The following is a 121,896-nucleotide window of genomic DNA, read 5'->3' as shown; positions in this document are numbered from 1 at the left end:
GCAGTCGGGCGAGGCCCAGCATCCGTCTTCCAGGGCTTTGTTGGCATCAGCCATATCTGGGCTTGCACCCCTCCCCTGCTGCTTGCTAACTGCTCCTGGGGGAGCCCTGGACTTTCGTGCACATTGGGTCACATCCTGTGGTCATCTGAAGGCGAGTTCTGACGCTTACTGGCCAAGTTGTGCTCCCTGGCTGGGCTGGGGGCCCTTGACCCAGGACGCAGCCTCCTGGGTGGTCCTTGCAGGTTCTTCCCCCTCTGTGGGGCTCTGCAGATGATACACTCCAAGTCCTTACTCCCCATGGAACATAAGCCACTGTCTTCTTCTCCAGTCTTGTCTCTTCTCCCTAAGTGCTTGCCCCTCTACCCTTCCTTTAAGGGAAGGTCCCACTCATCTCCCTTTCCTGGGTCTCTCTCCACTGGAGGGTAGGGGGACAAAGACCAGCCGGACATCCATGACTTGTTTTCTCATCCACTCATTCACCTGCCTATCTTTGCACTCACATCTGGGGAACAGAGCGGAAGACAGGCCCTTTTAGTGGAGAAAAATATGTCTCTGCCCTCTGGTCTTTCCCTCCTCCCCTCTGCCATCTCTTCTCATGAGATCCTGATGGGACAGCCACCATCCTGATGGGATGCCCTGATGGGACAGCCACCATGGCCCTGGCTTTAAGGAAGAAAATAAAAATGAAATAATAAAGCCAATGCTTTCTTACAATGCCACTTTACAATTTGACAATTATCAGAGGATTCTGAGTGCGAGCTCCACCTGCTCCCCACCTTGTACAAACGGAGCAGGAGAAAAACAGAGGGAGGGAGGCTGACTGTGGGGGGAGACCTAACTCTAACTCTAACTCTAACTCTCTCCAGAAGTCTCTCTCTTTCACTTCTGAGGCTTGTGTGCTAATCAACCATCCTTTAACCCAGATTGCCAATAATTTTTGTTCAAATGGCTCTGACCATGCAGAAACGAGAAAACATTCGAGTGGCATTGTCTCTTAGTGCTGCATGAAATAGGGGAGTTGTCCCAACAGTTAGACATGACGTGGGTGAAGGCTTGGAATCCAGGCTAGGAGTCACAGTTAGGAGAAGGTCGACTTGGCCGAAGAGTTTTTTAAAAATATTTGGGTTGGATAGGAGATCATCTGCATTCAAATAATTAGAAGTAAACATGCTGAAATTCCAAACTTTCTAGATCAAATATGTAATCTGTTTGATGAGTTGGGTTTAGAAGACCCCTCCTCCCCCACCAAGGAAATAATAATAAAAATGGAGAAAAGTGTAGGCTTTCAGAAACTCCATGGAATGATACCATTTGGTAGTAAGAGGATGGAACCAGTTCATGGTTGACTATGGTTTCAGATGCAGGTACAGTTGCATATTAACACTGAGTGCTTTGTATGTGGCAAGAATTGTTCTAAGTGTAAGTTACCTCGGTTAAGATAATTTAATTATCTAACCACCCTTATAAGATAGGTTTTATAATTATTCCCATTTTGTAGGTTAGGAAATAAAAGCACAGGAAAGTTAAGTAACTTGACAAAGATCACACACCTAGGTAAGTGGCAGAGCTGTGATTTGGACCCAGGCAATCAGAATCCTTGCTTCTAACCACCAACCGTTGCTCTCTTGAATAGCTAGGCATCCTATTTGACTATTTTCAAACACCGGCAGGAGTCTATAGAGGTGCGATGTGGAAGTGCTGAAGATCATAGATACTATTTTTTTCCTTTTATATGTATTAAATTCCATATACTTCCCTATAATCCCTTAAGCCCTATCCAACAACAGCTTGGTTATTATCTGGAATAAGTCAGTCTTAGTGATCTTTCTCTCTGAGTGTAAACATCAAATCTTGTGCTTCGTCTGGTGTTCTCAAGGGAAACAGTGTTTCAGGAGAGAACTTGCTGAGAAAGAGAAAGCGAGATTCAGGAGCTGTTGTTACCCTTGTGGGAATCCCACTGTCATTGTTAGAGGCCTTGGTATTGCAATTCCTTATTCAGCTCTCCCAGGTATGAAAACACAAGGCAGCCATTAATAGATGCCTGGCCACTGCCTGGAGGCCCCCCGTGAACACCCAGGACCTGTTTCTTGACGCATCTCCTTGCCCCCCACATCCTGAGCTACGTACCCCTCAGAAAGGAGTCTAAGCACACTAAAGCTACATCTTTAGCTCTGATGGTTTCTCCCTAAATCTGTAGGAAGCCTTTGAGGTTGAATGTTTGTTTTGCTCTTTTGAATCCTAAGAATAGTAAGTGGAAGAAGTCAGCAAGATATCTAAAGAATGCTCATTTATTTAAGTTAGCTTAATTACCTCCATTAAACTTAATTGTCATAATTGTTGCTTCACTGTCATTATTGTTTTTCCTTCATAGGAAAGGCATTGTGAGCTTTGTGCAGCTGTTTACATGGTGTTTGATCCTATTTATTTTCTCATTGCTTACTTCCTGCTCTTTAGGGATTGCATAGTTTGCTCAGGACCCTGCCCTGTCTCCCGGCTCTTTGAGGATGGGACAAGTAATTGTACCCATCCTCAGCCTATGATGACATGAGGAAATTAACCCTGCAGATACAGTAAATCATGTAAATACACAAATGTTCCCCAGAAACATTCTCATTACTGCTAGAAGTAGCTAACATTTATTGAGACCGTAAGTCAGGTACTTTACCTATCGCCTCTGAGTTAATCTTCTCAGTGACTCTTAAGTGGTAGAAATTATTATCGTGATTTTGCAGATGAGAAAACGGAGGCACAAAATAAAACAAAGGGCAAGGCCACAGAGTTAGGAAGTGGCAGTGCTGGGATGAAAACCTAGGCGTGTTTTAAGCTTGGAGACATCCGCTTCTGTTCTTTGATTTCAGGAATATGACGTAGGAGAGGAAACTATCTATATCGTTCCTGATAGCTTCACCCTTAGAAGTCCTTCTTTTTCTTTTAAAATTATCATTATTCTAGACAGACTTTTCCCCCCTATTTTTCTATATAATTTTTTCTGCTATCATGCTTTTCTTTTTTAGATTTTTATTTACAACAGAAAAATATTGGTGCAAATAAAACTTTCAAAAATCAGTTATAGTTGGGAATCCCCAATAAGCCAAATTAATTTCATTTAATATGCCCTTTTAACAAGGCCCCTGTTGAAATGCCCATGGATACTTGGGGACGATAACACCTGGTTATGTTTCCTAAGTCACTTATCCAATTATTTCATTTCCACTTAGAATGGCATTGTGAAGGTGTGAGTTTTGATGGAGGTGCAAGGTCCAGGTGTGTTCAGTGTTCCTTAGTAGGTGCCACTGGGTAGAATGAAAGTAGTTGGTACAAATGTGGGGAAAGAAGCTTTTGATCATGTCCCAAAGGATATTCATTATCTTTTTTTCCTGCAGAGACTTCTACTTTCCTTGTTTCATGGATTTGCTCACCATTTCCTCTGTTGCCTGACTGGAATAATTGGGAGTCAACCTTGACTTCCCTCTCCTTGATGGCACCTACTCCCCAATCCAACCTGTGACCAGATTCTATTTACTCCATTGGTATGTCTTAATCAAACCACCTTCTTCTCCTTTCCACATTTCCTGCTTTCCTCCAATCTATTGTCCACAGACTGTCAGAATTAGCTTTCTAGAATACAGATTTACTCAGGCTACTCCTTTCTTAAAATTGTTCAGACTCTGAAGGCCTACTGGATGAAGCCAAAACTTCTTACCATGGCAAAGAAGACCATCTGTGATCCAGCTTCTGTGCCTGGTCTGCATCTTCTCTTATTCTTCCCTTCCTGTATCCCGTGCTCTAGCCATGCCCAAGCACTGACAGATTCCCAAATGAGCCATTCTTTCTTATGCTTCTTTACCTTTCCTTATGTTGTTTCCTCTAATGAGATTCTTTTCTATTCCCCATGCCACTTACTTGCATAGATCTATTTATATTTTAAGGGTAATTAATTATCACTTCTTGAATAAAACCTTTCTTTTTGACTACACATTTCAAACAGCTGAAAAAGGCTACCTCTCCATTTTGTCTTATTTTCTCTTATACATATTCGCTCATCATTATCATCATCATCTCAGCTCTCACCATTGAGCAATTACTCTCCTGTAATTGATTTACCAAGTATTTATTGGGTACCTACTATATGATGAAAGCTCTCATACATGCTGTGTGTACAGTGCTGAGAAAACCAGATATCATTCCTGCCCTACTGGACTCATATAAAAGGGACAAATCCTAAACAAACCAACAACTACAAAATGATGAATTAAAATATAACAGAAAATGAAAGAATGGGGAAATAGAGGGAGAAGAAGCGTAGGAGGAAGTCTACTTTAAGTGTTAGGGGAAACATTTACTGAGGAAGAGACACTTTCTTTATTTCATTGATTTACACACCATGTCCTCTGAGACCTTATTGATGAATGTCTCAAAATTACAAGCTTTTATTTCATTGATTTTCCCTATTGTTTTCTGTTTTCTATTTTATTGATTCCCTCTTTAATCTTTATTATTTCATTTCTTACACTTATTTTGAGTTTCATTTACTTGTTTTTTCTTATGTAGGAAACAGAACTTTGACTTCAGACCTTTCTTCTTTCTAATATAGATATTTTAGTGCTATAAATGTTCCTTTAAATACTGCTTTAGCTGCATCTCACAATTTCTAAAATGTATTTTTATTTTCACTTAGTTCAAAATCTTTTTTCTTTTCTTCTTTGATCCATGGGTTATTTAAAAGTATGTTATTTAATTTATAAATATTTGGAGACTTTCCAGATATCTTTTCAATATTCATTTTTAATTTAATTTCACTATGTTCTGAGAATATACTTCAAGACTTATTTTATGGCTCAGAATATAGTTTATCATGGTAAATGTTCTGCGTCCACTTGAAAAAAGTGTATTCTGCTGAAATTGGGTTGAGTGTTCTATAACTATTAGGTCAAGTTGATTGAGTTATTCAAGTCTTCTATGCCCTTACTTATTTTTTTGTCTACCTGTTTTATTAATTTGTCTACCTGTTTTAATAATTATTAATTATTTTGTCTACCTGTTTTAATAATTATTTTATTAATCAACAATTTATTAATGATTAATTAATAAATAATTTATTAATCAATTATTTATTAATTAATTATTTTATTAATTTTTGAAATCTCTGAATATAATTGTGGGTTTGTCTGTTTCTCCTTGCAATACTATCAGTTTTTACTTCACATATTTTGAAGCTGTCTTATTAGGGGCATTTATGTTTAGGATTATTATGCAGTGCTGGTGATCTTAAGGGGTTAAACTATTTCTTCTACTGCATATACAATCTCCTTCTGATATGATTATATTCAGGACTTCAATTTTAATCAGTATTTTATATTTCCAATTGCTTTATGAGTAAATTGAGTGGGATATTGTATGGGTGTCTCAAATACAAAATAATACAAACAACAAAATATCCCATTCAATTTGCACACAACTAAATTTTCCCTACTTCCTGTGTTCTTCATATTAGTTAATGATGACTAAATTAGCAGTTAACAGAGCCCAAATAAAGTTGGTTCAGTCAGGTAGAGATTTATTTTTAATATGAAAGACATTTGGATAAAGGAAGTCCAGGGCTAGTACAAAGGCTTAGTGGTCTTTGGGAACCCAGGATACCTCTATTTTTTCTATTTCATCACCCCTAAAATATGGATTCCATCCACAATATTATCTATTGATTGAAGATGGTTTTTGGAGCTCTGGCCATTGCATCCAGTTTCCAGTTAGGATGCAGAAGAAAGGTGTAGAAGGGCAGCAAATATGCACACCATTTTCTCTTTAAGGAACTTTCCTAGACGTCCCATCTAGCAACCTCTATTCGTATCTGATTGACACCCTGAGTTGCAGGAGAGGCTGGGAAATGTGTTGCTACCCTGAAAGAAACTGGGTCCTGTAACTAAAAAAAAGAGAAGTCAACATGGTGAGTATAACTAACTGACAATACCATTGTTGCTAGCAATGGATCGTATTCTTAAAAATTGCTGAGTTAATTTTAAGTGTTCCCACCACAAAAATAAGTATGGGAGATAATGTATATATTAATTAGCTTGACATAGTCATTCCACAATCTATACATATATCAAAACATAATCTACATGACAGGTATGTACAATTTTTATTTGTCAATTAAAAATAAATTGAAGGAGTAAGTAAATCAAAAAAGAAAGAAGTGAGTGGATACTGGGTTGGCAGTCCTTGAATCCCAATGATTCCCTCAGCAAAAAAATCCAAGACTTGTCACTAGTTCCTCTCGCTCTCCTTTCACATTTGAGCACATACACACAGTCATGCGCTCATGCATGAAACCAGTATCTCCACTTCGGTCATGGCATCTTGGATCCATTCCTCATCCTCTTTGCTGAACTTTTCAGGAGTTACCAGTGTCCCCCTCTCATTTGTCTTTCTTCAATACTGCTGCTAGAGATACTTCACTAAGCGACAGTTTGCTAAGGTCATATTGCTCTTCTGATTTAAAAGTTTCCATTATTTCCCACTAGTGAAAGAAGAAAATCCAGATACCCTAGATTGTCTACATCACAAGCCCTTTTCTTGCATGTAAACTCTCAGAGTTCTTCTCAAGCCCATGCTCCATTTACAACACTGAGCCCAAGGTCAAGGAAGACACAGAGCTGGGGTTCTAGCTCAGGATTGTGAGCCTCCAAATCCCAAACTCTATGCATAGGCATCTACTCCCTGAAAAGGAGGGGAAGGAGAAAAAAGTGGAGGAGGTAGTCCGCATGATTGTGTGGGTTAAACAACAACTTGGCACCAGAGAGAGACTCTCCGGAGAGGCACTTGGGCCTTAGGTAGGGTGCATATAAGACCCTCAACTGGGTGATTTACTGGCCTTCTTGATTTCCAACTTGAGATAAAAGTAATAGCTTGGAAAGTAATATGAGATAAGGAGGAAAGTGACATCGGGGTCTATTAAAATAGTATTTGTTGTATTTTTTTCTAATTAAAAGTGATACACGTAAATAGTAAGAATTTCAGAAAATAAAGACAAGCACAAAGAAAATATTAAATCACTAGCATTTCTACCAGCTAGATATAAAAGTTCATTTGTTTCGTATACATACATGAGTACATAGGTATGTATGTATATTTATTTATATGGATCCTTTTCTGTATTGTAAAATTCATTTTTAAAATAAAACTGAGATAAAATATAGAAGAGATATTTAGCTTACTTTTTTCATTGAACAAATATGGTAAACATGTTCCCATGCTTCTAAATATTTTTCGCAACTTGATTTTCAACGGCTAGATAAAATTCCGTTGCATGGATGAAATAAACATTCCTTTATTGAGCCTTGCTTCTGGTATTTGCTATTATAATGAATAATCTTGATATACCTTTTTATTTGGTGTATATCTGATTGTTTCCTTAGATAAAGAAGTAGAATTATTAGGTCAAATGATATAAACATTGTTTTATACCAACTGCCCTCCAGGAAGATTATACTAAAGTGTACTTATACCAATAAGGTATGAGAATTTTCCCTATACTCCATATGTTATCATTTAAAAATATTATTGTTTTAAAAATACACCTGTTTTGACAGCTGATGAGCAGATCCCATTTCATTTGTTTGCCATTTGTGTTCTTCTGGTTTGAATTGCCTTTCCAAGTTTTTGTTTCTAATTCCCTTGTGGTATTTAATAATAATAATTTATTATATATAAATATAAATATGTATTCTTTTATTATACTGATGAATAATGATATAATAATACTTTTGATAATAATGGCAGCCAACATTTAGTAAGCCTTTACTGTGCTAGTTTTCATATATTTTCTTTTATAATCCTTGCAATCCTCTGAAATATATTTGATTATTAACCCTATTAATATAATAGAAGTCTGTGAAATTAAATGACCCATCCAAAGTCACATAGCTAGTGATAGGCAGACAGACTTGTTAGAAGCCCCTTATGTAGAATTTTAATCACTTGCCTGTCAAATTGTTTTAACTTCTATCCTCCTGGTTTATTGTTCATCTTTTAATTTAGTTAGTGCTCCTTTCTATAGACAGAATTTCTTTTTTTTTTAAATTTTATTATTATTGTATTTTGAGTTTTAGAGAGAATTTCTAATTTTGTTACAGTTCTACATAGTGTCCTTTCCTTTATTATATCTTCTTTTGTGCATATGCTTAGAAACACTGTCCCTTGACAGGGATTGGATAAGTATTTAGTTATATTGCTTTCAATTCTTTCATTGGTAATTTTCAGTATGCCACTCTGTAATCTATTTGAAATTTATTTTGGTATATGATGTGAGTTAGGAACAGAGCCCTATACCAAAGAATCTATTTTCCTTTCTAATGTTAAAATCAAACTTTTATTATATGTGTAGCTATCATTTGTATAGAAACACATTTGTTTAGAAATTTATACATTTGTATACATTTGTATAGAAATGTGTATAGAAATATGGATCTGATCTTCTACTTTATTCTGTTCAATTGATTTATTATTTATTCTTACTCCAGGATCATGCCATCCTGACCTCTGCACCTTTCTAACATGTGCTGGTGTCTCAGTGGCATGCCTTCTCTTTCTTCATTCATCAGAGTGCTCTTAGCTGCTCTTCCAGATGGTCTATAATCTGGGCTCACTTCAGAAGGAATTTCTCCCAAGGCCCCGCCTCATCCACCTATACGTATTCTCCTGCCCCATAAACAAACCACCTGGTGCTTGGTTGGCTGACCAGAATCCTTTGAGGTGTCTTTGGAGAGTTTTCTGACTTCTCATTCCTTGCCGATGCACCGTCCTGTGTAGGCTCCTCCCCGGCCCTAGATGGCAGCCTGGCACCCAGGACCTCTCAGTGTCTCTGGACACTGGCAGGCATGGCCGGGCTGAGCATGTTCAATACCGTTGTGGACAGGTTGTGTCGCACTTTCTTGGTATCTGCCATCAGCACTCAGCCTCAGCTTCTTCCCCATTGTGGTTGTGGTTAATCCACCTGAGAGTCACCTCGGCCAGCATTTGGAACGGGAGGTAGCGACCTCCACACCAGCACAGATGGCATCCAGGCTATCTCAGAAATCCTCAGAGATGCCTGGAGCAACATTAAATTAGAGCTGAAAGGACCTTGGAGATAATAAATTCCAACCCCATCATTTTCCACATGAGGAAAATAAAACTTCCCTCAGAATCCCCACACCTGCCTCCTGCCCAAAGCTTTGATCCTCCTAACAGCCCCAGGTATTTATCGTGGAAGCCAGCACTGGCACCCAGGTATTCTGCTTTCTAGCCCACAGTTGTGTCCTCAAGCCTTGCTTCCATCCTGACCTAAAGCTGTCACTGTCAATGGCAAGGGTTAAATGCATCCCATCCGCACATGGAAGAGATCGCTCCTGTGACTCCTGAAGCGTTTCCCCAGTTCAAGCACACAGCTTCAGTCTTATCCTGATTGAATCTTGGCCAGCTCACTTTCAACTAAGCCCCTAGTTCAGCCAGGCAGGAAATGACCTCATCAGGAGTGGATGAAAGGCAGCGTGACTGCTGAGCAGAGGAGGTTGGCTGATGGAGCAAGACAGAGGCTTCCTAACAGGACAAGTTATTGGCTCTGGGAAACGATGTCAAATTCCCAATGACACAAAGAGGGACAGGATGTCTATATATCCATCCACAAACACTGAAAACCTTGGTTACTTTTTTCCTTCAAATTAGTTACTCATACTCCCCATTCCTTATAGCATACCTTTCATTCCTTCTGGATGTAGAATGGCACAAGAGACAACTGATTTTCATCTAACTAGCCATTTGGGAAGATAATTAGAAAATAATGTTTGGGGAAGTAGCATATAGAATTAATTTTTGACATATGTTTACAGAGCATGAACTGTGAGCCTGACTGTTTTATGTGCTTGGTGGATAAGTTCACAAACAAAATAAAGACCTCTACCCTTATGGATATATACTTTTTAAGAGATGGAGTCTCCCTCTGTCACCCAGGTTGGAGTGCAGTGGTATGATCATAACTCACTGCAGCCTCAAATCCTAGGGATCAAGTGATTCTCCTGCCTCAGCCTCCTGAGTAGCTGGGATTGCAAGTGGGAGTCACTGTGCCTGGCTCCTCATGGAGTCATGATTTTTCTGATTTGATCTTGCTTGAGACATCTCCATACCATTTCTGTGAGACCTGGTGGTATGAAATCGATAAGATTGTGCAGTTGGGCACTTCTCATCCATAACTGGTCATTGTATTCATATGTTCTCATGCTGCTATGAAGAAATACCCAAGTCTGGTAATTTAAAAAGAAAAGAGGTTAATTGACTCACAGTTCTGCCTGAGTAGGGAGGCCCCAGGAAACTTACAATCATGATAGGAGGCACCTCTTCACAGGGCAGCAGGAGAGAAAGAGTGCCAGCAGGGGAAATGCCAGACGCTTATAAAACCATCAGGTCTCATGAGAACTCTGTCACTATCACGAGAACAGCATAGGGGAAACCACCCCCATGATTCAATTACCTCCCGGCAGGTCTCTCCCACGACTCGTGGGGATTATGGGGATTACAATTCAAGATGAGATTTGGGTGAGGACACAGCCAAACCATATCAGTCACTGTTGGTGATGCTTGGTTCTCTCTGGTGTCTCTGAGATTTATGATGAGCAATGGACAAATGAACCAGGAGCAAGTGCAAGGCGCATGTTCTTCAGAGCTTCACCGTCTACCTAGGACATCGTGGACCAGACTTCTAGACTGAAATGGAAAGGTTGTGCTGGTATTGCAGAAAGATTACAGATGAGGACCCCAAAAGCCCATCATAAAGTAAAATACCAAGAAGTCTTGTGTTTTATATTCAAATTTCCTGCAAATTAGGCATAGTCCTGTAAGTCATCCATACTTCAATATTAAAAACACTGGACTTGCTCTTAAAGTGAAAGAACATTTCTTAACACCCCTTCCCCTAAATCTTCAAGTGAAACTTGCTCTAAAAAGATGTTCTAGGTATATTGTATAGATTCAAATCTCCTGGTTTACCTGTGCTTATCTATAGAAGTAAAGCCTATTCTAATTGGAGAAGCATGGATGTCTGAATCTTTTACAAGATCAAATTCTGGGCACCAAAGTGAAGGGAGGTCTGGGTGAGAGTCATTATTCAACTTCGTCTGCTAGTTGTGTTGCCCCTGGTTCTGCCTGGGTTAGCCTGAGTTCTCAGGATGTGTTCATCGTATAGGCAAAGGTGGAAGAAGCAAAAATTTAGAGCAGTGAAGATAAATGAAATCCAATTATTTATCTTCTCAATATTCCAGCCTTCACTTACAACCTTTAGCTGTTAATTAGATATTTTACAAAAGTCTGTTTATTTTAAAGGCCCAAATGTTTGAAGACTATAAGGTCACTGTCAGTATATTTCTGGAGAAGAAATGTTTGTCTCTTGTCTTCAAGGTTGATGTTTATTAGTTTTCCCATCCAAAGACTAGGTCTGATGCCAACAAATCAGACTTTTTTTTCCTGCATCTATGATCAAGCACTTGAACATCTCCCTACGAATGTGGATGCGCCCTGGGTTAGAATTGTTTTCTGCTGTGAGCCAAGGCTGAGTTCCAGCTCTCATTTACCCGCAAGGAGGAGAGGGATGCAAAGGATTGTCAGTGGTGGAGAAGATGCCACTTTTTTGGCTGTTTTCCACAGCATTCAGATTCATATCTGAGTTCAACATGCTTTGTATGTTTTCCCCACATGCTGGGACAGGCCTGTTTTTAAAGACAAGGTTGAAGAGTGGAGAGAAGAGGCTTGTTTATGCACATGGTCATCAGTACAGCACAATCTGTCTCCAAAATGGGGAAGGTCCCCTCACTAGGGATGAGCTTCAGCTTTGGTCTGTCTCCTGATTCTCAACTACCTGATTTTCCACTCTCATCCCCCAATCTTGGACCTGTCCTTTAACTGAAAGAAAGACACCCTTTTCCACCCTTTTGATGTTTTATCTGAATCCTTGGCAAAAGTATAGCTTATAATTTTTTAATTAAGATGCCTGTGTTTGAGAAGGTGGTGACAGCTGAACTCCAGGCTCATCTGGTTTATCACATGCTCCAGGACAGGTTTGGGTCTGGGTTTCAATCAGGTCATAACATGAAGTCAGGATCTGTGATCACTGCATTATTCACAGGAGCAGAGGCTTGTGGAAATAAAGGGAGGCACTCCAGTCCCCAGTACACCCAGTGTCTTTTCACTCTGTCATTGGACGGAAATTTCTCCCCACTGGATCGGGACTTGAAGATTTCGTGAGACTTTTTGCTGACCTTGCAAGAGATCGCCTTTCTCTTTGGCACCCTGAATATTTTGACTCACTTGGACAAATAATTCAGAGTATTTACAGATACCACTTGACAGGGCATTTGCCAATACTTAGGCAAACTTTGGTTTGGTATAACTGGTGGGCTGTTGTGCAAAGCCAGGAGGGTAGCGGCAGCTTTACCATAAGTTCCCGACCAAGGAGCAGTAACTCATTAACTCTTTCACAACTTTTTCATTTTAGCTCCTGTTGAGTGGTAGGCAGCATAGTCCTGTGGGGTTGAGACTAGAGTCAGCTAAGTTTGATTGGGACAAGGATTGTGAAGTCTGAGCCTGAGGCTCTCAGTGGAAGAGTCAGGCACAACACAGTAGAGAGAGGTCAAAGTCAGCCGCGGAACAAAAGGAGAGGACTGCAAAGAACAAACTTATTTTGGAGAGAGATGTGGTGTGCATTAGTAGGCATGGCCGAGAGTTCCCAGAGGCTGAGGCCATCCCTTTAAGGACTGAAACCATAATGTCAGCTGTTGTTGATGTGCATGTCCTACACACTGTTAAATATTGCTAAGCTTTGGGAGGAAATGCTGGCCTCATCATATGTCACAGTCAACCCGGGGCAGTCTCTGTTTATGCTGATGGTCCCAAGCTCATTATTAACAGCACCGCTTTCATTCTCAAAAGTCTACTTGTTTGGAAAGTGCCTGGTATGATCACACCAGATAAGGAAAGTGGATGTTGCTACTTTTTTAAAACATATCAGAGATACCTCAAGCTTTGAGGTGCTCCTCTCCCAACTTTAAGGCTCTCTTAAAATATCTTTTTATATCTTTAATATGCTCACATTTTTCTCCACCTTCTTGAACATATGGAATGTAGTTATAACTGTTTTGATGTCCTTGTCTACTAACTCCTGCATTTATGTTATTTCTGGGTCTGTTTATGTTGATCAGTTTCCCTCCCGCTCATTGTCCATTTTGTTCCCTTGCTACTTTGCATGTCTGGTAATTTTTGAGTGGATGGCCAGACGTAATTTTTATCTTGTTGGATGTCAGATATTTTTGTATTCTTTTAAATATTCTTGGTCTTTGTTCTGGGACATACTTAAGTTGCTTGGAAACAGTTAATCTTTTTGAAGTTTGCTTTCAAGCATGGTTAGATGGAACCAGAGCAGCTTTTGGTGCAGGGATTTTTTTTTCCAAGTCAGATGGGTGATGTGCCGACATCATAACGAGGTTTGAGGGAGGCACATCTCACACATGAGCAAAAAACCCAATCATCACACTTATGAACCACAAAAGAACCTGGTCTAGGGGTACTTTTTTCCTTTTGAGGGCACGACCATGTATTACAAGATTTCTCCACTCTGCTATGGGGACATCAAAGTTCCTTGCCCCCTAGCTCAGGGATGATTCCACCCACTCACTCCTGGTGGGTGCAGCTTCTTCACATCCACACCCTGACCAGTACTCAGCTGAAGAGTAGAGGAACCCCCTTTCCATCTCCAGACTCTCCTTCTATGCAGGACTCTCTGTGAAGCTCTCTTTCCTCCATTACTCTCCTCTACGGGGTTAGCCAGAGTGTCATCCCTGAATTCTCACTTGTGTCCATAAACCAGTAGGCTTTGTTTAGGTTCTATCTTTTTGCACCATCACTTAACTGAAAACGCTGTCCACCTGGTAAGCCGGGCCATCTCAGGGCTCACCTTGCTTGTTCCCCCTTTTCTCAGGAATCACTGTCCTCTGCTGCCTCTTGTCCACTGTCTGAAATTATTTAAAATTATTTCCATTTGTTGTTGTTGTTTAAGGTAAGAGGGTGAATCTGATCCATGTTACTCCATCATGGCCAGAAGTGCAAGTCCTGAGTATTGGGCTGTTTCAGCTTCTGTATCTTTGGGACTAATACATTCTCTTCTCTAATTTCAGTGTCAATGTATCTTTTCTCTCTGCACTGGTTTTGCTAATGGTCAACACCTTAGCTGCTATTGCCTTAGATCCTCTTCTTTACCATCTTCTGTTGTTCTCTTCACTTGTTTAGTTCTTGTCTAGTTTTTCCTCTCATTCTTCCCAGCTTTTGCACAAGGTGGCTGGTCCTCCACAGATACCACCATCTGTGGGATCAGACCATAAATTTCTTTTTAGCAGATCCCACTGACAGTCCTTGGCTTCCACCTTCCAAATGTCCACATTTTTTGCCTGCATTTGTTTTTGCAACAGTGTTCTGCCACTGCAGCTTCACCAGCAAAACAGCTATGGCCAGCCTGTCTGTCTGTCTGTCTGTCTATCTATCTATCTATCTATCTATCCATCCATCCATCTATCTTTCTATCATCTATGTATTGCCTATCTATTTAATCTATTATCTATCTATCATCTATCTATCACCTGTCTATCATTTATCTATCCATTGTCTATTTATCAATCATCTATTTATTCTATTTTATCTCTGTATCTATCATCTATTGTCTATCATTTATCCATCATTTATCCATCAACTATTTATTCTATTTTATCTCTGTATCTATCATCTATTGTCTATCATTTATCCATCATCTATTTATCAATCATGTATCTATTCAATTTCATCTATCATCTGTCTATCCATCATCTACTTATCAATCATCTATTTATTCTATCTTATCTATCTATCCATCCACTGCCTATCTTTCCATCCATCCATTTATCCATTATGTATTTATCTTTCATGATTATTATTTTTACCCCTACTTCTTCTCTGGCTGAAATTGTTGTGCATGGAGGAAAGCTCCAGCAGGCTGGTGTCACTTTTTGTCAAGAGTTATCACCAGAGTGCAGTGCAGGGTGTGCCCATTTTCCCCAAGGCTTTATGCCAGACGCTGTTAGACCTGGGATATTTACGGATTAGTTTACCCTTCAGTTGATGAATCCATTTTTCCCTTTAGGCAATTAAATATTTCAGTTATGATCTTTATGTTATTTAAATCATTGCGATCAGGCTTCCTTTTATTCCTCTTAGTTCCCTGTTGAAGTCACAAACTCTGAAAACATAATAGATCATCTGTCTGTCACAATTGTTAACATAATAGATCATCTGTGTCTCACAACTGTTAAATGTGCCTATAAACAAACTCTCCCCAACATATGGTGTCCCTTTTTGCTTTCCTTTCTTCTTTTCTAGATTAATTCATTCCACAAACTTTTATTGACCACCTATTATTGCATGGACTCTACTAGGTGATAGATACAAAGATGAGTAATCCATGTCTGTCTTTTGGGATGCTAGCTTTGAAGATGATCACAACACAATATGGTAAGTACCACAACAGAGGGGCAGAGGTGAGCACAGGGTGCCACGAGAGGAAGGAGATGGGGGCCGAGTCTACATTTTCTAGAAGCGACTTTACCTTATATAGGAGTGTGGAGGGGTTAGCAGGGAAAGAGTGTGAAAGATGTGGGAAGATAAGCACAGAGATGAGAGTGAAGGCCATTTGCGATGAAGTACAGAGTTTGCTTTGACTAGATTGTGGAGGCACAGGGTAGGAAGGACAAGGGTCAAAAATGGAGAGGTGGGCGGGTAACAGGTCATGAAGGATCTTATATGCATGTGAAGACTTTTGGACTTTATGCAGAAGTGTCTAGAGTCAATGAGGTGAAAGGACCAGATTAGAGTGGAAAATGGATTATGTTGGAACAAGACTAGAGAAAGAATAGCTGAGGGACTTGGTGTACTTGGTTTAATTCAGGTGAGAAACAATGATGAACTAAAGGCACCACTGCTGGGTGGAGAGAGAGAGAAAGGGAGAAAGATGAAATCAGGAAATATGCAAAGGCAAACCTGAGAGAACTCAGTTGTAGAGGGGAGAAGATAGAGAGGAGTCCAAGTCTGAGGTGACCCTTGGGTCTCCAGCACGAATGGCTGTAAGAATACCTGGGCTATTCACTGGAATAGTGGATATTAAAGAAATAATGTATTTGGACTACAAGATTATGAGCTAGATTTTGGATATTTTTGATATATTGAATTTGACCTCTTTGTGACATGTAACTGGAGCCATCTGAAAGCTAATTGGATATATGGTTTTGCAGCTCAGTAGAGACTTTGGGAGTGATATAGCAGTCTTCAGCTTATAAAGGATAAGTCTAAAGGATGGTGGAGACTTGGGGTGGAGGTAGGTCACTCTCATGCACAAAATTGCACTTGCAGCCTATAATTACGTGCTTTCCAGACCTTTACTGTCTTATTTTCTTTTTCTAAAGAGTTATGAAAACATGACTTCTGGCATTGTCTGTCTTTGTCATTACATCTGGTAGCTATAAGAATATTTAACAATGAATTAAACAATTTTTACATTTATACTTTCAACCTGCATATCTGCATTTTTTTCTACCGGCTAAGGAGAAAGAAGGGTGTGCAAACTACAGTCCTGCATAAGACTGCATGAGGCGCTGCACCGCACCCCTGCACACTCGGCTCCTCTAGTGGAAACGTGGAGGCCCAGTTATACAAGTGGCCCTCACTGGCTTGTTGGGTGTTTTAGTTTTTACCCCGTAACATTGAACTTTGTTACACAGAATGTCCTGTGATTTCCCAACACAGTAGGTATCTTCCTGAGTTTCTCGACTGTAGTTTCATATTGGTCAGAATTCCTCTGTTGGCCAAGCTTAATCTTACACATTGATTGTTTTACTGACCTATTGATGTGAAGGTGGAGTTTTGGGACTTTACTCAGGTTTCTCAGTGCAGCGGTAGAATATGACCTTGGAGGTCAGACAGATCTGGGGTTGATCCCAGCTCTGTGACAGACTAGCTCTGTGATGAAAGAAAGTCTTTAACCTCTCTGAGGCTGAATTTCTATAGCTAAAAATCAAGGAAGAAATAAGGTTGTCATAGGGTTGTTGCAGAATGTGATGATACATGTAAAGTGCTCAGAACAGAGACTGAAACCTGCAGAAGAGCTTAATGAGCTGGTCATTGTCGATGTCATTTCTGAGTATTTACTCTGTGCTCTGGGGGTCAGTTTTGCTCAGTTCAACTAGCACTTAGTGAGAACCTTGTGCTTTGTATGGGGCTTGCATTGGCATTCCTCCTTGGGGGTGGAGGGAAGCACATTCTAAGTTTTCAGAAATGAATTAATATCCTCAAAGAATTTACCCTAAAGCTAAATTGCCATTATTTCCTACTTTACATTTCCTGTGGTACCCACCCCCTTCCTCCATCCAAAGGAAATATTTTAAAAGGATTTCCCAATCTTCTTTGGACTTTGGGAGACTTTTGGTCTACGGTGATGAGGCTTTCCCACTCCACGTTGCCATCTGGAATTCTTTGTTCAGGCTTTGGCCAGAAAAAAACACCACCACCACCACCAACACACTAACTTAGGAAAATAACATTTGGCAGGAACTTGGCAACAATAACCCTTTGTTGCCAGAATCCTTGTTCACAGTGTGGGTGGCTCAGATGGCACTTAATTAAATGTATTTCCCTATAAATTCTCACAGTGTGCTTATTTTCACTGATGTCTAATAACCACCCTATCTCTAAAGCAACCAAATTTCACAGCCTGCAAAACAGGGAAATCAGCCTGTATAAATAACATATTGCTTTTGTTAGTACTCAGCCATATTCCTCATCATTCTGAGTGACAATGGACTTATCTGTTATTTTTCCCACTGAATGCTTTGTCATTCAGTATTTTCCTACTACCTGGAGTGACTATATAATAAAAATAATACCTACTATTTTCAGTGTCAACTGTGAGTCATGCACTGTACTGGGCATGTATTCATTATCTCAATTAATCTTCACCAGTCTTTGAGACAGGTACCAATATTCTCATCTAAAAGATGGGAAAAAATACAGTGACTCCATCTCCACAAAAAAATTTTTAAAACAATTTAGCCACGTGTGTGGCACACACTTATAGTTCCTGCTACTTTGGAGGCTGAAGCCGGAGGATCACTTAAGCCCAGGAGGTTGAGGCTGCAATAGCTGTGATCGCACCACTGCACTCCAGCCTGGGAAACAGAGCAACGCCCTGTCTCACACACAAAAAAAGGAAAAAATGAGGAAAAGAAGCCTGAAAAAGGTTAACTATTTTGCCCAAGAACATACCACTGGGCTGGGAGTGATGGGCTTGGCCAACATGGCAAAAACACGTCTCTACTAAAAAATACAAAAATTAGCCGGATGTGTTAGCAGACATCTGTTGTCCCAGCTACTTGGGAGGCTAAGGCAGGGAGAATTGCTTGAACCTGTGAGGTGGAAGTTGCAGTAAGCCGAGATTGCACCACTGCACTCCAGCCTGGGTGACAGAACAAGACTCCGTCTCAAAAAAAAAAAAAAAGAATGGACAACTGGGAACTGATGGATTCGAAGAGTGATCTGAAAAATCTATTTGATGCCCAAACCCACGATGGTTTTTTACACTCTACAAACTTTATTAAGAAAGGTGCTGATTACATTTTTAGATGCAGTCTGAACATACTCCCTTGGAGTTTCTCTGTCCCTCACAGGATTCAGGAGTGGAATCAGGAATGTAATTAGGAACACAATGTGGAGGGAAGGTTAAGGCCTGTCCCTTTCTTCTTCAGCTGCTGCGTGGTGCCAGGTAAAATATTTAAATTAGTTTTTCTCATGTTTTTGAATTAGCCATGAAGTTTACTTATGTAGAGACATTTCTTAGGCACAGCATTTTATATTTTGATGACAAAGGTAAAGTTGGCTGAAAGCTGTGAATTGGAACAAGGAAAAACCTGATAGGCATTGGTTGATTGTTCTTAAAAATAATTCATTGTTTCTTATCTTGTGTATTTCCTTGCAGGTCTGTAACTTAGTGGGAAAGGGCATATACATTAGCAAAAAAATGTATGACACAAATAATGTTTTTAATGTACGTTTACAATTTTGTCTGCTATACTCTATGTCAATAAATTTAACTAAAATGCGTTATTTTGCCTTCACTTTATAAGATATTTTTCCAGATCTAGAATTTGGCACCAGCCTGGCCAACCTGGCAAAACCCCGTCTCTACTAAAAATACAAAAATTAGCTGGGCATGGTGGTGCGCACCTGTAATTCCAGCTACTTGGGAGGTTGAGGCAGGAGAATCGCTTGAACCTGGGAGGCGGAGGTTGCAGTGAGCCAAGATTGTGCCACTGCTCTCCAGCCTGGGTGGCAGAGCAAGACTCTGTCTCATTAAAAAAAAAAAAAAAAAAAAAGAATTTGGCAATTACTTTCAGCATTTTAAAGATGCCATCCTATTGTCTTCTGGATTCCACTGTTTCTTCTGGAAGATCAGCTATCGGCATAATTGTTGCTCCTTTGAGTATGATGTGTCCTTCTCTCTGGCTGCCTCCAGCCCTCGCCCTCGGCTGTTTTGAAGATTCTCCTGTGTTTTTTATTTTCAGCATGTGTGCCCATGAGGTTTTCAGCAAGATGTCGCTGTGATGTATCTCAATGCGTATTTTTTGCCTTCTGAATTTATTCTGCTTTAATCTTGTAGAGCTTCGTAAATCTGCAGATTAATGTTTTTAGCATTTTGGGCACATTTCTGGCCAGTGCCTCTGTAAGTATTGTTTGTGTCCCTTTATTCCCCAGCCCCTTTTCCTAGAATTCTAATGACCTGTACATTAGACCTTATCACCGTGGCTTATGTTTTTCAATCTGTGTATTCACTTATTTGTGGTTTCTTTTTCTCCAAATTTTTTGCTTCTCCAGTTCTGAAGCCTCAGTAGTCCCAGATTCAAGGTTTTGGAGTGAAGCCTCCTGAACACTGAGTCTCTGCCTTTGTGTTAGTGTTGCTTGGGAAATAGCAGATGCTCGAAGGGGAGAAGCAAGGAATGACATTGGAAGTCTCTGCCGTTGTGTTAGAGTGTTGCTTGGGCAATAGCAGATGCTTGAAGGGGAGAAGCAAGGAATGACACTGGACTCATCTGTGGGGGGCTTTTGCTCCGGCATCGTTGCCCCTCCAGTACTGGCTGACTTGGTTATTCTCTGTTGTCTTCCAACAACGTGTTTTTTATTTTGTGCAGCTTTTGTAGTTAGGATGTAGTGCAGGATGGTTGGATTGATGCACGTCACTCCATCAGAGCCAGAAATGGAAGTTCTGTGTTAATAAGTTTGAGTTAGAAGTTCCATTTCTTTTCTTTGGTCTCATTTTTCCTAGTCAGATAATGAAATACATATTACAGAGGCCATAGTACTGAAATTAAAATTTAAAAAACTGGATTTTCATTCCAGAATCAATGGAAAATTGCTTTGCAATGATGAGCCTTCTGGTTTCAATTTCTTTGTCTGTAAAATGGGCACGATCTCATCTACATCATTATCAGGGCTATTGTTTTTTTTAAAAAAGAGGAAGAGTGTTTTTTTTTTTTTTCCTGATAAAATGCTCTCATTATTCTTCCTCATTCTTTTGTAAGTTAGCTCCACGGGGAACTGAGAAATGAATTCTTAACTAAAAACCTTACAGTAAGAGCCGGCGGCAGCAGTCATGCTTACGCTGTGTCATGCCCCTGTTTACCACCTCCCCACCCTCAAAGAACATGGGGAAGAAGGGCAAGCAGATGCTAACTCAGTGTGCAGCCAGAGTCGGAGTGCAGCGGGGGTTCAATTTGTAATACCCGTACAGGCCTGAGTCTGCACAGCATTCGGAAGAGATTTCAGGTATTTTCTAAGAGGAAAGAGAAATGCGTGTGTTCACAGAGGTGACTCTTACCTATGGGGAACACCTGCGCCCATTTCAGAAAACCACAGCGTTATGAGAGTGGATACGTGCCTGTTAATTTGAGCACTGCTAAGTACATAAATAGATGAGCCGTTAATGTACACAGCTTGGTCGTCTCAGTAAGCCAAAATTGAGTCAACCTTTTTCCAGGTTAACCTAATCTAAAAATAACACTTTCATCTCTTATTAATAGGCTAGTTGTTATCTAATGTTTTGCTGTGGGTTCAGGGTTCCAGAATAAATCATGCTTTGATTATAGGGTGGATGAAGTTAATGTTGACTCATTCAGGATGAGGCTGGGCAGAGCTGTGGCCTGTCCCAAGTCTCATCTAAGACAGAACTCATCAAATCCTAGGTCTTGTTTATGTCATGCAGGAGAGGTACAGAAATGCTTGTATTTTATCTGGCAAGAGGCACAGTGTGGCTGGAGCAGGGGAGGGAGAAAAGCATCTAAAAAATATTCTTTCTTGCTTTAATCCTAGTAAGAGATTTTGTCCCATTATTAATCCAAGTTATGAACTAGAAGGATTAACCCCAGGGGCAGGTCACATCTTAGGTTCACTGGTCCTCCATTCACTGAAAAACCTCTCCAGGTTCAAGGTCTCTACTTTGTTTCCACCTTGACAAGGTCTTGTGGACTTTTTTTTTTTTTTTTTTTTTTTTTTTGAGACGGAGCCTCACTCTATTGCCCAGGCTGGAGTGCAGTGGCGCGATCTTAGCTCACTGCAACCTCTGCTGCCCAGGGTTGAGCAATCCTCCTGCCTCAGCCTCCCTAGTAGCTGGGATTACAGGTGCCTGCCACGGTGCCCAGCTAATTTTCCCATTTTCAGTAGAGATGGGGTTTCACCATCTTGGCCAGGCTGGTCTTGAACTTCTGACCTTGTGATCCACCCGCCTCAGCCTCCCAAAGTACTGGGATTACAGGCATGAGCCACCGCTCCCAGCCCTTTTTTGGGGTTTTAATAGACATTTCAGAGTATCTAAGTTACTGTCATTTTATTTTGAAATTACGCAGGTAAGAAAGAGAGCAGGAAGCAGCCCCAACAGTGGCCCGGCTTGGCCTCAGGCAGGGAGGCATGCTGTATAGGACATGAGACATCTAGGGATCAGGTGGTCTTGTCATCCACTCAGCAGTGGGTGACACTTTCTACACTGAGCTCCAGCGTCATGGTCAAGAGCTCCCTGATGTCTCTGCTTCTTAATCTCCTGCTACTGCTGCCAGACAGCTCCCTATTCTTAAATCATTCTCTAAACACATATTAACTGAACACCTACCCATGAGCCCATGATGGCTCCGGGTACCTGGGATTCACAGGCACACATCCAAGTTGGTGTTCTTTCTGCAGTGTGCTTCTGCTTGCTAATAACCTCTGAGGTTCATGGGTTCTGTCCACTGCCTTTGCTGTGTTTCTCAACTGTCTGCCTCTACATGTAGCACAAACACCCCAACCCAGAGCATGTGGTGGTTCCTGCCAGTCTGTCATCTGTATTAAGCACTCATATTGAGTGGAGCTCTTATTCCAGGCTCCCTTCTGGATCATACTTGGGCCAGACACCAATATTTGGTCTAGTTCACTGTGGCCAAGACAGCAAGATCTCCAAAGTAATTATGGTGACTTATACCTAAGGAGACCCTGACCAGGAGGCTCTGAGGGTGAGAGGTGACGGGTGCTCTCCAGAAAGTGTCCATGTACACCATACATAGCTTGTCCAGCATGGTAGTGATTGTTATCCAGACAATATAGAGCCAAGAATGTATCATAATATGGAACCATCCCACCTATGTATCTGAACTGAGCAAACAAATTTAAAAAGTTAAATATCCAACTCTCTTTTAGGTTCCCTTCTGACAACAGCAAGGGCTTCTAATGTGAATGAGGCTCAGGGGAATCTGCTAGTCATCTCTGGCTTCCCTGGCACCATGCAAAGACATGCTCCTGTAGAAGAGAATATTGAAAGCCATCCAGACCCCAGCTGTAGCAGCACTGAATGCCAGAATGGTTTTCTCATGGAGAATTCCTGAAGGACCTCCTATTGAGCTCACCTGAGTGACATGGAAGGATGACATGTGGGACAAGCGGAGTGAAGCCTGGGGTGGTGAGAACACTGCAGGCATCCAGTGGATTCCTTTAAAGCAGGTTGCTCAACTGTGGTCCTGTTGACAGTTTGGGCTGGGTGATTCTCCACTGTGGGGCCTAACCTGGATGTTGTAGGATGGTTGGTGGCATCTCTGGCCCCCACCCACTAGGTGCCGGGAACATCCAGTGCTCATCCCCAATGTCTCCAGACACTGCCCAGGGTCCGAGTGCCATCACTTTCAACTGAGAATCACTGCTTAGAGGGAAGCAATTTGTGAATGAGAAGCATGTATGCTGTGACTCACAATTTCAAACCAATGAAGTTCAACCTCAGACTGCTGCAAAAAAAAGTACTCCCCACTCACCAACAGTCAACAAACAACAAGAAAAATGACCAAAAAGTACGATTGAAAAGCCTCCACCAGGTGCAAAGAGTTTATTACCTACCTGTGTTAGTTTGCTATGATTCTTAAAGTCAGGACAATTATGGGGGTCTTGAATAAGGATTGTCAGTTAAGGTTGAATATATTTTAACATAACTACTGAGACACTCTTTGAGGGGACACTTTTCTTTTTTTTTAATTACACTTTAAGTTCTAGGGTACACGTGCACAACGTGCAGGTTTGTTACATATGTATACATGTGCCATGTTGGTGTGCTGTACCCATTAACTCATCATTTACGTTAGGTATGTCTCCTAATGCTATCCCTCCCCCCTCCCCCCACCCCATGTCAGGCCCTGTTGTTTGATGTTCCCCTTCCTGTGTCCATATGTTCTCATTGTTCAATTCCCACCTATGAGTGAGAACATGTGGTGTTTGGTTTTCTGTCCCTTGCGATAGTTTGCTGAGAATGATGGTTTCTAGCTTCATCCATGTCCCTACAAAGGACATGCACTCATCCTTTTTTATGGCTGCATAGTATTCCACGGTGTATATGTGCCACATTTTCTTAATCCAGTCTATCATTGATGGACATTTGGGTTGGTTCCAAGTCTTTGCTATTGTGAATAGTGCCGCAATGAACATACGTGTGCATGTGTCTTTATAGCAGCATGATTTATAATCCTTTGGGTATATACCCAGTAATGGGATGGCTGGGTCAAATGGTATTTCTAGTTCTAGAGGGGACACTTTTCTACCTTTTGTTTTCTCATTCACTGTTTTAATTTACTTAATCTCATTCAGCCAAATCTCGTGTATTTGCTAGTAAACTGTGTACTGAGTGAATTATTTGCAGCATTATTTAAGACCCTGAATTAACATTATCTAACATGTTTGGAAGCAGGGCAGCCTTCAAATCTCTGGTTAATGTGATTTCAGGAAAACATAGATAGGTTCATAGTGTTTTACAGACCAGAGTGGGTCAAAATTGAGGAAGAAAATCTGCTACCAGAAATCTGTGCAATTAAGGAAGCTGCCTGTGACTGACTGCAGAAAAGCTCTCACCACATGGGACAGGGAACATATGAGCTGGACGAAAACCTAGGGAAAATAGATTCTGGATTTCTCATGTGGGTGGGGCTGAGCAGGAGGGATACTTGGGCTTGTAGGGAGCCAGGAGCTCTGGAGAGGGGACGGAGGCAGAAAGAGCAACCCTTGGATGTGGAATTTGGGTGGGCTGTGGCTGTGAGTGAGCATGTGGAGCCTGGAACAGAGGTTCCTGTAACCAGTCCCCCTTGCAAGAGAGCTGGGTTTGTCGGGGGAAACCAGAGTCTATTTTCCTTCATCTACCTCTCCCACGCCAGGAAGCAGAGCAAGATCATGCGTGTAACCCTGCAACTAGACCCCTGGGCTGTGTCTTACCCATTTTTCATCCTCTGTACCTAGCACGGTGCCTGGCACAGAGGAGGCACTCAGGGGGCGCTGGACTGAACCCAGTGGCTTCAGAACAGCTCCCGGAAGAAGCTGGAGTGACTCCATTCAAAGGGCACTGGAAAGATGCCTGGAGTCCTTTTCTACCCAGGCGCAAGCCTTTTCTTTATTACCCAACTCTGTTGCCTGAGGTAAAGCAATAGCATGACTGAATGTCTTTCACATTAGAGTGTAATTTATCGACATCAGCCGCAGCCTTTGATCTCACCAAGCTGCGAAAGGAGAGAAGTGATGAGGCATACAATGTGTACGAGGTGAGTGAGGTGTACGTGGGCTGCAGCAGCTGAAGGGAGGGAAGGGCCAGGAGGCAGCTGGTGTAGACAGACTGTTCCAGTTGGGACTTGGAGGCCCTTGGCCAGCAGATACAACCCAGGAGGAGAGATCTGAGACTTGGTCTTGCCATGGTGGGCCATGTTTTAGTATTGTCTGTATTATCTGCTGGGGATAACAGAGCTTCCTGCAGGCTCCTTGAGAAGTGCTTGTGAACCTCTCTATAGTCGAGGCTTGTGGGCCGTCTTGCTATGCCCTAAGCCTGGATCCGCTTGCAGGTTGCTCTCAGATGAACTTGAGTGATGGCCTGTCTTTTGTGGGTCTGCTTTTCGGGACATGAACGCCAAGAAATGATTGTTCTGGACTGCATTTGTTTTGTTCAATGAATGAAGACTTGGACCTTGTTTTTCTTGACTGTCACTGTCTCAAAGGTTTTAATCAAAGGCTATTTGGAAATCATGCCAGCTAATTAATGTTGATGAGGCAACAAGGGTGACTCTTTCTTAGTGCCTTAAACCTTTCACCTGAAACACAAACATGCCACACTGGAGCTTTAATTGTCAAGGAAGATGAAAAGTATACCAAACCATTTGCTGGGCAAAGGCCTCCTGTTGATATAGGCAGCAGGAACCCACAGGCTTGTGCAATGCAGGCTTGTAGCTGCAGATCCATTTCTCCCCAGCCACGCTGCCCCATTGAAAGTGGGTAAGTGATGCGTCTGATCTCTAGCAAGCTCCACCGGGAGAGCACTAAAATCTTAGCCAAGTAGCTTGGTCTCTCCATTGTTTTCATGGAAAGCCCTACTAAAAATCAGACTGCACAGAGTTCCTTTCTTGAATCAAAACTTGCAAGAGAAAGATGAAATAAGATTCAAATGTGTGTTTTGTTTCCTACACTTGGGTACTTATTTGTTCATGGATTTATAAAGGGCCCCTCTTTCATTTAGCCAACGACATTTATTTAGAAACTAACATGTGCCAGAGACTGCAGATAAAAAGATGTGAATCCTGCAAAAAAGGGGCATGCAGTCCAGGATTAGAAACAAATAGCAGACGATCACAAAACAGTGTTATAAGTGCTTTGACAGGTGGCACTGTTAGTACCACTTTGTGAGGCACTTAACTCAAAGGGGTAAGGATGAGAAGTAAGAATTAAGGAAGAGGTGTGCTTGTGTTTAAAAATATTCCAATATATATGTCTTGAAATGTGGGTCATGGCTCAGATCAAAACTAGTAGGTTGATATTGGTGCCAGCCATATTCATTTGCTAAGAACCTGGATGTGTTCAGGCGGCAGTAATTCTACCTCTAACCCAGTTCCTGTGCTCGGCTAACAATGTTGTCTGTCTAATCTTTATAATGCATCTTTTTCTCTTATCATTTTGTGGATGATGAGATTATCCAATGCTGATGTTAACTACTTTCAACGTAAGCCATTTTCTGGTTTGGTACATGAGTGTCTTGTTAACTATCTGCATTTATGCAATATAAATCAATTTATTTTGAGTCTTGTAGTTGGCCTGTGAGGTAATTTAGATAGGAGTTGAACTGATTCACCCTGAGCTATCAGCAAAAGAAAGGATTTGGTAAGTAAATTAATAGCTAAATAAAATTACTGGAATTTTAAAAGTTTAAAACTTTTAAGCAGAATCCATTGTTTAAAGTATTTTTAAACTTGACAAGTATCCATTTACTTTCAAAAGAATTAAATGAAATTAAAGAGATATTTTCCTAAAGAGATATTAATATTAGACATAAATATGGTCATGCATCACTTAATGATAGGGATACACCTGAGATATGTGTTGTTCGGTGATTTCATCATTGTGGGAACATCAGAGTGAACTTACACAAACCTAGGAAGTAGAGTCTATTACATGCCTAGACTCAATGGTAGAGCCTATAGTTCCCAGGCTACAAAGCTGTACAGCATGTTACTGTACTGAATACAGTATTAAATCTAGTTCTATAGGAATTTCTTGAATGTAGTAAAGTTGAATATCTTAAAACAATTCTGTAATTAAGACGAGTTGCCAAATCATATATAATAGTGTAAATTAAGGCCATTTTAACTTTTTTGTTGAGATGTTAATGTCAACAAAATGGTTCAAATGAAGGTCTTGAGTTGGTTGATGTAACAGGATCGTTCCCAAACTTTCTAAGGACATGAACCCTTTTGAAAATCTGATGAAAGACGTGGGTAGACTTCTCAAAAAATACATGTATTACAGAACTTACCACACTGTTTTTAATAGTTTCTGACTCCCCAGCAGCCTCTCATGATGTTAAAGCAAGTCCTCTTGACCTAATGCAATAGTGCAGTTCACTTCAGATAGAGCAGTTTCTCATCTCTCCATTGTTTTCATGGAAAGCCTTACTAAAAATCCAACTGCTCTTCAGTTTAATTAGATCCCATTTGTCAATTTTGGCTTTTGTTGCCATTGCTTTGGTGTTTTATTCATGAAGTCTTTGCCCATGCCTATGTCCTGAATGGTATTGCCTAGGTTTTCTTCTAGGGTTTTTATGGTTTTAGGTCATATGTTAAGCCTTTAATCCATCTTGAGTTAATTTTTGTATAAGATGTAAAGAAGGGGTCCAGTTTCAGTTTTCTACATATGGCTAGCCAGTTTTCCCAACACCATTTATTAAATAGGTAATCCTTTCCCCATGGCTTGTTTTTGTCTAATTAAACTAAAGAGCTTCTGCACAGAAAAATAAACTATCATCAGAGTGAACAGACAGTCACAGAATGGGAGAATTTTTTTGCAATCTACTCATCTGACAAAGGGCTAATATCCAGAATCTACAAGGAACTTAAACAAATTTACAAGAAAAAAAACAACCCCATCAAAAAGTGGGCAAAGGACATGAACAGACACTTCTCAAAAGAAGACATTTATGCAGCCAACAAACATATGAAAAAAAGCTCATCATCACTGCTCATTAGAGAAATGCAAATCAAAACCACAATGAGATACCATCTCATGCCAGTTAGAATGGCAATTATTAAAAAGTCAGGAAACAACAGATGCTGGAGAGGATGTGGAGAAATAGGAATGCTTTTACACTGTTGGTGGGAGTGTAAATTAGTTCAACCATTGTGGAAGACAGTATGGCAATTCCTCAAGGATCTAGAACCAGAAATACCATTTGACCCAGCAATCCCATTAATGGGTATATACCCAAAGGACTATAAATCATTCTACTGTAAAGACACATGTACACGTATATTTATTGCAGCACTGTTCACAATAGCAAAGACTTGAAACCAATCCAAATGCCCATCAATGATAAACTATGTAAAGAAAATGTGGCACATATACACCATGGAATACTATGCAGCCATAAAAAAGAATGCATTTATGTCCTTTGCAGGGACATGGATGAAGCTGGAAACCATCATTCTCAGCAAACTAACACAGGAACAGAAAACCAAACACTGCATGTTCTCACTCATAAGTGGGAGTTGAACAATGAGAACACATGGACACAGGAAGGGGAACATCACACATTGGAGTCTTTTGGGGGGTGGGAGGCTAGGGGAGGGATAGCATTAGGAGATATACCTAATGTAAATTATGGGTTGATGGGTGCAGCAAACCACCATGGCACATGTCTACCTATGTATAAAACCTGCATGTTCTGCACATGTATCCCAGAATTTAAAGTATGAAAAGAAAAAATCAGACTGCACAGGGTTCCTTTCCTGGATCAAAACTTGCAAGAGAAAGATGAAATAAGATTCAAAGGTGTGTTTTGTTTCCTACACTTTGATATTTGTTCGTGGGTTTATAAAGGACCCCCCTTTCATGTAGCCAGCAACATTTATTTAGAAGCTAACATTTAGAAGCTATGAAATTAAAAGAATTCTTCCACACACAGCTCAGGCAAGGAGCCAGTTTATGAAAAATCCAACAAACAAAGGCATTTTGTAAACTTAAAATATAGAAAAATAAATCTAATTAGCCATCTCAAAAGAAGTTTTGATACATCAGCTCTTTTGTTGTATGTACATGGAGTGTACATGGAATCTACATATGGGATACATATGGGTTGTATATATGGAATATACACATGTACATTTCCAAAGTATAGTTTATGTTTTTCCTGTACTCTCATAATCAATATGGCTTAAAAATTATATACCTGATCAAATATGCAAAGACCAGGCCGGGAGCCGTGGCTCACGCCTGTAATCCCAGCACTTTGGGAGGCTCAGGTGGGTGGATCACAAGGTCGGGAGATCGAGACCAACCTGGCCAACAGGATGGCCAGCAGAAACCCCGTCTCTACTAAAATACAAAAAATTAGCTGGGTGCGGTGGCATGCACCTGTAGTCCCAGCTACTCGGGAGGTTGATGCAGGAGAATTGCTTGAACCCAGGAGGCAGAGGTTGTAGTGAGCCAAGATTGAGCTACTGTACTCCAGCCTGGCAACAGAGCAAGACTCTGTCTGAAAAAAAAAACTATATATACACATATATATATACACACGTATATATATATACACACGTATATATATATATATGCAAATACCAAAACATGTATCATAATCAATATGGCTTAAAAACTTTGTACCTGATCAAATCTGCAAATACCAGAATGTATATCAAATATGTCTGTCTGTGGCCCAATCTTTATCGTTTTGTAAAACTTATCAAACAACAACTTGAGTGTGGACTCACCAACTTCCTAGGCACTTTCCCTCCCATCTTGGAATGGTTCCTGCTTATGTTGAGGACTTCAGTTTTCACTTCGGGCTTTGACATTTGTACAGGCTATTATTTTTCCTTAGTGAAGTTCGAAGCTGTATGGGTAGAGGCAGAAAGAAATGTCAAAGTGTGATCACTTACATGGCAGGTAGGACCTCTTTGCTTTTGAGAGATTTCTGTTATCTGATTATTGGGACCAGACTTCACCCAATGGTGGGATACCTTCCCTTAGAAAGTTGTAGGCTGGGTGCGGTGGCTCACACCTGTAATCCCAGCAGTTTGGGAGGCCGAGGTGGGCGGATCACCTGAGGTTGGAAGTTCAAGACCAGCCTGACCAACATGGAGAAACCCTGTCTCTACCAAAAATACAAAATTAGCCAGGCGTGGTGGTGCATGCCTGTAATCCCAGCTACTCGGAAGGCTGAGGCCGGAGAATTGCTTGAACCTGGGAGGCAGAGGTTGTGGTGAGCTGAGATCGCACCATTGCACCCCAGCCTGGGCAATAAGGGTGAAACTCTGTCTCAAAAAAAATAATAATAATAAAAATAAAGAAAGTTGTAAAGTTGGGATGGGCCATGAATGCAGTAGATGAGAGATGGAAGCACGGATGCCTTTCCTCATTTCTTTAGTGTGTGTGTTGGATTATTAGGTAAAAGCAAATGGTGCCAGGGATGCTGCCCCTGGACAGACCTGGGCAGCAAAATGAACCATGGTCCAGAAGCCCTGACCTGCCTCAAGTCTCCCTGTCTCCTCAATTCAAACCTAGGGTGCACCACTGCTCACTGAGGAGTATGTGGAAGGTCCCAGGATGGTGCCCCTTACCTTCAGACAACCGTGTACTCCCTCCTCTTATCTAAACCTCTGGCAGAAGTAGCACATGAACAGTGAATTTTCAGGCAGAAAGGGGGACGTGAGAGGCCTTGGCAATGTGCCAGTACCCGGAAGCACTTGAGGCCGTCTTCCATCCTTCGTAGAGTCAGAGGCTTCTGGCTGCATGAAGATGCTGTCACTGCTGGTGGCATGATCCATGTTGATGTCGCTGATGAGACCCAGATTCTCAGCCCAGATCCCTACCCAACACCTGTGACACTGCCTGGGGCTGGCACTGTTGTCCCTGCATGAGAATCGGTCCCTCCTAGCTTCCGTGTTCTTTCGTTTTCGGCTCTCTGTGCCTCGGCCGTTGAACACAGACAAGTGAGGTAACTGGGATCCCTGGTTTCATTTGTTTATACCCTGCCTACTTCAAGATGGAAAGAGGCCACTCATAATAGAAGCACAGATGCAGTAAGAACAAGGTTTGGTAATACAGATGAAGGGCCAAAAGCCAACAGTATGATGGGGAGGGATTTCTCTTTATGGACAGAGATAAGTACATCAGAGCTGGAAGGAAAGCAGTCCCCCAGCATACAGAGATTTTTCTCTGTTCTTTTTTCCCCTCCTGTCTTCACCTCTTCTCTGCTTTCTTTGCCTTTCCCTTTTTAAAAATTTCAGACCACACATGTTATAGTTAGAAGGAGTTCAGAGATGGTTTTGTCTGACTCCCCCATTTGACGAATGAGGTATCCGAGGCCTGGAAGAGGTATCCAGTTGTCCCAGGGTTCTTAGGCGAGAGCTCAGGTCTCCTGAGGGGCCATCCTGAACCCATGGAGAGAGGGCTTTAGGCTGCTTGACCAGTATCTCTCTAGCTGCCCTGTATTTTCAGCTGAGCAGCCCATAGGAACTGGGATGGCATGAGGCTCTGACCCTGGAGCCCTGCCCATGGAGCACCCTGGAGCTGCAGGGACTGCCAGAGCTTGGGGGCCTCCAGGCTTGTGCGGGGCTCCTCTCTCTGGACCCATCCAGCCACTCTGCATTTGCTGTTCCTGCTGCCACCCTGGTGTCTTTTTTCATAGGCCCCACAGCTATTTTTCTGGCCTCCATGGTCCTCAGAGGTGAGTGGCAGCTCTCTGTGCCACTGCCACTGCCAGACCCAAGGTGTTGTTCTTCCTGTAGCCCACCCATAGTCAGCCATCTCCCCCCAGGCCCCTCCCAGGCCAGGGGCTGAAGCCTGCTGGGTGCAGACAGGTTGGGGTGAGCTCCACACCCCATCAGCAATTGTATCGGAATGAACCTTACCTTCTGTCACCCCGGCTGTACTTCTAAGACCATTAGTACCACACGTCTCCCTTCTCCTGAGCCTTTCTCTGGGGCTCCGTGTGCCGCGGGCCTGAGTAGGAAAGTCACGGCCGCTTCCCAGCTGTGTGACCCGGGGACACACATGGCTCTGTGTGTCTGTCCTCTCATCTGTAAAGTGGGGCGATCACAGTACCACCTCATGGGTTGTCCTGAGGATTAAATGGGTGAGTTGGTCTGGAGCACTCTCAGCAGTGTCTGGCAGTGGCAGTCACGACACATTCGCTAGGATCTCTGTGTTCAAATGGTGTGCGTGGGGGTGTGTCTTGGAGGAGACCGTCAGTAAGTGGGTTTGTTATAGGAAGACATCTAGCCTCTGTTTGCGTCATTTTCCTCATGTGTAAACTGAGAATACAAATTCTGCCCTCCTCACGGTGTTATTACATGTATCTTCACATGAAGCCTGTAGAACGGCCCTTAGCAAGTAGGGTTAAATAAATGTTTGCTGTCATTGTTTTGGTTGTAATTCATTAATTACTCAGTTATCGTTAGAAACCTGATCTTGTGTGCATGAGGCTTTCTTGCTCACAGGTAATCCATGGATGCAAATACATTTATAAGGTGGAGTTATAGTTGAAACTTTGCATCTAAGACCTAAATACAAAACGATATTTTGTTGAAGGAGTGAAAGTTTAACTCCAGGGCAGAATCCAAGCCCTAGACTCTTGCCCAAATTCATTCGGAAAAGTGTGGATTTAAAACATTTTTTATTCTGGGCTGGGCATGGTGGTGCATATGCCTGTGATCCCAGCACTTTGGGAGGCCGAGATGGGAGGATTGCTTGAGCCCGGGAGGTCCAGGCTTGAGGCAGCTGTGAGCATGCCAGAGCCACAGAGCGAGACCTTGCCTCTAAAAACAAAAAACAAAACCCCCAAAATTTGTATTTGGATACAGTACTGTATTAGGTTCAGTATTGTATTCAATATTGCTATTGTATCAAGTTACCACACATTTAGTGGCTTAAAACAAGACAAATTTGTTCTCTTACAGTTTTGTTCTCTTACCGTTCTGGAGGACAAAAGTCTGAAGTCAAGTTGTGGGCAGGGCTGGCTCCCTCTGGAGGTGTCCAGAGAGAACCTGTTCCCTTGCCTTGTCCAGCTTCTAGAGGTGCCTGCACCCCTTGGCTCTCAGCCCCTTCCTCACATCACCCTGACCCCGTTTCGTCCTTGCTGCTCCTTCTCTGATTTTCTCCCTCCTGCCTTCTTCTTATAAGGACCTTGTGGTAACCTGTGGGGCTCCCTGGATCATCCAGGACCATCTCCCCCATCTCCAGACCCTTCACTGCATCCCATGTGTGAAGTTCCTTTTGTCATAGAAGGTGACATGCACGGGTTCTGAAGATTAGAACATGGGCATCCTTGGGTGGGGAGGGCATTATTCAGCCTCCACAGACACTGAGGGTGCACCTTGACGATGTCTCTTCCAGATTGTCCCTGAAAACATAAATATTCCTGCAATGGGTGAAACTCTTCTGTTCCTTGGTCAGTGTAAGATTTTCATTCTCCTGGTTTGCTCAGGAGAGTTCTAAATCATGCCTGTTGCCCTGGTATAATTGCCTTATTTATTTATTTAATTCATTACCACTCTCCCCAGCTACTGGGTGGGTCCAGCCTGCCTGGAGTTGCTCTTCTGACCTCTTTCTGCTCTTCCTCTGCACACAAGGATGGCACAGGCTTCCACAGAGCCCTTGGTGTTAGCCCTTGCGATGTGTGCCTTTCCCCTCGAGTTGGATCCATTCCCAGTGAGGCCCCACCAGAGAAATTCTCATTCCATCAATCTGCCGGTCAGGCACACGCAGGGGCTGGTTTTGTTTGCCCAAGGCTGGATTGCAGTCACAAAGTTGTTGAGACCAGTGTTCCTCTTTGGATACACTTTTCTTGTCAGAGAGCACCTTTATTAACTTTCAAAGCAGAGTTACCATTTCCCAAGATGAATTCATTTCAGACAGAGTATCACGGGAAGCAATAACTGTCTGGGCTCTCCTTTTCAAGGGCAGCGGAGGGGAGAGCTGGGGCAGCTTTCGGGATTACAGAGATCGAGAATTGGTTCATTTTATGGCAAGTGTCAAATGGAGATCATACCCCCTTAAATATTTGAGGGCATGGCTGGCGCACATTGCCTTCAAGGCTGCTAGATCTAAGATCTTGGATTCTATACCAGCTTGCTCTGCTCTCAGAGATGTCAGCCGACCGTGGAGATAGGCCATAGGGAAGTCTGCACAGTTGGCCTCCACCAAAGCCTCCTGTCCCTGCTCATGCACCCCACTCCTTACATCAAGAGGAATAGTCTGATTCCCCTCCCCTTGCTTCCCGCCTGGCCTTAGCAATGTGCTTGGCTGATGGAAAGTAGTGGCATTAATACATTCTGGGACTTCAAGGCTGTGGCATAGCACTGCCTAGATTCACTGGATTGCTTGCTCTTGGGAGCTCTGTCTCAGAACCCAGAGGCCTACTGGTGCAGGGTATCTGGTCAGCAGCCCCAGCTGAACTCCCAGCCAAGCGTGTGAATGAGCCAGCCCAGCTCTGTGGAGACTTGAGATGGCTGAAGCCCCAGCTGACCTGTGTCTGCCTCCACATGAGAGATCCCAACAGAGAAATGCCTGGGTGAGCCCAGTCCACCCACAAAGCCACGAGAGACACACAAGCTGCCCCCTGGGTTGTTATGCAGCAGCAGATGGCGAGAACGAACAGTGATGGGGCAGGCAGGTGCTGTTGTCTGGCTATTTGTCTGTAAGTTTACAGAATGGACCACAGCTCTACCGCACTGGTGGTTCCATTTCCAGACATGACACAGTCCAGAGGGGTGGGCCTCCTGACTCAATGGTCTCAGACAACTTGAGAAACCTCCAGGTGTCTGAAACCACAGGCTGAATTTTGGAAGGGCTGACTTGGCCTCTTAGCTACCTCAGTCCCGTCGGCTGTTTTGATTCATTAGGCTTTTCTGAGCTCTAGTAATGAAGAAGGATTGCCAGGTAGCACTTGGTTCAGGGGAAGGAGATTTGCAACCTGATGGCCAAAGATACTAAGTAGAGAACTGGCTCAAGAAGGCTGGGAGGCTTTAGAAAATGATATGCTGACAATACAATCTTTTTCCTGTATTTTTTTTTTCAGCTTTACCTGACATGCCTTACCTATTAGTAGATACTCTATAAATATCACTTAGAGTAATTAAGTAATAGAGATTGCAAACATTTAAACAGTGTAATGATAGCCTCTGCATGCATAATATTTGCACACAGTATCCGCAGCATTTCAGGGGAGAAAACAAATTAATCTGTTGGCTTTAAGCATTTAACAAATCACATAATACGTATGTGGATTAGTTGACTCCATTAATGCTTGAGTTGAAAACCTCAGCTGCCACCTCTTTAAACGCTTACAAGTGAAAGCTGCATATAACTTAAAAGGGAAATTGACCCTGTAGTCACTGAAGTAAATCTTGAAAGGTAAATCATTCAAGACATGGCAGCTGCATGTCAAGGAAAAGAACAGAAAAAGAACAGAAGCGTATGTAAAATTATGTAGGGCCCATCAGGAAGGGAATGTTCTTGTTTGCTGTGAGCTGGCCCCATGGAAGGGAGTGACAGCTGTCAGTCACATCCACCCGGCCACAGGAGAGGGACATTCGCAAGAGGTGAGCTCAGCTCCCTTCTATTAGGGTCTGAAGCTCCCTGTCTTGTGTGGTGGGTCCCGTTACTCACTCCAGCCGCTTCAGAATATGGGGTGTGGCTCCTGGTTTCTCCTTTTTTTCCTGGGGCCAGAATGTGGGGCCTTCTGACTGAGGCCCATCTGCCTTCGCTCCACACTAAGGGCCTTGTTGGCATTAACTGAGATCATATGACTGTCCAGTGAGTTCTGACAATGGACTCTTGTTCTGGGTGCCATATTAGCAGGCAATCTAAATTTGTGATTCGAGCTGGGAGAATGCACTGGGAATTCAGGATGGTAAGCCAGACTTGTGGGAGATCATGTCTTCGTAAAGCAAAGCTGTCCAAATGAAAGCGTCATGGCAAGAGGGCTTGCTCTCTGTGCCCAATCTCTGTGATATCACTGCTCCCGCACACAGCAGGAAGCCCAAGCCATCCCTCTGCCTTGGGCTGTCCTTGGAGGATTTCACCCATTCACAGTCTTAAAGGGACAGAGAACTTCTCAGAGCTTGGGTTTTACTCTTGGCTTGGGCACTACGTTGACTATAAGATCTCACGACAATCTCAAAAGTTTTCTGTTCTCAGTTTCATCAGTTGGAAAATAAGAAGTTTTTACTAGATAATTTCTAGCTTCTTCCAACCCTGATATCCTTTTTTTGTTTTGTTTGGCTTTGTTTTTTAAATTGTGAGAACATCTATTAATATGTAATTAATTGGTAATATAAGCTGCAGATTTACTTATTTATCTTTATTAAGGCATAATTGACTAATACAAATTATATATATTTACACTGTACAATGTGATGTTTTCAGATATGCATACATTGTGAAAGGATTAAGTCAAGCCAATTAATATATCCATCACCTCACATATTTACCAATTTTTTCGCTGGTGGGAACTTTAGGATCTACTCTCTTCTTAATATTTCATAAAAAAATGGTAAGCCGGTAAGGTGATGGATTAATTATCTTGTTTTAATCTTTCTACAGTATATATGTAGATCAAACATCACATTGTTATACCCCATAAATATACACATGTATTATTTGTCTGTTAAAAACAAATGAATTTGTAATAAACGATCTACTCTCAGCAATTTTCAAGTATATGATACAGTATTATTAACTATAGTTGCCTTGCTGTATAATAGATCCCCAGAATTTATTCACCGTATATAACTGCAAGTGTGTACACTTTGACAACAACCCCTAGACCCGATCCCCCAGCCCCTGGAAAACATCCTACTGTCTGCTTCCATGAGTTCAACATTTTTAGATTCCACATATAAGTTTCTCTGGCCATGGCCAGAGAAAATGCTCTGATATTTTATGCTTCTATCAGCATTTCCCGTTTCGTCCATCCTCTCATTCGCCTTTCCTTTTGTTTATCTTGGTGAGTTTAGGAGGGATATCATCCCCCTCGCCTTTTCATCTATCCCTTCTGCTTCTTTCTTCAGACCACATTAATTGTTCCTCCCTATCCCTGTGGGTCAGATTATTCCCCTGTAGGGTTTTTCCTTGTGTTTTCTTGAGCTTCTTCCTTCCTCATGGACCAGTCCCCAAGCAAAAGGAACGAAATTTTGACCATTTCCTAATCCCAAGAGATTGCACCATGTACTCTAATGCTCTCTGAACAGATTGCTCTTCATCCTGTATTTTGGAAAATTAGCTTAGGTTTTATTAACCGCTTAAGAGCCTATGATGTGATTATCTGCGTGTAAAACCTTAATTAGGCTTCTGAGAAAGCTGAAAGTATTTGTCTTTTTTACCCCAAGCATTGTTGAAAAATTTAGTAAGCGTGAACTCTAAAAACTGCAATATTCTTCCACCTGTTTGCCAAAAATTTAATTTGCAAAACTTTGGTCTTACATAAGCAAAATGTATTGAGCTTACCTGAACACAGAGTTCTCAAAATAGGAGGGTGGCTAAGCAAAGTAAACAGTATAACAAGCCTCAGTGTGATTTCATAACAGGTTTTCATCTTATGGTGAATTCCAGAGACTCAGTTTTCTTCAAGTTGTTCTTTCTCAGTCAAACAGGGAAAATAAACGCAGTTGAATGAATGCAGCTCCAGCCTCATTTTAAACTATTCATTTGTTTCAATTTCTTCCACCCCAAAAGTCTCAGCATTTCTAGCGAGTAGGCAAAGTGAGAGATCCTTGCTGTGGTAACAGGAGCCCTCAAGGGGAAGAAAATGATAATCCCGTTGTCTGGAGAATGAGAGGGACTTAATGGTAGTAAATGTTCAAAGTGACCTTGTGACTATATACTGCTCAGGTCACCATAAGTTTGGTGGCTGTGCATGAGGAATGTGTGTTCAATGATGAAAACAAAAAAGGAATTTTTCCTGGAGTCTGTGGCAGGGGCTGGTTGTTGTCTGCATTGTACTCATTCCCACGCTGTTGCTAACACAACTCCAGTCATTCCGGAAGAAGATAAGCCCAGATACTTACTTTTCTAGCCTTCCTTATAAGTAGGGATGACACATTTGTCACAGCGACAGATATGCCATGGTTCAAGCCAATTACACATAAGCATAAATCTACTGGATCTCTGAGAAATGCTGCCTCTCTCCCAGTAGAGGGACAGATATGGCTGGTGTGGGCTTTTCTCCTTCTTTCTGCCTTGAATGTGAATGTATTGATCAGAGCTGCAGCAACATGGCATTAATGAGCTGCTGAACCAACACTAGCAATTGCTTAGATCAAAACTTCTTACTTACATTGTTGAAAAATAAGCCTTCTTTTTAAGCTGCTGTAGTTGAGTTTTTTGTCACTTGGAGCCAAGAGCTTTCCTAACTGATAGATTATCTCCCACATATTTTATTATAAATTAACAAATTCCCACCCTCTGTTCTTCCTTCTGTTATAGACACAAACATGCTTCTATTCATTTGTTGTGAACACCATTTCTGGAGATCTGTGTGTCTGTCAAGGGTCCACCAAAATATACATGGATTGGAGCATGCTTAGAGAAGAGGGTGATTATCTGTGTGGGAAAAGTTTCATCAGGGAGGAATTGCATGTTCCCACGGTGAGAAGGCTGGGAGCACTTGCCTCTGTGCTCACGCCAGCCCTTCTTCTCCTTCCTGCTCACTGCCTACTACTTTGGAAATTAGGTTCACCCATATAATCGTCATAGTTTGACATGGTTGGACTTGAAAATCTTGGCTTTTTCCTTGTCCCAGACAAGAACCAATCATCCTTGATCCTTTATCTGCCACTCCTGCTAATAAGTTAGCAGAGTTTACATAACCCACAGTCTGGTAGTTTATACTGCACATCATTAAACACTATTATGCAGCTCTATTTCTTGGCATCAGCACATATTTTTCCAGGTGGAATTTTCCTTCTGTTTGTTAGTATGGGGAGGTGGAAAAATGTGAAATCCTCTTCTGCATAATGTTAGAAAAAAATGTAGGAAGTTGGTAAAAGTTGCTTTAATAAATGCCTAGTGGTAGCTAACAATGAGAGGGCACTCCCTAAGTGGCAGGTATCATGCTAAGCATTTGTCATGCATTATCCCATTTAATCATTATAGTATTTCTAAGACATAGGTATTGTTAGTTTTCTCACTTGATAGGTGGGAGAAAAGAGGCTATGAAGCATTATATTGGTCCCTTATTGACTGAGTTAGGGGCCGGTCTGTGCTGTAAACAGCATCTGTGTTGCAAAATGTACAGTAAGAGGTAGACTACAGTCCTTAGTCTAAACTTTCTCAGCTTTTAAGGGGGTCTTGGAGTCTAAAATACCCAAGCAGGGCAGAAATATATGGCCTGCTGGTTAGTGAACTTGAGCTTTAAGATTCTCAAATCACACAAGGACACAGGAAAGGGAACATCACACACCGGGGCCTGTTGTGGGGTGGGGGGAGGGGGGAGGGATAGCGTTAGGAGATATGCCTAATGTTAAATGACGAGTTAATGGGTGCAGCACACCAACATGGCACATGTATACATATGTAACTAACCTGCATGTTGTGCACATGTACCCTAAAACTTAAAGCATAATAAAAAAAAAAAAGAAAGAAAGAAAAAATTAAATGTAAAAAAAAAAAAGATTCTCAAATCACTGAATTTTCCCCATGGTAGTTTGGAGGCGAGGGTTCATGACCTGCAAGATTAATTTGTTCCAGTTTTCTTGTGTCCTACATGAGTTAAGTGATCTATCCGGGTTTAATTGCCAGTCATCACTGAGGCCTCCCGACCTCCATTGCAGCACAGGTTCTACCGCGGGGCTGAGTATTCATTCCTATTTCTGTTTTCTCACCAAAACCACTCTGGGCTTTGCCTGTGTGGCTGTGGTTCTCAAAATGTGGTCTGCAGACTCCAGCAACACTCTGTCCTTTTTGCCATCACACTGATGGTGCCAACGCAGTGTGTGCAAAACTGTGGGCATCTTGGCAGGAACCAAACTGGCAGCAGCGACAGCCTGCGTGGTCTTTGTATCTCTCCACACATGCCCCTTTGGAAACAAATGAGCAAATAGAAATGAGTTTCACTTAAGAATGTCCCAGATGAAGGAGCAAAAATAATCGATGGCATTTCCTCTCAGCCCTGGAGGACAGGTGCTCTTCCAATTTGTGTGAGGGAAGCAGAGGCAGCGCCAAGCGTGTCTGTTGCCCATCTGGGTGCAATGGGCACCCCCAGGAGAAGTTCTCATGGAACCCAGTTGAGAGCAAGACTCTTGCTGTTTGAATGGCATGACATTTTTACATGCAAGAACAAAGATGTATGCATGCATGTGTCTTTATAGTAAAGTGTCTTTACAGTAGAATTATTTATATTCCTTTGAGTATATACCCAATAATGGGATTGCTGGGTCAAATGGTAATTCTGCTTTGAGTTCTTTGAGAAATCAGCAAACTGCTTTCCACAATGGCTGGACCAATTTACATTCCTACTAGCAGTGTAGAAGCATTCCCTTTTCTCCACAACCTCACCAGCATCTGTTATTTTTTGACTTTTTTAATAATGGATAGAATGGATAAAGAAAATGTGGTACATATACACCATGGAATACTATGCAGCCACTAAAAAGAACAAGATTATGTTCTTTGCAGCAACATAGATGGAGCTGGAGGTCATTATCCCAAGCAAACTAACACAGTAACAGAAAACCAAATATGTTTTCACTTACAAGTGGGAGCTAAACATTGAGTACATATGGACGCAAAGAAGGGAACAACAGACTCTGGGGAGTACTTAAGGGTAGAGGCTGGGAGGAGGGTGAGAATCTGAAAACTGTGGGTACTATGCTTATTACCTTATGCTTATATTATTATTTTGGTGACAAAATAATCTGTACACCAAACCCCTGCTACATGAAATTTACCTGTATAACAAACCTGCACATGTACTCCTGAACCTAAAATAAAACTTTTAAAAAAGAACAACATACAAAAAAGCCTTGATTACTTGAACTTGAGGATGTGACAGATATTTTCTTGAAAATGAAGAAAATGAGTCTGTTAGTTTAAGGAGGAGAACTATCTTTATTGCTAATGATAAACTTTGAGTTTTGAAGAAAAGACTAGAATTTTGGAAAGCTTTTATCCATCACTGTTAGCTTTATAGCTTCCCAATACATAAAGATTTTTCTGATGAGATCAGTAGTAATGTTAATGAAAGTCATTTTTACTGTATTGTACAATGGCATTTTTCATCATTTGGAAGATCTATATAGTGCAGGGGACCCATATTTTTTAGATGACCCATATTACAAAATTATACAAGAGAGACTAACGGATTTTAAGGTAACAGAATATGAAAATTTCCTTGGTTGCTTTCAGATTCCACCTTACAACTAATCTTTAAGAAACTACCACTTGTTAAGTTTTAAAATAGTATCAAAGAAGAATATCCACAATTATCTGGAAAGGCCTTGAAAATACTTCCCCTTTTACAACTGTATGTTTAGATACATGTGAGGTGAGACTTTTTTTTTTTCATATACTTGAACCAAAACAATGCGAACTTCGCAAAATGCTGGATGTAAAGCTGATATGAAAATCCCATACTAAGCCAGCTATGAAAGAGATTTATAAAAATGTAAAACAATGCCACTTGCCTTGTTAAATTTTTGTTTTGGCAATTGTGATGAATTTATTTTATTTTGTATATATGCACACTCAGGCGCACGCACGCACACACACACAAGCTCTTTGTGAGGCCCTTAAGGATTTTTAAGACTGTAAGAAAAGTCCTGAGTCCAAGAAGTTGGAAAGTGATTGAGAGAATTGGTGGAGGACCCCACAAGGGTGCCTAGTTCTGTTTTCTCACCCAAACCACAGTAGCTGAGGGATAGGAATGGATAGACTTCAAAATATTATTTTTGCTATGTCGCCCACGTGGAGTTTTGATTCCTTTGGGCACTAGTATGAGAGGGTCTAAAATTTCCTCTTGGGGTTGTTAACCAAAAAATATCTGAGACAGGTCTCAGTCAATTTAGAGGTTTATTTTGCCAAGGTTAACGACCATGGCCTGTGACACAGCCTCAGGAGGTCCTGAGAACATGTGCCCAAGGTGGCTGAGTTACAGCTTGGTTTTATATACTTTAGGGAGATAGTAGTTACGGGCAAAGACATAAATCAATATGTGTAAGGTGTGCATTGGTTCAGTCCAGAGAGGCAGGACATCTTGAAGCAGGGGCTTCCAGGTCATAGGCAAATTCAAAGATTTCCTGATTGACAATTTGTTAAAAGAGTTAAACTGGAGCTTAAGAATGTTAGTCTGTTCTTATGCTGCTATAAGGACATTCTCAAGACTGGCTAATTTATAAAGGAAAGAGGTTTGATTGACTCACAGTTTTGCATGGGTAGGGAGGTCTCAGGAAACTTCCAATCATGGCAGAATGGGAAACAAATACTCCTTCTTCATATGTCGGCAGGAAAGAGAAGTGCCAGGCAAAAAAGGGAAAAGCCCCTTAAAAAACCATCAGATCTTGTGAGAACTCACTCACTATCATGAGAACAGCAGCATGGAGGTAACACCACCATGATTCAGTTCTTCCCACCAGGTCCCTCCCTTGACAGGTGGGGATTATGGGAACTACAATTTAAGATGAGATTTGGGTGCGGACACAGCCAAACCATATCATTCCGACCAGGGACTGCCCCTGGTTCCTCCCAAATCTCATGTCCTCACATTTCAAAACACAATCATGCCTTCCCAACAGTCCCCCAAAGCCTTAACTCATTCCAGCATTAGCCCAAAAGTCCAAGTCCAAAGTCTCATCTGAGACAAAGCAAGTTCTTTCTGCCTACTAGCCAGTAAAATTAAAAACAAGTTAGTTAGTTAGTTACTTCCTAGATATAATGGGGTTACAGGCATTGGATAAATGCTCCCATTCCAAATGGGAGAAATTGGCCAAAACTAAGGGGCCACAGGCCCCATGCAAGTCCAACATCCAATGGGGAAGTCATTAAACCTTACAGTTCCAAAATGATCTCCTTTGATGCCAGGTCTCACATCCAGGTCACACTGATGCAGGAGGTGGGCTCTGATGGCCTTGGACAGCTCTACCCCTGTGGCTTTGCAGGGTATAGCCCCCTTCCTGGCTGCTTTCACAGGCTGGCATTGAGTGTCTGCAGTTTTTCCAGATGCATGGTGCAAGCTGTTGGTGGATCTACCATTCTGGGATCTGGAGGATCGTGGCCCTCTTCTCACTGCTACACTAGGCAGTGCCCCAGTGGGGACTCTGTGGGGGGGCTCTAACCCCTTCCATACTGCCCTAGAAGAGGTTCTTTCCCTTCCATACTGCCCTAGAAGAGGTTCTTTCCCTTCCATACTGCCCTAGAAGAGGTTCTCCATAAGGGCTCTGCCACTGCAGCAAACTTTTGCCTGGACATCCAGGTGTTTCCATACATCCTCTGAAATCTAGGTGGAGGTTCCTAAACCTCAATTCTTGACTTCTGTGCACCCACAGGCCCAAGACCACATGTAAGCTGCCAAGGCTTGGGGCTTGAACCCTCTGGAGCAACAGCTTGAGCTGTACCTTGGCCCCTTTTAGCCACGACTGGAACTGAAGCAGCTGAGATGCAGGGTACCATGTCCTGAGACTGCATAGAGTAGGGGGGCTCTGGTCCCAGCCCACAAAACCATTTTTCCCTCCTAGGCCTCCAGGCCTGTGATGGGAGGGGCTGCTGTGAAGGTCACTGACATGCCCTGGAGACATTTCCCCCATTGTCTTGGTGATTAACATTTGGCTCCTCATTACTTATGCAAATTTCTGCAGCTGGCTTGAATTTCTTCCCAGAAAATTGGTTTTTCTTTTCTATCACATCATCAGGCTGCCAATTTTCCAAATTTTTATGCTCTGTTCCATGCTTTGCTGCTTAGAAATTTCTTTTGCCAGATAACCTAAATCATCTCTCTCAAGTTCAAAGTTCCACGGATCCCTAGGGAAGGGGCAAAATGCCACCAGTCTTTTTGCCAAACCTTTTCTCCAGTTCCCAAGAAGTTTTTCATTTCCATCTGAGACCACCTTAGCCTGGATTTCATTGTCCCTATCACTATTAGCATTTTGGTCAAAGCCATTCAACAAGTCTCTAGGAAGTTACAAAGTTTCCCGCATCTTTCTGTGTTCTTCTGAGCCCTTCAAACTGTTTGACCTCTGCCTGTTACCCATTTCCAAAGTTGCTTCCACATTTTGGGGTATCTTTATAGCAGCACCCCACTACCTGGTACCAATTTACTGTATTAGTCCATTCTCACACTTTTATAAAGAACTGCTCAAGACTAGGTAATTTATAAATGAAAGAGGTTGAACTGACTCAGTTCCACATGGCTAGGGAGGCCTCAGGAAGCTTACAGTCATAGTGAAAGGGGAAACAAACGTGTCCTTATTCACATGATGGCAGGAAGGAGAAGTGACAAGTAAAAGGAGGAAAAACCCCTTATAAAACCATCAGATCTCATGAGAACTCACTTACTGTCACAAGAATAGCAGCATGGGGGTAACCGCCCACGTGATTCAATTATCTCCCACTGGGTCCTTCTCATGACATGTGGGGATTTATGGGAAGTAGAATTCAAGATGAGATTTGGGTGGGGACACAGCCACATCATATCATAAGGCAAGATTCTTGTCATGTAGGTGAAGACTCCAGGTAGCAGGCTTAAGAGAGAATAGATTATGAATGTCTCTGATTTAACCCTAAAAGATGTCAGACTCTCTAGAAAAGACGTAGTAAGAGAAGGAGATTATCTACAGCATGCAAATTTCCCTCACAAGAGTCAAATTTGCAGAGCTAAATGTCAAAGAAATAGATTTTGGGGTAAAACGCTTTTATTTTCCTCAGTGCCTGTTATCTGTCATGTGATGCTCTACAAGAGTCAGGTTGGAATTTGGTGTCTTATTGCTACAAAGAATCTGTTCTGTGTGTCTTAAGGTCTCTGTTTGAATTATAATGATGATCAGTTTTGTTTAAACTCCAAAGGGAGGAGGGTATGTACAATAAGAGATGTCTGATTCCCCAACTCCCATTATGGCCTGAGCTAGTTTTTCAGGTTTCTTTGGGGTCCCCTTGGCCAAGAGGGGTGTCCATTCAGTTGCTTGGGGACTATTCAGTTGTTTAGACTTCTATTTTTTGTTCATAGGGTCCAAACCCTCTCCACAGGATATGTCAATTAGCCAAGAACACAAACACACATGTTGAGCCCTGGTTCTCTTTGTCCTTGAGCTAATGTGGTGGACCCCAGCAGAGTTATTTACCTGGGGGAACATCAGAACCACCAGCAGAATTGGTGGAGTCAAAATGCTCATGTCCAGGTTTTACTGCTGGAGAATTCTGACTCAGAAGGTCTGGAATTTCTTAGTGCTTTTTCTTCATCAGTAGAAAGCCAGTTGTGGGTATCTCTTTTCTACTCTGGTTCAGTAATGTTCCATTCTTAGCTTCAAATATTCTATAGCAGGAGTATTTACACCACAGAAATTGGCAAATGCTAGGAATAAGGGACTTGGGGTTTTTAGAGCCAATTATTAAGTATTTACCAACTCGTCACCACAGCTTAGGTCTTATTTTGTGGCAGAGAAATTAAAATAATGAACTTTAAGCAGTACTTTTCAATAGATTAAGTGCTCAGCAAAAGCTAGATGCTGTTATTATGGTTACTATTTTGCAGATGCATAGGTAATTTTGATGTATACCAACATTTGAGAATCATTATTTTGGTAGAAAAGTATCTGTTAGTTTTTGTCAAGAGCATGTAATTCCTCAATAATTGAAACACAATGGTGAGGCATCCTGATATCAGCTTTCTTCACAGTCCTGGACTTCTGGAATGAGGGGAGTCACATCCAAATGGTACTGGTATATCTAGACTCAACTAGCTTTGCTTCTGGACAAAGCGTTCCTGTTTCTACTCAAAAAAGGACTCCCAGCCTGCAGGAGCCCAAGGACCATTTTGGCTTTGCCTTGCCACCAGGTTATTATAATCATGGTAAGGCCATGAAAAGGACCTGGGAATTCATCAAACCCATTCTCCATAGGACAATGCCAATTTTTCCCCAGGGTTAATCCACTTTCAGAAATATCTCAAGCAGGGAAGCTCCCACTACTTTCTTTTGGAGGCAATTGTAATATCCTCAGAGTTGCAGCATTACAAATCTTGGCTTGAAATCAGCCTAAATATTTTCTTCCCATTTGGTTGTTGAGTCAGAGGAATTGGTCTTTTGAAAATGTTCAAGACTCTGAACTTTGTGCATAGTATTACAATTAACAGGGCTTCACTTTGTTTCTTAATGGCAAAATGAAGTTTTCTGGAATTCATACTTTGATGTGGTTGGCTCAAGAGTCTGAAGACATTCTTCTTGGCTTGTAGAGTCACAGAGCCATAGAGCTCCAGACACTCCTAGGTTTTATCTAGGTCAGAACTTTGCCTCCAAGCACAAAAAGCTTCTGAGACAAATGGTTATCTTATCCATCAGACTTTCCTAGGAACCAGTGCAGAAATTTGTTAAGTGGTTTGTTGCCAAGGTTTACAAACTTGTTTAAGTTTTACTTATGACTGATCTTAGGTAGATTTGATTTAAAGCCTTTTGAATGAGTTAAATCAATTTTCATTTAAGAAGAAGGAGGAATAGAAGGAGGAGGAAGAGGAAGAGTGAGACGAAGAAGGAAAGCACACCATACATTTAAATATAGTGCTTATTTGATTACATTTTTCAGATTAATTTTGCACTTAAATGAGGAAGCAGAATATTAATTTGGTTTATGAGTGCAGGTTACTAATTGAAGTGCATACTTGTCAAGTCATTACGAGGAGAAATGTCTCTAATTAAACATATTAATCATAAATTTAGAGAGGATATTTTTGCACACTGGGCTATAAGTATACAAGAAGGACAGCCACTGTCACATTTAAACAATACATGTTTAAATTATTTTACTTAAGGAAAAAATACTAAGCTTGTATATTCTGTATAGTTTCCTCATGTTTATTTTTATAAAAACAGCATATGGACTTTTAATCTGTTTCACATTTCTAAACGTTAAATACAATCCTTTAAAATAAAATTCAAATGGGCTTTCTTCCAGGTCAACAAATAAATATATGATGATGAATTATGTAGTTAATTCAGCCTTTTCCTTTCTCTTCATCTCCTGTCTTTGGACAAAGACAAAAGAGAAGCAAAGAAAGACAAATTTGCTTATCTTTCAAACCACTAAATATTTTTTGCAATTTTACCTAAATTAATTCAAAAGAAGAATATGTTTCTACAGCTGTAGAAGAAGTTTCTGAGGTTAAAATTATCATCACTTCAAATAAGTGTTGATGGTTACAGGTGCTTAAACATCTTTCAGTGGGTTACTTGGGACATTTTTTTTTTAACTCAAACACCCAACTCTGTTCAAAATAATTTTCCTTTGGTGCTAAACGTTCTTAAACTTGGACACCATGTGAACCATTGACATCGTCCAGTATAATTGATTTTTCTTCATCACAGGTAAGGACACTGACACTAGAATTAAATATTTGGAAGATGTTCAAGAGACACTCTGGAAACAAGACACAACAGGCCTATATTTTTGTCAATTTTGCTTTGAATGTACACATAACTGTATCATGTTCTATTGCAAATAAAAGTTCCTGTGACATGATGATGAATGTTAGGTTTAACATATCCTTAGCAAAAACTGTCTTTGAATACATTTATCAAACAAACATTTTGGCTTTTTTGTTAAAAATTTTTATGTGTTTTCTGACACACTGTAAAGTTCCGCTCCTATTTTTTTGTTTGGCTATTGGCAGGAAATGTTCCCTAGACTGATCTGACAGCAGGGTTTCCCAGAGGCTCTCACCAAGCCAGCGTTCTTCTCCCTAGTGAGCCCTGTCCTCAGCAGATGTTTCTTCTGCTCCAAATCTTTACTGAGTCTCTGTCCTCTCATGCTGCATGGGACCTTCTTGAACTCCCACGGCTCCTGCAGGCTGGTCCTCAGCGATCTTACTCAGCACCACTCCCTGGAAAACCCCTCTACCCAGGCCAGCAATTTCCCTCTGATTCTCACACACACAACTTTCCTTCTTTGCCAGTGACCGATGCACCAACCTTGCTTCTCTAAACTGTCACCCTGTCTTCCTTATTCAAACACACTTAGACTTTATAGCAGATTCGTATTTTGCATGTTTGTGTGCACCTGTAGGGGTGAGCATGGCCCTAGGGAATGTGATGGAAGCTGTCAACCCTCTTCTCTGAGCACTGCTCACAGAAACACAAATGCATGGACATTCAGAGGGCTTGTTGACATGCTGGGTGTCTGTGTGAACTATGGATTATCAACCCCTGTGCCAGAACTTGCACTTCAGAAAGGTTGAGGGCTTACTAAAATAAGCCAACATCAAGCCAGTCCTTGGAGGGAGGTAGACTGCTGCACGCGTCTGTCATTTTACCCTATCCCGGAGGGAGGTAGACTGCTACACGTGTCTTTCATTTTACCCTATCCCCTGGTGCTTTCCAAATACTCCCTGCTTTCTCAAATGTTTTACCTTAGTTTTGCCTCTTCAGTTAGATTTTAAGTTCCTTAAAGGAAGAGACAAATGACCTTAGATGATAATACAAATCCCTTTGATTAAACAGGATACAGTCAATGTAGCTGAACATTCATCAGTCAGAGCACATTAAGATGAAACAGCAGGACATGTTAAAAATAGAACTACCATTCCTTCAAGCAGTCCCACTACTGGGTATCTACCCAAAGGAAAGAAATCATTATATCAAAAATATACCTGCACTTGTATATTTATGGCAGCATTTTTGTCAATAGCAAAGACATGAAATCAACCTAAGTGTCTGTCAATGGATGATTGAATAAAGAAAATGTGGTTCATACACACCATGGCTTACTACTCAGACATGGAAAAGAATGCAATCATGTCTTCTGCAGCAATATGGATGATACTGGAAGCCATTATCTTAAGTAAAATAACTCAGAAACAAAGTCAAATACCACATGTTCTCACTTCCAAGTGGGAGCTGAATAATGTGTACACATGGATATACAGCATGGGATAATAGACACTGGAGACTCGGAAAGGAGGGAGATGGGATGGGAGTGAAGGATAAGAAATTACATAATGGGTGCAACATTCACTATTCTGGTGATGGATACACTAAAAGCCCAGACTTCACCACTACACAACATATCCATGTAACACAATTTTACTTGTCCCCCCTAAATTTATATAATAAATACATAAATTTTTTGAAAAAGCAGGACGTATTCTGTTGTGTAAAGGGACAAGTTTTAGGTACCATAGAGCATGTGTTCCCTGAGGAAGCTGGATAGCTGCGGTGATGTCACACACTGTGTTCTCCATGGAGGCAGAGGAGGGATCCTCCCCAATCCTACTCATACCTCCACCATGCCCTGTTGAGCTCCTGCTCTGCCAAGATGAGGGGGATCCACAGTCTACAGCAAGCACAGATGTGGCAGATTAAGAGAGGAGTCAGAAAAAAGGAAAGAAAAAAAAGAGAAGGAGAAGAGAGTGCTTGGGGAGGGCAGAGGGAGACTGAGTGGAAGTATCTGAAGGGAGCAAGGACTGGAGGGGTGCAGTTGAAAAAGGGGTCACATTTGTGCCATGGCTTTCCAAATTCAAGTTGTTTGAAATTTTTTGAGCAATTATTTATTCCTCCCTTTTGAGAATTTACTGTTGTCTACTTCTTTTGTGATTGGCAGACATGGGAACTGCCCAAGTAGGCAGAAACACATTGACAAGTTCGGGTTGTACGCTGCTGGCTGCTAAGGGAAGCTGGTCGTCAATTTGCTCAGCCTCAGAAAGGGTGAAATTTGCTTCTTGGTTTCTATTCATCCTTACATTCTGTTATTGCACCAAACTCCAAATAATATCCTATGCATTTTATTTCACCATCAACTAATATTTTCATGTTTTAGACCAATACTAACATCTCTAATCAAGGTGTCTTTTTGGTGCGGGCTTACAACGATCTCACCATTACTGGCTTCTTCCAAAGAGCCCCACCCTTAAAACAGTGATCTGATGCATTTTAAAAGGTTAGAAGTTAAAAAATATTGTGGCATTTAATGAATATTTGCATATGCATTTAATTTACTTGGAGAGAGATAAAGAATTGCTATTACCAAAGCAAATATAATAATTGCCCTAATTAGTTGATAAAGCTGGAATAAGTACTTTGAGAGAGTTCGTGTCAATATGCCAAGTACCTAAGGTACCTATTTGTCTAAGATGGAACTCTTGATGAGTACCTGCTTGAGCTGTCTTAATTGACTCTATTTTCAATTATTAGATCCATGTTTGTTTTTCTTCTGGGACTTTTATTTTTATAAACATACACAGACTGTGGGTCCTTTATTAAATATATTGCTGGAGAGATAGGGCCCACAACCATGTCCTAGGACAGGCTTTACTAAATCTGCTCCTCAGAATGATAGTCTAAGACAGAGGAGGCAAATGTTTTCTCTAAAAGGCCAAGTAGCAAATATTTAAGGCTCTGCGAGCCATGGGGTCTTTGTTCGAGTCACCCAGCTTTGCCGGCTTTTCCTGTAGCAGGAAAGCGGCCACAGACAATACAATAGGTAAACAACGGGCATGGCTGTGCCAATAAAACTTTCTTTATAAAAACAGGTAGAACAACAACACGCAGCCTATAACAACATTTAAAAAGTGTCAGTTGGTTGGGACTATGGCCTTCAGACTATGCTAGTCTGTGTGTCAAGTGTGGAAGTTCGGCTTTACAAACCTGTTGGGATCTACTGTGCCTGCTCAGAGGTTTATATTGTCTTCCTCCTCTTCTTTCTAGATGTGTAGTTCAATAGCTCAGGTTGCTGAAGGAGCAACCTGATGTTTCTATAGCTCAGGGGTGAGCGAAAATCTAGCCTACTGCATGTTTTTGTTCAATAATTTTCGTGGCTGCCTTTGGGCTACATGGGAGGAGGTTGGCAGTTGATATGGAGACCTCATGGCCCCAGAAGCCTAAAATATTTCCTATTTGGCCCTTTACAGAAAGCGTCTGTCAACCCCTGACACATATATAATTAACTAGCATCTTAACATATATAATTAACTAGCATCTTAACTAAAAGCCAAAATACAACAAGGTAGCCAGTTGCAGGTCATAGATTCTCAATAAATATCTGTCTCAGGAATGTTCATCATTCACAGACAAACCTCATAAACATGTGAATGGAAAAGTACTAATTGTTGTACCACCAAAAATAATTCTCACCTCATGCTCTGAACTCCCTGAAGCCACCTTTCTGGGCCACGCTGTCACTGCCAGGGAACAGCGGCTTTGCCTCTGGCCAGGAGCCTCCTCCATGATCAGAACTGAGGGCAGGAGAAACTGAAGAAAAGAAGGACCAATGGAGGGATGAGGACTTAGTCACAGATCCTGTGTACCCATTTTATGGTAAAAAGTAGGCTTCTAAAAGTTTAAACAAACTTTTTATTGAGAGTTTTAAAATGTTGGTATTTGCAATGCGGGTGACTGTCATCTCCCTGCCTGCGCCGAGGAAGGTTGGGAGCTACAGAAGGGCCACTCCACTGTTTAGATCTGCTGTCACTCTTCTTCTAGTTGACATGGTTTGAATCTGTGTCCCCACCCAAATCTCATGTTGAAATGCAATCCCCAGTGCTGGAGGTGAGGTCCGGTGGGAGGTGACTGGATCCTGGGTGCAGTTTTTCATGGTGCTGTGGTTGCAATCCTGAGTTCTCATGAGATCCGTTTGTTTTAAAGTGTGTGGCATCGCCCCACCTCCCTCTTGGTCCTGTTCCTGTCATGTGAGACATCTGCTCCTGCTTTGCCTTCTGCCATGGGTCAAAGCTCCCTGAGGCTCCCCAGAAGCAGAAGCTTCCATGCTTCCTGTACAGCCTGAAGAGCCATGAGCCAATTATAAACCTCTTTTCTTTACAAATTACCCAGTCTCAGGAATTTCTCTGTAGCAATGCGAGAATCAACTAATACACTAGTTTTTCGGGCTTTGATGGAGGTGATCCATTGTCTTACTAATATTCCCTGCAAATGTGAGCCTCCTGGAATCAGCAGGGACAGAGACATGTATGGACTCGAACTTTTAGAGATGCTGCCCATTCCTATCTCCCTCAAATGCAGAAACAGATGGGATACTGAATTGGTCACACTCATCTCCTGCCCCTGGGGTCACTTTGAGAGTTTGCCTGCTGTTTTTTTTCTGTGGTATTAATTACCTTCTGAATATGAACCTCTTAAATTAAAGTACACCAGCCGACGGACCCTAGGAGAGGGTCTTGCCACGCTGAAGTTGTGCTGCATCACCTGGGCCAGGTGGTGCCCTATGGAAGTTGGCATGGCGTCCAGCACCTTGGACACTTTAGGTGCTTTCATAAAAGTTCGAATGAGGACGGAGATGGCTCCTGGGATAAAGTTCCATGTGCCTGCAGAGGCCTCTTCGGCTCATTAAGGCAAAAAGTATTAACTGCACCTTGCCGCTGTCCCGGGTCCGAGTGGGGTACACCATGGTGAGTAGGCCCTGGCCCCACCCAGAGGAGCTTTCCTGATGGCCAGGGCACTGCTGGCGACCTTCATCTGTTGGTACATTTGGGGAGTTTTTCTTCACCATGAAATTGCACCCCTTGGTCTCACCTAGCTGCTCAGCCAACCCTGACAGCCTCCCCTGGAGTTATTCTTTGCTAATGACAATTTGGGTAGTGACAGGGATAGCCCAGGTGTCTTAATGCCTTTCCTGCCTGTCAGCACAGAGGCATCCTGGCCAGAAAGGGCCCTGCGGGGCCATGGCAGGGGAGGGACTCCAGGGGGTCACTTCACTGCTGGAGTGGCTGGGGTGGCTGACTTGCTTCTTTGTCACCAAGGCTTTCAGTGTGGCCGGGGCTCCTGAGGAAGGACAAGAGGATGAGGCCATTTATAATCACCCCGTGTTGGAAGAATCCTTGTCACCATGTCTCAGTCCCTGAAGTGCTGTGTGAGGATGCAGGAGCTGTGAGGAAGTGTGGAGCCCTGGCGGGGTTGGGGGAGGCCTACTCTGTGAGTGGCCTTGGGGGTCCTCATTATAGGCAAACGTGCAGCCCCTGCAGGGCCCAGCAGCAGGGCCATGAGCTAGAGTACACGGGCCCTGCCACGTCAGAGGCACCATGCCCCACCAGGACCGCCGTTCTGTTTTCTGATCCTGAGCGCAACTTCACCAACAAAAGCTGCACCGCCTTTCTTTTCCAGTCAGGAGAAACCGGTGGTCCCATCAATGAAGAGGAGGTTGACGGGCCTGTGGCATATGAGGAGAGATCGTCATTTTAGAGAAGAAAAGGGCTGTGCGGGGGCAGAGATGGCTGGAAAGAACCCACACCTCCCCTGCTCTGTCTGTCTCTCCCCCTCTCTCTCCATCTTTTTCTGTTTCTGTCCCCCTTTGTCTTTTTCTTCCCTCTCTGTCTCTCCCTGTCTCTCTTTTCTCTCTCTGTCTCTGTCTTCCTCTCTTCTCTCTCTCCCCATCTCACTGTCTCTATCTAGTTGTCTCTGTCACTCTCTTTCTTTCCATCTCTGTCTCTATCTTTGTTCCTATGTCTCTGTCTTTCTCTGCTCCTCTCTGTCTCTTTCTGTCTCTATCTCTATCCTTCTCTGTCTCTCTATGTCTCTGTCCCTCTCTGTCTCTTTCTGTCTCTGTCTCTGTCTGTCTCTCTGTCTCTGTCTCTGTCTGTCTCTCTGTCTCTGCCTGTCTCTCTGTCTCTGTCCCTCTGTCTCTTTCTATCTCTGTCTCTGTCTGTCTCTGACTCTGGCTCTCTCTCTGTAGCTAGGGGATGCCTGTGGACTGGATACCTGCCGTTCCCTCTCCCGGCCTGTGGCTGAGGGTGGACCTGCCTGTTCTCTTCTGCCCTCGTGGGGAGATGCCCAGCTGCTCTTCTGGTCTGTGGCTCCTGTTTTTTGGCTGCTGCCTCCAGGGTACCTGGCTGCTTTTTCTAGGCATGGCAAGCAAGAAGGAACCCATTTTGCACACTTCTGCGGGGCTTTCAGTCTCCTCCTCTGATGTACTCAATCGGCCTTGAGAGAGAAGGGTCCCTGCAGAAAAGAAGAGACTTTGCCTGCAGCAGCCGTGGCCCATGGATCCGTTGTCCCCTGAAGTCTCTAAGGTTTGCTACCTTAGACGAAGCTGAACTGCCCTTCCATAGCTTCCATCAAGCCCCTGGGAGCCTGGGGCTCTGCCAGGCCACTTCTGGAATGCAGGCAGGGAGATGTGGGGCAGAACAACAAAAAAGCATTAGTTATCTTTACAAGGCTCTTAATGATGGGGTAAGCATGTTCAGGCTGCAATCTAATATGTAAGGATAATTACACTTTGAGTTATTCCCCATCTCCATGGCACCCCCATGTTAACTCTTTCCAGCCCTAGCGGGTAGGCAGTAATGTTAGGGAGGCTCCGACCGGGACTTCCTGGGGAAGAGGATGGAAAGGCAGTCTTGAAAACACTTTTATGAGTCAACGTGAGGCTCTGCTATATCTCAAGAGGTCACTCGACCCTGATTTTAGGAGAAAACCACTCTTTTTCTTCCCAGAATGGCACTTGACGGCAAGCTGGCTCTGAGAGGACCTCACTTCAAGGGCTAGATTGCAGTGTCAGGAAACAGGAGTTTTGTTGTGGTGCCTCCTGAATTTCCTTTGGGAACTTGGAACAAAAGCAAACAAACATAAAAGCCCCCAAAGGTCAGGAGACCTGCCAGGCCGTCGGGGCCGCCTCCTTCTGGGGGTCCAGAAGTGCAGCCACGTTCACTACTGTTTTCTTGTCGGGGACACACGCTTGGAAGCACACTGTTTTCCTTCCTTTCTTTTATCAATGCGTGATTTAACAGGAGCACTGCTCCCCTGACTTCCAGGAGCCCTCTGGTTGGACCACCCGGTTCACAGTCACTTTTGCCACAAAGAGCTGTTTATTGGAAGATCATTTAAAATCGTACTTTGGGAATTCATTGTCTCTTTGTGTGTTTTCCTTAAGATAATTTTGATGTGTAAAGAAATGCTTTTTTACGGTGGGCCTCGCTTAGTCTACGTTTAGTTGAGGAAAAAAAAAATGGTTTACTTTTTTTCATGAGAATGGCCACGTGCCTCGTTTCACTTCATGGGGGAGTGTGATGATGACGTTGCTCACAAAATAAAGAACCAAACAAAACAAAGATGAAAGAAGCTTGACACATTTCTTTGGTCAGGAAATATTTGTACTGGTAGTACAGTTTGCTACATGTGGGTTTCAATTGTAATATCTAAAATATTCCCACAGATTGAAAACACATTTATATTCTCCCTTGTTAAAATTAACTTCCAGTAGGAGGAACGGATAACATTTTATATGGTGGGAAATGTAATGAGGAATATCGGTTCTTTGAGCAAAAAAAGAAACTTAGAGAAAAAAAAAACCTGGTTTGATGGTTTTCAAAATTATTTAGTCAATGGACCTCTAATACATACAGCAGAAGAGAGGAGAGCTGATGTGTGGTGGCTGGGAGCCCCCTGCTCCAGGACCTACCATTTACCCCGGCCAGGACAGACTTAGGGGTCTGGCTTGAGCTTGGGACTCCATGGAATAGGCAAAGTTGCTAAGGAGTATGTGGGAAGAAAGGGAGAAAGTCTACCTATTTGCATCTCATCTTTAAAGAAAACATTTTTGTGACTTTTTACAATGTATGTAACATATTGATATGGTAGAACAGACACATGCACAGTCATGCCTCGCTTAACCACTGGGTTATGTTCTGAGACATGCGTGATCAGGGCCGGACACAGTGGCTCACGCCTGTAATCCCAGCACTTTGGGAGGCTGAGGTGGGCGGATCACAAGATCAGGAGATCGAGACCATCCTGGCTAACATGGTGAAACCCCGTCTCTACTAAAAATACAAAAAATTAGCCGGGCATGGTGGTGGGCGCCTGTGGTCCCAGCTACTTGGGAGACTGAGGCAGGAGAATGGCGTGAACCCGGGTGGCGGAGCTTGCAATGAGCAGAGATCGTGCCACTGCACTCCAGCCTGGGTGACAGAGTGAGACTCCATCTAGCCGGGCGTGATGGTGGGTGCCTGTAATCCCAGCTACTCGGGAGGCTGAGGCAGGAGAATTGCTTGAACCTGGCAGGTGGAGGTTGCAGTGAGCCAAGATCGTGCCACTGCACTCCAGCCTGGGTGACAGAGGGAGGCTCTGTCTCAAAAAAAAAAGAAAAAGAAATGTGTGATCAGGTGATTGCATTATTGTGCAAACATCGTAGCGTGCACCTACACAAACCTGGATGGTAGAGTCTGCTACACACCTAGGCTCTGTGGTAGAGCGCATTGCTCCTAGGCTGCAAACCTGGACAGCAGGCTGCTGTACTGAATACTGGAGGCAATCGGAACACAACAGTTAGGCTTTGTGTATGAGAACACAGGAGAGGTTTAAAAGACTTAAAATATGATACCAGGTCAGGGCCCTTACCGTGAGTGGAGCTTGCTGGACTGGAGGTTGCTCTGGGTGAGTGAGTGGTGAGTGAATGTGAAGGCGTAGGGCATGACTGTGCACTACTGCAGACTTTATAAACACTGCACACTTAGGCTACACTACATTTATTTTTTAAAATTGTCTTTAATAATAAATTAGCCTCGGGAGGCTGAGGCAGGAGAATTGCTTGAACCTGGGAGGCGGAGGTTGCAGTGAGCTGAGATCGCGCCATTGCACTGCAGCCTGGACGACAAGAGCGAAACTACGTCTCAAAAGAAAATAAATAAATAAATAAATAAGCCTTAGCTTACTGTAACTTTTTTACTTTATACACTTTAATTCTTTTTAACTTTTTGACTCATTTATAATAGTGCTTAGCTTAAAATGCACATACATTGTACACTTGTAGAAAAGTATTTTCCTTCTTTATATCCTGATTCTATAAGCTATTTTTCTATTTGAAATTTTTTTATTTTTTTGCTTTTTAAAATTGTTTGTTAAAAACTAAGACACAAACACACACATTAGCCTGGGCCTACACAGGACCAGGATCATCAACATCAGGATCTTCCACTTCCACATCTTGTCCCACTAGATGGTCTTTGGGGACAATGACACGCAGGGAGCTGTCATCTGCTCTAGTAACAGTGCCTTCTTCTGCAACCCCTCCTGAAGGACCTGCCTGAGGCTGTTTTACAGTTAACTTTTTTTTTACTAAGCAGAAGAAGTATACTGTCAAGTAATGATAAAACATATAGTATAGCAAATATGTAAACCAGAAATATAGTTGTTTATTCTCATTATCTAGTATTATGTACTATACATGATTGGATGTGCTATAGTGTTACATGACTGGCAGTGCAGTGGGTTTGTTTACACCATCATTAGCACAACCATGTGTGTAATGCATTGAGCTGCGATGTTATGATGGCTGTGGGTAGGCGACAGGAACCTTTCAGCTCCATTATAATCTTATGGGACCACCATCCCTCCCTGACTGAAATGTTATGCAGCGAATGACTGTATGTCGTTTATAAATACATAAATATACATCTCCTTGGAGTAGATTCTGAAAACTTTTACCGTAGGGATGTACAATTTAAAAAGTTAGGAGACAAATGTGTTAATGGATGTAGCTTGAAAAACACCGGTCTAAGGCGTCTCTGGTCTAATGCGTCTGTCCTCTTTGTGCTGTGAGCAAGGTGGGAGATGATTGCCTTGTTAAATGCAGATACGGAGTTACCCTCAAGGACCAGATGGGAGCCCAGACTCCTGACTTGCATACCTGTTCCCTCAGCATCACAGCTGGTGTCTGCCAGGCTCCCAAGCTCCGCAGGGATGGTGATTGAATACTTAGAGCCTTCAATTGACACAATCTCCACCTGATTTACCCTCACGCGCCAAGTCCTTTGAATTTTTCCTTCTACTCCTTCCCTTATAAACATCTTCCTATAACAAACAAATTTTCTTTTTTTCTCCCCCCAGATAGATTCATGGAAATAAAAAGTTTTTAAAAAGGACTAATCACTGACACATGCAAAAGGAAAGAATGAGCACACACAGGATTTAGGTGTGTCCCATGTCAGGGATTAGGCTTCCTTGATTGTGAGTTTAGTCTTCAATGCTGACGGAAGCTGGATGCAGCTGCTTCGTGAAGAAAGGCTTTAACAGAGGGCCATATACCTAGGTATGGGCCGTATGCCTACGCCTTAAGTTCCGCTGTAGCAGCACCGTGCAAATTCAGACATGCTGTGTTTCCATTATAACTTACTTTGTAATTCAACACATTTTGTAATTCCCCTTTTAATTTCCTCTTTGACCCATGTGTCATTTAGTTTTCAAATGTTTGAAAATTTTCCAGATACCTTTTATTACTGATTTTTAATTTAATTGCAAATTAACAATAAACAAAGTGAGAGCACACTTTGTTTAACTTGAAATGCATTAAGATCTGTATTGTGGCCCAAAATATGGCTTATTTTGGTAAATGCGCTGTATGTATAAGGCTGGTGCAAAAGTAATTGAGGTTTTGCTATTTCTTTTTTTTGGTAGAGACGGAGTTTTGCTCTTGTTGCCCAGGCTGGAGTGCAATGGCATGATCTCAGCTCACTGCAACCTCTGCCTCCTGGGTTCAGGCAATCTCCTGCCTCAGCTTCCCAAGTAGCTGGGATTAGAGGTGTGTGCCACCATGCCCTGCTAATTTTGTATTTTTAGTAGAGATGGGGTTTCTCCGTGTTGGCCAGGCTGATCTCAAACTCCTACCCTCAGGTGATTCACCCACCTTGGCCTCCCAGAGTGCTGGGATTACAGGCATGAGCCACTGCACCCAGCCCATGCTATTACTGTCAATGGCAATAACCACAGTTACTTTTGCACCAAACTAATACTTGAAAAGAATGTGTATTCTGCTATTGTTGGATGGAATGATTTGTTAATTTTGATTAGGTCAGGTTGGTTGATAGTGTTGCTCAAATCTTCTATATTTTTGATGATATCTGATTTTTTTTGCCAATTATGAAGAGAAGGTTTTTGAAATCTCCAACTGTAATTATAAATTTCCCTGTTTTTCATCTCAGTTTCATTTTTTTTTTTGCTTCATGTAGTTTTGCTTCATGTATTTATTAAGGGGATACACCTTTAAGATTAAGTCCTCCTGACTGATCAACTCCTCTATCATTACAAAATGACCTTAATTCTACCTGGAAATATTCTTAGCTTTAAAATCTACTTTGTCTATTATTAAAATAGTAATTCTAGCTTTTTTTGGCTAATGTTATCATGGCCATCTTTTTCTATCTTTTTACTTTTAACCCACTTTTGTCTTGATTTTAAAGTTCTTATAGCCTGCATATAGTTTTGCCTTGTTCTCTTTTCTAGTCTGACAATATCTGCCTTTTAATAGGGCTACATAGAGACTTACTGTTAATGTAATTAATTTGGTTAGATTTATGTCTATCATCTTGCTATTTGTTTCCTACTGATCTTTCTTCACTTTCCCTTCTTTTTCTCTTTTTAGATTATTATTTATGTTTCATTTTTATCTTTGTTTTTGGTTTATTAGTTCTAACTGCTTTGTTATTTTAGTGGTTGCTTTAGAATTCATAGCATACATATTAACTTATCACAGTTTACCTTCAAGTGATATTATATCACTTCACGTGTGGTATAAGAACCTAACAACAGTTTACTTCCATTACTTCTCTTCTGGCTTTTATTTTGCTATTGTTTTACATATATTATAAATCCAAAATATAGTGGAATTATTTTCATTTAGATTGTCAATTATCTTTTACACGAACTTAAATAATGAAAAGATCTCATCCATTTGCCCATGTAGCTACCATTTCCAGTGCTCTGTGCTTCTTTCTGCAGGTCCCTGTTTTGATCTGGTGCCATTTTCCTTCTGTCTGAAGGACTTTGGCGAACATTTCTTCTAGTAAGGAAGTCTTTCAGCTTCTGTATGTCTGAAAACATCTTTATTTCACCTTGACTTCTAAAATATATTTTTTTTGGCTAGGTGTAGAATTCTAGATTGACTGTTGTTTTCTTTCAGTACTTTAAAGTATTCCTTTGCTATCTTCTTGCTTGCATTTTTTCAATGAGAATTCTGATATTATCCTTATCTGTGCTCCTCGGTGTGTAATGTGTCTGTTTCGCTGGCTGCTCTTAAGACATGCTCTTTAGCACTGGCTTGAGCATTTTGACTACAATATGCCCTGGTGTGGTTTTCTTTATATTTCTTGTGGTTAGTGTTAATTGAGTTCCTTAGATCTGTATTTTCCTTAGATCTGAGTTCCTTAGATCTGGATTTATAGCTCTCACCAAATTTGGAAATGTTTTAACCATTTTTTCCTCAATATTTTTCTGTCTAGAGACTCCAAGTATACATATCTTAGGCCGCTTGAAGTGGTCCCAAAGCCCAGTGATACTCTTTTCAATTTTTCTTTTGTTTCTGTTTTCTCTGCGCCTATCATCTGAACAATTTATATTGCCACATCATCAAGTAACTAATCTTTTCTCTTGTCATGTCTCATGTGTCATTAGATTATAGTTAGCAAAACTATACTTTTTGTCTGTAGAAGTTCAATTTGGACTTTTTAATACCTTTCATTGATTTTTAAAATTAATTTTGGAACATTTAGAACACGATTATAATAACTGTCTTAATATCTTTGCCAATTCTAATATATGTCAGTTCTGGGTTGGTTTCAATTAATTGATTATTTATTAATAATTATGTTTTCCTGCTTTTGCATAGGCCTGTTAATCTTTGTTGGAAACTTTACTTTGTTGGGTGCCAAATATTCTTGTATTTACTTTTACTGTTAGCAATTGGAAATAAGGCCCATCCACAATCTTCATCATTCACCTGTCTGAACTACAGCATCAGCTCTAAGCATTTCTCATTGTAGGTGAAGCCAATGGAAGCAACTGGTTAAGGAAAGAGTTTCTGTTGGTTCGGTGTTCTGTGTCTTTAAGAGATGTCATTCATTTCTTCAAAAAATACATTGATTTCTTCAAAAAATCCTTACCGTACAAGGTGGGATATGTTGGTGAAGAATGCAGACACAGGCCCTGCCCGCATGAGGCTCTAGGAATGCAAGATCTGCATTTAGTACAGAATCACAGGTGGGAGCTATATACAAAAAGGACAGAAATTCAGGGCATGATGAGACAACCTAACCGAATAATGTAGTTTAGGAAGGTGGACAGTTAAGCCGTGGAAAAGACCTGACAAAATTTTTTATTTTAGGTCGTCATCCAATCTATGGTGTAAAAAAAGCGCAGCTGGGCAGCATTTTGGAATTTATAGTACAACCGAAGAACAATGGCTATTTAGCTGTTCAGTGTTTTGAAAAATATATTTTCTGATTCCAAATACCTCCTTCCTTCCTTCGTTTTCCCTTTTTTTTTTTTTTCTCAGAGTTTTGCTCTTGTTGCCCAGGCTGAAGTGCAATGGTGTGACCTGGGCTCGCCACAACCTCCGCCTCCCAGGTTCAAGCGATTCTCCTGCCTCAGTCTCCCGAGTAGCTGGGATTACAGGCATGCACCACCACACCCAGCTAATTTTGTATTTTTAGTAGAGATGGAGTTTGTCCATGCTGGTCAGGCTGGTCTCAAACTCCCGACCTCAGGTGAACCCCCTGCCTCGGCCTCCCAAAGTGCTGGGATTACAGGTGTGAGCCACTGAGCCCAGCCCACCTCCTTCCTGACTTGGGTCATTTCTGACTCCTTCAAATAACAAGAAATTCTTTTCAAATCTGGGGATGTATTCAGCCCACATGGTCATAGATCTTAAAGAAGTCATTTTATCCTTCACTTCCCCCTTTGCTGGGTGTTTCCAAAGTCTCCTAGAACTGGGCTAAAACAGGACACTTGACTACTAGAGCTTAAGTTTACACACAATTCTGCAATGTAAAACTTTTGTTTCCAGTTCTGTATCCTTTAGACAAATTACCCTCCTGTGTTACAAATTCTATAATCTCAAATTTCTGAATATACTGAGAACGAGTGATACCAGGATTTAAAGCAGACCACTGGCGGGTTCATTAGAGTTGAAGATGCTGCAATTAGGTAATATCACTCTGAAGGATTTTTGCAATTCACTTGATTATACACAGCCATAAGCTATTTTTTAAAATCCTGTTTGGTGGCCGGGTGCAATGGCTCACGCCTGTAATCCCAGCACTTTGGGAGGCTGTGGTGGGTGGATCACGAGGTCAGGAGATCCAGACCATCCTGGCTAACACAGTGAAACCCGTCTCTACTAAAAATACAAAAATTAGCCAGGCGTGGTGGTGGGTGCTTGTAGTCCCAGCTACTCGGGAGGCTGAGGCAGGAGAATCACTTGAACCTGGGAGGCGGAGCTTGCAGTGAGCAGAGATCCCACCACTGCACTCCAGCCTGGGCGACAGAGCAAGACTCCGTCTCCAAATAAATGAATAAATGAATAAATAAATAAATAAATAAATAAAACCCTGTTTGCTGTAGATAAAGAAAGTCATATTATTTAAGGTAATCACAAAACGCCACACTGCATTGCAGACAAAACTTAGTGTCTCACTCAGCCAGGTTCTGAGTTGCTTTGTGTTTATCAAACAGGAGGGCATTCGGTGTCCCTGCTCATATACCTACTTGTAAACGTCTCCACAGACCCAGTTCATGCCCCCATCTCAAGGCATGTTTGTGTCCTGTTAAAGTGGTGACCTTATCTTTGTTAAGTGTATGCGTATGGCTTGAAACACATTAATGACTTTTCAAAATCATTCAGGTATTTGTGTGGTAATTTCAATTAACTAGATTTCAAAGCAGGTGGGCATGCCGCCAACAGACGGACCAACCCAGGGGTGGAATTCTGGCATTTTCTGTCGAATACCACATGCCATTAAGGGAAAGTGTTTCAAACAAAAAGGGGGAGTCCAATTATGCCAAGTTTTAAAAGGGTTTTTTTTAATGTTCTGTTTTTACAGTAACTTAAGGTTTTGTGCCAAGCCATAAATATTTCTAATTTTAGCTCAGATCATTAATCTCAAACACTGTATGCATCTTTGTCTATTCAATTCCTAAACTCTACATTTTGGAAAAGCCTGGAGAGAAGTGGCAGGTCCTCTAATTATCTGACTTTGCGCTTGTTCACCAACAGTGCTTCTGACCACTCACAGTTAATCCGTGGCAGCACAGCCAGGCGCCTGTCAACTCTAATGGATTCATCACTATTAATAAGTTAGGCGCCTAATTTCCTACGAGTTGGCACTAGCAGTGACACTGAGAACAGATCACATGTCTCAGCTGACGTGCTGATTCTTCCCTGCTGAAATGGACCTTTCTGCCAAAGTCAATGAGAAAAACTGACAGTGCTGGATGAGTAACCCTCCATCTCATGCAGGGCATTTGGCAGCTTGCACCCTTTTGCAAAACACAGCACGTTTTTAAAATTCCTCCAAATAACGACGATAATAATAGAGATACTTAGTGAGAAGGACAAGACTGGTTTTCATATTTTCTACCAGGAGCCCACAAAAGTAGAACTGATGTTGGCAGCAGCAATTTAGGATCACTTGTCAGTGTAGACTGATTCTCAAGAGCCCGCACCACACTCCACTGCCTGCGTTGTTGGCCAAACAAATGTGTATCATTGACCTAAGTTGAAAGGCTAATTTCTGGTCTGTTGGAAAGGATCGAGCAACTGAGAATGAAGCCCTTCAGCAAGCCTCTTAGCCTCTTGGTTATGGAGAAATGTCTGGAGAGCTGTATACTGGTTTCTATTTGCTCAGTAGCCAGACATGCCTCCTCAAAGTAATGATGTCCAGAGAACTGATGTGATTTTGCAATTTTACTCTCTAGATGACCTGGGCATGCTCTGGGCATTAAGTGCTAATTCAGAAGATGTGTACTCCCAGGAGAGAGAGAAGGGTGATGCTGAGACAGGAGACCATCTCTGGCACCCAAGACAAAGCACTGGGAGACACAGCTCTCCTTTGTGTTCCATCAGAGGCTTGGAGAAATAGCCATAAAAATTCAATGACCCAGCTTCGCCGGCTGCAAAATTCAGATGTCGCTTTTATAGGGAGCAGTCACTGAAGTTTCAGGGCTCATTCTACTTATTAATTTGTGGAATAAACTGAAGGCTAAAGAAAAGAAAAAAGATATGAGGTTTTTTTTTAAATACCATCTTGAATTCTTACTTTTTTGCTTACAAATCCATGTTATGTCTTTAAGTTCAATAACATTTCAAATTCAAATGTTTGTTTTAGAGTTTAGAAATGCATTAGAAATTTGTATACTACCCAAAATGATCTACAAATCTCCTATCAAAATACCAATGGCATTCTTCACAGGAAAAGAAAAGACAATTCTAAAATTTGTATGGAACCACAAAGACCCTACATAGCCAAAACAATCCTGTGCAAAAAGAACAAAGCTGGAGGCATTGCACTACCTGACTTCAAAGTCTGCTACAAATCTAAGTAACCAAAACAACATGGTAGTGGCATAAAAACAGACACATGGACAAGTGGAACAGAAGAGAGAACCCAGAAATAAATCCACGTATTTATATCCAGCTGATTTTCAACAAAGATTCCAAGAACAGACACTGGGGAAACAATAGTCTTGTCTTTGTTAAGGCCTCAAAAGCACAGGCAACAAAAGTAAAAATAGACAAATGGGATTATATCAAACTAAGAAGCTTCTGCACAGCAAAGGAAAAATCAAAAGAGAGAAGAGACAGCTGGAGAATGGGAGAAAATGTTTGTAAACTATTTATTTAATAAGGGATTAATATTCAGAACGTACAAAAACTCAAGCGACTCAACAGCAAATAATAATAATAATAATAATAATAATAATAATAATAATAATCTGCTTAAAATATGGGCAAAGGAGCCACATAGACATTTCTCAGAAGAAGATGTACAAATAGCCAATAAGTATATGAAAAAATACTCAACATCACTAATCATCAGGGAAATTCAAATTAAAACCACAGTAAAATATCATCTCACCCCAGTGAGGATAACAAAAAGACAAAAAGTAACAAATGCTGGTGAAGATGTAGAGAAAAAGGAAAACATTATGAGAAACAGTATGGAGGTCCCTTAAAAAGCTATAAATAGGACTACCAGATGATCCAGCAATCCCTCTACTGGGTATATGCCCAGTACGGATTTGCATTTCTTTTCAATCCAAGGGAAAGGAAATCAACATGTTGAGGAGACATTTGCACTTACATGTTTATTGCAGCAGTATTCACAATAGCCAACACACGAAATCAACCTAAATGACTATAACAGATGAATAAAGAAAATGTGGTACATGGTACATACATACAGTGGAATACTATTCACCAAAAAATACAAATCCAGTCATTTATGCCAAAATGGCTGAGCTTGGAGGACATTATGTTAAGTAAAATAGGGCAGACACAGAAAGACTAATACAGCATGTTCTCATTCGTATGTGGAAGCTTAAAAATTTGAAAGTAGTCCGGGCACAGTGGCTCATGCCTGTAATCCCAGCACTTTGGGAGGCCAAGGCAGGTGGATCATGAATCAGGAGTTCGAGACTAGCCTGACCAATATGGGGAAACCCTGTCTGTACTAAAAATGCAAAAATCAGCCGGGCGTGGTGGTGCGTGCCTGTAATCCCAGCTACTCAGGAGGCTGAGGCAGGATAATTGCTTGAACCCAGGAGGTGGAGGTTGCAGTGAGCCAAGATCGTGCCACCGCACTCCAGCCTGGTGACAGAGTAAAACTCTGTCTTGAAAAAAAAAAAAAAGTATAGGAATAGAGAGTAGACTAGTGGTTACTGGAGGCTAGGACGGGTAGCAAGGGAGACTGGATAGGGAGAAGTTGGTTAATTAATACAAAATTACAGCTAGGGAGGAGGAATAAGTTCTAGTGTTCTGCAGCACTGTAGGGTAACTATAGTAAACAACCATTTATTATATTTTTTCAAATAGCTAGAAGAGAGGATTTCGAATGTTACAAACACAAATAAATGATAAAGATTTGAGGTGACAAACTGCTAATTACCCTGATTTGATCATTATACGTTGTATACATGTATCAAAATACCACATTGTACCCCCAAAATATGTACAATTATGATGTATCAATTAAAATATAGACTTAAACATTCTTACATGTTAAATGAAAATAATTTAGGAACAGCTATGCTCTAAAAGAAAGTGTTCTGATCATATTCTATAAGAACAAGAAAAAGGATGAGGATGTGAGGGAAAGTTGGTTTCTGTGATAACCTCAAGTCTAATTAGAAGCCATAATAAATTGAGGCACTTAAGTGACACACAAAGCAAGAAAGAAGTATTAATAAGTATTTAATATGGGTGTTCTATAAATTATCCCTCTAAACTTTTTGTACTCTTTTGAGCTTCTTGAATATGTGAATTTCTTTCTCACCAAATTTGGAAAACATTTGGCCACGACTTTTCAAACATTCTCCTTCTAGAACCCTAATTGCACTCACTGCATCTATTTGAGAGCTTTTGGTTTGGTCGCTGAGGCTTCTTCGCTTGCTTTCTTTTTATCCTTTTTTCTCTTTGCTCTTTAAATTGGTTAATTTCTATAGATTGAAGTCCAAGTTCACTGAATCTTTCTTTTGACCTCTGCACTCTCCCGTTATGCCCATTTAGTAAAATTTTCATTTTCGATATTGTATTTTCAGATCTAGAATTTCCATTTGGCTGTGCTTTCCTAGTTGTTCGTTAATTACAAGTATAATTTCCTTCATGTCCCAGAGCTGAGCTTAAAAATCCTTATCTGTTTATTATAACATCTAGGTGATTCTGGGTCAGTCTTCATTGAAACTCCTCTTGAGTTTCTTCAAATATCTGATTTTGGATCCTGTTCCGGATGTTGCAAATGATTTGCTGTAGAGGTTCTGAATTATGGTATATTTCTCTACAGAGTATTGAATTTCCATTTTAGCAGACAGTTAACTAAACTGGACTGAAACTCCAAACACTGTCTCTCTAGTGTGGTGCCTTCCTCCAAGTGTGGACTCTCCTTACTTCTGCCTGCTTCTCTCCAGTGCCTCCAGATAGTTGTTTTTTAAAAAATATTTTGACTAGTGTTTATAGTTGTTACTTGCAAGAGATTTAGTCTGATAGGAGCTGCTATTCTGCTACCAGAACCTGGAAATCCTTTGCACTCTTTTGAACTATCAAATTTTAGTGATATTCCTACCTCAGGAATCTACTTCTAGGCATTATTGCTTATAAATTGTATCTTTTCTATGGCATGTTTTGATTGAGCTATCAAATCCACGTGCAATGTGCTATGATGGAAAATGCCTGCTGGAGGTGTGGGGAGACCTGCTTCCCCTAAACCTGCTGGTCTTGGACTGGCCACTCCCCCTTATGGAGCCTGTTGCCTCACCCGTGATGTGCAGGCCAGACTGCTGACGTTCCTGGAAAAAGCAAATCTCGGTAAAAGATCAGGGGGATGCTTTTATTCTGAAAAAGAAGCGTTTGATGAAATAGGAGTATTTACATCTTGGTGGGAGACAGGCAGTCCTTGCCCCCTACACACACCCTTACCTTTAATTTTTAAGCCCAAGTGATGAGCTTCTAATTGTAGAAGCAGGTGTGCGTTTAGGGTTGAGGTGAGAACATTTCAGAGGCCAGGTAGGTCCTCTAGGCCTCTGTGTACATGCATGCACCCCGCTGCCCTAGACACATCTCTCATAAGTTTCAATCTAAGTCAACACTGAAAATAGATCTTAAGGCAAGAATTTTGTCCCTTCTATATTCTAAATGTAAACTAAACTATAAGTCTGTGTGTAATTATTCTGGCCTGGAGGCTGCACTGCTGTATACACACCGCGGCACTGTGAACACTTCCCGAGTTTATTTAGTGCTGAGTGCTATGCCGTGCATGTCAGAGCTGAGAATAATCCTGTCTGCGGTCTCCCCTCCTCTGGGGCATTCTCAGTGCTCTGTGACTAACATGCAGGACCTGTCATGTGAGCCCCAGGAAGGGCTGTTGAATCACGCCAATCTGAGAGGCCAACAACACGTCAATTAACTGGAAACATTAACTAGGAGCAGGGCGGGGAGGGGAGAAACGTGAGTGGGGGAGAGAGAGACACATGGACAGAGACAGGGGAGAGGAGAGAGAGATGAAGAGATAGAGAGGAGGAGAGGGAAGGGAAGATAGGCAGGAGAGAGGCAAAAAGACAGAGAGTGTAAGGAAGAGAGAGATGGAGAGAGAGAAGGAAAGATGAGAGGGAGAAAGATGGAGAAAGTGGAAGAGCAGGAAACAACAGTTGAAGGAGAGAGAGAAAGAGAGACACTGAGCCCTGGGGACGGAGGGAAGGACAGCTGGGCTGGAGGCAGGGGGCCTGGGAGCCTGGTCAAGTCAGTCCATGAGGCTGCTCTGAGACGTCACTGGGGGCAGGGAGAGAGTTATCCAGAACTTTAGTACAGTCTTCTTTCTAGAAAACAGTGCTACCAGAAAGGGCTTATGTCCAGATCTAAGGTGCACTTACTTGTTCCCAAAGATCCAAATCTAAGTTGCTTTTAGATTCTACTCTGTGCTTCCATGGAGTCCCCTCTAATGACCTTGGCCAGGTCTCTGGCCTCCATCAAGGAACCACCAGAATTCCTGGGTCTGGCCACAGGTTTTGGCCCCGCCTCAGAGGGTTGGGTGAGGGCTTAGCGGGTGTAGGAGAGCTTGCTCTGAGCAGTAGCTGTGGGTCTTACTTCTGTATTTGCCGCAGTATCTGATATACCCTGTAGAACATTTATGTCACTAGGATTTACAAAACTTGCTTTTTGACTTATTGCTTTAGTGATGAGTTGTCAGGTTTTTCTCTGTTTAAGTGGCTACAGGTGAGTAGCTCAGGCCAAACTTAAAGCTCACACTTGAGACTTGATGTGCTCAGCTCTTGCTGAAGAGGCTCCGGGGCAGAGCCTGCCATTCCGGGAAGCTCCCCTGAGGGTTACCGAGGCTGCAGAGAACACCCGGTGATGACTGCATGGATCTCCTTCATCTACTGGGATTCAAACAGTGTTGCTGGTGAGGCAGAGGGCCCCTTCTCTCCAGGTTCTAGCACAGCCTCACCACCAGGAGCTCCTTCCAGAAACGATGGTGCTGGCAGCTCTGACTAAACAGGCCAATAGGGAACTAGAGGAGCTGTGTTCAAACCTCCTTTCCAGTATCTTGTTGGGCTGAGAGCCCTTGGAGGAAGGGTTTCAGTGTGAGTCTGGAGAAAAACAGATCCAAACTCAGTGTCATAAAAACATGCAGTTGGAACACCTGTCCTTCATCCTGGCCTCAGGAGAGGGCTCCAGGCTTGAAGATGCTTCTCCACACCTCCGAAGAAAGCAGCATTTGCCCTTTGTTTCTTTGGGAACTGCCAGGGCATGTCTTAGAAGAAATCCCTACTTCCACCCCTACTTCCACAGCTGACCGACCACATATGATGTGTGTGTCAAAGATGACCGTCAATAGTTAGGACGTTAGCTGAGCCAGTAGCCTCCATGGGGTGGTCGTGGTGAAAAACAGCACAATAGTCAAGTGGCCTCAACCATCCCCTCTCTCCTCTAGAAAGCTGTGATGATGGTGGAGTAAAGGGGAGATGCCTTTCCAGGCCCCATGGAGTTGGTGTTTCTGTTCTTCATGTCGCCAGCTGCATTTCCATCTTGGAAAGGCTGGGCTCCTCAGGTCACTCTTAGGTCCCCATGTTTCAGTGAATTCCTGGACATGAACACTCAATCCTGAAGGCAATCTGTGCATGCCGTTCTCTGGCATTTTTTTGTTATTTTATTATTATATATATTTTTGGAGGCAAGGCCTGGCTCTGTTGTGCAGGCTGGAGTGTAGTGTGATCAGGGCTCACTACAGCCTTGAACTCCTGGGCTCAAGTGATCCTCCCACCTTAGCCTCTCAAGTAGCTGGAACCACAGGCATGCACCACCACACCTGGCTAATTTTTTTTTTTTAATTTTGTTTTTGTAGAGACAGGGTCTCACTATATTTCCCAGGGTAGTCTTGAACTCCTGGGCTCAAGCAATCCTCCTGCCTTGACCTCCCAAAGTGCTGGGATTGCAGGCGCGAGATTCTGTACCTGGCCAGGAATCCTATTTTGAAATAAAAAATTGAGAAAAGAGGAAGGAAACTGGGCGTCTCGGCCAGGACTGTGAGCTTCAGGAGCCAGGGGTGCACCTAAAGTGGCATCTTCATATCCTCTCTGGAGGCTGAGCTCAAGGCCTCCAAGGGGGCAAAGGCTCCAGGGTGCTCATCAATCAAAACATCAGTTGTGTGTTGGGATAGACCTTCTAGAATGTCAAGGAGTAATTTGAAAGGACTGTCTTTCTCACCACATCCCACCCCCCCACCCCGCGCCCCCGCCTGTCCGGTGTGTTGCTGCTGAGCTCCATTCTTAGATGTGAAATATCACGCGATGACACTGTTTGTATCCCTGTCTGTCTGTGTGTCTCTCTGCAGCTAGTTTTCAACAATACACTCTTTCATTTGAGTGGAATGTCAAGATTCCTGAGCCAGACCGAGCTCACTTGGGAAAATAGGCTGTCCAGATGTGTGGATGAGAGGCTGGGAAGGGAGGGACGAGGCGTGTGCTTGGCGAGCTGGGTGGGAATACTTGGCCATGAAGGGCCAGCTCTCTTGGTAGCAAGGCTATGGGGAAGGTCTTAGTGGCTTTTATCTTGAACTTAAGTCACCCTCTCCCCTGTGTTTGGACGGCACTTGGAATGCTTCCAAGACATTTCTATAAAATTACTTTTATGTGTTATAAAATGAAATACGTAGTACCAGGGACAAAGAAGTAACGATAATCACAATTACAGCTGCCACAAAAGTAACATCCAGGCATCAGGTTGTGGTTTCCAGTCCTGTCTTCCCTCCACTGTGGATGTCAAATGAGCCATGTGGCTTCTCAACACCTACGTTTTCTGTAATACTTATTGATGATCCATCTGCACATGGCACTTAATTTCTCATTCACATATTGGAGGAGAATTTGTGACTAATTGTGCACTTTCATTCTTTCTCAGCTTCTAACTATTTGACACAAGCTGGGCAAAACTGGTTCACACAATGGGTCGTCATTGGATAACTCCCAAAATGTATGCTACAAAAGGATGCATACATGTATAATAAAAACAGCTCTGCAATTGGGATGAGTAAAATACGACTGCTTAATCTTCATATCACAAAAGGCCATACCAGGGATCTCCTTTGGTAGAATTTACAAGATTTCAACTGCAATAGTCTTCTTCAAAAGTAGGAAAGATACGACAGATGTGAAATGATATCAGAAGCGGATAGACATTAGGGCTTTAAATTTTTTGAAGTGTGTCTAAAATTTTTGAAATTTGTTTACAGTCATGCCCTGAAGCCCACACCCCTGCCCTGTAGCAGACGTGCAGTTCATGGTCACTCCACCCTCTCATGCAAGACATGACCATAGCGCAATGAGAGTGGTCAGTGGTGTTTCTACTCCTTATGATCCAGTGCGCTGTCCATTCACAGTTTTGAGGATATTTGTTGGATGTTCTCAACTCCCTAATCTGAAAAACATCACATATGGTACATGGAAATTGTAGAATGATAGCATTGGTCTCTGACTTTCATTTTCTTTTTTTCTCCTTTTTCTTTTTCTCTCCCTCCCTGCTCCTCCTACCCCAGTACTCTGCTCCACTGGCACTCTCCCAGCCCCATCCCCAAACCACACACACACACACCCGTGCATGCAAACACACACACACACGCACGCATGCACACATGCACACACACACACTTCATTGGTTCTTCATTGGTTCCTAACGACAACCGTTAGGTTTTGTCGTTACTGCTGCTGATGGTATTGCTTCACTGGTCAGCATCTGGAGTTCCATTCTGTATGCTGCATGTCGGGAGAGGGGGATCTCCTCAATGTATGAGTCTTAGTGGTGGACAGGGTGCTGTGTCCATTTGTAAAACCCTGAAGGGGCCAGGCATGGCCGCTTCCTTCCCCTGGCATGTTGATGGGGGGCCACCTTTGGGCAGCTGGATGGCTCGTGTGAGACTCTGAACACAGAAGGAGGTGCAAAGATGCAGAGCTGGCTGGAGGCCATCTGTGAGAGGGACTGGTTCTGTGGATGGGTCCTTGGCCTGTCCTTGGCCACCCAGATGGTCCTGCTTCCTGCGAATTTCACAAGCTTGCTTCTTGGCCTTCCTGGTGATTTCATAGATACCTAATAGCCTTCCAGGACACCTTTTTTTCTCACTGCTTTAGCCAGAATCCATTTCTGTTATTTGCCACCAAGAACTATGACTAGTACATAGGGGTTCAGACGGTCTTCATTTTCCTCCATTTCTATTTGCCATAAAAATAATTTGGCTAATGGTCATTAGGGTTGGTTGTAGACAATGCACAGTCAATATGTGTAGGAACCATAATTCACTTGATTTAGAAACACAGACCCAATTTGCCTGAGGTTGGTGTCACAGTGGGACTACTAAAGCTACAGAGGTCCGTGAGTGCAGAGGCAGGGGTGGCTGCTTGTTAATGTAGGCAGTTGTGCTGTTGTGTTGTTCTCTGTCTAAAACACCCAGGCCTTTTCTCCAGGCCACTCTGGTGCACAGGTCTGGATGGGCAAAGTGAGCACGGACCCCTGCTGTGATCCAGCAGATAGGACTGTTTCCATCTCAGTCCCAGTATGTCAAGTCCCACCTGAAAGTTTAGCTTTATAGAAAAAGAACCTCTCGTCATGTGCAAATTCTGTTGTCAGACAATGAAAACATCACAGCTCAACTCGTTTTTCCTTTTAGGCTTAGTTGGTAGAATTCCTAAAGCCAGGCTTGTTATTCAGATGTGTTCATCTTTTCATCCTGCAGCTGGCAAGCTTCAGTCCTTCTTCCTCATGTGATTCATTCATTCTTTCTTTTTTCTTTTCTTTTCTTTCTTTCTCTCTCTCTCTTTCTTTCCTTCTTTCTTTCTTTCTTTCTTTCTTCTCTTTCTCTCTTTCCTTTCTTTCCTTTCTTTTTTTTCCTGGAGTCTCTGTCGCCCAGGCTGGAGTGCAATGGTGTGATATCGGCTCACTGTAACCTCCGCCTCCTGGGTTCAAGTGATTCCCCTGCCTCAGCCTCCCGAGTAGCTGAAATTACAGGCATGGACCGCCACACCTGGCTAACGTTTGTATTTTTAGTAGAGACAGGGTTTCACCATGTTGGCCAGGCTGGTCTTGAACTCCTGACCTCAGGTGATCCGCCCATCTCAGCCTCCCAAAGTGCTGGGATTATAGGCTTGAGCTACCGCTCCCAGCCTATTTGTTCTTTATGCTGTAATTTAATTTCTAAGTGCGTGAGTTGCAGTATAAAGCATAGTAGTAAGTCTGTGTCTGCATACATGTGTGTGCATGCAGTGATGCCAGTACCTGTGCATGGAGTACGTGGAGATGTCACAGCACGTGGCACCACCTGAACCCCACCAGGTCCTGCGTGGCTCCCCCACTGATGCCCCATGTCCTCAGGGTGGAAATGAGGTCTCTCTTAGTGTAGCTATAAATAAAAGCCCAGGGGCCGCCCCCACTGTAGCTCCTACACTTCCCTCTTTTTACCCAGAGCTGAGTTGGAAGAAAAAAGTATGTCTCTGAACAGAGTATGAATCTGTGTGATCATTTTGAATTTTTGTCCAAGTTAACACTTTTATATATACCGTGTGCCAGACACTGAGACAGAACCCTCTGGTTTGGGCATTTGGATAAAAGACTAGGCTGAATAATATTGGAGACAGGTGCAGGAAGGGAAAGTCAATAGATATGAATTTAAAGTGACTGTTTGGGTCCCTTAAAGTCGCCAAACTAAGCAGCAACTTCTCTGGGCCTTTCCCCCTTATACACAGGCTGTGAGGACCCAGATTTGGTGAGAATGAATGTTTTTTTGTGTTTTTAAATCAGCAACTTCTCTGGGCCTTTCCCCCTTATACACAGGCTTTGAGGACCCAGATTTGGTGAGAATGATGGTTCTTTGTGTTTTTAAATCAGAAAGAATCAACAGATAATGGACATTTTGCTCTATTGCTAACTTCCCAGCCAGCAGCCGGACCAGAGTGTCCTGTGGTCACTGAAGTCACCAGCTGCTCACCCGGCATTGAGGCATATCCCTGGATTCTTTGGAGAGGTCTCCCTCACCTCCTGACTTCCCATCCCTACCCCTAGTCTGGCCAATTCTGACATGCTCAGACCTCGAGCCTTGGTGAAGCCCACAGCGTGGCACCACCTGTACTTGTGCAAACTTGGGTCACTCCCTTGGTTTTCCAGGACCTGCTTCTACAACTATAGAATGACTGATTGATCTGGGTCAAAACCAGGTGTCTTGAGTCCCTTACATTCTATATGACAATGATTTCCATTCTGGACTGAGGGTAGATGGCAGCTGTGAAGCCTTGGAATGCATTAAAATCCCATTAGGTGGCACAGGGTGTAAACATGAGCCTAAATCTGTTGCGCTTCAACAGGTAAATACTCGACTCCTTGGCGGCAGCTGGAAGGTGTTTTCACTTGCCTTTCGTCCTGAAAGCTCCCCAAGGACTTTACACCCACCAGAGGCAGTGCAGGCTGATCCACAGGAGCCCTGCGGGGAGCAATTTGTTTACCTCCCTGTCTTGGAGTTTATGTCTAAGAGAGACCTGAGAACAGGGGTGCGTGGGTTTGTTTGTTAAAATGCTGAGGCTACTAATATCTGTGTAATCATGAACTGTGAACTCAGGTAAATCCCTTTCAAGACATTTCTGCAGGATTCAGTGCTGAAAGCTTGTTAATCTGAAATACTTTAAAGAGGGAGGTGAAAAATTTCAACAGTGGAATTAATCCCCCAATTAATCTGTGTTGAATTAGGGGAGCTGTGCATGGCCGTCATTCTTTTCACAGGTGACTCCTTCCCAAGTGCCATCCACACGTCCCCAACCTCCTCCTGACCTATGCAATCCCCATGACACTGTCATCTTTCTTTCTCGCCAACTGGAAGGACTTCAGTCTATTTCTATCAATAGAATGGGGAGAGAAAAAAAGCAAACACAGAATTTTAGCTATGGTTGCTTTCAAAAGTACTAAGCCTACTGCTCCAGAAAGGGTGGTAAAAGGAGGTGATTAAAAAATCACCAGTGTTTACTTCCTGTATAGACAAAAGAGGAGCAAATGATGAGGAAAAATCCTTGAGAAACACTCACCTTTCTCACCCAACACAATGGAGCATAGAACACCAAACATGCCCAAGCCTACAGACTCAGCTGGCTCAGATGGATCCTGGATAGGGTCCATATAGAAAAAGTCTTGGCAGTGGTTGCCAAAAGGGTTATTGAAAATCAGGGGGGACAACCTGAGAAGGACGTTCAAGTTATCTATTTCCAAGTTAACCATCCATCATGGTTTGCTCAGAAAGTCCCACGTCATGCCGGGTGTTCCAGCGTAATTATTAACAGCACCCAAGTGTGTGCCAGTTTGGATGATAAATAATGTGGCTACCCTCTCTATAACCCTAGCCTTCAGAATTTTTTTGCTTCGTTTTTTAAATGTTTTTCAGGACTCGCATCCCATTGTACATGACCTCTGCCAATCAGAACTCCCATCCCATTGCACATGACCTCAGCCAAGTTGATTTTCCTTAAGCACTGCTTTCACCATGCCACCAGCTGCTTTACACCTGCCTGTAGGATGGTGTCCTGCGTGCTTGGGTGATCCTGTGAGCCCCACATGGGCCTCACTCAGATATTTGCTCAGTGCCTACTATGTGCATTGTACTGTGTTCACCATCAGTCCACACATCCTTCTAGGATTCCCCTCTTGTTAACCCCTTTAGAAGAGCTCACAGAGCCCCTGAGATCTACCTATCAGCCCCTTTTGGGTCTTGCCCACCCTTCTAGTCTGAGCTTAGCAGCATCTTTCATGGATCACTTGTGCCCATGCTGCTCCCTGTCTACCCATCATTAATTCCTGACCTTTTACTCATCCCTTCTACCTCCCACACCAGGGTATTGCTGTTAGGAAATTGTGTCTTTTAACTAGTTTGGTTATAATCTAAGCTGCTGTTAGGAAGGACTCTAAATATAGTGAATTAATTAGGATGCAGTTTCTTTCTGGTGGTCACAGTCCAGGGGTGAGTGGTCTAGGGCTGGTGCGGTGGCCCTGTTATGCTCAACCTGTGACCTCCCAGATGGCGGTATCATTGCCATTTCTAACCAAGGGGAAGGGGCCAGGAGAGAATCCACAGGAAGGAACTTTCTCTTCTGGGAGACTGTGCACTGTTTTACACTTCACTCCTACTCACAGCCCATTGCCCTTCATTTAACGCATCTGGCCATGTCTAGTTGCAAAGGAGGCTGGTTAATGTATTTTTATTATTGTTTTGACCTGGGAGCCATATGCATGGCTAAAACTTAGGGCGTTTTATTACCGAGAGGAAGACAAAAGTACTGGGGGGATGGGGCAGTTTCTGCTGCAGTATTCTTCAAAAGTGTGTATCTCTAGCTAGAATCTGAGCATCTCAACCACAGAAATCTTTCTCCTTCTTTTCGTAGAACCTGTTCAAACTTTCACAAATAGCTTCTGCTAAAAAAAATTCTATTGATGGATACTGCTGTCCATTCATTTTGACATCCTGCATATAAAAAATAGAAGGCTTTAACTTCTTATTTACATTTAACTGGTGATTGCATTATTTGAATGTTTATGCTGATTTAAGTCAGGCACTGGGTCCACTTTGACACATTGCAGTGAAACATCAGTGTGTACCTTGAATCTATTTTGACTTTTTCCTGCTTATCGATGGCAGACTCAATCCCATTTTGAGGGAGAGAGTGACACGTTTGTCCTTCCTCAACTGTCTTACTGGCCTTACCATGTTTCGTATCCAGTCTGATCACTATTTTCCAGGCTCACGGTACAATTTTCAAATACTCTGCACAGAAAGAAGGATTTGGTTTTGAAAGAAATTGAGATGCCTCTCATATTCTTAAAACACAGAAAGACCCGGGACAAGAGAGCATCCATATCAGGTTTGTGATGTGGTCATCCTAGGACGACAGTTGAGTGTGACAGCATTGCTCTTTGGGACCCGGGCACTCTGATGTTTCTGGGCCACATATAAGCCTTACTCTGGCATGACATTCTTCTTTAGTTTGTTTCAGAAGATCGTGGATATCTTAGAGTTCTCTCTTCCTGTTCTTCTCTGCCTTCTGCTGTGTGCTTGGATCTGGATCAAAGAATTGAGGTAGAGGCACCCACTGCGCTTGAAAAGCATAGAGTGAAACAGGAGAGTGTAGGTCCTGGATGTCTCCAAGACCAGGGCCACAGGTACCAATGGGCAGTTCCAGGAGTTAAGTCCAGCTTTGTCTGTTGAGGTTAGTTGATTGAAGGTCAGCATTAGGGTGGAATCCAAGAAAAAGATAGTACCCCACCTCCTCTCAGGCATCCTTTATGTCTAGGAGAAGCCCAGATTTTCACCTTGCCAGAGGTGGAATCCTTGCTGACCTACAGGCAGGGATAGTCCTGGGCCATTCCTTTGAACTCCCAGAGCCCTCGACACCTAAAAGCCCTTGGTCAGGGCTGATGGTCATGTAAGATGATCTGGTTTGAGTTTGGGTGTGTGTGGGTATGTACCCGTGTGTATTTGGAGATGTGGTCGGGTCCCTAACTAGTTTCAAGGGGCATGAGCTGCTGTGGCTCTTCCCTTTTGTTGGATTTCTCTTTAAGGATCCTACGTCTTTTGCAGCCAGAGCCAGGCTTTCGACAGAGAAGGCTCTGGCTCAGATCTAGGTGACTTATTTGACTTTCAAACTTTCTGACTCTTGTTTCAAAATAATAACCGAAATTTTTAAATACCATTGTCTTCCATTAAGGTATCTGTCAAGATTATTGGACTCTGTGATTGTTACTGACTTAAAACAACTAATAAAATTAAAATAACCCCTTATTAAATTTCTTGCATTTTTCCTTACAAGGATTGTTTATTCAGATCCAGCTCTCTAGCTACCTACTGTTAGGACACGAAACTTGTAATGAGTTCTTGAAGAAAGGGAAGAACTAAAAGAAAAGGATCTATGGAGGAATGAGAAAAATTTATCAGTTGAGGAAATCTGATCATAAAATGATTGCCTTTTATAAACTTCAGTGTTCACGTCATATTAGCTAAGAATTCCAGGAGATGAAATGATTGGCTATCTCCCCTCCCCGTGGTGGGAGTTCCCTGGCTCCTGGGACTCTTTCACTTATGTTTTCATTCCCACAGCTCACTGCAGGGCTGGTCCCTCCCTGGCGGTCACTGTTTCCATCCAAACATAAGTTTCGGCTCTCCTTGCTTGTACTTGCTAGCAATAGGCTTTTTGGTCATTATTATTAATTTATTAATGTTATTCCTATTTCCATAAGTGATCACACATACCTTCCTATTTCCATAAGTGATCACACATACCATCAAACTGGTCTGTCATTGAGTTGATGCTTCCTTTTTTTGTGAGGGCACTGTGAGACCGGAGTTGGTCAGTAGCTCTCACGTGTGACAGCAGCATATGATTCCTCATCTGTTTCTGATTCCGGAGGGTCTTAGAAGGCCAGGCGGGTCCCATCTGTAAAAATGGAGAACCCTGTGAAAATGCCTCAAGGGCTGGCTTTTAAGGTGTCTCAGGGAGGTCTCAGCTAGTGACAAGCCAATCAAAGCCACCATTTCTTATTGGACATCTGTTTGTCCTCAGAGGGGCTTATTCGGATTCTTCCCACTTAGGTCCCTGGAAAACCATCTGATACTCCTGCAGCCAACGTGGGACAGGAAGAGCATAAGCAATCGGGAGATGCTTCCTTATTGGGAGCAGCACTGGCACTCCATGCACTCGTTACCTGATGCTCACAGCACTGTAGATCCATCTGTGTCATGGGTGCCCTTGGGCAACATCTAGCTTGTTGACTCCCCAAATTCATGCTTAATTGAAGGCCTAAAAATAAAGCTTTTCTGTCCCTGGTTTAGAATCAATGCATACTTATAAAATGCAAAAAAAGGGAAAACAGCAAGTAATTAATTTCACCACCTAGCGATTATTAATGGCTAATACTTCGCTGTGTGGATAGACCATGCTTTCCTCATCATTCCTAGGGTTTATGGGTCCCTGATGGCATATAAGGTTATTTTAGCTAGTGTGAAGATAAATATTGTGTGTTTTTTTGAGACAGGGTCTTGCTCTGTTGCTCAGGCTGGAGTACAGTGGTGCCGTCATAACTCATGGCAGCCTCAAACTCCTGGGCTCAAGCAATCCTTTCTCCTCAGCCTTCCAAGTAGCTGGGACTACAGGCGTGTGCTACCACACCCAGCTAATTTTTTTATTTTTATTTTTAATAGAGATGTGGTCTTACTACATTGACCAGGGTGGTCTCAAACTCCTGGGCTCAGTGATCTTTCCCCATTTACCTCCAAAAGTGCTAGGATTTCAGGTATAACCCACTGTTACCAGCCCAGATAAATACCTTTAATTTAATAGTTTTGTATTCATTTTAATGTATATCAGAAAAAAATATCTAGCTACTCTATGTATACGTTATGTCATGGACATTATTGCTTAGAATGAGGCTAAATAAAAAAGAGTCAGTTTGTTTAAAGCAGATTTAAGAGTGTTAAGTAAACGTAGAAAAATTGTAGGTGACTAAAATCTGAGAAGCAATGCTCTTAATGCTTGTCCTTTTGTTGGACAATTAGGTAGTTTCCAGTGTTTTGCTATAATAAACAACGCTGGATGCACGGCTCTGTGCATAGCTCTTTGTTTACATATGTGATTATTTCTTTAGCATGGACGCCTAGAAGTAGGGATCTTAGGTTAAAAGTTGATATTATGAATAGTAGCACTGGTTTTGGCTCCACAACAGTGAAATCTTGGAAAAATAATTTTGTCTTAGTTTCCTAGTGCTTTTGTGAATGAAAAATAAAAAATGTATACTTTAATTCATAGGATCAATATCGTAATGCAGATCAATTAAATATATACTCAAAGATCTTTGAGCTCTCCAAGCTTCTCTTCAGTTATGTATCCAACTCCAGCAGCTACGTGCTTGTCAAAAGGAACGGTGCTTTGAGAGCTCCTGACAGAGGTAATGGATGCCTCTGGCTCATCGCTTCCTTCTTACCCATTTCACCAGAAGAAACGGAGGGGAAAATTCAGGTCACAGGGACAGGACACAATAGCCCAACCAAGGCTACACTACACAGGGCAAGTAGGGCAGGTACTAGAAGCTGGAGACTCCAGAGGGAAGTGAAGCATGGTGTCCAAGGGGTGTCTCCCTCTTGGTCCTGATTCCCTAATGGACAACTTTGGGTGATACCAAATAGGACATAAAAGGGGCAAATGATAGTCAGTACAGATTACCAAGAAATTACTAACAATTGATGCTCTAGGCAGAAGGCAATTACCTGAAAACTGTATGGGCAGCACACAAGTTCAACTGCTTGAAGTGTGAACTAATTTATGAATTTACAGGTAGATTCATTAAGGAGACCGTAAGTGGTAACTGGGGTTGACTTAAGTGGGAGAAATCGGTATGAGATAGCAGGGCAACCTGTCAACACAGAATAGAGTAAAATTAACTAGCATATCGTCTGACAGTTCAAATGACTCCTGAGCGTGGTTTTATCATGTGCTGATCTCCAGCCGAGCCAGCCAGCTGTAGACAGCCCACGTGACAGAGGCGGCTTACTGTTCTCCAGTATCCACTCTCCCATGGTGCCTTCTGGAACCCCTCTAGCTGTTGGAAACAGGATCACCCATCTGCAGACCACATTTTCTTGTCTACCTTGCAGCTCTTTGTGACCAGGGGATTAAGTTTGATCCAATGGGAAGTGAGTAGAAATGAAGATACATTTGATGTCTCTTTTCTGTTTTTTTTTCCTGTTAGTTGGAAAAACTTGTAAGCCAGGTGCTGTCAAGACTCTCTCACCTTGGACCATTCATCACTGTCTTGTTACCTAACTGTCTCAGTCTGTTGAATAGCACTGACTGGGTAATTTACAATAAAAGGACTTATTTGGCTCATGCTTCTGGGGGCTGGGAAGTTCAAGATTGAGGGGCGTTCTTGTTTACGTCATCTCATGGCAGAAGGTGGAAGGGCAAGAGAGGGCGAGACAGACAAAAGGGCCAAACTCATCCTTTCATAAGGAACCCATCCTGCAATAACAAACCTATTCCCATGATAATGGCATCAATCCATGCATGAGGGCAGTGCCCCCGTGACACAAACATCTCCAATTAGATCTCACCTCCCAACATGGCCATACGGGGGATCAAATTTCCCACAGATGAACTTTGGGGGACACATTCAAGCCACAGCATTAAGAGAAAAAACTGTGTCTTATCTGGGAGATCATGTTACAGCATTTTTATTGCATTTTACCTAACTAATACAATGTAATAACTGCAATAGCTACTTGTCTGGCACAAAGGCCTGCTCATTAGCAGTAGGTTATGTGTAAAACGTCCCCCATGCCCTCTGAAGCATCGTTTTGCACAAGAGGTCAACAACACAATTCTAGATGAGGGAATTTTAGTGGCTGTGAAACTGGGAAGAGAAGGCAGTTGTTCAAGTCTGATGTTATCAAGGGAAAAATTGTACCCTCCATATCCTCAAAATAAAACAAAAACCTTTCATTACGCTTTTTTTAATCTGGATGAATGACAGGGGCAGGTGGGAGGTTTATTTAGTTATCTTTCCTCTACTCAACTGCAGAAAGAGATGTCAAGAAGGCAAAGGTCACACTGCAGGGTAAGCAGTGTAGAACATCCTGTCCATTCGAAAACCCACTCGGTAACAGAAAAAAATGCACTTTTGAGTTTCTACTCTGTTGTTTTTTTTCATGATTTTATCACTGAAACAGCAAGAGAGTAGAAACCTAAAAATATCTACTTGGACTCAGATATTCAGAAAAGCAAATTGATAGGTTGGTAATAATAGCAGGATTCTGGGATCTCGGAGCAACAGCATGGCCATTCTCTCTGCTTCCTTGCTTAGAGGCAGTCGCTCGCTGCCTTCCCTCCCTGCACCCGTCTTGCCTTCTCTCCTGGCTTGGACGTAGCCCCTCACTCTATGTAGTGCCATGTCCTTGGATTGGAAAAGGGTAGTGGCTCAATGTTCCAACAGAGATGCACCAGGTTCCGAAGTGGGGAAATGACTATTTCATATTCTCATTTAAAATTCCAGTTCTATTAATAATTGATCACTGTAACAATTACAATTAATTGTTACAGTTTCTATAATCAACATTTCTTATTTTGTTTGTAGAAAATGACAAAATGATTTAAAGTGCTCTTTTGGAAAAAGTTGATAGACTCATATTTTATTGACAATTGGACCACTCAAACTTCCTTATCCTACTAGGTCTGTTTCCAGAGACAGAATGAACTTCTAGCTGTATGTGAACTTTGTTCACTTTGGTATCGCAAACTTTGATAGATTCAACAAGATAAGGTATACCAGGAGAAAAAAGAGTAGGCTGAACATAAGATTGAAAGACAGAAGACACAGGTTCAAGTCTATTAGTCATGTGACCCTGGCAAGTTAAACATGAAATGTATACTACTCCTCTTACCCCTCTTATGGACTGTGAAAGAATCAAACCTGATCATATGTCAAGAATGAAATAACCCACAAATGCTCTGTGATATTAATTACTCCTATTGCTGGGGCTTAGCCTCTGCCCTGCCTGCTATTCCATGCATCTGTAGGGCAGTCATTTCCAAGAATTGAAAGTGGGCCTTTTAGTTAGGAAAAGCTTTGTCTCCATCTCACCACTTTGCTCTTTTTTTTTTAAGCTACACTATTTGGTCTGTTTTGCAATTAACATTAAGAGCATATGAGATTTTTACATTTCCCAAATGTGGATTATTTTCTAAAAAGGTTGTGCAGCATGATTCTAAGACAGAGTTCTTCATATGGCTTTATGATCTGTGAAGTCACTCAAAATTCCTTGTAAAAATGTGTGCTTGGATGTAAATTTTTCTGGAGAGAGGAGGTCTTAGTCCTTTTTCTCTTGCTATAACTGAATACCTGAGACTGGGTAATTAATTTTAAAAATAATTTATTTCTTACAGTTCTGGAGGCTGGAAAGCCCAAGGTCAAGAAGCTGCATCTGGTGAGGGTCTTCTTGTGGTGGGGACTCACTGCCCCGTCCCAAGGTGGCACAGGGCATTACCTGATAGGGGGCTGGGCATGCCAGCTTGGGTCTCTCTTTTTTCTCTTTTAAACTACTAATGCCTCACCCTCATGATCTTATCTAATCCTGATTACCTCCCAAAAGTCTCACCTCTCAAATACCATACATAGTTGGATTTTCTATCCGCTTAATGTCACTACAATGGGGATTCAGTTTTAACATGAGATTCCAAGGGGACTAATACTCAAGTTTTGAGGTTCAGCTGAGTAGTCTAGCAATGATTAGAGTTCACACATTGCTGTATGTATGGGTCTGAGCTCATTGATTGAATTCCTTCATATAAGTGAGGGCTGGCATTACATACTATAAATCATTTGGATGATGGACTAACATATTCACACTCTTTTATCAAATGTGGAAAGATTCTGACTATGGAATGTCTGACTTTCATGTGTCACTTCTACAAATGATGGCCAGACTTGGGACGCTTTCCTCTCTGCACACTATTGCCTCTTGGTATTGTCTTCATCTTTACTTTCTCCTTCCTCCTTGTTGGTACAGATACCACACTGATGCCCAGCACCTTCCTCTCCCAGCCCCCGCCTGGGACTTGGCACCCTGATTGGTCCCAGCACCAGCCCATGACTAGACTGTGGTCCAGGCTGGCGAGTCCAGGATGAGAGCACATTTGTCTCAAACCAGCATATCCTAATGAAAAGAAGCAGCAGATTAAAATCATCTGATCAAGAGCAGATCCTTCATGTTCCCAGGCTCTGGGTAAAGCAGGGAGATGCTCATTTGTGCCTCTGTGTAATACTGGGGATCCCTGGACTCCATGAATAGAGTGGCTGCCATCATAATGGAGAGATTTGTCCTAGAGTGGCTGCCATCATAATGGAGAGATTTGTCTTTTCATGGGTTTGGACCACAATGACTCAAATCCACTCTGTTTGACAGAAAGACATTCTTCTTTTTAAAGTTGAGCTTGCAACATGGCTATGCAATGTAATATCTTTTGATGTTGTTGTTTTAGTTTAGTTTCGAGTTTCAGCCGAAACATAAACTAAGAGATATTGGAAAAGACCTTGGTTTGAAGGACCTACTCTCTTCTTCACTAGACTAGATCTGATGCTCCCCATTGGTGTGGGAGGAGAGGTTAAACTTAGAGAGTTCACTTCCTACGTGGCTGGGGCCTAGGACTAGTTAACATTTGCATCTCAGCTGTGGGGCATTGATGGGGTGTGGCAGGAAAAAGATTCAAGGAGGGAGACATATTTCCACAAGAAAAGATGTTCTTCTCCATCCCTTTAGGGAAAGATACGATATTTCCGATGGGGATATGGAGAAGGAGATGCTTGGGGTGATGGGGCCAACCTGCCAATAGGATAGCTAGGTTAAAAGTCCAGGGATCCCACTTCTGAAGGGTGGATATCTTGTGAGACACAAGGAAAAGTCCAAATTCACTAGAAATATGCCACTTTGCCAACTAGAGACTTCCTTTTGAAATCGGCCTATTCCAAGAGTAAAGAAATTTACATACACTATACCAATACTGGGAGAACAAAAGAACTGGATGACCTCAATGACGGGGCTAATTCTAGTACCTCTCCTCCAGCAGATGAGAGGCACCAAATATTTAAGGAACTATGCCTTAGAGTTCTAAGCCACGACAGGTAGTCACCACAGGGCCAACCACACTGAAGGAGGGGAATTAGAAAATGACTGTTGATGCTGGGGGAACTTCTAGAGAGACAGTGAAGCCATCCCTTCTCACAGCTCTAGGCAGCTGTTTTTGCTCCCAGGGATAAAAAGGGACACATCTAAGTTATCTATAAATCCCTTTCTGATACACCTGCATCGCACCCTCAGAGAACTCACCTTGTGAGTTGTGGTTGGGATTGCACACAGGATGTCTGCCCAGCAGGAATATCATCGTTTTGACTCCATATCAGGAATTGTAGGGGTGGGAACAAGGAAGAAGACACTCCTGGAGGTGGGAAAGGAAGGACATTACTGCAGCTGGGGGCAAGGGAGGAAGAAAAAGGAAGGAACATGTCACTGACTTTCATGCCAGGAGGAAATCTCCTGAGTTTAAACAGCTCTTTTCCATTACTTTGAGGCCTATGAAAGATGAAAGTCCTGGTCGGTTTGAGTCTTGGTGTCCAGCCACATCACTTTACTCTGAGTCAGAAAAGACTTTCTGAAAAAGTATACCAGAGATGTCCTGAGACAGAGAGGAAAAGAAGTCCCCTGCACCCAGGTCAGGGTGTAGGAAGCGTAAACAGTTGCTGGTTGCTGGAGCAACAGCCTTGCTCATTCAGTGATAGAGTAGAAGTAGCTTTTTAAACAAAAAAATAGAGTAAGAGAGTGATCAGAGACTCTGAGAACACTCTCAGAAAGACAGTGTTCCGGAGGGTGGCAGGAAAACACGATTCAGCTGTTCATGGGGTTGGGCGGAGCCAGGTGAAAGGGAGAGTTTGGGAAAGGAGAAAGGGGTGCTGGTGGATCAGAGGGAGAACTTCTCAAGGGGGCTTCTTCCTGGGCTGTGATGGAAAGCCCTACTAGAAACATAAAAATCACAAGAGCTCGCCCTGAGTGATATATATAAATACACTCGCTAATTATTACTGGAAGAGAGCATGACTAATGCAGGAGCAGATGTTTTAAAAAATAAAAGGTCACAAACATTTTCAGACTATTAAAGCATTTATTTATGTAGTAAATTTGCATCTGGATTTTGTTGTTCCTGCTTTGATCTCTTTCTCTCACACACGCAGCGAGAGGCTGGTGTTGGAAAGGTAGACTACCCAGGCACCATAGCTGTGATAGAAACAGTCAGAATGGGGCAAAGTCTCCTGAATATGCTTGTTGTTTCAAATCAGAGGAGAACGGAAATCCCCAGGATTATAAATCACTCAAAACCATTGAATGACATTGGTTATCTACACAATAACTTCAAATAAATGCCTTTTCCCCAGAACGGGGCCAACAAGTTGCAATGATTAATCTTAAGTTACTCTTGGGCTATTAAATAACAATCTCAAGATTGTTTTTGAAAAGCAAATGTCTTTTTCATATAAGCGAGCTCCTGTAGTATTTGTTCTTCTGTGTCTGCCCTATTTCACTTAGCATGATGTCTTCTAGGATCATTGGTGTTGTCACAAATGGCAGATTTTTCTTCTTTTTTTAAAGCTAGATAATATTCCATTATATTTAAATATCACATTTTCTTTATCCATTCATCCATCAAAAGACATTCCATCAAAAGACATGATTCCATATCTTGGATGTTGTGAATAATGCTGTGATAAACATAGGAGTGCAGGTATCTCTTCAACATGCTGATTTCAATTCCTTTGGATATATACCTAGTAGTGGGATTGCTGGGTCACATGGCAGTTCTATTTTTAATTTTTTGAGGAAACTCCATGCTGTTTTCCACAATGCTTGTACCATTTTCCATTCCTACCAACAGTGTACAAGGGTTCCAATTTCTCCACATCTTCGCCAACATTTTTTTACTTATATATATGTATCTATGTGTATATATATATATATATACACACACACACACATATATATACACACACACATAAACACACACACACATGAAATAGTCACTCTAAGGGATGTGAAATAAATTTCATCATGGTTCTGAGCTCTGATTTGTATTTCCCTGATGATGAGTGTGATATCGACTGTTTCATATACATGCTGGCCATTTGTATGTCTTCTTTGGAGAAATGCGTATTCAGTTTCTTTGCCCAGTTTTCAATCTGGTTATTTTGTTTTTCTGCTATTGAGTTGTAAAAGTTCCTCAGATACTATGAATATTAATCTTCTATCAAATATATGATTTTCAAATATCTTCTCCCATTCTGTAGGTTGCATTTTCCTTTTGTTGGTTGTTTCCTTTGCTGTACAGAGGCTTTATAGTTTGACGAAATCCAATTTGCCTATCTTTGCTTTTGTTGCCTGTGCTTTTGTGGTCGTACTTATAAAATTATTGCCAAGGCCAAAGTCAGGAAGCTTTTTCTCTGTCTTTTTTTTTTTTCCTAGGAGTCTTAGTGTCAGGTATAACTCATAGAAGCAGACAGTAGAATCAATGGTAACCAGGTGCTGGGGACAGGAGGAGAGGGGGAGGTATGGTCAAAAGGTTCTAAGTGTCAGTTCTGCAGGATGAGTAAGTGCTGGAGATCTAGGGTACAGCATGGTGCCTATAGTAACAATCCTGCCTTATATACTTAACTATTTCCCAAGAGTGTAGATGCCAAGTGTTCTTATCAAAATCAGTGAATAGGGCGAGAGGAAGCTTATGGAGGTGATGGATATATTTACGGCAGTTACTGCAGTGATGGCTTCATGGCTGCATGTGTCTCTCCAAACTCATCAAATTGTGCACATTAAATATGTACAACTCTGTGTTTGTCAATTATGCCTCAATTAAGTATTTTGTAAGCAAGTAGCAAATTTACATACTTTCAATGGTGGAGCCAGTTTAGAAAATAGTTTGGCAGTTTCTTAAAATGTTAAACATAGATTTACCATATGACCCAGCAATTCCATTCTTAAGTATCTATCTACACAAGAGAAATGAAAATATGACACATGTGTCTACACAAAGACCTGTATGCAAAGGTGCATAGCAATATTATTTGTAATAACGAAAGAGTGGAAACAACCCAAATGTCCATCAATCAGCAACTGGATCAACAAAATGTGCTGTATCTACACAACAGAAGAATGCTCAGCCACAGCAAGGAATGAAGTGCTGTTGGGTGCCATAGCTCACGCCTGTAATCCCAGCACTTTGGGAGGCTGAGGTGGGAGGATCGCTTGAACTCAGGAGTTCGAGCCCAGCCTGCGCAACATAGCAAGACCTTGTCTCTACTAAAAATAAACAAATAATTAATGATCATAATAAGAATAAATCAGCCAGGCATGGTGGCACTTGTCTGTAGTCCCAGCTACTCGAGAGAATGAGGTAGACGGATGGCTTGAGGTTGGGAGATTGAGGCCACAGTGAGCTATGATGGCACCACAGCACTCCAGCCTAGGCAACAGAGTGAGATTCTGTCTCAAAAAAAAATAGTTAACATATATGATGCTGAGTGAAAGAAACCAGCTTCAAAATACCACATATTGAATGATTCCATGTTATGTAATTTCCAGAAAAGGCAAATATGTAGAGGGGAAAGTAGACGGGTGGTGGTGGTTGTGCTCGGAGTGGGAGTGGGCAGTGGCTGCTCATGGCACGAGGCTTCTTCTGGGGTGATGGAAATGTTTTAAAATGAGCTTGTGATGGTGGCGTACAACTCTAAAAACGTACTGCAAATGAGCCAATTGTATATTTAAAAGGAAATTCTGTGGTATATGAATTATACCTCAATGAAGTTTTATATATATATACACACACACACACGAACTTCCCCATTCCAAACCATGTCACCAACCTACCTGTTCCTCTTTTCTTCCTGGCCTGCATTTGTTCTGCACAGCCTGCTCAGTAAGGAGCATCCTGGGTTCTGTTCATGCAGACACGTTCAGACATCTTTGATTCTGGAGGAATTCCCTCAAGTCACACTTTCCTGGATAATATCACAGATGCCACATGACCAGTTTGGCTTATTTTAAAATGCATTTCAGAAGCACTAAGACCAAAAAACACTCTGCAGAAGAACCTCGGCTAGCAAGCCCCTCCCAGTCGCCTTTTGGAATTTGCCTTTTTGTGAAACACCAATGTGTCTGTAGGTGCGGCAGTAATGGAATGCGAGGAGCACAACCGAACAAGTCACTAAACGTCAGTGAACCAGCTCACTGCTGCTTCTGGAGAAAAGCCCGTGACATTTTCCAAGGTAAAAACATTGGGTTTAACTGGTAGGCTGTAAAGAAGATGCAGCATGTGAAGGAGCCTGAGGCTGTTCAGTGAGAATGAGGGGGTTCCACGTGCACCGACAAGGATGGAGAGCCTCATTAGGTCACAACACAAAGTGCTGGGAAACAGCTCAAAACACATGACAATGGCACAAACACATACATGGTGTCTGTGCGTGTGGGTGTGTGTTTACACAGGGCACGCCAAGCTGCCCACAGTAATGTTTTGTGAGGGAGGGGAATGAAATTGGTTGAGGAAGGGGCAGGGCAGGGTCTTTTGTTTATTTAGCATGGACATTTCTGGATTGAATTTTTAAAATGAGCATATATGAATGTGGTAAATAAAAGAACAGAGAGCAGGTGTGATGGAGGGGTGACCAAGTTGTCTGGTTGTGTCCTGCACTCTTTAATGCCTTAAGAAATGGTACAGATGTACATCCCAGTACGAGGGTGGAGAACATCACCAAGGTCTGCCCAAGTACTTAGCACCATATTTTTTTAGACACTTTGTCAGCCAGGCTGGAGTGTAGTGGCATGATCATGGCTCACTACAGCCTGAAACTCCTGGGCTCAAACGACCCTCCCACTTCAGCCTCCCAAGTAGCTGGAATTACAGGCATGCACCACCATGCCTAGCCAAGTTTAAATTTAAACAAAAATTTTTTTGTAGTGACAAGATCTCACTATGTTGCCCAGGCTGGTCTTGAACTCCTGGCCTCAAGTGATCCTCCCACCTCGGCCTCCTACAGTGCTGGGATTTTAGCTGTTAGCCACCGTGCCTGGTCAGCGCCACACTTTGGTACACCAGCCACACAGTAATGAGACTGGTCTGTGCAGCTGCTCATTGGACATTGGAGGTTAATCAGGACCCTTCATTGCACTTGCTGCCCCCTGGCTTATGAACATTTTCCATCATAGCTAAGACTGGATTAATACAATGTGAAACAAGGTGACAGTTTATCCTGGAACAACACGCAATATTAAAAATCCACATGATGGGCTGAGCCTGCCTGATTGCTTTAAAAGGTGGATTTATTTCTTTTATCCTGAAAGGAGTTGTGCCCACAAGACTAGTGCCAGCCCTTCCATTTGTAACCTCTCCTTCTTTTTTAGAAAACTGTAGTAGTTTTAAGATGGTTTTGCCCCAGGCGAAAACCTCTTCATCAACACTTTGTATTCACCACATGACTTTTCTGTGGTATATACATCAAGAGAAAACTACTGGATGGCTTCTTCTGTTTGTCTGTGTTTCAGAGTCTAATGCAGCCGAAGGTGGCACATCTCCGCTCCTGGTGGATATGAAATATTTTCCATCCTGAAAGGTCCGATTGGCTTGGAACAGAGCTCAGTAGGCTACGGTTCCTGAAGCCAAATCCAGCTCCAGCCTGTTTTTGTATGGCCTGTGAGCTAAGCATGGTTTTTACATTCTTAAATATTGAAAAGAAAATCAAAAGAAGAATAAATATTTTATGACATGTGAAAATGATATGAAATTCCAGTTTCAATGTCCACAGATGAAGTTTTATGGGAACACAGCCACACTTGTTCTTTGTGTATTCGTGCCCCAAGAACAGAATTCAGCATTTGTGATGGAGACCATATGACCTGCAGAGTCTAAGTATTTGTTGTGTGGACCTTTCCAGAAAAAGTTTGTTCACCTTGGCCTGGTGGAGTAATATTGGCATCAAGGTCTTTGGTAGTGCTCACTTGGCAGGAGTCCAAATTGAAGTTCTCCTTGAAGATTCCTGTAAATGGGTGATTGGTAGAGGGAGTCACCCTCTAGCCATCTGGGAGGCACAGGTGACTTGTCCTGAGATGAGCTGAGTGGCCCACCTGGGGCATTCACAGTGGGAGCCCTAGGCAAGCTAGTTAGATGAAGACTTCCATCCTTAGAGCATGGCACCACACTGTGTGTCCTCATTTCTGAGATACTGTTCATTGTAACACACACCATTGATTTAGTAACAGCTTTTCTAGGAATAAAAGACACATCGCTTGCATAATGCATATTAATTTTGAAAATGCTAATGAGAAAATATGTTATGATTTTTAATGTGATTGCTTCCCCACCCCCACCTGACTCCCAAGTGAGCTTCCTGGGGGCTAGGACTGCACCCTTATTTGTTTTTGCAACCCAGGATTTCCCCCACAGAGCTCCAAGATGTCAGGAAACTTTGCAGAGCAAAGTTTTGCAATCATTGGTGGGTTGTGGCATCAATTTAGCAAATACCCTGCTGGCATTTAAAAAATAAAATAGGAAAGACAGACTAGACAGATTAGAACAGAAAGATCAGAGTAGACTAGAACACAAAACAAAAAAACAGAAAATGCACATCCCATAGCATAAGGTTCATCTACGATGCCCTTGTTTCAGTTACGTATGTGTGTGATGCAGGTCATGTCACCGTATTTCTCACCGTGGATCATAGTAAAACAAGTGTGCAAGTCCCTGCTTTGGTGCATGTATTTGAGCTGCGCTTGGTCACGAGATGAGATTGCACAAATTGGCATGTGTCACAGAAGCATAGAGCAGTGGGTGTCAGGTGTGGCCTTCGGGTCCCCACCAGGCTGGTGAGGATGGCCAGCCCACCAGCAAACGCTTCCCCACAGCACCTCCCAAGGCTCTATGCTGAGCTGAGTGTGATGAAGGTCACAAATCTCTAGATGACATGATTCCTGTCCTCGGGGAGCTGACAGTCTATCAGGGAACAAAATCACACCCCAAAGCAGGAAGGAGCACAGTGAGATTTGGGGATAGATGTTGAAGGTGTTGGGTGCAGAGGAGGCAGAAACCCTGACAGCTCTGCTGTTCCACAGCTGTGATGCTCAGCCAGATCCAGAGGCCTGATCTCCAGGGTGTTCACCAGCCACGTGGCATCCTCCCAGTTTCCCAGGGCAAAGATGCAGATCAAAGCGCCGTGTCAGTTCACACATGGAACACAGTCATCTCCAGGTAGGTAGACTGGACCACACAGTGCCATTGGCCTCTTTCTCTAGAGAGGGAGGCTCGAAGGTGGAGAACACAAACAGGCTGTGGACTGCCTTGGCCCCACAAGAGTCTCAGGCCCCAGGCCCTAGAACTTCAGCAGGAGAGGCGAGTTGAAGAAAACCACCCCAAAGGAAAGGAGGAGCAGAGCAAATATCTCCCTGAGCTGCCAAGACCCATCTAAGCAGTCTGCTGGATCCAAGCAGGGGACAGCAATGTGAGGAATGGGGAGGAGAGCAAGCTGTGCACGAGATGCCACCCCACAAGGAAACACCAAGGGACTGCCAACATCGTGCTCCGGTAAATGCCCTTTATCCTGATCCAGCCACCAGGTGAGAGGGACGGATCCCTGACCTCCAACCCACCTCCCAGTTCATTAGGGTTTCCCATAACTGGCAACATGGCTGGAAATCCTGCTGAGGAAGATGAGATGGGGCCTGTGCTGGCCCATGGGACATACTGGGGGCAGAGGATGCAGGTGTCTACAGGATGGTTAGCAGGCGAGTGTGGCAGAGTCAGCAAGGTTCAGCACACCTGGAGAATGGGAGGAGGAAATTGAGATTCGGGGTGAAGAACAGGCCAATCAGAAAGGATGCAGGAACGAGCACAGGATGCTTATTCTTCTGGGCTCCACTAAAATGAAGCCTTCCTTGTCATCCATCCCCATCCCCCAGCAGCCTTGGGGATGGGCGGTGGCTCCCTCTTCTCCAATGCTGCCCCCTCTGCAGGTATCTGCGTGTTTACTTTCCTTTGCTATCATTACTGACTTCTGAATGGGGAGGACCAGGTTTCCCCTACTCTCATGTGCCCAGAGCCTCTGGTCTACAGCCCCTGGTGCAGAGAAGCAGCACTGAGATCAATTTTGATGAATAAATGAATGAATGAGGAAACGTGGTGGGTAATTATTCAGTCATTGCTACTATCTGAATGTTTGTGTGTCTTCAAAATTCGTAAGTTGAAATTCTCACTTCCAGGGCGATGGTATTAGGAGATGGGACCTTCAGGAGGTGAGGAGGTCATAGGGTTGGAACCCTCATGGATGGGATTAGTGCCCTCATAAAAGAGCCCTAGAGAGGCCCCTGGCCCCTCCTGCCACACAAGGACGCCACTAGAAGCTGCCATCTATGAAGCAGGGAACCTCACCAGACACCATATCTGCAGATACCTTGATCTTGGACTTCCCAGGCTCTAGAGTTGCAAGACACTGAACAATACATTTCTGTTGTTTATAAGCCACACAGTCTATTGTTACAGCAGCCCAAACAGACTAGGAAAATCATCTTCCGAAGGTATGAATGGTGAGCTTTAAAACATCCGCTTATGGTCGAGAAGGGAAATTAGCTTAATCTGAACCTTGGGCATCTGTTGCAGCTACAGCAGAGAATTTCCTGTTTCAAGTGATTTCAAAGGTGAACAGGTTCCTAAGAAACGTAAGGTTACCTAAGTCTGATCACAGAGGCCCATGGAAGCACGGTGGTCTAAGTATGATTACTACAGAAGAGATCTGCCAACAAATGACTTAGAAAAGAACCTCAGGATATCTGTTGGCTCAAAGACTTTAGGATTTTAGGCAAACTAAGAGTTTGAATCTTATCCTGGTTGCTTTAATCCAAATCCAAATTTTTGGAATTGTGTTTTAGGGACTGTATCTTCTTCACGTCTGTGTTCTTTGAACCACTTAGCAGAGGGTCCAGGCCCTTATAGGTGCTCTAGGCATACGTTTGTTTAAATCCACCTGGTTTAATTTCATTCCATTTTATGGCAATTAAATATAGGTCTGAGTTTTGTTTGTTAAAATGATTAGTTTTTTTTTTCAAGTGTGATTAATTGGTGTGAGTCAGCAGCTATTTAAACTCTTACTAAACAGATACATAAAAAACGAGGGATACTGTTTTCTTCCACAAAACAACATTTATTTCAGCTGGAATTTCAGTGACTTGAATGCAGAATGAGTCCTGTGGCTCACTTCCTAGACTATTTGCCAAAGAAGATGTTGCCCTGGCCATGATCAAGATGACACAAACGGTGGCCTTTTGCAGAGAGAGCCGCCCTGGAGGCCTGTGTCTGTGGCACTGGTAGCTTCTCTCTGCAGGCAAAGACCCCATGGCTTAGTTCTTCATCAGAGTGAGAATTCATCTTCCACATTGAGTGGAACAGAATGTCAAGGAGTGCATTAAACCCTAGATTTGGATTGATGAACCACAGGTCTCAATTTTCCCTTTTCCAAGGATAACGATGACTTCAAAGAACCAAAGACTACGATGACAATGTATTGCAGGATTTTGCATTTCAGAAAGCATGCCTACACAATTACCTTGTTTGCCTCATGCCTTCTTTGCTGGCATGGGTTGGGCAACTATTACTATTAAGAGATGAAAATATGGAAGGTCAGAGAGGTTAAGAGAATAATTCAAGGTCAGGCAACCAGGGATTGAGCCCCTGGAGCCAATGATTTCACACGGACCTCCTCTCTGTGCAGCATTCTTTGCCAGCCATCCTTCCCTTCTGCTAATGGACCAGGGCTAAGACCATCGTGATCTAGGTGTGAGGTCATTGGCAGAAGACGCAGGCAAGGACAGGTCTGTGTAGAGAGATTTCCCAATGTTGGAGGCTTTTCTCACCTTGCTGTTTCTGTTCTGAAGGACGTTCTGGAGCCTTTGATGCAGTGTGAAGTGAGGCCTTGTTCACAGTTTATTTTCATTTGTAGATGTGTAATCACCTAAAGTAGTTATGTTATGGCTACCACAGGAACACAGTTTGTAGTATCTGAGCTTGTACATGTTCCCACAGGCAGTCTCAGTGGTCATAAGTCCCAATGCCACATGGAGTTTGTTTATACCCAAATATAGCGTAATCTCACTTCACTGGAATCCACACCCCCACCTGCTAGAGGCACCTCTCCAGAAGGTGTCCAGACAAAACCAAAGGGCTTGTCGTGTGCTTTCCTGCTGTTTCTAGAATATACTCAGCTCTCAATTAACATAAACCTCATTTGGTTTAGAAAACATCCATTTGGTTTAGAAGTCAGTGTTGTTTTCAAATTACATCTCTAGCAAACGATTTTTTTTGAGGTCTAATAGGCACTGAATAGATTGTATTAGGTTAAAAGCAATTGATTCCCAATAAATAAATTCTGCCAAGTTGTGCTCAGGAATGTGAAGCAACAGTGTTTATTGGTTCTTATCTACGATCATCAAAACCTGTTCCTCTCCTCTCCTTCCCTCTTTCCCTGCCTTCCTTTTTCTTTCCTTCTTTCCTCATATTTGACTTCACCTACTTGCTATTATGAGGAAAATATTAATTCCCTTTCTATTGTCTATATTCTAGCATGTCACCTCATTAAATTCCCCTGGGTGTGCCCTTTTACAATTAGTGCTACCAAGTAAATAAACTTCAAAGGGACCTGTGTACACACACAGACACATGCACTCAGAGACACACACGTTCATTTGCATGCCAAGAAGAGCCCCCATTAAAGTCTATTAGCTCCCAAATGAGGAAATTCAGAGTTCCGAGCTCTGCACTAATTTTATCTCATGGTGTGGAGAGAGTTTACAAATAACTTTCAAGGTAAAATGCCATTTTTTTCCCCTGTAGGTAAAGTTAATATTAATGTTGTATAAAAGGAACGAGGCTCTATTTCTTTTTGAGTGGCGCTTTCTCATTGTCACTCTCCAACCCTATTCTTAGAGAACCTTAGGTGGTATTGTGCATATTCTTTTGTAGAATAATGAAATGTTTATATTACACAGTCCCATTGTAAGATCAATCCACCCCTGCTGGGGGATTCATAAACATCGTCTGCAGGTGGTCCTGGTGTGTCATCCTCCAGAAGAGGAGCTTTCATTTCAGGAAACAACCTTGCTGAGGTCCCACACAGCCCAGGACACCAGACCCAGTGCTGCAGCCCAGGGCTTCCCGAAGCCCAAACAGTAACTGATGGTGTTGTCACCAATCTTGGCTCTGAAACGAGCATGTTTTAAATTCCTGCTTCTCCAAGCCTCCTGGGCATGTGCTCTGTAGCCAAAGAGAGCTGGTAATTACACGTGGCTTCTGAGGAACCATGGTCCAGGCGCTTATCTGGGAAAGGAGATTGGTCCAGACCTTCAGCCTCTGGACCCCATTCCTCTTCTCATTCTCCAGCGTAGCAACCTGTTCTTAAAGCGGAGGCTGATTTCTGTCTGCATCTCTCAAGTGGCACCTTTGTTTAGCCACTAAGTTTTCTCAAACTGGAAGTCCATATGACGAAGTATAATTTTATGGTCTCCTATCATATGTGGGTTTTCTAGAAACATTCAAGAGCTTGTTCCTTCTCACTTAGACTATATTACTGTCATCAAGGTGTGTCTTCTTCTAGTTCCGGAACCACTTCCTGAATTTAAAACTCTCTTCTGGACATTTTTTTTTTTCCAGACAATGGCAAAGAAAATTGGTCCAAAGAAAGTGGAAAATTGTCAGAGGGCAGTCACTACAATTTTTTTTTCTTCTGTTTTCACATCTGTTCAATCAATATCAGCTCCTGGCCTCAAGGCAGTGTGACCTAGAGGCAAGAGCCCTAGGAAGCTGGATCAGAGGACAGCATCTCATGCTGCCTTTGCCTTAAACCAGGGGCACCGTCCCACGGCAAACCCTTAACCTCTCTGGGTCAGGGAGCTCCTTTGTCAACAAAACAGTTGGTCTAAATGGGTTCTCCTGTGCTTTCCAACTCTCTATTATTCTGAACTTCATGCCTCATTGTATCTGTGCGCCTCTGGTAGAGTTGGCATAAACCCAAGCATATGTTATTGGCTTAGAGAAAGCAAACATTTCTGGGTCTGTGAAATCATAGGCTTTGCTTGATGAAGCTTCAAGGTATGCGGGCTATCTTAGTGCAGCGCAACAAGCCATCAGCCGGCAGAAAGCTATTTCTGTGGCGGAGTGTTAAAAGACTGGTATTCTTCAGTGAAGAGTAATCTGCTGAGGGCAATGTGTTGTTTTTATTCCCTCTGGGATTTATCTGTCAACAGGCAGATGGGAGAAGAAGCAATAAACTATGAGCCTGCAAATGTCAAGGCTTTGATTCTAGTGGGGTGACTTCCAGGCCCTCTTTGAGTAGGAGATGTTGTCAGGGAAGAAAATTTTGGACTCTCACTATTATTTCCTGATCTCAGAACACAAAGCCTAGTTTTTGCTGAGTCTTTGAGGAAACTCGATGAGCACTCGGCTTCTCTCTCTTGTATTTTCTGAAACCAGAAGTAGAGAGAAAGAGGCAGCTGAGCCATACAGAACCAACCAGCTGTGGAGACCAGCAGTGAGCCCAGCGTGTTTGTCGTTGGTTTATGAATCTTATACACTGTCCTCTTTGGCATACCTATTTTTCTTGGGTCTTTACATGGTCCTGGATCAAGAACCACCTTTTAACAACTCCCTTCAGACCCTGCACTCCTGTGCGTTCAGAGGCCTCCTCGGCTTAGCATGGTGGCAACCCCAGCGTCCAGGTGATTCTGTTGAAGATCTGAGACCAGAGCTTGCTTCTTCCTGCCACCCAGTTTGACTGGACCTTCTCCAGACTTCCGGGTGCATTTCCAGAGCATTTACACAAGGAATTGTGTAGAGGTCATTGTGACAATGGTTGTTTGTGGCTTCTTTGTATAAACCTTCTGTATAGAAATTCCAGTTGATCAAACAGATAAATGGAGAGGTGATCATTCACATTGCTGGACGGCTTTTCTCCACCTAGGAAAGGATTCTTTACATATTTAAAGAGGAACTCCTGTCCCATTTCTTCTTGGCTCTGCCTTGCTCTTATCTTGACTGGGCCAGACATTTGCTGGCATCCAGGGCATCAGGGAGGCTGTAAGTTTGTGTTTGATGGTAGCTGTCCCTCTTCAAACTGCTGGCTGGAAGGCAGCGGTCCCTGCTGGGTCCCAGGGAGCTAAGAGTGCAGTTTGGAGAAGTTGGCTCTCTCATCGTGAGTCTTCCAGAAGAGAAAAGTAGAGGAGCACATCAGGAGACTGGACAGGAATCTGCTTCTGTCGCCAGTTCTCAGGGCAACTGTAGGCTAATGAGGTCACCTTTAGGGGCTTTCTGTTTCTTCCCCCGTGAACTGAATACTGAATGATTTCTAAGGCAACTCTCAGCGCAAATATATTATGATGCTTTAGTGTGAGAGAGGTGGGATTTGATGTGGGGATGGCAGAGCTGAAACAAGCATTTGAAACGGACACTTCGGGCCATGGTCATTTAGAGATCTATTAGAAGGGAAGACAGACATCTTTAGAAATAGAATATCAACGAAGGGGAACTCTACTTGATCTATTAAACATCGTTAATGTCCATCTGGCCCACTACTGGATCTTGAGGTTTTTTGAGGGCAGGGACTCAGCCTGGCTTACTCACTGCTAGGTCACTACCACTAAGAACTGCACCTGACAGGATACCCTCAATAAACCATTATTAAATGAATGAATGAGATGACAGTGGTTGCCATTGCTTCTGCTGTCAAACACAGACTCCATTTCCTGTTTTCCAGGGTCCTGCCTACCCATCTGAGGACATGTCTGCTCATCACCCATGTGCATCCTGTCACAGTGGGACCTGCGTGTGTTCCCTGCTCATTGTCACTTCCATAGTTTTGCTGATTCTATGCGATTCTTCCAGGCCACTCCAAGTTCCACCTCTTCCACGAAGCCCTCCTTGATTGCTGGGCCCTAGTTGAACTCCTTATTAGTAACACCCAGGTTAGTCCTACTTAATTCTTGCCTCCAGCCAAAGTGGACTTAGCATCTCCTTGCTTGCCTGGTAAAGTCAAGGTTTTCAGCCAGGGCCTGCATATAAAGCAGAAGCAGCACAGAGTCTGGTTTGAAGCTTAGCACTTGGGTTCAGACAGTTGCGGGTTTGAAGCTTAGCGCTTGGGTTCAGACAGTTGTGGGTTACCATCCCTTCTACACATGTTGCCTGTGGAAACCATTGGGTTCTCTGTGCTTGGAACTCGCCTGTAACGGGGCAAAGCAATCTCACCTCGATTGCTGTTATGAAGATTGAATTAGGCGATTCTGAGAGGCATTTATGCATCCTCCCTGAGTAACAGTCCATGAAAAGTGGGTGTCATTGCTGAAGCTTAAGGAAGAAATATGAAATTTGATTATATCCTTATTCACGGCATTGGGTCACCAACTCAGCAGGTTTTATGAAAGTAGCATCTGACCTGGCAAAGGCTGTGTCATCTTATTATCTCAGAAAGACAAATTTATGGGGTCAGACGATGGATGGCTTGTAGATTTCTCAATGGGCTGGAAGGAAGGAGAGAAAAAGAGAGACAGGAGAGAGTACACATTTAATTCTACTTCCCCTTGGGTGACATTTCCTTCCTCCCCTTCCAGAGTTCTCAAAAAGGCATTCTAGGAAGTCCTGTAAAATACATGCTCATAAAAATCTCATAATTTCCACAAATTGTTGAGAACTTAAAAACTCGGTTGGGAGTTTGCTGTTTCCGCCTGAGACACCTGGCTCACGTTTCAGTGCTTGCAGTCCTGAGACAGTACCAGGCATCCGGGATGAAGCTGGGGAAAGAAGATGTGGAGGCCCTGCTGGCCTGCTCCTTCTCTCGAGAGACGCTTACCGGCTGCTGGCTCCATCACTGGTGTGTCACAGGGCTTTAGGATTTGGAAAAACAGAGGGATTTAAAAGAAGACAGAATAGTCAGAATTTAGAGAACCGTGTGCTGAAGTGCCATCTTTAGGGTGCTCATAACACGACCCTACGACATTAGAGGTGCTGGAATCATGGAAGAGGAATCCGGACTCTGTAATGTCCTTCCCCCTGGAAAATCTGCTCCAGAAGTGGGGGATTGGGAGCTGTCAACATATGAACCATCTTTTGCTCTGTTCAAGATGGTAGGGGCATTCTCGACATGCCCCTCACTCTGATTCTGCCTCACTTTTATTTTAGAATTTTCCACTGCCTCTTCTGGAATGTGCTTTTTCAACCCTCAAAATCTGTAGAGAAGAAATAAGCAGAAACTGAAAAGGCTTTCTGGTGTTCTCCATGCTCTCAGCTTACTGGAAAATTGAGCCTCGGGCTTGAGGCTGGACTTTTAGGGAGAGCACTGCAATCATAGTGCTATGGCCTTGCCTTCCTTTCTCATCACCCAGGTACAGTCCTGCAGTCCTCAGAGGATGCCAGTCCCACACAGGGGGATCCTTCTCCATAGGAAAACCGAGGAACAACACAGGTTCGATGTGTAAGATGGCTAAGCACATTCGGTCCTCAAGGTCTTTCCTCTCAAATGCTAATGCTACCTCGAGATGGGCTGCTGCCTGCTACCATTTCAACATCGAGTCCTTTAAGATGCTATCAGAGAGAGAGGGGAAGCAAGAGGCCAAGAAAAATGACAGGTAAGCACAAGACCAGTAGAATGAGTGGGGAGATCTGTCCGTCTGTCTGTCTGTTTGTTTGTTTGTTTGAAGTGTCTTCTACTTGACTGCAGTTACTATTCTTCAAGTGAGGGCGAAGTGCTTCTCTTCTCCTTTCTGATAGCTCCGCAGCTCTCTAAGTAAACTATTTGACAAACACATCGCAGCAGCGAGTGGAAACATGTCTGAGACGCTGCAGCATAGCCCGGCTGGTTCTGTTCTTAGCAGTATTTGCTAAGTTGCATCCATTAGAATGTTTTTAAACAATGGGATGCATGTCATCTTGATTTGACAGGATAATCCTGAGTTTATAGAATTTCATCACAGTGTGTGAAACTGGTTTTTAACTTCACTATACTGGCCCTCAGCGGTGAAGTAAACTGGGCACTGAATAGAAAAATCTCCCTCCTCCATATTGTCCCCAGCCCACCACATTTCGCCCTAAGCTCTGCCCTGCACCAACGCCAGACTTCTACTGGAGTTTGGCAGCTGTGGCAACCACTGGCTGTCTCTCAACCACTTCACAATATGTATCAATGTATTCTACAAATCATTGTGTTTGCCGAGCATTCTATTACTACACAGTTCTGATTCAACTGACATGTATCTTAGAGGTCAATATCTTTTCTTTTTTCCTTCACTTGGCTAGGACTCCATAGGAAACAGCTATTTGAGTGATGATATATAGGAGAAGGATAGTACTGTATTTAACTGTCTGTTAATATCAGAGAAGATAAATATTTTTCACCTCCCTGTAGATAGCTATGCATAAGCTTGGTATTCATTTATGAGCAATGTAGCATTTTAAAAGCCACAACTGATTTACTTATATTAAGTCAATATAAATAAATTATGTTAGTAAATTGCGAATTTTGAAAGTTGTAATCAACATCGAAAATGAAATGTCTTGGTTGTCCACTTAAATTATATAATGCAATTTTAACACAGTAAAAAAAAAATCACCTAGCGTAATAGTGAGAGTTTGAATCATTATTAGTTAGATTCTTGTTTGTATTAATTAAGAATTTCACAGACATTGTTTGTAAGTGAAAAAGATATTTTAAATAAATATTTAGAACAATTTTTGTTTTGTGATCCTTCATGCTGCCTGTTGAATGAGTTAAGCAAAAAAGAATTACAAATGGTTTAAACAGAAAAGGATTGGCAAATAAATAAACTAGAGTTGTGCTGGAGAAAAATGCAAAACGCTTGACTCATTTTAAAGATATTTTAAATAAAATATTAGTGATCATTTAAATTAATAAACAGTTCTAAGTTTAAAAAAATCAGGAAAACTTTAATTACATTGAAAATTACCAATGTGTCCTGTGTTCTACAAAAGTTTAGAAAATTCTATTTACAATTAGATGACCTTGGAGATTGAGATTAAAAAGGTGAGTTAGTTCCTAGTCCGTATTTAACATTTTTTTTGTGCAGAATCCCATTATTATTTTCTCCCTTAGAAAAAAATAAAAGCTAAGTTATGCTATGTTTAGGACAGATATGACTCTGTTTTGGTAGGTAATGGATGTCAGGAATGATTTTCTAATGGCTAGTACAATGTTTTGGGGTTATTTTTTAATATTATTTTATAATTGACAACAATTGTACAACAGCACAATGTTTGGTTGTGATTTCTATTACTGTCAAATGTTGTCTTCTGGTGACGAGACCTTCCGTTTTTCGACTGGGTTTAAGCTGGGAGCCCTAAAGCCACTGCAGGGTCAAGCCCCCTCTGATGCAGTGATGGTCACGGGGCCGTCACTACCCACTGAAAGCTGGGAGAGGACAGCCCTGGTGGGGTCAAGGAGCTTGTGGTTGGTGTCCCATCCACTCTCCTGGAGAGATGCCTGAGACCCGGTTTTACCTATGAGTCTGGCCTCAGGACAGGAAAGATGGGGACATGCACAGCTGAGGCAAGAGCCACGACGGGGCATCTGCTGTCAGCCACATCCACCCCAAAGGGAAGCATGCCCTTGCCCCAGAGGTGAGGACACGGAGATCCAGAGGCGGTGCTGGTGCCCTTCACTGGGGCCACACCACAGGGCCTTTCCTTCCTTTGTCAACCCTGCTCTGTGGGCCAGGGGAGCTCACTCAGCCTCACTCTCTTTAAACCCTTCCTGCCAACCCAGAATCTGGCTCTGCTCATCCTTGCTACCCTAGAGTGGGTTTTACTCTTACTCAGAGGCTGACAAAAATACTTAGTCACTTCCAGCATGACAGAAGGAGGAGGCTGACAAATCATCTTCCCTAAAAGCAACTATTATGCCGGACAAAACTGTCAAAATAATCATTATGGCACTCCCGAAAATGGCCAAGTCTCTGGCTCAGCTCTGCCAGTGAAGGTGGTCAGCCCAGACGGGGCAGGCGCTACGGAGGGGCTCGCTGATTCTGAGTGTGGTCGGTGAAAGTGGTGGTCCCGGAGGCAAGCAGACAAGGAAGGTGGCAGCTCCACCACCTGGGGCTGTGGTCAGTCACATTCGGGCAAGCAGCAGGCTGATGGGTCCTTCCTTCCTTCCTTCCTTCCTTTTTTTCCTTCCTTCCTTCCTTACTTCCTTTTTTCCTTCCTTCCTTCTTCCTTCTTCCCTTCCTTCCTTCCTCCTTTCTTCCTTCCTCCCTCCCTTTACATTACAGGAGTTAAGAGTAAACCTACTCCAGGCAACCATCACCCCAAAAGGGAGACGACCAGACATTCTGTGTCTCTCAATGAAAGTCCACATTCAACACCACCTACGAAGATTCTTACCAAAGACACCGAACCTGAACTCAGGCAACCCTCCAGATATAACTACCAATTTGCAGAAAATAAATGGGATAGAAGAACACAAAGATGCAATCAGCAAAATTCAGACAAGACAAGCAACACATTTTCTTCAAGAAGAAAAAGAAAATTCAGGGAGTCTGGAAGAGATGTAGAGTAAACCAGTAGAGTGAGAAACTTAAGGGGTGCATGAATTCAGAGAAAAGTGTAGACCTCATTGGGATCCCAGTTTGGGCAAGCAAATCTTAAAATGTTCATGAGACTGTTGGAGGAAGGCAATCACAGATAGCATAGGTGTTGACATTGAAGAAATCTTAATTTTCTGTGTGTGTGATGGTATTGTGGTTATTTTTAAAAGGGAGTTGTCCATACCTTTTGATATTATGTATTTTTTAAATTACAGATTAACATGATTTTCCAAATGTGCTTCAAAATCATTCACGGAAGTAAGTGAGCTCAGGAATAAAAAATAATAAATTTAGCTACAAGGTGTTTATTGTTGAAGGTAGGCGATGGGCACGTGGGAATTTTTTATATAATTCTCTGTACTTTTGTTCCTGTTAGGAACTTTCCATAATAGAAATTAAAAGAAGAAATGAGGTAGGACAACTGGGATAAGCAGAAGACAAGGGTGGACTCACAGCCTCTCCTCCACAGATTCTGCAGGGCCAGGGCGAGCATCAGTGCCCTAAGTGCCTGCTCTGAGGCTGGCGCGGCTGGCTTCACTGCCTTCCTGTCTGGCTTCACTGCCTTCCTGTCTGTCTGAGTGCAGCAAGAGGTGGAGGGAGGACTGGGGCACACGTTCTGCAGGCGACAATGCTTTGGACACAGCAGTCGTGCAGAGCCCAGTGGGCCATGTGGGGACAGAGGAGTGTGGGTATCCAAAAAGGAGACCACCTTTCCATTCTCTTGGGATCCTCCTTCACTGGAAGATTTGGGGCAATGTGCACCCCCTAACCTCCCTCCACTTTCATGTCCTCATGGAGAAAAGGGTTCCTTCCTCTATTCACAGGTTTGTGGTGTTGATCATGGTGGTTTAATGCACTAGTTTGCTTTCCTGATAGGAGGACATCACGGTAGAAGGTGAGAAGGGCAGTTCTACCATTTGGGAAGAAAAACTGAGGAAAGGGGGCAACAGAGGCAGTTGTATGAAAAATCAGAGCTACTAAATAATCCACAGCCAATTTGCTGCGGTATCCAACTGCAATCTCCAAGACAAGCACCCAAAAGCCACCAGGCCAAACCCCTGATTTGCTTTCATTAGAATTTTTTCTTTTTTCTTTTTCTTTTCTTTTCTTTTTCTTTTTTTTCTTTTTTTTTTTTTTTTGAGACAGAGTCTCCCTCTGTCGCCCAGGCTGGAGTGCAGTGGTGTGATCTTGGCTCACTGCAACCTCTGCCTCCCGAGTTCAAGTGATTCTCCCGCCTCAGCCTCCCAAGTAGCTGGGATTACAGGTGTGTGCCACCACGCCTGGCTAATTTTTTGTATTTGTAGTAGAGACAGGGTTTCACCATGTTGGCTGGCCAGGCTGGTCTCAAACTCCTGACCCCAGGTGATCTGTCTGCCTTGGCCTCCCAAAGTGCTGGGATTACAGGCGTGAGACACCTTGCCCAGTCTTTCATTAGAATTTTTCTAAGAACTGACATTACGTTCAAGTCTTCCCTAATCAAAACTAAAATGACTTTTAGAATAAGGGCAAATTGCCTCCAATAGGGCCTGGATGAGATGATGGAATGGGGTAGGGAAAGAAGACAGAAGCTGGGCCTCCAGGAGACCCTTGGCTCAGGACTGAGGAGTGTCAGGCCCCGGTGTGTGTGTGGTGTGTGTGCCGGGGTGTGGAGGGTTGTGTATGTGAGGGTGGGGGTTGCAGGTGCAGTGTGTGTTCTACGTGTGTTGCATATGTAGGTGTTGCATGTGTGTGTTGGGTTGTTTGTGAGAATTCGGTGTGGGTGCATGTTGGGTGTGTGGAGGGGTTACTTTTGGGTGCTGTGTGCATGTTGGGTGTGTGTAGTATTGTTTTGGTTGGTGTGTGTGTGTGAAAAATTTCTCTCTTTAAACTCAGACTTTGAACCCTGGAGGTTTTGCTCATAGGTCCCTGGGATTCTAGGGCAATAAGGAGAAAGGGTATTTTCTTAGGAGAAGCCACATCACTGGACTCTTGAATTGCAATCCAGTACAGCCAGATTCTATTAGCCTTTAGGATAGAATGTGAAACTTCTCATTTATCTTAAGCACTGAGCCAAATAGATTTAAAAAAAGAAAGAAAAAAATCAACACAGATGTTCAGAAATGGGTCATGAGACAGGGCCAAATGAGAAGCCTCTCAGATCTTGGGAACTATGAGTCACTTAAAAGGACTCTAGTCCTGGGAGAAATGATACCTACCCTTAAAAAGATTCCCAGTTCACTTTCTGTGGGCTGGAGCATTTTTCAGGCATCCCAGAATTGTTGTTCTTTGTTTTTTGTTTTTTGGGGGACGGAGTCTCGCTCTCTCACCCAGGCTGGAATGCAGTGGTGCAATCTCAGCTCATTGCAACCTCTGCCTCCCAGGTTCAAGAGATTCTCCTGCCTCCTGAGTAGCTGGGATTACAGGTGGCTGCCATCACACCCGGCTAATTTTTGTATTTTTAGTAGACACGGGGTTTCACCATGTTGGCCAGGCTGGTCTCGAACTCCTGACCTCAGGTGATCCTCCCACCTTGGCCTCCCAAAGGGCTGGGATTACAGCTGTGAGCCACCATGCCTAGCCCGAGAATTGTTTTTTTGGCCATAAAATTTCTAAGAAACTATGTGGGGGAAAAACACTTGAATGGAACTTAAATGATAAAAATAATAATATTTATGATTTATAGTGAGTATTTTAATGCTAAATTGTGTTGATGTGAACAGTTTTTTTTTTTTTAACAACTCATTGATTCATCCATTCATTCACTCAGCAAACACTTCTTTAGCGTTTACACTGGGCAGACGGCATGGCACAGACAGTAAGACACAGTCCATGTCAGGGTCGCACTCATAATTCTCTCACCGGGCATTTGCTCCCTTCTCTGTGCTAGCTGCCGGGGATGTGGCAGGGATAAAACAAACTCTGTCTCTGCCCTCATAGAGCTGGCATTCTAGCAGAGAATTCAGACACCAAGTTATTAAGTCCCACGAGGAGAAATCTGGGGGTCAAGGAAGGATTCTTGGAGAAAGTGACAAGTCATCATCTGCAATCCTGTGAATGTTAGCCAGGCAAAGCAAAGGCTCGTGGTGGGGGGGAGAGAGAGGGAGGAGGCGATTGTAAATTCAGCAACATCCTGCGGTGGTGCTGAGGGGGCTGCGAGTGGGAGAAGTGGGATGTGTTTGCAGAACTGAAGGAAGGCTCTTGTGTCTGGACCCCAGAGGTGTTGGGGAGAGTTGGGTGGGAGAGGCTGGGAAGGTAGGTAGAGCAAGGTCAGGCGGAGTCTTGGAGGTCATCTTTTGTATTCCATCTATGCTGTGATCAAAAGGACATGGTGATGTGCTTTTGTTTCAGGCCATCAGGATAAATGGTATGGAAGGACATCCCCAAGTCTACTGTCTCCATAGCACTGGGCAACGAGCCTGCCTTTGGTTGGGCCTCCAGGTCACAGCTCGATGTGGGAATCATTCTGAAATGAAATGAAATGAAATCTCTTAAAGCCTGTGTTTGCATTTTGGGTTGAAAGGGAAGAATCAGCTACGAAAGTACAATGTAAAAAGGAGGAAATACGCCGGGCGCGGTGGCTCGTGCCTGTAATCCCAGCACTTTGGGAGGCTGAGGCGGATGTATCACGAGATCAGGAGTTCGAGACCAGCCTGGCCAACATGATGAAATCCCATCTCTACAAAAAGTACAAAAAAATTAACTGGGTGTAGTGGCAGGCGCCTGTAATCCCAGCTACTCCAGAGGCTGAGGCAGGAGAATCACTTGAACCCAGGAGGCGGAGGTTGCAGTGAGCCGAAATAGTGCTACTGCACTCCAGCCTGGTGGCAAGACTCTGTCTCAAAAAAAAAAAAAAAAAAAAAGAGGAAATACTGTTTTCATATGTTATCTAGTGACTTATAAAAGCACATGGCTAATAGTGTTCGTTTTTCATTCATTCCAAACAATTTATGCATCTGAAATAGAATGAACCTGACTACAGGTTTTTATTGAATCTTGCAGGACTTGAGTGTGTGGGTTATACAATACATGAACCTAGTCCTGCATGTGTGTGCATAGATGTGGCATCCATTTTGGATTGCAGAGCGTGTGCAAACTGCTTCTTAATTCTCAAAGGGGTTAGAAAGGCTCAAGTGCATTTAAAAAATATACGGGCATACCTTATTTTACTGCAGTTTGCTTTATTGTGCTTTGCAGATATTGCAGGGTTTTTTTTCACACCATTGTGTTTTTAAACATAATGCTATTACACACTTAAAGGACTACAGTATAGCATAAACATAACTCTTACAGGCACTGGGAAACTCCGAAATTTGTGTGACTTGCTTTATTGCAATATTCGCTTTATTGTGATGGTCTAGAACCGAACCCACAATATCTCCAAGGTGTGCTTGTGATACAATTACAGGCCTTTGTGTTGAAAAAAAATTCTGTGGCATGCCGTATTAGGCAATAAACTCAAAGGGCAGTAAACTCCAGACACAAATAAGGAAGTGTCATGCCACTTATGTCAGCAGTTGTGCATAAAAGGGAATCTTCTACTCAAATCCAGCTCTGATTGGATTTACCAGAGGCTCTGAGCACCTTGTAGGCATTTGATCTTGACCCATGGGAGGGTTCTCTGGGCTTCAGAGTTTCTCTCCAAAGTCTTATGCCCATACACATGCCTTGTCTCCTGTAAGCATTTGGTTCATACTGCATTTAGTATGTATATGTAAATGTGTATTATGTTTATTCATACAAAATATAAGCAACTTCACATATTAGGCTCTCTCTATGTGTATCTTTTTCAGAGAGGTCTCCTGGCTTTGCTGGCTCTTTATAACCAAATAACCACAGAGGCAGCAAACACCTTGACCTAGCAGATGGTCCTATGCCATCACTGTATGTCTGAGCTCACAAAGGCTCTGGGATCAGCTCTGGAACCAGCCTCTACCTTTCCTCAGACCAGGGAAAAGGGGAAAGGTTAGAAACTTACACATTGTAAAGATATACCTGGCCGGGCACAGTGGCTCATGCCTGTAATCCCAGCACTTTGGCAGGCCGAGGCGGGCGGATCACAAGGTCAGGAGTTTGAGACCAGTCTGGCCAACATGGTGAAACCCCATCTCTACTAAAAATAAGAAAAATTAGCCGGGCGTGATGGCAGGCTCCTGTAATCTCAGCTACTCTGGAGGTTGTGGCAGGAGAATTGGTTGAACCCGGGAGGCGGAGGTTGCAGTGAGCCACAACCATGCCACTGCACTCCAACCTGGGCAACAGAGCGAGACTCCATCTCCAAAAAAAAAAAAAAAAAAAAAAGATACACTAAGGAGTGGAAATTAAAAATGTTTTGTACAGATTTGAGCACTTACAGTCCAAGACAACCAGTTGCCTAAAAACTGGGTGTTGCAGATATAAATACTCTAAACGGTTAGGATGGTTTCTATGGGCAACTCCTGAGCCTATGTTTCTAAGGAGATGATCTGTTGATTGTTAATGAGTCCTGTGAGTGCTTTAAAAAAGAAAAATGACATCGTATTTGAGAGATCTAGATTAAAACTAATTGGCACACACTTCAGGAAATATGACAGAAGAAAAGGCTCTTAATTTTTCTTTATTTTCTCATTATTGAAAAGGTCACTGAACAGTTGAGTACAGATGAAAGGTTCTTAGAGTAGATCAATGACCTGTCGTTAGTGAAATTCTTGGGGTCTGAATCTTAGCTATTTAGAGTTTTACATTATCATCTCTAAATGTTTTGTCTATTATAATGATGAATAACCGACTGGGCGCGGTGGCTCACGCCTGTAATCCCAGCACTTTGGGAGGCCGAGCTGGGCGGATCACGAGGTCAGGAGATCGAGACCATCCTGGCTAACATGGTGAAACCCCGTCTCTACTAAAAATACAAAAAAATCAGCCGGGCCTGGTGGCAGGCGCCTGTAGTCCCAGCTACTCGGGAGTCTGAGGCAGGAGAATGGCGTGAACCTGGGAGGCGGTGTTGCAGTGAGCCAAGATAGAGCCACTGGACTCCAGCCTGGGTGACAGAGCGAGACTCTGTCTCAAAAAAAAAAAAAAATAATAATAATGAATAACTAACAGACTAGAGTTTGTAGAACTTTTGATATACATTATTTCATTTGATAAATAGAGTTTAAAGTCAAAAGTAACCAGAGAAGTCTTTTAACTTGTACCTAAAACAATTTTGATAACCTATTGTGTTTATGGCAATTTCCTTTGTTAATGTCTTCACACTTTCTTGGGAATCACTTCTGCAAAATAGTTAAAAGAATAGCTCTAGTTTCACTATGTAAAAAACCAACAAACCAATTGAAAAATTGTCAAAGGGTAGATAGCTTATTTATAAAATATAATCAACAAGCCTTAAATGTATGAGAAGGTGTTCAACCTCATTCATAGTAAGATAAATGTGAATTCAATGAGAATATCTTTTATCACCTATAAAATGGGCAAAAATTCAAAGTGTGACAGCACATTCTGCAGATGAGGCCATAAGAATACATAGGTATTTACACAAGCTGCAGGAAAATGTGCTAATTGAAGAGAAATCCAGGAATATTAGGTAATCGTAAAAGCTGAAAAATCAAGAATCTTTCAACCTGGAAGTACCACCTCTGGAAATTTACCCAACAGATACACTTACACATAGGAAAAGATGAACATCAAGATTATTCATGACTGTATTGTATGAATAGACAAGAATTGAAAGTGTCCATCAATCCTGAACTGGTTAAATCATGACACAGTCATATGACAGAATATGCAGCATAAAAGAATGAGAAGGATTTTTATGACCTGCTATGGAAAGAGCTCCGAGATACATAAATAACAGAGAAAAAAAGGTGTGTAGAGCATACTACATTTTGTGGAAGGAAGGTAGAAGAAACAAAAAGCATATGTTTGCATGTGCTTGCATTGTCATTAAAACCTCCAAATGTATATTCCAGAAACTACTAAAAGTTGTCAACTGCGTATTAGAGTTGGGGTCAGGAGTGAGCAAAGAGAAAACAGGCAGGACCAGAGTAGAAGCAAGACTCCTCACAGCATGCCTTCTAGAATTTTTTTTTAAACCAGGTGATGTGTTACCTATGTTGAAAAGAAACTAGTCATTCAAAAATAAAAATTTGGGCTCCAGAATGAGCTTTCCTGGGTTCAAATCGAGTCTCTGTCACTTAGCAGATGTGTGGCCTTAGGCATCTTATGCCTCTTGTCATTTATTTCCTAATCTTTGAAATGGGAATAATAATAGTACCTAAACCACGAATTTGGAATTCAAAGAGGATAGTGCTTGAAAAGTATTTATGAGGGTGCCTGGCACCTATTAGGCATGTAATATAGGTTTGCCATAATTATTTCTAAGCCAGTGATTCACTGGGAGAGGAGACACATTGGATTTGAGGAGAAGTGCATTCTAAGAAGATTAGCATTTAGAACACCAGTTATTAGGTTAGAAAAAAATTAGAAATGAGTTTTATTAAGCAGAATAAATCTTGATCTTGAGAACTAAACTTGAACTATGGTTTTAAGAGGAGGTATGTAAATATATTTTTCATTCAGAGTAAAACTACAGTGCTTAAGACAAAGTGAGCAGTTATCGGATGAAGCTTTGCTAGCTAAAAGGCCTGGGGCTTGCTTAAACAACAGTAATAATACTATCTTTTGTTTTCACATTACTCCGTATCATCTTTTATTGTATATCGTCTTACATGTATACACGGTCTCATTTACTTTCCTTAAGATATTCCACCCAGCTGTGTGAGTTGGCATTTTAAGTGCTTATTGGCAAATACGACAGTAAAATGAGAACAAGTCAGGGAAAGAAGTTTCCAATGTCTGTTTGTACAACCTTAAGCCAATCTCTACCACCTCAATGGGCGGTGTCCCTGCAGATGGTACAGAAGTAGAGATGACAATAAATCTAAAAGCTGAGTAAGCACTATATAAGGAACATTCATTTAGCAATTCAGGATCTGCTTATTTTAATTTGATCTTGTACTGTGCCAAACACTGATGAAACCATGATGAGTAGAAAATGGTCTGTGCCTTCAGTAGCTCAGAGAGGGACTGGTGTGTCCACAGGTTACCATGGTGGGAAGCTCAGAACTGCAGTGCAGATGTGTGGGAGGTACAGGGGTGGAGGAGGGAGGGTAAAGGTTTCACAGGTCAGCAAGACACTTGTTTGGTTCAGGTGAAAGATTTCCACCCTGGCAGGAAAGGAGCAAAGACTTTGGAATGTAGCTTTGAATCACTTTTGGGGCTTTATTAATTTTTGTAACACTCAACTTCTTCATCTGTTAGATGGGCTGATAATTCAACTTTCAGAGAAGTTATGCAAATTAGAAATAATGTATAGGTAAAGCAGCTAGAACCAAGCCAAGTATATAGCAGATACTCAATGGATGGTAGCAGTAATGATGACTAGCCACTGGAATATAGGGTCCTTAGGGATGGGGATTTTTTTTTTTTTTTGAGACAGAGTCTCCCTCTGTCTCCCAGGCTCGAGTGCAGTGGCACAATCTCAGCTCACTGCAACCTCCACCTCCTGGGTTCAAGAGATTCTCCTGTCTCAGCCTCCCGAGTAACTGGGATTACAGGTGCCCACCACCACACACGGCTAATTTTTTGTATTTTTATAGAAACGGGGTTTTGCCATGTTAGCCAGGTTTGTCGTGAGCTCCCGACCTCAGCTGATCGGCCCACCTTGGCTTCCCAAAGTGCTGGGATACAGGCATGAGCCACCACGCTTGGCCGAGGATAGGGATTTATTTGCTGGTTTTATTCACTTTTATATGCCTCAATGTTTCTAGAACAATGGCATTTAGTAAACATATGTTAAAATAAACGGATGATGGAAGGAGACAATAGCAGAGAAAGCAGCACATGTAAAGGAAACGCCTGCTTAGTCTGGAGGTAGCAGGGAAGTCACGTGGTTGAGCACACACCTGTGCGTGTGTGCGCATGGGCTGGCACTCGTTGGGAGAGAGGCAAGGGCGGGGCAGCGAGGAGGTGCCTTTAAAGAAATTTGAACAGCAGATCCTGCCATCAAGTTGATCTGATATTTTAAGAGACATCATCCATAAAATCACTTTTTATAATCCCCAAATATTTGCTTCTGGAAGGAGAGATCTGACAGGAGGTATCGGGATTTGGTTCTGTGATCTAAAAGAGCCATAAATCTTAGGTTCTTTTTAACTAGTGCAGCCCAGGATATAAACACTGTAACTGTATTTGGATTTATGTTCCGCCTCTTCCTGTGAAGCAAGGAGCTGCTTTGCAGGAGAGGATGAAATGTACACAGGCAATCTGCATGTTTGGCGTTTTCAAGGTTCAGAGTTACCTGATAAACCAAAATACTTCAGGCCTCAGCCTCCTCAAGCTGCTAACCTCTGCCTGCCACAGCAAGTGTGGACAAGGTGATTTGAACCCCCTTTAACCAGGTCCCAAATGACCTAGGACATTTGGAGATCCTGAGTCAAGCTTTGACTAAACTTAGACGAGAGAGACTGAAGGTAAGAAAAGTTAAGTTGTTCCTGCTTTTACAAATGCTTCTCAGGAAAGGCCTCTGGTTCCAGAAATGCTGTGGATAAGTAATCTGAAACCTCTCCAAATCCAGATTTCTGTAAGCGCTAGGAATATGTTAGCAAACATCCTTTTAAAACAATAACAGTTAATATATAGTGAGCACTTGTTAGATACTATAGTAAATACTTTATGTGCTTTATTTTGCTTAATTCTCCATGGGCCAACAAGCAGAACTATTCAAAAAATGATCCTGAGATCTCAGTCTACATGATCTAGGAAATGAGCTGGCTGGAACTGGAGTGTCCCCTCCTCCTGGAAAGAGGGTGTGCACTTAAACTCAGTTTCCCACAGGACCAGCCCCAAACATTCCCCAAGAGGAGTGCTGCACCTCTCCCCAGGACCCATGGTCCCCGGGTGCCATGCAGCTGGCCTTCCTCAGATGCCTCCTCAGCTCTGCTGGCATCTAGACCCCGACGGCCTGGCAATCGAGTGGTCCCCGTCTCCTTACTGGAAAGTGGTGTTCATGTTTATCCTTCAAGACTGCAGCCCACTGCATGGCAAAGACCTTTGTCTTTGCATTGGTTCAGTTTTCCATAGGATTATGAGAAGATGGAGACCCCTATGCCTTTGGGGCCTGACTCTTAGTTTCTAAATTTCCCCAGTAAATGCCATTCCTCAGTTTGCACTATGTGGTGTTGTAGAATCTATCCCAGGGCCCAATGCTCCCCATCCTTGCAGCAAATTTATGAGTTATGAATTACTATTTTTAGTTAGAGATGAGGAAGATGAAGACACAGACAAGTTCACATAGCTAGTAAGTGGTAGGATTTGAAACCTGGTCATCTGATTCCTGAGCCTGTGATCTCAGAGAGGTTGGTAAACTCAATGGATCTGGCAATTTATAAAGGTCTGAACGAGTGCTCAACTCTTCAAGGAAGCACCCATGTGGAAGTTCACATCTAAGCACAAGTTCCAATCTCAGCTGCAGCACGTAGCCTAGATTTAGTCTTCAGTGGTGCCTTTTACTTTCTCCTAAGTCTCAGGCTCATGGCACTTTGGGGCCAGCTTCATGGAGAAAATAAGCTGAGAAAAGGAAGGAAGCAACATGGCTGGGTCTACAGAGAAGACGCAAGCTTCACGCTCACTCACTGAGGGTCCAGGGCAAAGCATGGGAGATGGAAGCAAACATCCTTTTAAATGTGGAGCTGAGCTTGCAAAAAAGTATGGGCTGCTTCCGGGATCAGAATAGAAAAAGGAGCCCATAGGCTGAGGCAGGCTGGGGGTGGGTGGGTGGCATCCCATGGACGTAGAGCTTGGGCTTGTAGCTGCTCAGCGTAAGTGAGGTGGGCGCTGAGAACCGCGCGTGAATCCTGCCTCTCACCAGGGCCATTAAGAATTGCTGTCTCACTGAGCGAGCAGCATAAAGGAAATGTCTCCCAGCAAACAGCTATGGTAACACTGGGCCTTTCTGTCTTTTCTGGACTGGGAGTGGACAAAAGTCTCCCCTGGGAATTCTCATCAATAGCCCTGCAGCACATGGAGAGGAACTATGCAGATTCAGAAGAGCAGGGAAGCTATATTGGTAACAAGTTTAACATTCTGGTAAAACATCATTATTAAGAATTTTTAAGGAACTAAATAATAAGAAAATAGGCAATTCTAAGGTTATATAACCCTAGTAACATCATCTCAATGTATTTAAAGCAAAACCTGACAGGCTTACAAGGAGTAAATGGAAAAACTACTAACTTAGTTATCCCTAAATTATAATAAACTCTGTAAGGGCAGGCACCTCAAAGCTTTGCTCACTGTTGACTCCAAGGGGCTAGAACAGCAGGTGCTTGGTTAATATTTGTTAAAGCAATTGGCAAATAATGCCAGAAAAAAAAAAGTCAAGGATTTTGTCCTTGCCCTTCTGGAGCCACTTTAGGTGGTTTGAAAGATGGCAGAGTCAGTTCCCATTCCCAGGGGACGTGTCACCAGAGGCCAAGCGCCCCATCACTGGAGGGTATCAATGGAGGCTGCGCAGTCCAGCCCTGGAGGGATTCATGTTGCCTCCTGGGATCTCTATAGAGGAAATTCAACCACCCAAAGGAAAAAATTAATTCCATGATCATGTGACCTATTTGGATATGGAGTGATTCTTTCTTGGCGATGTCCCATGCTCAAGAGAGGGACAATCAGTGACAATTTGGGCCTTCTAGGGTGTGTATGATCTGGCACAGAGCACACTCTTAAGTGTGATGTTATACAATCTATCCCATTCATTCATTAGCAATGAAAGGTTTTAGAGCACAGCAAGCGCATTTCTATGCTGTTTCTAGCTATGCAATTAACAAAGTTGACCCTATTAACTGTACATAGGCAATTCTGCATTCCCCTATTAGAATACACACATTCTAGTCAAGCCCCCACGGGACGTTGCCTAAAATTGACCAAGAACTAGCCTGAATGTAAATCTCAATAAAAAACAAGAATTAGGGCCAAGCGCGGTGGCTCACACCTGTAATCCCAGCACTTTGGGAGGCCGAGGCGGGTGGATCACAAGGTCAGGAGATTGAGACCATCCTGGCTAACACGGTGAAACCCCACCTCTACTAAAAACACAAAAAATTAGCTGGGCATGGTGGTGGGCGCCTGTAGTTCCAGCTACTCGGGAGACTGAGGCAGAAGAATTTCTTGAACCTGGGAGGCAGAGATTGCGGTGAGCCGAGACTGCACCACTGCACACTCCAGCCTGGGCAACAGAGTGAGATTCCATCCCCAGAAAAACAAAACAAAACAAAAAACAAGAATTAGTACGTACTATGTTCTCTAGCTAACATCCAGTTAAATCAGAAGTTAACAACGAAACCCACCACCACCCCACATGGAATGATGACAGTTCCATCGTTTCCTTTGGGATCCTTGCCCTATTCGTTTTCTCATCTTTGTCAGGTCCCCCAAGTCCAGTCCGTGCACACAGGAGGCAAGGTGGGTGTCTGTCTTGTTTTCGGCTTTAAAGGATATGACACACGAAGGGTGTGGTTAATTGTGGAATTTTCTTTTCCTTTTTTTTTTTCTGGGACGGAGTTTCACTTTTGTTGCCCAAGCTGGAGTGCAATGGCACGATCTTGGCTCACTGCAACCTCTGCCTCCCAGGTTCAACCGATTCTCCTGCTTCAGCCTCCCAAATAGCTGGGATTACAGGCATGTGCCACCATGCCCGGCTAATTTTTTTGTATTTTTAGTAGAAACGGGGTTTCACCATGTTGGCCAAGCTGGTCTTGAACTCCTCACCTCAGGTGATCCGCCTGCCTCGGCCTCCCAAAGTGCTGAGATTACAGGCGTGAGCCACCACGCTGGGCCCAGTTGTGGAATTTTTGTAGCTGCGCTTTCCAGGTTAAGGAATTTCCCTCTATTCTTTTTCCCTGTGTTTCAGTGAAACAACATTGAAATGTATCAAATGTTACGGTTTGACAATGCTGAGTGGGAAGTATATGTGAGTGCATTACTGTATTTTCTACCTTTTTCTATACACTTTCAATATTTCACAATTAACAAACAAACAAACATGCTTTTCACCAGCAAAACGCCCGCTCAAATGTCCTTCTTAACAATAGCAGCCAGTATGGAGCACCAGCCACACACAGTATTTTTAGATGTTGCCTGTTGAGTAAGAAATTTATTCAGAAAAAAAAAGGAAATGAGCTCCAATTTTCTTGTACAGTAGTATGTTATGACTATGGGTCATACATTGTATAAAGCGCCTCTCAGTTATTGGACAGAAATCTCCCGAAAATTAGTTTGGGGCCACCTTAATGCTCAATTGGCATCTATTTTCATGTGTTTTGCTTACTTTATAGTAAAATGAGGCCTTTGTGAAATAATGGTCATAGTACATCTACTCTATGTGATACAGATAACTCATCTATTTAAGTGAAGTGATAATATTAACAGAATTTATTATATGTCAACTATACGTGTAAAATAAGATTTCAAAGCATAGACCCTGAAGTCAAATCGTCTGGGGTGAAATGCCATCTTGGTTGGTTGCTTGCTGGTTATGTAGCCTCTAACAAGGTACTTTGCATCCCCGGGCCTCTGTTTCCTCATTTGTAAAGTGGGCATAATGACAGCAGGATTATGAGGATTATGAGCCAACAAAACATGAGTGCCAGTGCAGAACTCACAGCGAGTGAGAGAGCCTGGTGCTTCCCAAGCCCTTGCTAACGGCCAGGATCTGCGCCCAGTGCTTTGCCGAATTGTCTCCATTAATCCTTCAGTGTCTTGAGAGATATCCCTGTATTATGCCTACTTTACACATGAGGTCATTGAGGTTTGTGGTTGTTTAATCCCTGCCTTATGACTGGTGTTGCTCATGTATAGGATCTGTTTGATGCTGCCTCCTTGATTAGAAATAAATCCCTGATTTTTATCATTGTTCCCATGAGAAAATATTATCCACTTTGCAATGATTTACTTACGGTGGTGTTTTGGGGAAGGCACTCAAGCAGACCATGAAATGAAATGAACAATTCACTAAATCAAATAAAGGAAAAGGAATTACAAAGCCAGCAGGGCACAGTGGAATGGAAACAGCATCAACCTGAGAACCAGGACGCCTGGGTCCTGCTCCTGGTTCTGCCTCAAATTACCATCTGTGAAATGACAGGCCTTGTGCACATGGTAACCAGCTTCCCTTCTGTCTGTGTAAGCAGTGGCTTGAGAATGAGGGGATCAGAATCCTTGTTCTTGTTGCTTCATTTCTCTGCCTTCAGATTTCTTGCCTGTCAACCTTAATGGATTGAAGCCAGGAACTTCAAGACTCACTTCCTGTTCTAATATTTCCTTTGCCAGAAAAATTATTCCCTTTATCAGAAGTTATATGTCTCAGAGGTTTTAGAAACAATCAGGTCTAGTGCTGAAGCAGCAGCAATGCTGAAAAAGTTTATAGATTTATTACGCAGTCATTAGTGTGCAGTTATTAATTTGGGGAAATGTCATGGTTAAAGGCAGCTACAATTTTCTGAGTATTGTGTTATGATGTCGTTGCCATGCGTGTTTTATATCATAGGGACATTGGGAAAGATTTACATTTTTTTTTTAGGAAGAGTAAGAACATATTACTTTTGTTATAACACTTGATATTCCTATTCTGTGAGATCCTGCATGCACACTACACAATTTGGAAAACATTTTGCAACAGATGGCATAAACAGACCCAGATGAAACTGATTATTTAATCAGACTAACCTCTTTCCTTGGCTGATGACATGCACTTTCCAGCATTCCAATTTGTTATAACTTTAATCAGTTTGGACCCCCTTGGTTTTAAAGTATCTATGTCAGAAACAGTCATATGTAGGAAAAAGATTTGAAATCTCTCCAAATCCAAATGTGAAGCTTTTCAGCCATGCTCTAGAAGGAAAGAAAATATGGGAAGAAGAGCAGATAGGCAGCCAAGACGGGCGACTCCGAAACGTCCGATTTTGCCTTTACTGTAGCTATTGACTTCATTCGGGACCCAGGGCAACTGCTCCTACTCACTTAGGTCTCATTTATCCCAACTGTAAAGTGAGGATAATAGCCATTTATGTACCTTGAAGGGGTAAGGCTGCGATTAATTAGTTAATGTGTTCAGTGTGCTTTGAAGTGCTAAGTGCTATTAAGCTTCATTTAGATTACCCTAATAATTTCATGAACTCAGGGTTCTTTCCACCAGCTGAGCCGTTGGGATCTCTTGATCAGATTTTTCAAATGGAAGGGCAGTTTTAATGCAAACACCTCAAAACTGGTTCGTACTGGTACTTCACATTAAGAAAAAGAGTTAAACGCTTGAGCAATTACCATGTCCCAGTGTACCAGAGGGCAGGATAATCTCTTCATGATAATGGAGGTAAATATTAACACCTTTTCCCCTTTTGCTTGGTTCCCTCTCCCCTAGTCTCTTATATCTCAACGCCTCTTAAGAGTTTCAGTCTGAAATGTTTGCAACAGAAACTCAGAGTAATGACTTTACACAGCTCAGGAACATGCTCGGCAACAGGCTGGCCGTGATGCGCCATGCTCCCTGGTCCTGAGCGCACGACTTTTGTTATAACAAAAGTTATAACAAAATACACCCACACCGGGGTGTGGGTGTCTCGGCTGGGTGCTTACTGTTGCCGCGGACAGTTTCAACTGGTAGGGAACAGGGGTCTCAGCTTATCATCTAAGCCCCAGTTGAAGAATACCCTAGAAAGAAGATGGAGGTTTCAAACGGGCTTAGTCTGAAGAGGCACCCAAACTATTTGAAAACAGCTTATTTAAACACACTGGAGCTGTACATATCAGAACTCATGTTTTCTTTTAGGCGCTTCCTGGAAGTCAAGTAAGCGGTGGGGTGGCCAGGCAGGGGTTGGTGGTGCAGCTGGGGCCCATGGTCAGCACACTTCACGATGACTGGGGTCAGAGCACACATTCTGCAAGCTGCCTGGCGCCAACCTGCCCCCGCCCCCAAGGTAAACCTTTCCCAGGCGTGCCAGGCAGGGGTCCGGGAAAGGACAGTCAGGGCCTCGGCAGTGTGGTCCATGGCTTGGGGAAATGCATCCTTCCCACCGTTAGTGGTCTGCCCTCCTCGCGCAACAGGCAGCAGGTTTAGAAGTGGTTCCAGATCCATCAGCGTTGTGGGGAAAGTGCTGATGGAAGAGAAAGTCAGTGGATTCCACGTCCCGGGCCAGGCCTATGGGCTTGCAGGAGAACCTTAGTTATTCAGTCTGGTCTTTGCTCATCCAGTCTAAAAGCTACCCGGGGGTCCTGGGCAGCAATGTCAGAAAATACTTAGGGATAGAAGTGCAAGTTTTATTTAAAAACAACAGACACTGTTGAGGGTGGAGGGTGAGAGGAGGGAGAGGAGCAAAAAAGATAACTGTTGAGTACTGGGTTTAGTACCTGGGGGATGAAAGAATCTATGACAAACCCTCGTGACACGAGCTTACCTACGTAACAAACCTGCACATGTACCCTCGAACATAAAATAAGTTAAAACAATTTAACCGAGGAAAATAAAACTCGTAAGAAGCATAGTCCCTTTCTTACCTTTCTCAATTCCTTTAATTTGGTTCCTTTGGATGTATCTTCCACATTTGTGGCTCTTATCTGAGGATTGCGTGACATGGACTACTTATCTTTTTTATTGTATTTAATCAGTACTTTCTAAATCAAGATACAGGAGAAAATATGTTCTGTTTTTTAATTTAGTAGGCTAGCATGAATTTGATGTAGATAAGACACCCTGGCTTGGTGTTGCATTCTCTGCTGGATAAACATTCCTGGTATATGTAATGCGTGTATCACGGAGATAGCACAGGGAGCTGAGCTGCGATAACTTGCTGGGCCTTTTCTAATGAGTGGGTTGAGTGATTTCATTCCAGGCCTGTCCAGTGGTGCATGAGCTGAGGGTTTCCCATGGTTTGATTGGCAGGCCTGACTCTCTCAGAGTAGCCAGCCTTTCTGCTCCTAGACACTTGATGTGTTTACACAAAAGTGATGGGATCAATTCTATCTGGAACAGAGCAGCCCAGTGTAAAGCATCTGAAGGACAGAGGCTTCAGGGATGAAGATTCCCCTAAACTGCTTTATTAAGTACTTTTTGTTTTGTTTAAGACGGAGTTTTGCTCTTGTTGCCCAGGCTGGAGTGCAGTGGCGCAATCTCGGCTCACTGCAACCTCCGCCTCTGGTTCAAGTGATTCTCCTGCCTCAGCCTCCCAAGTAGCTGGGATTACAGGTGCGTGCCACAACAGCCAGCTAATTTTTGTATTTTTAGTAGACACAGGGTTTCACTGTGTTGGCCAGACTGGTCTCGAACTCCTGACCTCAGGTGATCTGCGCACCTTGGCCTCCCAAAGTGCTGGGATTACAGGCAAGAGCCACTGAGCCCAGCCTATTAAGTACATTTTTAAGAGGAACAATTCACTACCATGGCATCTATTTTTAAAAGTCTGTAACTGTTAGAAATAGGCCTGAAAATGATATTAGCCTACACAGAAGCATAACTTAACATAAATTGTAATGAATACCTTGGACAGAAAAATTGGAATGCAGTAATTGATTTGGGAAATGAGTTTAATGAGTCTGTCTCATTTTTCTTGCTGTCTTCTTGGGGCTTGGACAAAATCTCCATTTTTTGTTTCAAGTCTTTGCACACTTTTTTTCTAAAGTGATCAGCGTATATTTTCCTGCCTTGCTACACTCAATGTTATTGAACCTAGTTAAATTGTTTTCATTAACAAGCAACAGAGCCAACTTTAGCAGGTCTCTTTAGCAAGTCTCTTCCTAAGAGCTGCTAAGCCCTTCAGGGCTCACTGGCTGGAGTCTTCTCCTCTATCTGATGTCCTGGCTTTACCCTTAGGGAGAAGGGTAAACTTGGTCTCGAACTTTTGAGTAACCAAAGGAGCAGGAGTGGTAAGATCTGCAGAAAATCCACACCCTGGGTCATCGGGATGAAGAACTGATCATTGTCAGAGGGAAAAGTGAGCCCCGCAAGATAAGGACAGAGTCTTGTACACAGTGACTGTACGATGCTGGCACCTCCAGATGGGCTGAGCCTGAGACAGCTTTTCGCAGTATGGCCCACAAGCACTGTCAGCCACTGGGATGTGACTACAATTGTCACATGCAACAAAGGGATTCTACTGCTTGGGATTTAATAGAGACCAAAATGACTGCATCCTTATGCCTAAAAGAGAACACCATGCCTTCAGACCTTGATTAATTAAATGAGGCAATTGTGGGAAATAAATCCCACAGCTGGGGGATTGTCTTTCCTTCTAGGCCCCTTTCTCAAGGCTTCCTAGCCTGTCCTCCCGTGCTCTGTGCTGTGTGCAGAGCTCCTGTTTTGTTCTGTTCTGCTCAGCGCCTGTCACTGCTCCCCCCATCGT

General features: G+C 42.7%; 2 long non-coding RNA genes and 1 other non-coding gene across 3 annotated transcripts; 2 read left to right on the top strand and 1 right to left on the bottom strand.

Moving 5' to 3' along the window:
• The first annotated feature begins 5,879 nt into the window (after nucleotides 1–5,879).
• Nucleotides 5,880–88,925, top strand: LOC134739680 (uncharacterized). Its single transcript, XR_010126548.1, has 3 exons — nucleotides 5,880–5,944; nucleotides 22,813–23,477; nucleotides 88,792–88,925. It is a non-coding gene; the product is annotated as an uncharacterized LOC134739680 (long non-coding RNA).
• Nucleotides 13,472–13,574, bottom strand: LOC129039794 (small nucleolar RNA U13). The gene has a single exon (XR_008503492.1). It is a non-coding gene; the product is annotated as a small nucleolar RNA U13 (small nucleolar RNA).
• Nucleotides 88,926–90,536: 1,611 nt separating the features above from the next.
• On the top strand, nucleotides 90,537–101,622 carry LOC134739679 (uncharacterized). Its single transcript, XR_010126547.1, has 4 exons — nucleotides 90,537–90,967; nucleotides 91,985–92,453; nucleotides 98,665–98,872; nucleotides 99,515–101,622. It is a non-coding gene; the product is annotated as an uncharacterized LOC134739679 (long non-coding RNA).
• The last annotated feature ends 20,274 nt before the right edge of the window (nucleotides 101,623–121,896 follow it).

This window comes from Pongo pygmaeus, chromosome 5, assembly GCF_028885625.2.
Source record: "Pongo pygmaeus isolate AG05252 chromosome 5, NHGRI_mPonPyg2-v2.0_pri, whole genome shotgun sequence".
Lineage (NCBI taxonomy): Eukaryota > Metazoa > Chordata > Mammalia > Primates > Hominidae > Pongo > Pongo pygmaeus.
Note: the sequence above shows the minus strand (reverse complement) of the source record. Positions and strands in the feature narration are given on the sequence as shown.